The sequence below is a fragment of the Elaeis guineensis genome, chromosome 4, assembly GCF_000442705.2.
Source record: "Elaeis guineensis isolate ETL-2024a chromosome 4, EG11, whole genome shotgun sequence".
Taxonomy (NCBI): Eukaryota; Viridiplantae; Streptophyta; class Magnoliopsida; order Arecales; family Arecaceae; genus Elaeis; species Elaeis guineensis.
The window spans coordinates 21,610,738-21,754,147 of record NC_025996.2 but is presented as its reverse complement, the minus strand read 5'-3'; the positions used below and the strand labels follow the sequence as shown (position 1 = coordinate 21,754,147).

The window sequence follows — 143,410 nt, the reverse complement described above, 5'->3', positions numbered from 1 at the left end:
GAGACCAGTGGGTGTCACGCCGTGGCCGCCTCTCCCCTTCTCGGTGGGAGTGCTGGGATGGCTGCTCCTGGGGAGGAGACGGAGACCGACGCGGGCGTCGGCGGCTGTTCCTGGACGGCATCGGGTGCGCCGCCGATTGCTCCACCGGCGCATGCGGCAATCGGGTTGGTTGCTGTTGAAGGCTTTTGACCGCGTCCGTCAACACAGTCATCTGCCGCACGATCACCGTGATCTGTACCTCTGTAGTCACCACAGGATGCGGGGAGCTGGGTTCCGCCATGGAGGGTGGAGGAGAGGCCTCTTCCCGACGGGAAGAGTGCCTCGCCGATCTGGTGGCCCTTGATCGCTAAGCCCTGGTTCTTGTCATCTCAAAAGGATTTTTCAGACTCTGCGGAGGTCGAGACTCGCCCCCTTCCTGGCGCGCCAAACCTGTTGCGGCCAATCCCCTCGTCGTCTGATCGTCGGAAACGAGCACCTGCAAGAGAAGTCCACACTGACCGGAGATGCCTCCGACGGGGACCCTCCGACGGTCAAGTCAGAGAGGAGACTAGGCAATAATAAAAAAGAATCAGGGGCTCAGCGAGCGAGTGAGAGAGAGAGAGTCCAGGGGCTTCGAAAGAACCTCCCAATACTGTTGCCTTCCCCGTCTTTATAGTAGGACGCGGCGTGGTCCCGCCATTAATGGCGCAGACAACCGGGGGAGTTGTCAAATCGTCGGAGGCTGTCAGAGTCGCCACGGCCTGACAAGTCACCGTGGGCTGTCAAATCACTGGGGCTGACCTATGTCCTAGGCAGGACGATGTCCCCAAGACGGCCACGTCGCATGTCCTTGTCAGGATAGCATCCCATAACAGTCGTACGGCGTTTGGGGGAGCTAACCGACCATACGTCGGTATTCGGCTGCAGGGCGTCGGGTGAAGATCCGGGAACACCATCGGTTATTCTGGCGCATTGCTGGAGTCGGACGTCAGCTGCCACCCTCGACATTGAGTCGGTGATTTGGGCTCCACCGCTCGACTGGTCGGGAACAGAAGGGGCCTGTCCGACCGACATACCTTCGGTCGGATAATGTCGGCAGCTACTGTCGCAATCGTCGGTCGGTACGATCGGTAAAGTCGGATATCGGTCGGACAGGTTCGAGGATGAGTGAGCATAAAAAGGGGTCGGCCGGTATACCCCAACAACCTCTAAAGTAGCGCCAACTATTGACCTAGAATATGTTGTTTTTGATTGTTCTGTGCCTCTTTTTTCACGGCTTCTGCGTGGTATCCTGGTTCCAAAATCAGAAAAGAAATAAGAAAATGATCAGATGATAGCAAAAGTCTAAAATAATATGAAAAGTGGACATGAATACTGATCATATTGGAAAAGAACAGAATCACCTTTTATATGCTGCTTCCGGTACATTGCAGTCCAGGTAATCTTGGATGTTTCAGTTGATTGTGGAAGTAACAGGAACATTTTTGGCGAACAAAAGACCTATGGCAATCAAAACACGTGAACTAGAGGCCAGAAAAAACATAGATCATTCAAGTTGTAGTGTAGACATAGGCACAATTAATCAACTGTTATCCAAGAAGTGCAACTAAGAAGTGCAATTTTACCTGAGAATCAGCACGCACAAATCTAATGCCCTTGCCAGGGTAAATTCTTGCACCACCAAAGCGACATAGTTCGTTCCTGAAACATAATCAAGTTGAGAATCTACCAAACTAGATGACCTGGAATATTGGTTTGCAATAAATGCAATATGGTACTAGTAACGACTGATTAGATCATTTCCATTTCGATGAGTAGGCTGAATGAGTTTATTGATCTCATTTGATAAGAATAGCGCACAACAAAAAAGGACAAGGGTAACCATCGCATGAGGCCATCCCTCCAGATTAGAGTGGAGATTAAGCATACTCACAGCTCCAACAAAAGGAAAATAGAAGTATAAAACTGAGCCCCTAGCGGCCAAAGACTCTGATTATATATATATATATATATATAACTTAGCTCTGCCATTCCTTGGAAAGAAATTATTATCACAGGTGGGAGATCATAGAAAACCTATTGGCGTTGCCATTAAAAGAACCCATTTTTAAAGATGGCAATTTTAGCTGACCCATTGGGGACCAATCCAATCTGATTAAAATCCTGGACAGTTATGAGTTCTAGAAAAAATATTCGAAGTGAGTTCGGAAAGAGTACGGATAATGGTATATCCTGTTCCAAATCCAATCTAATATAACCTTAATCTATATTTTTTTTTCAAAATTATAATTATTTTATAATTTTTATATGTATCCGATCGAACCCCTGCTATCTATCCGATCTGACTCGACCTGCATCTCTACTTGATTCGATCTGAGATGGTTGCAGGGCGGATATAGATGTAGAGTTTTTAATTACGGGATGGATATGGATATTGGTAGGTCTATCCATATCCGATCTGTTATCATCTTTATCCATTTTTTACCATAATATATGGTTATTGTTCTCTTTCCATAAAATCTATTTTTTGATAACATTCTATAAACTCTATTTGGCAGCACAAGTAGTAGTTTTTGAACCTTAACCTTGGCAATCTTGTGGGCCAAGATAGACAGCTATCAATTTAGACGAGGAAAGAAAACCTAGAGTGGCCCATTTCACCTACCCCAATTTGCAGGAAACAGCACCATACTTCGGCATTTAAGGACTTTTCACCGCAAGGAGTGAAAAAAAGTCAACTCAAATAAAAAAGATTTTCTTATTTAAATCATAGTAGAGCAAGCAGTTGAAACTACCAAAAAAAAAAAACAAAAAACTTCTAAATTCAAGCAGTTTATTGAAAAAGGGAATCATATAGTAAATATATTTATTTATATGGCTATCTAAATATGAGCTCAAACTAATTTTGTAGATGGGTTTGAAGTTTAACACTAGCGAACATCTGCTAAGCATATGAACCACATACATATCGGTCCTATCAGAAAAGTGCAATACATGTGTTGAAAGGAAGCGTATTTGATAGCTGGGAATCTAATAGCAATTAGGAGTTATTTCTTTAAAGCATTTATATGAATGGCGATGATGCAGGAGTCTGTTATTGTTACTAACCACTAGAACCCAAAAATTTAAGCTGCTAGGTAGTGAACCCTAAACTTGATGAGCATGAGGACCACATTATACATCAATTAATTTAGACAAGGCAGAGATAGAAAAACTAGAGTGGTTCGTCTCACCTACCGCAATCTGTAGCCAACAAAATTATTTATGCTGCGTTTAAAAGCGGAATAAGATCAAAAGGTACTTAACACTGTTATTGCACCCATTTTCTCCGGCCAAAACGATTATTTTTGAATATCTTGGTTATATCAGTATTCAAAAGGGCAAAACGAGTAATTTTGAAAATTCGGTACATGACCTTTTGCCTTCCAAATCCATTTACTCTACTTAATCCAAGAATAATTACTCCACCATATAAAGTGGAATAATTTATTCTAGAGGAACAAGGAGTAAGAGTAAGTTAATCCATCTACTCTAGGCTAGTCCATTCTGCTTTGAGGCAGTTCTTGAGAAGCAAAAAGGAGACCTCTTGTTTGGTTGGAGTTTTAAGAGGAGAGAGAATAGAAAAAAATTTTTTCATGAGAAATCACTTCCCACATTTCAAGGAAAGTGAAAACCTATGAAAGATATGAGTTTTGACACTTCTCATGGAATAGAAAGTGATGGTATTTTTTTTTTTAAAATATCTTTTGAAGATTTATGGTTAAGATTTTGCAAAATATCAATGAATGATTAAGATGAAATATTGAATAGTGATATAATATTATATTAATATTATTCTAATATTTATATAATATTAATATCAATATTATAATATTTATTATATTTTAATATTTACACTAATATAATATTTTTATTAATATTAATATAATACTTATATTAATATATTAATATTTATATTAATATAATATTTTATTTAATATTATATTTATATCTATATTAATAAATTTATTATATTAAAATATTAATATAATATTAATATATATTAATATTATGTTAACATAATAAATTATTTTGGTCTATTATTATATTATAACATATTAATATTATATTTTTATATTAATATAAATATAATATTTATATTTATATAAAATTTAGGAGTAAAAATATATGATCTTATATCTATTAAGAATATAATAAGTATTTTATATATTTTTTTAAAAAAATAGATACTCAATCAAACGTAAACTACTCTATAATTAATCATGTTCTATGATCAATCAAATATGTCAAAATTTTATTATTAAAAAATAATTTTTTAAAAATTAATTGTTGATTTTTTTTTTTTTTCTTACGAACCAAATGAGTTCTAAAAATTTGTATGGTTTTGCAACGAGTCAAAAACTCTCGAATAAAGAGGTTATCTCAGCAGGGCAAGTAGTGGAAGACCACTCTCTTACTTTAAGCAGTAAAAACAAAAATCTAAGTATGTGCTACGCATGCGAAGCTAAGGCATAGTGGCCTGTGATTGTTGAAGAACTTATTTCTTTGTGAGGCTGATCATTCTCGGAAAAGAATCCAGTCCATCCTTATAATTAAATCAAATTGATGCCCCTAAATCCATCTAGATTCAGCATCCTCATATAACAACCCGACCAACCAAGTGAAGACAAGCGACCAGAAGTGGAAAAAAAAAAAAAAGAACAGAAATTTTTTTCCTTTTTTTTTTTTTGACTGAAACTTTTTTTCTGCAATCTAAACAATATGGAATCGAGACCGAAACATTATGCGGGAAAAAAAGAAAAAGAAAAAGAAAAACCTAAAACTAAAACTTGAGAACCCTGGCAACGGCTGCTCCACGACCCAACCAAACGAGTCTCAAAAGGCCGGAAATTGGAACTTGCGACGCGAACGCTGGGTTGTGCCCATCGGCCCATGGAACTTTTCCCAGGGTCCATTCCACAGCCGTTGGTGGGTTTACTTGTTCTTGGGGCCGGGTGGTGCCCATGCGATCCAAATAGAAAGAACTCGGTTGTTGTATCCCATGTGGCCCATGGATGGGAACTCGAATAAGTCTCGGCAAAAACAAAGACACTTGGGTCCAATAAGTATCGTACTGGCCTAATTTGAGCCTGAGATCAAGTCTGCCACGATGGACCATATAGGTTTTTCGCTTCAATGAGATGAAAATTTGTATTGTGAACCACATAGAACTAAAATTGAATCGAATATAGATCGGATATCAATATATCCATATCGATATTTATCCTATCTAACGAATATAAATACGAATACAGATATTATTTGGATACAAAAATTCATATCCATGTTTATTTTAAATAGATATGGATTTAATTTAGATACTAGAAGTATGAATATAATTACGGATACAGATTGAAATTAAATTTTATAATTATAGAATCAAAAATATTATTAAATAGATGATAAATCAAGTTAATAACATATTTACATGATTATATATTTTTTAAAAAATTAATAATTATATAAAATTATGTAAAATTATAAATAAATTAAGATATTCGGATATGAATCGAAGAGTTGTCTATATATATTTATATTTATTTTTTTTGATAAATATAAATATAAATATAGATATTAATTAAATTTTTAAATATTTAAAATAATTTAAATATAAAAATAAATTTAAATAAATATTATTCATATTATTTTTACCCCCGAAAGCAAATGATAGAATATAAACCTATCTTTCTACCAATGGTGATGTGTGCCCACAAGTTTGTCCATTCTAGACAGCTCATTGGATGTGCCCTTTTCGAGATGCATGGCCGGGGAAGGTACATTATGAATGTAAGCTCCTAGGCGCCCTGAGCAATTAATGATTTTGGGATGAATTATTTGTATGTGCAATAAATGGGACCTTGGATAGGGCATGGCATTCATATCTCAGCAAATGATTGATGGCTAACATCCAATCATCGCCATTTCATTTTCTTGAATGAACAAACATCATATCATTTTGCTACTAATAATTGTAGAAATGATGGAGATGGCATTCGAAATGGTAAGTACTTTAACATTTTGCTTCTCCTATTATAAATATTCACCAATTTTGCAAGAATGATTGCTATTTTTTCACCATTAATGAACATTATGATCAAATATTTTAAGCGGGCAAGGTAATTGGTAAAGATTGTTCAGATCGACTTCAACTTGCTTGGACAATACTTCTCAATCATGGCTATCATTTCAGCTTATATCTATCATCTTCCACGTGACATCATTTCATAAGTTTAGCTATTAGGTCCACCTCATGATTTAGTTTCTTTCAATTATATTAATTATGTACAAATACTTGCCGCATTGGTAGAGGTTTTAGATTATACTTTTCTTGTTATTCATTCTTGCTAGATTTTTTTTTAACCTCTTAACCTAGATATTCAAGATCTTATCAGACACGAGCAAGACATCGAAACCAACATTTTTTTACACGTATGAAGGCATAGCTCAAGAGCTTGCACTACATCAGAACATTGAATAGTCTAAGAGGATGTTTGGTTCGCAATCAGAATCGGAATGAAAATCGAAATCGAAATGATTTGGAATCGGAATCGAAATGGTCAAATCCCCAGAAACGTTTGGTTCGTGACTGAAATCAGAATCGGAATCAGAATCGGAATCAGAATGAAAAATTGATGGGATGTTTGAGAGTGGAGAATGGGGGTCTGGAATCGGAATAGGTGACTCCCATTCCAACCGTTTGGTTAGGAGTCCCATTCCGATTCCGATTTCGATTCCAGGGTGGAATGGGAATGGGTCAATCTATATAGAACTCAATCCCTACTCTCCTCTATGGATTCAATTTTCCATTCCAATTTCGATTTCGATTTCGATTCCGGTCACGAACCAAACGCTTCGGAGGATTTGGCCATTTCGATTCCGATTCCAAGCCATTCCCATTCTCATTCCTATTTTGATTTCGGTTACGAACCAAACGCCTCCTGAATTCATAGAGGAGAGTAGGGATTGAGTTCTATATAGATTGAGCTATTTCCATTTCACTTCGAAATCGGAATAAAACTCCTCCCAATCAAACGGTTGGAATAGGAGTCACCTATTCCGATTTCGATTTCCAACCCCCACTTTTTTCAACCAAATACTCCCTAATTAACATAAAAATCCTCTTCCTAACTTAGATTTTGACTTCTCTATGTTTCTTAATGTAACTTGAAAATATGCCCAACTCTATTTATTCATATGCCAAATAACCAAAAAGCTGGAACAAAAAAATACCTGGGGCATACTAATTTAGCTTCTAGATAGGCTATGCTCAGACAAATTCAAAAAGAGGACTGACTCTGCGTGCAAAGACAAGTATTTCCATTGTACTTGGCATAGTTCACCAGCCAATTTTCATCTCAATATATTGATGAGGAGATTGGTGCAATTGATGGGAATTGTGTGGTCCATTTTAGGTGGCTTTCTTTCAAATTCCACGCTAGTGCCATGTCAAAGGGGATTGAACTAGATGGGAAACTGGGACATATAGTTCCTTTTTCGAGAAAAATGATCTTGTCCAAATTAGAGTCCTCTCAAATAGGTTACAGAATATTTCTAAAGTAATTTGTTGTTGTTGTTGTTGTTTACTGAAGCGCTTCATTATATGCCTTCCTATTATCTAGGTCAAAGTTTAGATTTGCTTATTTTTTAATAAGTTAGAGAATCGCTATCACTAGTTCTCATTTCATTGATGCTGGACATCGTGTTTAATTTAAAAAGTATAGAGAGAGAGACTTGCAATCGTAATAAAAGAAAAGTAGCTTGTATTTGATATCCTGCCACTCCGGACGAACATCAAGTCATTAACAATTTCTATGGCATGTCACATTAAGAAGGCCAAGATCAAGCAAATCTACGAATTCCCAATCTCTTTCCAATCTTGTTAGGATTAAACAAAGAATTTAATGAACTAATTCACAAAAGATTGTTGCCTATCTTCTTTTTTTTTTTGACTAGACCAGAGGTAGCGGGATACTACCCTCTTCTTATTGAAGGTTGTTGCCTGTCGAAATCAATAAACTTGACTTTTTGTTGGCTATGTCCAATCAAAGAGGCCAAAATAAATCCAAACATTCACCTCCACCTGGTATTCCATAATCCTTATGACTTGGGATCCTGATCACTTTCCACCTCTCTCTATTTCAAAAGAAATTATTTCCTAAGTTGCATGCATCGTATGATCATGCATGTCATCAATTATAACTGCTCGTTCTTATGACAGTGCATCGAGATACACATTTATGAATGATACTCATAAGAATGAGCAGCTATAATTGATGTTATGCATATCCACTATGGTGCACATAGGGTACAAAATAATCTTTCTTATGTTAAGGCACATTATATCCTACATTGCATGTATCAGTATTAGCTGTGCGCTACATCAATTAGCTTATCTCTCTTCCATAAGCCAATCATCAAGATGAGTGCATGATGAATGGAGCTGACATGAAAGAGACGAGATGATTGGTGTAATGCATGACCACGTAATACGTATGGTGTAGGGTATACTTTCTCCTATTGTAAGCACTAACTAGGCAGCGGGTCTAACCTACCGTTCAAACTGCTCTAGTTTGAGGTGAGCCCCCACTATGGAAAAGGATTTCAGACAATAGGACAAGGATGGCCTTTGAGCCGGTCCCTTTTCTTCGCAGCCTTAACACTCATCTTTCCTTCTTCCCTCCCTCAAGTCTTTTCCCTTTTTCCTTCTCGCAGCGATGACTTTATCCCTTGTCTTCGGGTCTGACAAGGTTGGCAATTCCTCTGCCACCCTTTTGTATGGTGCTGTTCTCATTTGCAAGCTTCTAACTTGTTCCTATGTTCACACCTTGGGAAAAATGCCCACGCCGACGATTGGGGCCCGAGAGGAGTCTGGAACTCCTCAAAGGTCAAAATGGACTCCGTTCTTTTGCACGGATCTACAATAATTCACTGCACCTTTTGGTCAATATGTGTTGATGGCAACAGTCCTTCAGACACAGGGACTTGCTAACCTCTGTATCTTATCTCTCCGGATCCGGATTTCCATGATGGGTCCATGAGGGGTGGTCGACACCAAAATGGTATCCGTGCTCTTTGGACCTGACAAAATTATCCCGTTATTTGAAGCGTATGGTCAATTCTGGCTCATTTCGCTTGTATTTATTTAGTTCTTCTAGGCCTCACAAACCTTTGTTGAGAAATATTTTATTTTGAAGCAAGACAAAAGATAAGAATTGGTAGACTCTTAGTTGCAAGCATCAAGGAGATCCATCAATCTACTGGCTCGCACCTTCAAATAAATATATTCGAGAATCTAGTTGGTATTATTATACTTAATCATCTTTTGGCACTAAATTGTGTCAATATTGTTATCTTCTTTTACTTGATGTCAATCTAAGGAAAGTACAACTCATTGCATCAGCCATGGAATGGCAACTTCCTTGGTTGCTTGTTTTGCTCGCGATTGGGACCTCTTCTTGATGTATTCTCCTATTTGTGTTCCGGTCTAATGTGTTGAAATCTACTTTTGAAGAGAGATGGATCACACTCTGGCTTCTAATTCCAAGGTTTCGGCGGACGGGGGGAGTAATTTACATGCAATGTTCATTCAGGGGTTGATGGGGATTGTGTGAATGTATTGCTCTCCATGAACCGCGTTTGGCATGGAGCGCAAGGAGTCCAAGTCCTCCGCGTGTCGAAGACTGAGCCAGATTTTTCTACAGGTTCATTGGTTTTTCCAATGCGGTCCCCTGTAGAGCTTGCAAAGACGATTGGGTTTTCCAATCGTCCAGTCTTCTCATGATGACCTAAAGTCAAATATCTATCCATACGCAATGCAAAAGGGACCCACTAAATAGAAAAAATCTTAGAAGCAGCTGTACAATTATCTTACATAAATAAACGTATTAATATAGTTTGCATCAATATGTTGATAAAGTTTACAATAAAATGCTGTCTGTTTGGCAAAAGGTATTGGCTTATTTGGTTTATGAGAAGATTGTTTTTCATTGAAGTATTTTTCTGAAAAAGTGATACATAAGTACGTGATGTCTTCGAAAATGATTTTTGCATATTTGGTTGATCATTGAAAAATGATATATTTTAAGATGATTTATTTTTAATTGAGCATCCATTTTTTTTTAAATATTATATAAAATATCCATCATGTCTTTAATAAAAAAAAAAATTTATGTCATTCTATCTAAAAATTTAAAGCTAAGTTTGAAAAAAAAAATTTCAATTCCTAACCCATGAAAATTAGACTTTTTCGTGTTCTGTGCGAATTTTTCTTCTCCATGAGAATACAATTTTTCTATCTTTTTTTTTTCCTGAAAACTCCAATCAAATATAAAATCTTTCTCCATTTTTTTTTGGTCGACCACACTCGTTTGCTTTCTCTTTTTATGAACCAAATGAGTTCATAGTGTGCTCTCCTCATGCGATATAATTAATGATTTATTTCCCTTTCTGTTTTCAAGAGAAAGAAAGGATAAGCCAACCTTAGCCGCATTTTGTTTGGTAACTACTCGGGCCCCTATTTATTCAGAATTTAAGGTAATGAAGAAGTTTAACCAAATGGCTAGTAATACAATATTTAAAGGCCTCTTTAATTAGAAGCAGGCAGTTGCCCCAGGAAAGAAAATTTTCCCTCCCTTTCTAAAGGGTTTCACTCACCATAACTAATTGAGAAGAGAGTTTTGTTAGAGAGCTTGTAGCATCTTTAATTTCGACCGTCTCTAACATAAAGCACCAACAAAACAGATGATAGAATTATATATATATATATATATATATATATATATAATTTATGTGGCAATAAGAAGACATACTTGATATTTTAGCAGTTCATAGCTGGGCATCAGGACCAAGTCTGAGTTTTAACAGATAACATCTAGCTCCAACATTGGAGGCTGCACCTTGATTTGCAATTCAGGCAAGGTCTGATATCAAGCGATCTTTTTCCATTGTCCATAGAACAGCATGCACGTAGAGAGGGGACCAAAAATTAGTTGGTGAGGGGTGCCACCAAAGGGGAGCTGTAGCTGGGTATAGACCTGATGGCGACCACGCTCAGCCATATCCGGACAAATTAAGCCATCCACAAACCGGGAAGCACGAGAGAGAGAGAGAGAGAGAGAGAGAGGGGAGGGGGGGACCTATCAACCCACCCAACAGCATTCTTCGGCGATTGGACCTCCACCGCCAGCTCCCTGCGTGTTCACATGCTGGAAAAACCAGCCAAGCAAGTACATGCTCGAGCCATCTGGCCTGGTGTATTTTGTCGCATAGATACGGGCCGGCTATCACTTGATCATATCGCGCCTAATTAAAATATTTTTTTTAAAAAAATCAGATAACTTTTTGAGCAATACGATGTGGCGTCGTTTTTTTAAAAGGGATGGGCCAAGTGATCATTCTCAAATTTTATTATTTAAATTCTAAATTGAGTTAATCTATCCCCCAAATTTTTTTTTTTTTGAAGAAAACTTTGGTCGAATATATCTCTTCATCCCACACTATTTGGAATGAGTTAAAACTTCTAAAAAATTGAAGATATCAAAGAAGTTGGCATAAAGGGCATGAGGATCTAGGAGAGAAGAATCAACTTAAGAAATGCAATAAGAGAAATAAACTCAAAAAAGATGATAAAAAATTATATCAGAAAGGAGAGCAAAGCAAGAAGCAAATCAATATGATTTAAAAAAATTATTATAATTATTGTAATATATATCGAAATGCGGAGAAAAAGTGTTGAAAATTTCATCTTGAGTTATAGCCAAAGAGAAAGAAATCGAATGACAAAAATTTCAAAAAGAAAAAAAAAATCAATTTTTTAATGTAACGAAGGCTAAGGATCAACTGTCTAAGCTTGAGTAAGCAAATGTAAAGTTAACCTTGAGAGATAACATTTGAGACAAATTTAAAGGTGCAAGAGAAACTCTTTCACTTAAAGATCTAGATATAATAAAGCATCATGCGGACTATTATGGATTCTATAAGTTAGAAGAACCTTAAATCTAAAAGTTTGGCATCCATGGCCCTATTCTCTCGTCTAAATTTAGAAAGACATCGAGTTAAAAATCACCAAACTATATATATTTAAGTTTGCCGCAACTAAGAAATACAAATTTGTAATGATGATACAAGAAACCAGTGCTACTCTTAATAGACCTAGCTCTTGCTCTTTGGTTATGCCTGATTGATTGAGGAGAAATCATCATCTCCATCATTTGTTATTGTCATCAATATGAGAGAATGGCAAAGAGCAACTTTACCATCTAGATGCTAAAGAAGGACAAATAGTTCATTAAGATCAGGAGCAAAAAAGAGGGTCGAAAGTCATCTCCAAGTGATCTAGCCATAAGCTGAAGAAGCAAGTATTTTTCTATCTTAAATTTTGATATGATAAGAGCTAAATCTCCTCAATAGACGAAGTCATGATCCAAAAGGATCACTAAACTTGATATAGATTACTTTGGCCACTATAAACAGAGTTGGACAAGATGCAAGAGTAAGATTTGCTACATCAAAAAATTATATTGCATGTTAAACTTTTGGAGGCTATAATTTAGCCGTACAATATTCAATTGAGATGATCTTTTTTTAAAAAAAAAATTCGATAATTTTTTGAGCTCTATGATGCGACCATCCAAGGAAAATTGTGCCCTAAGTGATCAAGCTCAAATTTCATTATTTAGACTTTAAAATGGGCTAGCCAAATCAAAAATTTTCTTTTTGAGTAAGACTTTAAGTAGATGTATCTTTTAATCTAAAAGGAATTTGGCAAAATGATAGAAAGCAAAGTTGATATAAAAAATCAAAATTTATATTTTATAAAATTTTAAAATTTTCAAGTTTATTCTTGCTAATCATATTTATTTTAGAAAAAAAAGTCCTTTAGAACTACAAGAAAAATTCAATATAAATTATGTAAGGACGGATCTTACCATTATAAATATAAATAGAGGCTATGTATTTCTATTTAGAATTATCGATGAAAGAAAAGGGAGTATAATAGTATTTTCATAATTTTTGTTTTTTTTTTCTAATTATCTTTTTTTTTTTTGAGATTCGAATGGAGTGGTTTGAGGAAATTCTTCTTTTTCCTCAATCAGATTAGCCACATAAATTTAGTGCTATTTATATATGTGGTTTAGTTTGTTGCATCCATGAACATATAGCCACATAAGGGTGCTACAAACCAAAATCCATGTTTGTTTGTACATCAAGATTTATATTGGATCCATTTGGATATTAGACATAGCGAAATTCTTTGTGCACAGTGGGTGGTGTAGAAAATTCGATGTGGAGCACACCACTTTATGTAATTAATCCACATAGCCATCGCTTTCTAACATACATTTAATGCCTACAGTTTTATTTTTTCATTTAAAAATTTTAAATGATAAAAATATCCCTTCTTTTGAAAAAAGTTATGGCATCTTATGTTCATATTATTACATCTTGCATACTGAAAGTCATAATTTTGATACAAAATATCATAATATACTACAGGATGTCATAATTTTTTTCAAAGAGTAAGGATATTTTTGTTATTCAAAATTTTTAAATAAAAAAATAGAACTACAGACATTAAATGAGTGTTAAAAAATGGTTGGATAAAAATATTTTTTTCTATATTATAACATTCTGAACCATATTATGACATCCTACATGTAGAAAATCATAATTTGACGTAGGATATCATAATATGCTACAGAATGTCATAATTTTTTAAGCCATATTATGACATCCTGCGTATGAAAAATCATAACATGTCATAGGATGTCATAATTTTTTTCAAAAAACAAGAGTATTTTCATCATACAAATTTTTTAAATGAAAAGTAGAACAACAGATATTAAATACGTGTTGAAAAACGATGGCTATATAAACCAATCATATAAAGCAATGTATTCTACGTCGAATTTTTTACACCGCTCGTGATGCACAAAGAATTTCTCATTAGACATATGGATGCAATACGCACAACTTTGGAAGCAAGGGTTATATTTTTCTCTAAAGATTCACCTTCTCATTCATGTAAATCTACCATTGGATCATGCGTCACTTCGAGATCCATGTAAATTGATGAATAAAAATGTTCAAAATGCATGGAGGGGTGTGCAAGGTATGATCCCATGGTGGACATCATGATCGATTATTCTTTGGTGCAAAAGATACAACCCAAAGATTAGCTTCAGTTGGTACTATATCATATGGCTAGCAATAGCAAGCTATAAATAAGATTTGTTTCACGATTTATGAACATAAGCAAGAAAGTTAGTTTACATACATATTTTTTTTTTTTTTCAAGTACTTTTGAAGTACAAAAGCTAGCAATGGATCAAAGAGGCCCATAATGAAATTGAGATTTGTTAGATAGAACCTGCTCTAACTTAGCAACTAAAGGTTATAGATCCAATTTATGGATAGCATATTTTCAAATTTAGACATCGATTCTAGTGCAGGTAGGTTTCCCTATCTTTCCTTCTCTTTTTTTTTTTTTGGGTAAGATTTTTTTATTTTTGATAAGAATATCTTTCCTTCTCTTAAAAAAAAAAAACCAACAACATTTTTTTTATACTTTGAACGCTTTTTATCATAATGATTAAACGAGAAAAAATTAGTCCTAATGGTAATGTTTCTTCGTGATTATACATGACTAAGTGCACTCTAAAGTTGGAAAATCATGAGGGATTTGTAGAAAATAGCTCTCCATCGTACAACCCAAACTTGGATAAAGGCTTGTCTACCAAATCGGCGAACATATAATGTTGGCTGGAATATAATCTAACTATATACAAGGAACATGCATGAGAGCACGGACCCTCTATGCTGCATCATAGTATTGGGTGCATCATATTGACCATCCTTCTTGTGATAGATGGCCAATAAATAATACATGCATAGGCAAGGAGTATGCATACATGTGGTGCACATTGTTTGCATGATGGACAGCTAAGGCAATTCTGTGGTGCATTGTGCGCACCGCAGGAGGGGAGCCGGTTTCAGAAGATGAACGCATAAAAGTATAAAACCATTCTGCAACAGGGAGGGCTTGGCTTACTTGCCGAATACGTTTCTCGGCAGAAATGAGCTCGGATGGCCCACATATGATGATACCAAGAAAGGTGGCAATTTTCGATGGACATGGCCGTCGGGACCGGCAATATAATTCCGACCAATGTACGTTGTTGATTAAATCACTTGGTAGCTTTAGCAATTCAAACGCACGCTACGTCCAACCAGAGGTTGATGGAATATCCAAGTTGCCTCTATTGTCACCTTTGCTTGCCCTTTCAAATCGAGTATAGGCTGCAACCACACGACTCCAAGTGCCAACACGTACGCGCACCATGTGGATTAATATGATCCACTATGATGTTTTACTTGAAATTATTTGGAATCGAGCTGGCTCTAATGATTGATTTTTTTTGTTTTTTGTTTTTTCTTTTGAAATAAAAGGAAGAATAGACCGACAAGTCTAAATAACTATGGGCAAAGAATGCAAGGTCTTTGATGCTTCTTGTTTCGCGGCTTTAATTAAAAATATATCAACTTTGAATTTTATCAAGGCCAACTGCACGACCCGTGCAAGAGAATGCTAGCTGTTTTTGCTAGACTAATCCGTTCTCAAGCCCATCAAGTGCCTAACTCTATTCTCTAGATCACTGAACATTGCATGTGGAATCTCTGCTTCGAAAAAGAAGAGTCCTGCCTAAACCTAAGAAGTATCGGCACTAGATGGCATCGAGAGGTGGGGTGTGTTCTGTGCCAATCAAAAATTTAACAAGCAAAAGTACAATCGTGCAAGTCGTTCTTCCAAATAATAGTGTTCGAATGCGTCTCATGATTTTCTTTGAGCAATTATTTATAGATCCCCTATTAATGAGGAGAAAGATCTCACGGTTCACTTTAGCTGAAGATTAGGGCTCTCCACCTCACCGCCACTGCCCTCCCTTCCGTGTCAGGACAGAAAACAGGAGCTTCCGTGTCAGGACATAAAAGAGGGGCAAATGCGAAGCCAACATGCATTAAATCACATGCACTAAGAAAGTTCTACACACCATTAACGAGGAAACTGGTCCACCCTAAGGGGTTGTATCTTGACTTGGGAAATTAGTGATGGTCTTGTAATAATTCTGTAATAGCACTGAAATGAGCGTCAACACCGGCTAATTGGCCATTCCAGGATTGATTTATGGGTTCAAAATTAGACTTGCTCCTGCACATGACATCATGAAACAGAAATCTGCCATGATTATGATGTGGGTTCATAGCAGTCACACGCGATATGGTACGACGCGTGGCCTCCCGTGACCTTCAAAACTCTGGTGCTTTTGAATACCAAAGTCCAGTCCTTTACCGAAAAAAAAAAAAAAAAAGTCCAGCAATGTACTTCGTTAATTGCTAAGAAGCCTTCCTTTAAGAAGGTATAAATTTAAACCACATTTGAATAATGAGGTCGTGTGATGTAAGAAGTTGAAAACCATGTGGAGTTAAGGGTATAAATATTACCTGATTCTTGAAAATTTAATAACCGTTCCAATTATTTTATAATATATAATCAGCTATGGATCCAAATTAGGTTTTGGGTAATTTTATCAAAACGAACCTATATACAGGATATGCTTTCTTATTGGATAAAATTTGGATGACCTAAGTTCGAACCAGTAACCTTGATGAATGTGTACGAATAATATATACAATATATGCAAGCAGAAAAATATAAAAAGATTTGTGTATATGACTTATAATATTTTGTTTTTTTCATATTTGGATTTTCACCTCACGGACGTCCTCCTTCCCTTTCACCCATGACTGTTTTATTTCCAAAATCCCAATCGATACTTCAATTTTAATTATGTTTCAACCCGACTAAAGACATATAAAAAATCAAATATGCTTCAAACGTAGTTAGATTTTTTAAAGCCAATTATCCACTTCTCCATGCCATGCTCCTTTTGTGCTGCAATCTACCACAAACTTATTATATATAAAAGATTACTGTAATAAAAGTTCTTTCAATTTTGAAATAGTCATTATCTAGTTGACACTAAAATAATATGCAAAACTAAACCTTAAAAAACATTTCAAATCCGAACTCGAATTTAATTACTAATTGAGTTCTGAACATACTTATTTCAATGGATCCAAACTTGAATCTAACTTATTCATGATTCTATGTAGGATGGTAGAAATTGCTCAAAATTTTTTTTTTATAAATACTAAATTTTATCACTATGTGCATGATCCAATAAATTGGGTCTCACCAAGATAGGTTTTAAATGCTAGGAAAGCATAATTATAAATATCATGATCCGATTATTCAGCTCATGTGGTTATTCTCCATAAGAGGAAATTATAGATGATTGACTTCATTAAAGGAATTATTATCCTTTGTGGCGGTCTATGTATCGCTCCAAATGCATTTTCAGTCATTTCATGGAGGAGAATTTTAGTTTTTATAGTGGTATAATAATATCTCATAGTATAGTTATTTATATCATATCTCAATAGTCTAGCTGATGGCTAGAAACAAGCAGTACGTGGATTAAGTTTGATCAAATCAAAATAAGATTTATGTGACTCTTGTCGAGTCTTGATAGAATCCAACTATGAAAATCATACAGAGGATAGATATCCAGACCAAATAGATAGATTTCAACTACAATATAGATTAGCAGCCCAGAAGGGTCATGTTTATGCTATGGAAAGACGATCAATAGAAGATTAAGATGATCATACTGATCTCAGATTCTTAAGAATAAAATAATATTGTAGGCTGAATAAGGGGAGATGGCTAACATAAGCCACATTAGAATAAGCTAAAGACCACTAACACATGGCTATCAATCCAATAGTTGTAGACCGATCATGTTATCGATTACCGGAACAATCAGCAATGAAGACCAAACAGGGGGAGCAACTATTGAAGTGGATAGGTATAGTTCTTATGGGTAGTTATTATATGTTAGTATAAATAAACGAAATTGAACTCTATATGAGGATCTTTCAATAATAAATCTAATTAATTTATCTTTATTTTAGTCATTTATCTTAAGAGCAGATATAATTTAGATCATCTATTGTAATTCAGTTGTATCTCTATTATGATCTAGCGCTATACCTGTCCACCGTAGCCCGATGCTATATCTCTTTTTAGTTCTATCTTCTTCGATCAGTGATGTAATGGTGGCAGATATCTTTAAAAATTAAGGCAAATGGATTCATACTACTCTCCATTCTTCCTTCAACCCACATCTCTCTGGACAGTCCAATGCCTATGACACGTCTATGCATGTATCTAGGTTTCATCCAGGCAAGTTTGATATTGTGCCCCCTATCTCAACTAATTGAATTTTTTGGAGATCCTTAGTTTACTAGCTTGCTTAGAAAGAGATGAAAATGGTGACAACAATAGTATATGCCTACTTATTTCCAAGATGTTGTTGAGTGACTCTATAAGATTTTAATTGTTGATACGATACAAAATTTTAAATTATGAACCAGATAAGGTTTTATTTGACTTCTTTTTAGCCAGTCTAGACATACAACAAAAAGTAAAATTTTTGATGAAAATAAACGTCACCAAAAATTTTAATTTTATCAAAAAAGATTTTGGTGATAAAAAAAAAATCATTACATCATATTAATATATATAATATAAGGAAAATATTTTTTTGTTCACCTAATTTTCCTTAACATATATTAATCACTATTCTATACAAAATTACTAGGGGCAAAACAATCTGCATTTAGCACTCGTTTAGTTCGTGGAAAGAAATTTTCTTCCTAGGAAGTAACTTCCTTAGAAGTTATTTTCTAAAAAATAATTTTTTAGGAATAGAATTTTGGTATGTTTAGTTGATCACGAAGAATTAACTTATTGAAGAGTGATTTATATTTGGTTGAGCAACTTTTCGAAAAGTTATTTTTTGAGAAATAATTTTTTAGAAATAAGATTTTGGTATGTTTGATTGATCATGAGAAATTAACTTATTGAAGAGTGGCTTATATTTGGTTAAACATCTATTTTTTGAAAAAACTATGTAGAATACCCATTATATCCTTAATTAATAGATATAAGACCATATATTTTTACTCCTAAACTTTATATAAATAATAATATTATATTTTTATTAATATAAAAATAATATTAATTTATTATAATATAACATTAGATCATAATAATTTATTGTATTAATATAATATTAATATATATTATATTATATTAATACAATATTGATATTTTAATATTATAAATTTATTAATATCTTAATAAATATCATATTATATTAATATAAAAACTATATTAATATTCAAAAAATACTATATTAGTATAAATATTAGAATATAATAAATATTATAATATAAATATAAATATTATATTATATTTATATAAATATTAAGATAATATTAATATAATATTATATTATCACTATTAAGTATTTCATTCTAAGCATCTATGATATTTTACAAAATTTTAGCTGTAGATCTTAAAAGTATATTGGTGGAAAAGAAAAAAATATCACCACTTTCTATCCCATAGGAAGTTTTAAAATCCATTTCCTCCAAAGATTTTCACTTTTCATAAAATGTGAGAACTGGCTTTCCATTGGAAGAGTTTTTTCTATTCTTTTTTTTTTAAAACTCCAACTAAATAAGAGGTTCGCTCTCCACTTCTAAAAAATTACCTCTTATCCCCTCCACTTGCAGCGAACCAAACGAGTCCCTAAGGAACATTTGGATTCCTCTCTCATTTTTTAAAAAAGTCGAAGGTGGTTAATTTTTGTTAGCTTGCAAGAAAAGAAGAATCATGTTAGGTAATTCTATTAAACTCGGTGCCCAAATCCTTAATTTGATATAGTTGATTTTGACACATGCCTACTCCTAAGAAAAGGAGGGTTTAGGTTCTTGGTCTTGGTTGGTCTGTCCTCGAGTCTATGAACTTGAATAATTTACATTCGGCGGGAACCCTGTTTCTATCAATTTGGAGGGGGAGAGGAAGACATAATCAATTTTTGGTCAATGAGATATTTATATTATGTTACTTAAGCTAGCTAGGGTTTTAAATGCTTACATGACATCATTTTCCATCCATCGTTTGTCCATATTTTTATTGATTAGAGTTCCAGTTCCAATTCAGTTTGATATTCAGCATACACAAAAGAAAAAGCAAAGAAAAAAAAATCCGGTTCCAAAGAAGAACTTGCATTGTAAATTAGTTTTCTATATATTTGACCTGATATGCGCAAAATGAGATTTTCCTTGAGTTTATTTTACTTCCATCATAACATTATATGCCAAGCCTTTGAAGTTGACAGTACATATATTTCTAGGTGTGAATCCACTGTCAACGTTGCTTTATAGATGCTTAAGTATGCATTATCTTAGGCTTAACAATGCTAATTTGAATATTGCTTATATAATCTACCAATGCTTTGCTCTTCTTCCAATGGTAGGAAGACTAATGACTGCTTATCTTTCGATAATGACAGTCCTATTCATAAATAGAGCTTTTGTATTTAGATGAAGACGACCTAACCGATTCCTTATGAAGATTAATGATTACTGACACAATTAGAAGAAATAGGAAATCTTGGTATTATTGCATGTGACTTTTTTTGGAAGACATCACATTACAATTTATGAGAAAGGAGAAGTTCTGTAGGTGGTCACAAGTATTTCTTGTTTAATTTGTCAACTTGTGATAGTTTAATAAAATATGAATATGCATCATAAATTTAACATAACGACATAGAAGCCACCAGCTACTTTGTCTTAATAACAATAAAGTATAAATGTATAAATTGGTTATTTTCTAACATTCATGAAAAGAGGCCAATGGTCACCATGAATATGCTCTTGCACTTGAAATTCTTTAGGATAGTCTCTTTTATCAAACAAATCCGGTTATATACTTTTCAATAATTTTCTAGCTTCTAAAATTATATCTTGACCATTTTCCTTGTATGTTCATGGGGTTTGGCAAAAGAGACTACATTTTTTTACAAAGACAGGGATCAAATATCACAACCTAAAACTGGCTATATCAAGTCCCAAGTTTCATTGCAATTATGGCTGGACAATGGCTTAAATTTATTAGACCACCTACATACTGGTTGTGGAAACTGATGATTTCATAAAATTTATCTCAAAATCACTTGTTCACAAAAATAAATAATTATTTGATTATGTATAGAAAACTAAAATCTCATCCAAATTAAATTATAGTTAGAATAAAAAATTCCAGACTATTCATGACTAGTGAAGTTTAGAAAAACAAAAATTTAAATCTATATAAAATTCTTTAATTATTTACTAAAGTATATAGATCATCAGATATGTAATGGTTACATAGTTTATTTGTCGTTTTGATTATCTAATTTTTACTTATTATCTTTGTAAAATTCACTATAAAACATTTGTATATACTGGATTTCTGTTAACAATCATTGGATTAATAAAGTATGAAATTCATGAATTCTGAAACTGCCACAAAAGATGGGCATGATGCATGATTTGGTTCTTGGCATCTTATTAATTTATGAATAATTTTTTTTCATTTCTAGCTAGCTTTTTTAAATAAGGTCCTTGGTATCTCATTTATGAACAAATTTTTTAATTTCTGGCCAGCAATTTTAGATGAGGTTTCAGACTGTTATATTAAATATAATGAAACCAAGTACAATTGTTGTATACTATATCATATGTTAATCAAATCATATAGAAATAATGGATCAATCTGCAAGGCTAAAGAACTTGTACTATTGATTGATTTTAGAGCTGTGACTTTTTTGGCCTAATATGCCTTCTCTGACAATTGTTTCAGAGATTTATTAATTCGGAACTTATTCTACATTTAACCATACTTATTGGCAATTAACACCATCATGTTTTACTGATTTGTTATCTACCATTTCAATCCCGTGCATGCATTTTTGTTTGACGAAGAGTCAGTCTATTAATGTATCATATTATTACATATTCTATACTACATTATATATTTTCAATAATAATAAGAACACCACCATCCAAGTTGAACTTGCACCTCTCCCCTCAAGTGCTATGGAGACAGGTGCTAATTGGTTAAGTAAAAGCTTCTTAGCAAAGTTAACGATAAAAAAAGTTATTGGCATGATAATTTGGAAAATTGGCCAAAGAACACTGCTTGCCATCATCTTGTGCCTCAAATTGATAGCCAATAGGTTTTATTAAGCAAACATGTGTAACAAGTATATCGACAAAATAGTTCTTTGCATTAATGGTCCTGATTGGCATCAATTCATATTAATTGCTAATACAAGACATGGTTATCAATGTTCATTTTCATGATTACCTTTCCTTGTCTCTCTTGTCTTTGATATGTAAACAGACGATTAATTTATCTGAGCATTTTGAGAAAAAAACCTTTAAATTGCAATGTCCTTGCTCATTAAGATGTCTACAATTATGAGTTGTTTTGCAAAATTTGTCAAATAAATCTTGCAATGAAGAAATGATCTTCATAAAATAAAACCAGCTTGCACCTGCTCACAACCAATTGCAACACATACAGAAAATAATTCTTCCATTAACTCTTTTCTTTTTTCCTTTTTTGGGTGCACGGTCGAAGTTTGATATCGTTAACAAAAATGTAAGGTTTACATATGATAGTGCATTCGAGTGTGTGTTTCAGTATACATATGATAGTATTTTCATTTGTTTTCGCAATAGGTACTCATAAACACATAAATAATGTCAATAACCCCTATGAATTTAATCACTTCTTAGCTATTTGTTGAGTGTATTCTTTTTAATTTTTTAAATGAAATATAACAGGAAATTATTACAGAATAGTACGAATTAAAAAAAATGACAAAGCCACGACATAGAAATAAGCACAACAAAATGGAGCTTTTGAAACGTTGAATCGGCACTCTCATAAATTTTAACTCCTCGTAAATGGTTACCAAATTTTCCCCTGCATGAATAGATAGAACCATATCCTAGTAAGTCCTTCCCTTTCATTGCTTCTGAAATCGTAAAATAAATAATGAGAAGCCAAAACATTGAATTTCTTCTAAATTGAGATTCATGGATCTGGGGAGTGTTATAAATGATATTGCCACCTTTTATACCCAGATAAAACAACGAATTTACCTTAAATTCCAATATAATAGTCCTTAAATGGAGACAAATTATAGTTGGGAAGAGTGCCATCACACCTTAGTGGCTTATTTTCCAGGAAGTGGGATGTATTTTTTTGGAGGTTTTAGAAGGATGCCTAAAGCATTTCTAATATCCACAAAACTCACATGCATGATCCATAAAATCAGTCATGAGATCAGAAATTCTTTTATTTCTTTCTAATCAGTACTTACATATTCTGGATCTTTGTTTTTCCCTCCCATTTATTGTCACATTAGTCGTTCATTTATTTGGACCGCAAGGTATTACTCATTTTCCCTTTTAGTTGCATTTATTAGTTTAGACTTTTTTGACGCATTTGATTAAAAAAATTCTATCAAAAAAAGGATTTTTGACCTGACATACCTCAACAACTAGCTCGGAAGAGGCCCCATGACACATTTGAAAGAAATGAGCTCGAGGATTTGTGCGGAAGTTGAAATAGAAGCTTCTTATCCATGAAGTTCCGAGGACATGAAATATTCCAACAGTGGCAATGTCAAAGTCGAGAGTGCTGAGATTCCAAACCAGTCAGATTCTTAATCGGAGGCTTATAAAAATCCTCATAACATTTCTTCAATATTAAATGAGATTCTTTTAGAAAAGAAGAAAACTATTTAGCGTGTCGTATCTATGGAGGAGGTTCATAAGTTAAGGCGAGCTGGTGGCTAGCAAGCACGCATGCACGAGAATCCACACCCACGATTCCAGCCTCCCAGCAATATCTCTCAGGCCCCGCGCTCGCCACCCAAGCCTCAGCTCCGATCATTTATTGCGTCCTAATCCGCTGCGCCACCGCGGTTTTTTACCACCCATCCTCTGTTTCTTTCCTAAACACGCAATACCCAAATCCCATGCTTAGCGATCCGTGCCGCGTTTACATAAGCCGGCCGATCGGGAAAAGCTTAGAATTATCGCAAAACGAACTCCCGAGTCTTTACACCTAAGAGCATGGGCAGAGCCGTCTTTTAGAGCTCCATCCCTTCAAGCTTTATAGGGACAGACCCATTTCCTTCTCTCTCTGCGCAAAATCTTCTTCTCTGACGAGGAGAGGAGAGGAGAGGAGAGCAGAGCATTTGTATTTATAGAGGGGGAAAAAAGAAAAGAAAATAGGAGAAGGCCCAGATAAGGAGAGAGAAGCCGCGGAAGCCGGTCCGGCGAGAAGGCCGAGGGGAGGGTCAGCCCTTTAACTCGGTCCCTTTTTTCTGGGGGGTCTGAAAGGTGGACGAAAAAGGGGAGGGTGGCCTTTGACTGGTGTCCTCCTCGCAACCCGCAAGTCAGCCTTCACTCCCATCTTTTTTCATCTAAGTTTTTTGGTTTCGCTCTTTTAATAATCTTTATTTCTTCCTCCACTTCTATCGCTTCTTCTTTCGGTTCGACGAAGCCTGTTGGCTAGCGAGAGAGAGAAAGAAAGAGAGAGGGGAGAAGGGGACAAGAGAGGCGTCTGAAACGCTGTGGGCTTCCCCATTTTACCTCTGCTGCCAACTTTGGCTTTTTACTGGGAGGAGGAGGGGGACCTAAAAGCAGGCGACTGTGGAAAAGGGGGGAGGTAGACCTCCGTTTCTATCCAGAGTCTGGTTTTTTTTATCCTGAGGCTTGGACTTTATTTGTTCTCTCTTTCGAGAAAGACGGTGGGGACGGTCAACCGAGCCCCCTTCTTTTCACTTGTCGTTGCTCCTGTTCATTTCTCTCTCTTCTGGGTTTTTTCTTTTCTTCGTTTTCTGAGGCCGCGTAGAGTCCACATATGTGGGTTTTTTTTTAAATTTTTTTTTAATCTTCACCTCCTTTGCTCCAGCTCCTGTCATTTCTATGCTCCTTGAAGCCTTTCTTTTCCCTTTCTTAGCTTCTATCTCCTTGTTCTGAGAATCATGCTTGGATTTTTTGTTTTCACTTTTTCTTGCTTGGATTTGGTTGGGGTTTGGGTTTTGATCAGGGGGTAGCGGAGGGAGAGGGAGACGGAAAGAGAACGAGGCGCTAGCGGGGGGTTCGCTTGGCTTCCTTCTCTTTCTTTCTGCCCTATGTTACAGAGGGAGAGGGAGCTGGGGGCATGTGTTCATAACCCGTTTATGCTGTTGCCTTCTCTGATCTCTCCGTTCCGTTAGATCTTTTCTTGTCTAGTTTTCTCTTCCTTTGTGTTCGATTTCTTGGTCTCCTGTGCTGTGATCATGTCTCTGGGAAATTGAGAAAATTTGGGTTGGAAAGTGAAATAGCTCTTTTTAGATCTAGTGGTACCACAACCAGTATTACTGTGGAAAAATAAAAATAAAGGCAGGCCCTTTAGGGCGAGGAGTTGAGAAGAGAATTAAGAGGGGGTTCATTGATGAGTTTGGGTGGCTTGTTCGACGGTGGTTCCGGTGGCGCTCGGGTTGTGGCTGACATCCCGTACGGCAGCTCCGCGATGCCCGCCGGCGCCATCTCCCAGCCGCGCCTCGTCTCCCCCTCCCTCTCCAAGTCTTTGCTCAGCTCCCCCGGCCTCTCTCTCGCCCTGGTAACCTCTCTCTCTCTCTCTCTCTCTCTCTCTCTCTCTCTCGTTCGTTCTCTCTCTCTCTCTCCACCGCCCTCCTTCCTCCCCGCCTATTCTTAAAGATTTTTTTTTTATAAACTTTTTGTGAGTCCTTTTAGTTGATTTCTGTTTGTGGACTTCTTGGCCAGCAAACAAACATGGACGGGCAAGGGGACAGGAGTCTATCGTCTATGGTCGGTGGTGCAGCCGCCGGCGGCGGCGGCGGGGGAGGACGGGATGTGGATACAGTGGGTAGGAACAAGGAAGATGAGAACGAGAGTAGATCGGGGAGCGACAACCTTGAAGGTGGCTCCGGCGACGATATAGACCAGGAGAACCCTCGGAAAAAGAAAAGATACCACCGTCACACACCTCAGCAGATCCAAGAGCTCGAAGCGTACGAGATCCACTTCCACGGTTCCATTATGTTCTTATATCTTAGGTTTTGGATCGTAGAAAGAAACTAAATTATTATTTCATCATTACAGTCTCTTCAAGGAATGCCCCCACCCGGATGAGAAACAAAGGATGGAACTCAGCAGAAGGCTCAACCTGGAGAGTCGCCAGGTCAAGTTCTGGTTCCAGAACCGGCGTACCCAGATGAAGGTATCAATACTCTACGATCGCGAGGCCTGCAAAATCTTGTTTTGTTGTCTTGATTTATTTTTGTTTTTTGTTTTTTTGTCTCCTCGTACTTTATTAATTTCTGATGAAAATATTGAAATCAGACCCAAATGGAACGCCATGAGAACACTATCCTCAAGCAGGAGAATGACAAGCTCCGGGCCGAGAACTTGTCCATCAGGGAGGCGATGAGGAACCCCATCTGCAGCAACTGCGGCGGGCCGGTGGTTCTCGGTGAGGTCTCTCTAGAAGAACAGCACCTGAGAATCGAGAATGCGCGTCTGAAGGATGAGCTCGATCGAGTCTGTTCTCTCGCCGGAAAGTTCTTAGGGAAGCCTATTTCAGCCTTGGCGAATCCACTCTCTCTCCCTTTGCCCAACTCAGGCTTGGAGCTTGCGGTCGGCACCATCGCTTTTGCCGGGTTGGGCTCGGTGCCTATGACGTCCTTGCCTATCGTTGCTGATTTCCCAACTGCGGTGTCGAGCCCACTCGGAAACGTTAGTACTCATGCTAGGACTGTCGGCACCATGGGTGGGGTCGAGAGGGAGAGGACTATGTTGTTGGAGCTTGCGCTGGCTGCCATGGATGAGCTGGTGAAGATGGCCCAGATGGTCGAGCCCCTCTGGATCCCAAGCTTAGAAGGGGGTAAGGAGACGCTGAACTATGAGGAGTACGAACGGGTGTTCCCTCGGTGCATCGGGATGAAGCCCGCTGGATTTGTGTCGGAGGCCACCAGGGAGACCGGTTTGGTGATCATCAACAGCTCGGCCCTCGTTGAGACTCTCATGGATGCGGTAAGCAAGACACTGCCTCTAATTTCTTTCTCAACTGCATCAAATGAGGAATTTGCTGCACTAGCGTTTTTTTTTTTTTGATAATATCATCTTCTGCACGGAAAAATTTCTCGAGTTCCTTTCGCTGCAGTGTAAGTTTTTTTTGTTTTGGGTTCTACAAGGTTTATAATTAGTACTATATCATCTATGCTTTAAGATGGAGGTTCTCAAGGTAGAACAGATAAAACTGCTTAGTTTTCTCTGTCATTCATGTGTTATTGTTGTTTGCAACAAATTGTACCATTCTGCAGAGCCGGTGGGCAGATATGTTTCCTTGCATGATTGCGAGAACCACCACCACTGAAGTAATTTCCAGTGGCATGGGTGGTACTAGAAATGGCACCCTCCAGCTTGTGAGTTGTCCTTCTGATGTTCCTTTTTGAACTGCTTGTATAATTGCATCGATCCCATGCGATTCAATTCTTCTACCCATTTTCTCTGATGCCAGATGCATGCGGAGCTCCAGGTTCTTTCACCTTTGGTTCCGATTCGCGATGTAAATTTCCTCAGGTTCTGCAAACAGATCGCTGAAGGTGCCTGGGCTGTAGTCGATGTATCCATTGATGGAATTAGACACAACCCTTCTTCTCCTACGCTAAATATGAGGTGCCGCAGGCTCCCTTCTGGTTGTGTGGTTCAGGACATGCCTAATGGCTATTCTAAGGTATTCACTGGCTTCCTCTCATCACCCTTCTCCACATGTTATGAGCGACTAAATCATGATTTTTTTTTCCCAATTTTTTTAAAAAATCTTTCGTGATATCTTTGTATCGATTGGCGTATTAATAATATATGGCTGGAGCTGTGAGCCTGTGACGCATGATGGATTTGGAAGTCAGTGTCATTTGTTCTAGATACCCGGTGCATCCGTGTTCATTAGTCAAGGCCTAATCTCGGGCTTGCGTAAAATATAATCGGGTCGCGTGCCTTCCGATTCCATCAAATAGCTGTGGATTGCCATGAATTTTCTATACCTTCCAGCTTCGATTCACAGCATTCCCCAAAAGCCATTTCTCCTGGTTTTTAAAAAGGATTCGATGCTTCTTCTACTCCTTGGAAGCATCACCTTTAGGTTGCTTATTGTCCGTATTCAATCCATATGTCATGTTTTATTTTCGGAAAATGCTTAAACTACTCAAAAAGTCACTGACCCATTAAAAAGTCGGTCAGCTGGCGTGGTGTATTGTCGTTGCTCGAGCAGCCACTAATCGATGCTCTGCCGTCGCCTTCGCCCTTGTCCTCCCTATCGGTTTCATTTCCCTTTCCTCCAAATTATATCTATTCTATAATAATCCATGGAAGCCTCTCCTCTCCTTCCTCTTGCTTCCCGGACTCCAAACACATCAGACTGTTCGACTCTGCCTGTTTGTGAAAAGCCCTTGTGAAACGGGATTCCTTCTTATATTAAGATTAAGATAATAGTACTTCACCTAATCAATTCCATATCTATGGTTTCTATTCCCGTTTCTTCTTCCTTCCATGGTACTTCCGTGATCCCCAGCTCCTATTAATATATATTATCTTTCCCCAATGTTTTCATCGTTGGTCATCAGGATTCTGAGCCATTGCGTGGCCCGAGAAAACCTACTATTTCAATACATTGTGATGGAGGTCCTACTCCTATTTCTATCCGTCGTTTTTCCTCTCTCTCTCTCGAGTCCACATCTCGATGCCATGCTACTAGTCAAAGCTGGGATGGTGGTGGCGTTTTTAAATCCTCAACCGTCAGGACCATGTGTTGGCAGCTCGAAGCGGGTGCGCTAGTGTTTTTGTCCTCTTGTGTTAGCCTCTGTGCGTGTTAGCGTGTCCTCGCATCATGCGGGATGGTGCTATCCAGGTCCGGCAGTGTAATTGCTTTGGTGGCGACAGTCCGCGGCATTAATGAGCTAACGACGCCATGGCGCGCAGGTCACATGGGTGGAACACGCTGAGTACGACGAGTCCGCGGTTCACCAGCTGTACCGCTCTCTCCTCCGCTCCGGCCTCGGGCTCGGCGCCCGCCGCTGGGTCGCCACCCTCCAACGCCAGTGCGAGTGCCTCGCCATCCTTATGTCTTCCTCCCTCCCCACCCGAGACCATAACAGTGAGTTAATTTCCCTCCGTCCATCGGCGGCAATGCAAACATGAAGGATTGATGATTAAATAAATATATATATATATATTTGTATATTTGTTTTAAATTTTGATGATGTATAGCAGCAATAACTGCGAGCGGGAGGAGGAGCATGCTGAAGCTGGCGCAAAGAATGACGGATAATTTCTGTGCGGGGGTTTGCGCGTCGTCCGCACACAAATGGAGTAAGCTGAGCGTGGGGAGTATAGGGGAAGATGTCAGGGTGATGACGAGGCAGAGCGTGGACGACCCCGGGGAGCCGCCTGGGGTGGTGCTGAGCGCCGCGACGTCGGTGTGGCTGCCGGTGTCGCCGCAGCGGCTGTTCGATTTCCTCCGGGACGAGCGGCTCCGGAGTGAGTGGGACATACTGTCGAACGGGGGGCCCATGCAGGAGATGGCCCACATTGCCAAGGGCCAGGACCACGGCAACGCCGTCTCCCTCCTCCGTGCCAGCGTAAGTATCACTATTGCTTTCTTTGCACTGTCAACCTCATCGTGCTTTATTGCTTTCCATCTGTTACTTTGTTACCGTTTCTGCTTTCTACCTGTTTTTTTCTCTCTTCTGTGTTCCTCCTTTTCATGAAGCTAAAAAGTTTTCTAGAAAAATTTTGTGAACATAATAAAAAGTTGTATGGCAGTACTAAAGAAGCGCATTGGCATGGGAGGTGAACACTCCGAGAGAGAGAGAGAGAGAGGGGTTGTAATCTGCGGAAAGTCGGAACGGGGATCGACATGACCGACTGACAGCTACGGTTCCCCAGTGCTGACGTCATGCTGGACTTCCCAACCGGAGGCTCCTCCCCCTCTCCTCTCTCTCTCTCTCTCTCCTCCTCTCTTCTGTGAGGTTGCTAATATGCTTAAAATATTTTTTTGATGAAAGTTGCTAAAAGCTAAGATCTCGCTCAATTACTAGTACAGTCGGGTGCTTACCTAATTTTGACAGCATACATGATTATTGTGCTTTATCGAGTTTCTGGTCTACTTGGGCAAGAAGTCAGTGGGTTAGTGGCATATACGTACATTTGTTATGAATTGTCATTATGGTACCTAAAAGATATTATTTGTTTATTATTATGCATTATTTATAATAAAAGAAGGTTATGTTAATGTATCTTATCTTTTAATTCGCTAAATCACTGAGGTCAACATTGCTTTGTGTCGAAGATTAAAGGTTCTTATGTTTATTTTAAATAATTTGATGGGATGGAATGCAATGCACACCAGGCGGTGAGCGCAAACCAGAGCAGCATGCTGATACTGCAAGAGACGTGCACCGACGCGTCGGGGTCGATGGTGGTGTATGCGCCGGTGGACATACCGGCAATGCACGTCGTCATGAACGGCGGCGACTCCGCATATGTGGCCCTCCTCCCGTCGGGCTTCGCCATCCTGCCGGACGGCGGCGGCGGTGGGGGAGTGCAGAAGGTGGGGGGGTCGCTGCTGACCGTGGCGTTCCAAATCCTGGTCAACAGCCAGCCCACCGCCAAGCTCACCGTCGAGTCGGTGGAGACCGTGAATAACCTCATCTCCTGCACCGTCCAGAAGATCAAGGCCGCCCTTCACTGTGACCCTTAGTAAAATTGCACCAACTCCTCTTTGTTTTCTTATCAATCAAGAGATAAAGAAAAGAAAAGAAAAAAAAAAAAAAAAGGAAGAAAGGAGAAGCGATGGCTATGGATTGAGTCAAGAACGAACCGCGGTAAAGAACCTTTGCTAGGAGATATGGGAAGTTAGAGCTGGTAAGAGTGTGGGAAATGTTCTTTGTTTGCCCTCTCTAGCAGTCTAGCTGCTGCTGATTACTGGAATAGTAAGAAGGGACGTGGTATGGTCGTTAACACGGCAATGGTGGTGGTTCGGGTATTGACTCAGTGTCTGCCAGCGATCGCTCTCTGATCATTTCCGAAGGAACGACTTCTCTGGAGCGGATAAAAAACAAGAAATTGCTGGTTACTTGTGATGTAGTCCTTTTTGGGTTTTATGGTTTTGGTTTCGCTGTTGAAGTTGTAGACGATGGAACTTATGTTGTTGACAATGCTTAATGTATCTTGGTTCTACCTTGTTTAAAATTTCCCTGTGGCTTGTGCTAGCTCTTTGTAAGATAGTTTGCCTGATGTCGCACTGATGTTAAATTACGTGGTAGAGAAAGTTACTATTTTTTCTTGATTGAGAATTTTTTTATAAATAAAATTAAAAAAAAAAGAGAAAAATGAAGGGAGAGGGGGGGGGTTTGCAAGGGGAATATGAAATTTATAATTTTTTTTTAATGATAAAATTAACAATATATTTTAATTTGAAGGTTTATTTTAAGAATTTCATTTAAGCTTTTCATCTGATCTAAATTTCAGATTTTTGTGGATGGAAAAAATTAAAAAAATTAAAAAAATAGAATTTTTTTCAATGGTACAAGAGTAAAGTAAGGTTTCAATATTTTTATTTTTTTTATTTTCAATTAAAAAATTTAATATTATTTTTAAAAATTTTCAATCAAAAAAAATATATTTATTTTTTTATTAATATTTTTTTTATTTATTTTCTTCCTCAAACTTCCAGCCGAGGCGTAAAACTCGTGCTCCTTCTTATCTCACTGAGAACCTCTAAAAAGCGGGGTTGGGAGATCTGAAACAGGAAGTTGTTAGTGTAGGTTTGCGTCTGAGCTCCGGATCCTGTTTCGTGGAGGAGATGCAGCAACCATTCTGATTGCACCGCCCAGCCTTGGACTGCTGATGGGTTGTTGGGACTCTCAAGGGACTGTTGGGCCTTGCAGCCTGCCTTCCCATGTCTGCGTCTATTAGGTATTCAGGTGTGCAGATTTTTGGTGGTCATCGGCACCGATCATCTGGAAGGAGTTTAGACTTCAGGTGGCAATGGATTGCTCATGGTGGATGAGAGTGGGGGATGGCTTAAGATCAGTGCACTCCATTTATCACACTGTGCCATGGAGCTGCTCTCATACCATGGTGCGTGTGATATGTGAGGTGTGTTTATTTTAAACTGATCATCCATCATCATGACCGTGGTGGATTGTATCTCGAACTATTTCCCACGATCATCACTCTACTGTAGGAAAAGCTATTAAAAAAATGACTCCAGTGTGGCGTAGACCTTGCTTGGTGCCCTTAAATCCGGACTCACTCCTATTTATGCTAAAAATTTTCTATCACTGGCTACAATTGTTTTCGGAGTCTAGTAATGTCACACGACACTTAAACGAAAGTTCTCGTCTCTTGGCATGAGAGACGGTTGAATGCTCCGATGCCAGGTGAGTGTTACATGAGCCAGAAGAACTTTTAGTTTATTTGATTGGCACCTCAAAGTATTTCCGCTCGGAGTCCGGTTTTGCAAGGAAAGAGGGGTTTTCTTCCAACATCCATCTCCTATCAATCTTGTTGGTTACTAAACATGTTCATAAATAGTTGTGTTCATCGAGAAGAATTGCATCCACATGCACTTTTTGGTTTTATTGGAGGTATCTGAAATATCCATTAGATGCAAAAATATATTTGACAGAATGTGTTTTTTAAAGAGACATCAATTGCGTTGGTTAAACAACCATAAATATGATTGTGTATGGAAACGAGTATGGTCAAGTGAAAAGTTGCTATTTCCATACTGTCTCCTTGCTTCTTTTAATTTCTTATTGTTTGTGAGTTTCTCCTTAAAGAAGTTGAAGGCCATCATTTTGGTATCAGAGCCAAGATGGAAGAGGAGATTTTGTCAGCAAAAAGAAGAGGAGCATGTGCAGCAGATTCGGCTGCAACATTATGAGCTAAGTTTGAAGGCATCCCCATGAAAGAGTCTAAAAATGCTGCAGACTATGCTTTTCGAATATTAGTTATTATGAATCAAATGAAGATAAATGATAAAATACTTAAAAATGTTCAAGGTGTAGAGAAGATTTTGCACTCACTATCTCCAAAGTTTGAGCATATCGTTGTTGCCATGGAAGAGTCGAAGGACATCAAGTTTGAGTAAAGATTGAAAAAGAAACTTGACATAGAGTCAACCGAGCAAATTTTGAAGGCAAAGATAAAGTTAAATGAATAAAAGAATAAGAATCGAAAAAGAAAAAAAGCAACAAAAGAGGCAATGATCGTAGATCCTATACGAGTGGAGGTTGCAATTTTACAAAAAGAGAAAATCGTTGCGAAGAAAACTTTATTCAGCATGATACTAGTAAGTCTAATATTCAATATTATAATTATAAAAAATATAAAAATTATAGTAGAGAATGTTAGAATAAAAAAGTTGAAGAGAAAAATAATTATACTGATAGCTTTGTGGAAGGAGAGCCAACTCTCCTACTTGCTTGTCAAGAAGAATGTAAAGATATTTCGAACATATGTTCCTTGATTTAGGTGCAACAAATCATGTGTGGCAAAAGGGAGGTATTCGTGGAAATAGATGATGATGTGCATGCAAATGTTAAGTTTGGCGACTCTTCCAAAGTTCTTGTGAAGGGAAAAGGAAAGATTATGATCTACTCAAGAATGGCTTACATGAGTATATCTCCAATGTATACTATGTATCAGAATTAAAGAGCAACATCTTTAGCATTGGACAATTGCTAGGAAAGGGCTACATCATCCACATGGAGGACTCTATATTGACTTTAAGAAATAAGAATGAAAAGTTAATCGCAAAGGTTCAGATGTGAATAATCAAATGCTTCCCATCAATATAAAGACAAAGATCGAAAGATGTTTTCAAGCATATTTGAAAGATGACACATATGGCATTTGTGACATGGGTACTTGAATTTTGAAGTATCGAAGTCTTTATCTATTAATGGAATGGTAAAAGGGCTTCCCAAAATAAACCATCCAAAGCAAATATGCAAAGAATATATAGCTGACAAACAATTTCGACTTTTCTTTAAAAGCGGCAAGACATGGCATACCTCAACAATTTTATAGTTAGTATACACAGATATTTGGGATCTATGCCAGAGTCATATGGAGGTAATAAATATTTTATTATATTCACAGATGACTACACTAGGAAACTATGTTTATTTCCTTCAAGAAAAGTATGATGCATTTTTTATTTTCAAAGAATTTAAAGCTATGGTAGAAAAAAAGAATGGTTATAAATTAAAGATATTAAGATCAGACAGAGGTAGAGAATATATCTCGAACATTTTCAAAAATTATTATAGTGAAGAAGGAATTCACCAATAATTTATAGCAACATGCTCTCTCCAATAAATGGCACCGCAAAACGAAAAAACTGGATTATCTTGAATATGACGAGAAGTATGCTCAAGGAGAGATGGCTACCAAAGTTATTTTTGGGCAGAAGTAGTTGCGTGTGCAGCCTATTTAATTAATAGAAGTCTAACCAAGAGTTTCAAGCACTTAACCCCATAAGAAGCATGGAGTGGATATGAGCCAAGTATCAATTATCTTAAGATATTTGGGTTTATTGCCAATTTCCAAGTACCTAAGGAAAAAAAAAATAGACAATCAAAGTGAGAAAAGCATGTTTATTGGATATTGCAAGCAATCAAAAGCTTACAAACTCTATAATCTAGTGACATAAAGGACTGTGATTAGTCGAGATATAATTTTTAACGAGAATGCTTTATCAAATTGAAACACACAAGAATAAGAACAAAATAAAAGACTAATGGATCAAGCTATTGAAGATAAGGAAAATATACATATATTAGACAATCAACCAGTTTCTTCTCCAATTCATTTTGCATCCACTCCACCTTCACCATCTAGAAATTCATCTTCTTTCATATCAAAGACATCCAGATCAAGCACAAGCACAAGTCCGGTGAAGATGAGGAGTTTGGATGAAATATATGAAGAGACAGAGAAAATTTAATGTCAATTTACAGTATTTATTTGCTAATCAAGAGCCACTAACTATTGCAGAAGCTTGGCAAAGTGAATCATAGAAAGCAGCAATGGATGAAGAAAATTAAGGCCATTGAAAGAAACAAAACTTGGGAATTGACCACACTACTTGAAGGTTATATTGCTATTGGTGTGAAGTGGATATATAAAATCAAGCAAACCGTGGATGATATGATTGTTAAGTACAAGACAAGATTTGTCGCAAAAGGATACAAGCAGAAGAAGGAATTTGACTATAATGAGGTATTTGCACTAGTTACTCATTTTGATATAATAAGGATGATTCCTTCTCTTACACACAGCATGATTAGAAGATATATCAAATGGATATCAAGTCAGCATTTCTTAATGGTTATTTAGAAAAAAAAGTCTACATCGAACAACCCGATAGCTATAAAGTTAAAATTAAAAAATAATATTTATAAATTAAACAAGGCATTATATGGTTTAAAATAGGCATCTCATGGAGTACTCGACTTAATAATTATCTCCAAGAAGTGGCTTCAACAAATGTCTATATGAGTATGCTACATATGTCAAGAAAGATAAATAAAGAGATATTTTAATCATTTGCATCTATGTGGATGACTTATTTGTCACTAGAAGCAGTCATGAGATGATTCAAAAATTCAAGACAAGCATGACAAGAGGGTTTGACAGATAGATGATGGTCTCATATTTTACTTTTTGGGTATTGAAGTGAAGCAATATGATGATGAAATTTTTATATCTTAATAAAGGTATGCGAAGATAATTTTAAAAAAAATTAAAATAGAGAATTGTAAAGATGTTAGTACTCTAAGTGCATGTGGAACAAAACTAACTAAAGATGACAAAGAAAAAGTAATGAACTTAACACTCTTTAAAATCTCATTGGAAGTCTCCGCTACTACAACAAAAAAGATTATTTACGACATAAAAAAATATCATAAATACTAAATTTTTATTGTAAATACTAAAATAAGGTCGCAGATAATATTTTACGATGAAAATAAAATTTTTTCACTAATAATTAATTATTTATAACTAAATATTTGCATCATAATTTTTTTTAAAATTATTTACGATGAAAATAATTTAGTCATAAATAATTTATTTTATAATGAAAATATATTTTTATTATAAATAAGATTATTTACGATGAAAATTTTTCATCATAAATAATTTAATAAATAAATTTAATATTTTTTTAAAAATAAATTACTTTTTTGCATCAAAAATTTATCGTAAATATTTTTATCGAAAAAAATTATTTGTGATGATAATATTCTGTTGCAAATAATTTAAAAAAAATAAATTAAAAAAAATAAATATTTATGATGGTTTATTTTCATCACAAATAAAATTATTTGCGACACATATTACATTGCAAATAATTACGTCACTAATAAAAATTTATTTTTTTAAATATAATTTATAAATATATATTTTTTAATTTATATTTTTATATTTTATATTTATAATCTATAAAATTAAAAAAATTACATAATAAAGTTACAAATAAATTTGATAATTTTATTATATTAAAATATAATTATCAAAAAATAAATTTAATAATTACAATAGATCTAAAATAAAAAAAATATAAAAATAAGCTGCTGGTTGTCAAGCATCAGCATCTGAAGAAGAAAATGGATGGAAGAGCTCGGACTGGGCTACAACTGCCTCATCAGCTCCATCTGTGCCTTCCGCTCTATCATCTGTCTCATCAACTGTCGATCTTCATTAGTCCGCTATCGATTCTCAGCAGCCTGTCTCTGTATCTCCATTAGTTAGACATCTAGGTAGTATAAATATCTGGCCTAGATGAGCATGAGGATGTGAGAGCTCTGATCTCATATCCTAGCCTCTAACAAAATAGGATATCATACCAAGCATCTAATCACAGATCTCATCATCTGTGGTGTGATCGAGCCCTTAGAGGTAGGCTGAGTTCTAATCCCTATCATACGATCCTGAAAATTAAAATTATAGTTATTTTAAATTTATATTAAAATTCAAAATGCCAATGAAAAAATAGTTGAAAAAACTGATATGAAGCTCCTGGCTCCCCGTCGTTTGCTGCCTGATCGTCGCTGGTGGGTCCACTGATAGATCTCGATCCTATCAGAAGCTCACCATTCTCTATATCTTTTGCAATTTGAGAATAATTAAATAATTTTTTTTAAATAGTTAAAGAGTTAAAATATGCTAAATAAAAATTACTTACCATCTGCTTATAAGGCTAGCGAATGGTCTCGAACCCCCAAAGTGTGTGATGGTCTATCTCGCCTAATTGATAATATTTTGGGCACATCGATCCTGTATAGTTAAGAGTCAAATTAGTAAGTAACTAACTAAATTCAAAAATAAATGATTCAATTATTAAACTCTAAAAAAAATTGGATGCTTAACTTGATATGCCGGATCTTCATACCTGTTGGATATGACAGTCCAGTTCTCGATACTGATGTTGTCATATGCCGCTGTTGTGTCGCCTCCACCCCTTATCCCCACTACAGCATACCAATGGCGATGAATGTGATGCTGATAATCCTTGAAGTACGAGCATAGATGATCATCCACAGCTTGCAACATGTAATCGTGCTCAAAATAATAATATGAAATATAGCCTGCCAACAACAAATATTATAAGAATACAGTGCTAATTAAATATTTTACTAAATATTATTTTACTTGTAAGTGGCCATAGAAGACCTCCCTCTGAGTCGGTATAACATGACATCAATCAGAGAGTGTCACAGGGCATAGCTATGGTAATATGATGTCCAGCTCAGTCCGTAATGGCTTGCACCATCTCGTAATGGATGTAGTGTAGTCGGACGAAATCTTAATATGGAGACACTGTCCCTCATGCTCGCATCTCCAACACTCCAAGGTAAAGTTCTTCGACGGACCTCGACCTCACCTCACCACCTGCACCGAATGACTTGAAACAACAATGAATGAATCATTAGTATGATAGCTATCTATAAACTTAATAGATACAATTAAAATCAAATTTTATTATATAAAAAATATTAAAATACTACTCGAATCAGTCTCTGCAGTACTCTCTGGCGGCTTCGATGGTGCGGCAATGGAATGGGGGAAGGCTCCTCAAGGAGAGGCTGGAAACTCTGACGTGGCCGTCTCTCTTCTGGTGCCATACCTGCAATGCTTAAATCATACATATAAGTAACTTGACATATAAATGAATGTAATAACGAACAATAATAGCAAAAATACATAAATGCTAATGAATAAATTGTATTGCATACTATTATTGCAAGAGAAAATTCAACAAAGAATATAGATCTACTCATCAATATCGGTATCCTCCTCGATTTGTAGGTCCTCCTCCGAATCACAATAATCGACTAATATATCATCTTTTATCTCATCATCATTTATGAACTGATCGTCATCCTCCGAATCATCAAGATTAAATACAAAATTAGCTTCAACTTCATTGGACGGTAGATCAGCCTAATTCAAAGGAGTTGTCACAAGTTCTTCATCAACAAGGAGCTCGATCAATATTTGTTCTTCTTGTTGAAAAGCTTCCTCTTCATGTAGATTTAAATTTTTATCTATCTCTAGTCAGATTGGTATATCATATACGTCTTTAGGTATTATTCTTTGTGCGACATACCAATCATCTTGATACTTCGGATCTTTCAAATAAATTACTTGTTTCGCTTGAGTTGCTAATATATACGGCTCATTCTGGTATCATGTTCGTACAAAATTTATATTGATAAAATATAGATCGATATTAATATCTATCTTCTTATTGCTAATATCCCACCATTCACACTGAAATAAAAATATCAAATTATTAGATCCATACTTCAGTTCTATGATATCTATCAATATACCAAGATATTCAATCTTCTCTTCTCCTTCATATTCTATCATAGCAATGCCACTATTCCGGGTCTATCTTTGCATCTCAAACTTTTTTATATGAAATCTCATTCCTCCAATGATACAGGATGCATAGTAGTTAACTCTTCGATTAGAGTCACATACTAAATCATACAACTCATCAATCATACCTTCTTCTTTATTAAAATGCTTAGATTTCATCTATAACATGACACAAAAAATTATGTTGGTTCAAATAATTAATTTTATAATTATTAAAATATAACGTAATACTAGTAAATTTATATGGTCTCCAAATTATTTTATAATTTTTTTTATATCGATCATCAACATCTATATTATTCTTCCTGAATAATATCCTCTTGTGCTCACTGCAACAAGTCATGATTTTTACATCGACATAAAAAATTAATTAAACACTAAATTATATGCTAAGTTGGTACTTGCTCAATAAAATTTTTAATTTCTTTACAATTATTTAGAACATAAAAGGATATCTTTCATAGCTCATTCACGTCTATAAACTCATATCTTCTTCCACCTATAGGTCAAATCGATTATTTGAATATGAACAATATTGGCTCATCATCACCCCATTAGCAATCTGTATAACGATCTGCATGATTGAATCTTGTTTTGATATCGTCAAGATATATCGAGTGGAACATGATACACTCCGTAGCTATGTATGCTTCTGCTACAAATCTTTCGGCACCTCCCTGTAATTCTTCAAGTATATGATATAGATAGATCATATTTTAACCATATCCAATATGTATCCAGAGAACAAATGAGATGACTGCGATAGAATTTTTCATAATAGAACAAAGAACATCATGACAATAATAAAAAATTGATATATTTTTAAACTGCCCAAACGATACATTCAAGAGCCATTCGCAAAGTCCATTTTGGAGACTCTGCGACCGACTCTTGAACGGAAGTCTAAGGTTACATCAATGCATGCACTAAATCACTACCATGCATCTCTTTATGAAAATAGAGAGATGTAGCTGGATCCAATCAGGATCCGAATCCTGACCTAGATTCTGATCGGATCCGACCTAGATCGCGATCTGGATCTGACCTAAATTTTGGATCGAATTCGAGTCGATCCGGATCGGATCTCAGATCGAGTCTCAGTTAAACAAGCAAAAGCATAACAAGCAAAAGTAAAAGCATTAAATTACTATGACAATAAAATACAAGGACTAAATAAGCAAAAGCATTAAATTATTTTTTAAAAATAATATTTTATTATTATTTTAAAAAGCTAACTATTTTTATTATAAAAAATAATTTATTTTTAAATATTTTTAAATATTTTATTTGATTTTATTTATTATTACTATTTTATAATACTTACTATTATTATTATTATTAAATTATTATTATTATTTTTCTTATCCCCCCGCCAACCATCACCCCTGGCAGTCACAACCGTCCCCCAACCCCCGCGGCGCCCCTCGGCCCCCACCCCCCAGTCCTCCACCCCACCCCAAATCACCTGCACCCCCTATCCCACCTCCGCTCTACCCCCAACCCACCTCCTTGCAACCAGACCCCCCTTTACTCCACCCCTTGGTCCACCTCCACCCTGGGTACAAAAAAAAAAGGTCCCTGTAGCCCTACCCAAAACATCCACCCTCTCGGCCCCGACGTGACCCACCCCTCCAAAACCCACCTCCCCTGCCCCAGCCTAACCCACCCCTGCCAAAAACCCCCCCTCCCTCTCCGACCCCCTGCCATTAGAAACCCCCCCTCCTCTGGCCTCCGCGTGACCCACCCCCGCTAAAAACCCTCCTCTCTTTGGCCCCCTGCCTCATGAAACCCCCCTCCTCTGGCCCCTGCATGACCCACCCACCCCCTCCAGCCCCGACATGACCCCCTACCAAAAACCCCCCCACACTCTCCGGCCCCCTGCCCTCACGAAACCCCCACTCCGACTCCGGTGTGACCCACCCCCGCCAAAAACCCCCTCCCTCTCTGCCCCCTGCCCTAACGAAACACCCCTCCTTCGGGCCCGACGTAACCACCCCTCCCTTCCTCGCGGAGCCAACAAAAAAAAATAGTTTACCTTAAAAGTCAGCGGCATTTTCGATAGTGGCAGTGGCTGCATCGACTGCAACAGGGGGGCTCGCTCGCTGGTGGAGAGGGTTTCGTAGGAGAGGGAGAGGATTTTAGCATTTCACGGGAGAGCGGGTGGTAGACGAAAGTGACCGACAGTGTTTATTTTAATATACTTTTAGCGGTGCAACTTCTCCATCACTAATAATATTATTAGCGGTGCAAAACATATTTGCATCACTATTAATTCCAGCCAAAAAATTTTTTCTTGTAAAAAAATTTCTTCGTCTAAAAAAATTTTTAACCAAAAAATATTCATAAAAAAGGTATTTGTGATGAAAATTAAATTTACATCATAAATACTTATTATTTGTGATGGAACATACATTCCCATCACAAATAATTTCCACCAATTTTTTTCCCCAATTTTTTTTTAAAAAAAATTTAACCAAAAAATATTCATAAAAAAATTATTTACGATTCAAAATTTTTATAACAAATAATAGATAAAAAATTAAATTTTTTAAAAAATAAATAGTAGATTTTTTATGATGAAAATCTTTTACGTCTTAATAATAATTATTTACGATGTAAAATTGATTTTGCATCATAAATATTCATTTATTTGGATGCAAAATCTTCATCGCAAATCACTGATGAAAATAAAAAATTTTTAAAAAATAAATAGCAGATCATTTATGATGCAAATCTTTTCCATCATAAATAATAAATATTTACGACACAAATTGAGTTTACATTGCAAATAGTTAATTATTTGTATGCAAAATTTTCATCGTAAATAATTAATGAAATCAATTTTTTTTTAAAAAATAAATAATAGATTATTTATGATAAAATAATTTATATCATAAATAATTTAATATTTATGATAAAATAATTTTTCATCATAAATATTCGGTTATTTATAATGTAAATTTTCATCATAAATAATCAATAAAAAATTAAAATTTAAAAAAATAAATAGTAAAAGATTTATGATGAAAATATTTTGTAAATTAAAAAATAATTCAAATATATTATGATTATTTTTTTGATCATAATTTTTTTAATATTCTGTAATCAAAAAATCGGTCACAAATATATTTTACAATCGAATATAATATTTTTTACATTTTTTCTGAATGTGATATAATTTTAAAATTTAAAATCCATCTTCACTGTTCATTATCTAAATAATTATCATTAAATATCGTCACAAAAGATCACCTCGAACTGATAGCCTAGTTATGTCGATCAATAAAATTTGATTTCGACGATCACGAAGATCGTATGATAATCTGATAGCAGAGACTATCGATAGATTCAAAAATTTATAATGATGATCTCGATGATATTTATAGCATAGGATCAAAATTTTACTTCAGTCGAAGTTATCATGGTCGATTTAGTATGAAATAATTTGATCCGTTAAATAAAAAATAAGTGATCAAAAGGCCAAATGCATCTAATTATAAGGTAATTTTTTTAGATAAATGATCTTTATTACAATTTTGATTGTCTGTATGGTAGTGATCGTAAAATTTAAGCCACATATATATGAACTATCAAAAATATATATCTCTTGATACTCATTCTTAAAGTTCTTAAGTAATTATACTTATATTTTTTTTAAGATCTACTAACATGGATGGTTCATATATGTATAGTTTGGATTTTATGATCACCACCGTACAGATGATTAAAATAGTAGTAAAATTATTTATATAACAAATCACTTTATAATTAGATGTCATTTATTTTTGATCACTCATTTTTTATTTAACGGTCAAATCATCCTGTACTAAATTGATCGTGATAATGATGTCTGATTGAAGTAAAATTTTGATGTGTACTATAAATACCATCGAGATCATTGTTATAAATTTTCGACCCATCGATGGTCTCTATCTATCAGATCATCATACGGTAATTCGTGACCATCAAATTAAATTTTATTGATTGACATAACTAGAGCTATCGGATTGAGATGATCTTTTATGATGATATTTAATAATAATTATTTAGATAATAAACAGTGAAATGAACTTTAAATTCTAAAATTATACTATATTTAAAAAATAAAAAAAATTATATTCTGTTACAAATATATTTACGATCGATTTTTTTATTGTAAAATATTAAAAAATTATGACTAAAAAATTGATCATAAAATATTTAAATTATTTTTTTAATTTATAAAATATTTTCATCATAATTTTTTGCTATTTATTTTTTTTAATTTTTAATTTTTTTAATAATTTTTTGTGATGAAAATTTACATCGTAAATAATTGAATATTTATGATGAAAAATTTATTTTGCATCATAAATATTGAATTATCTGTGATGCAATATTTTAGTCACAAATAATCTACTATTTATTTTTTAAAAAATTTATTTTCATCAGTTATTTGTGATGAACTTTGCTTTGTAAATAATAAAATATTTACGATAAAAAATTAATTTTATGTCATAAATAATAATTATTTATGATGAAAAATAATCCATCATAAATGTCTACTATTTATTTTTTTAAAATTTTTTATTTTCATCAATTATTTACGACGAAAATTTTACATTACAAATAACCAAATATTTATGATAAAAATTAATTTTATGTCGTAAATAATCATTTTTTGGACATAAAATATTATGTCACAAATGATCTATTTTTTATTTTATTTTTTTAATTTTTATTTTATTAGTTATTTATGATGCAAATTTTTCATCACAAATAATTAATATTTGTAATGCAAAGTCAATGTTACATCGTAAATACTTTTTATTTGTGATGAATTTTTTTTATCCAAATAATATATATTTAGGATGAAAATATTTTTGCATCATAAATAGAATTATTTACGATAAAAATATTTATATCACAAAAGTTTCTTTCGCAAAAGCTCTATTTTCTTGTAGTGTGCTATTTGACTATTAGCCGATCAGATATTATCCATGGGGTAAGATTGGTGAGTCGTTACATGGAGAATCCTAAGGAGTCACATTGGCAAGCAATAAAAAAATCTTAAGATACCTAAAGGTACAATTGGATATGACTTAAATTATTCCAAAACTAATCTATTTCAATTGGTTGGATATACCGATAGTGATTGAGATAGAGATTAAGATAAAAGAAAAAGTATCTCATAATATATCTTCTACTGAAGAATTATTGCTTTTATTTGATCTCAAAAAAATATTAAATTGTAGCACTATTTTCATATGAGGTAGAATATGTTGCAGCTGCATCAAATGTTCATGAAGCTATATGGCTCAGAAATTTATTAGCAAAATTAAGTCATCCACAAGAAGATTCAACTATATTTTTGTTGATAACAAGTGAATGATCGAGTTAGCAAAAAATCCTATCCAACATGGAAGAAGCAAACATATAGATACAAGACATCATTTTATTTGGCAACACGTTAAAGATGAAGTTATTAAGTTTAAATTCTGCAAATTGAAAAATTAAATTACAGATATCTTCTCAAAGCCACTTCAATTTAAAATTTTTAAGAAATTAAAAATAAAGCTTAGAGTATATTCTCTATGACTAGATTTAAGGGAGAATATATTGGTTACTAAATCTGTTCATGAATAGTTGTGTCCATTGAGAAGAGTTGCATCCACTTTTTGGTCTTACAGAAGGCATCTGAAATGTGCATTGAATGTGAAGATGTGTTTGACAGAATGTATCTTTTAAAAAGAGATCAATTGTGTCTGTTAAATAATTATAAACATGAATGTGTATGGGGACCAGTATGGTGAAGTGAAACATTGCTATTTCAATACTTTGTCCCCTTGCTCCTTTTCTTCCTGTATGTGAGCTTCTCCTTAAAGAAGTAGAAGGCCATCAAATCTATTATTTTTGACTACTTCTCAGAACCACTTGCAGGAAAGAAACCCATATCCTTTTATTTTCTGCAAGACATAAAGGTTACGTAACTTCTTTTCTTCCTCATTCAAGAGGAGATTTGCATTAGGAAAAAAAATTATATATCATGGAAAAGAGTAAGTTGAGGAGCTCAATTTTTACTATTTAAATTATATATCATGATATCAATTTTTAGTATTTAAACTAGCTTGGAATCCCGTATGATGGACAGCATGTAATTATTTTTTTTAAATAATATTTTTATAAATTAAAAATCTAACATAATATAAAAACATCATAGATGATATCAAATATTTTAAATAAAAATATAAAGTCAAATTATTTAAATAATATTATAGTAATCGAAGAAGATAGAAAAGCCCGGATCCTCCACTTGTACATTACCTTTTTTATATAATATTTTATTTTTTAAAATAATATTTATTATTATTATTTTCATCTCTTCTCCCTCCCTATTTTTATTTTTTAAAATATTATTTTTTATTTTAAAAAAATATTTATTATTATTCAAAAATAATATTTATTATTATTTTAAAAATAATATTTTATTTAAAAATATATTATTTTATTTATATCTATTTTTATATTTTAAAATAATAAAAATAATAAAAAATATATTCTATGCATAATGTATTTTCTCATTGCATTATCAATTCAATTTCTAATACTACACTAAATTTCAAACATCAAAGCAACTAATTATAAGCATGCAAAAAGATTTAAATACACTGAAAAAATTTTCATCTTTCCCAATAGTTCAGAATCTTTGTCATACTATTACCTCCCGAGCCTCAACTTGTGTACCAATATCGAATATCCCAAAATCTCATCAAGCTCTTCCTGCATCAATGGCTGCCATTGACGATCAGTTGCTCAGGTTTGAGCTAGTTTGCAAAGCACTTTTTTCCACCTTTATGATCTACCAGATCTCCAATGGACTGCATAACTTGGACAGCATCTTTGAATATTTACCAAGACTCAACCTCTTAGACTCATCGATCAGACAACCAATACAGCTCACACACTTCCTTCCTTCGAGCATAGACCCCATAGTCTTTAGCACATAATTGCTGCAGTATCTCACGTTACTGACCAAATGGACCTCTCTCTCCTTCAAGTTGTTATCTTTCCTGCACCTATTGCAGACCCCCTCCTCTCCCTCGATGGAGTCGCCGATGCGGTGCAGCCACTGGAGAGTCACCGAAAAGGTCCTCCTCTTTCTCGGACTCCTCTGATATAATATATTTTTTAAAAAATATTTTATTTTATTTATCTATTCTACATATATTTAAAAATAATTAAAATAATAAAAAATATATATTTTATGCATAGCGAGGATTATAAGTTATCAAGCAAATTTTGTGAAGATCGACAATCTTGATTTTGTGAAACTCCTTAATAAACCCATCATATTTTTTTATTATTTTTAAACCTTTCTATCTCTTCTCCTTTTTCTTTGATTATCTCCTCACAAATCCCCAACTCTCCCAATAGTAAAGCCGACAATGTTATTGATGTCCTTTGATCATCTCCTTGCATACTCCTTAAATCTTCTATTAGTAAAACAGGCAATATTATCTAGCAGCCATCACTGCCATCAATGGCAGCAGCATCTTTGAGCTTAGAGCAAAGTAAAAATATATGTGAGTGTGCCTCTAACTGATAGCTCATGAGAGATTTAAATATTAGAAATCGAGAAAAAATCTCTTTTTTTTTTTCTGTATTGAAATTTTAAGGATTTAAATTTTAATTTTTTAAAAAATAAAAATCTAAACTTTAAATTTTTTTCTTTCTTTTTTTTTTTCTTCCATCTTCTTCCTCTCTTTTTTTTTTCCCAATGCTCACTCAAGCGTCGCCACCCATGGCGGCGCTCGCCCCTTCCCTTTCTGCCTCGCCCCTCTTGCTATTAGGGCCTTGCCGCCTCCCACTTTCTTTTGTTACTTCCTTCCTCTTCTCTCTCTCTCTCTTTTTCGATGCTCGCTCGAGCGTCGCCACTGTCGCCTTTGGCCGCACCCATCTCTTCCCTTCCTGATCTCGAGGCCCTGCCACCTCCTGCTCCGGCTTGCAGTACTCCTCCAAGCCCTCCTTCGGTGCCAATGGATCCCTCGATAACCCTTCTTCTTTCAACGGTGGCAACGAGCTCCACCACACCCTCCCCTATCACTGTGCTCAGAGATGGGCGCACCGGTTTTCGTCACGCTCCACATGGACGCCATCAAGATGACAGGGCAAATGGGTTATTGCGTCGTCTCAATTGGGGTGGAAGCGGCCTAGGGAAGCTTAGGTGCAGATAGGTTTTTACGTCATCTCAATCGAAGAGGAAGCGGTCAAGGAAGCTTGGCGATGGGCTACAATTTTGTGGCGTCTAACTCTTCGTTGGCCCGTTCGTATCTCTCTATCGTGCCGAAGTCAAAGAAAAAAAATACTATCTTGGACACGTGGCAATCAATGATTTAAGAAAAAATACATATGTGTAGAACAGAGACTTCGCCTCGAGATCCTGATATATATATAGATATAATATATATATTAGGTTAAGGTTTTCCGTGCTATGAAAAATTGAAATGTTTCAACAAACTTAAGATTCTGCATTAACTCTTATCTTCAACATTATTTTGGGATGGGATGTACCTAACTATTAAGTCGAGTCTGCTGCTTCATGTTTGACGCAGTTACCTTCTCCGTACTTATTGAAGGGTTGTCCTAATTTAGAAACCCTATCAATTCAATTGATGGATGTATTGCGAACAACCTGTGAGTTCGTTCATTTTTCCTTTCTGATGTGTTCTATAAGCCGCTTGCAAGTGTCAACTTTCTACTTTTCTCTATTTTTTTTTGCAGCCAAGGACAATAATTCAATTTGAGAGCGAGGAATTCAAGGACACGAGCTTGAACTGTTTGTCCCACAACCTGAGGACAATAAAGATCCAAAAGTTCAAAAAGCATCTGCAGCATACTCGCTTAAGAATGCAAGGGTGCTGGAGGAGATCATAGATATTCCTCACGCGAGTCACGAAGATGGAAAATGAACTATTTCAATCCCCAAGAGCTTCATCCGAACTCGTAATTTTGATTCTTTGATGGTTTCCGTGGTGATACATTTCTTGAAACCTTCTGAATCGAGCAGAGCAAGCTATAATAGGAAACTAAAAGAATAAGGACATCGTAACTAGGCTTCTTGACAAACTCTTTAATGAGGGATGGGACCGGGTTTTCTTGGTTGCGTGCTCCCATGGGATCCATGTCATCGTCTGTTGGTACTAGTTCGCTTGTGTCAGGTATAGGCTTACGAGTTTGCACTATTTGATTAGAATGGTTGGAGGAGGAGATGTCATATTTTATTGGTCCATAACGAGACAATGGCTTGTTCATCTTGTGCTTTCAACAAGCTAATCGATAAAATGATAACATATGACGAGGTCCCCAGTATCTCTTAAGTTAGCTTAAACCCTGAAAGCTGAAGGTAAATGTCTTTGCGTTGCTCCAAAGGGTTAAGGGGATAGCTTAGATTTAACCATAAGCAGGATTATGTTTAATTATAGATGCTCGTGATGCAGCTGTCGGTAAGCCAATGGCCAATTAACCCAGACTGAGTAGCAATTCTTGGTGGCTTTGGAGCTATCATGTAAAAGGTTGTTTCATAGTATCACATTGTTCTAAGATGCATGAACTTAAAGTTAAGCATTAAAATTTAGAGCAAAAGCAAAATTATCACTAAAGTTTCCGTCCCAGATGTTTCTGTAGGCAATTCAAGTAGTTGAAGATCCTTGTCAGTAACTGTCCAACAAGATCTGAAATGCTGGAGGGATCTTGAGTAGCCATCACCAAATCCTAGTGCTGGCCTTCCAAGAAAAATTGCCAGGTGGGGAGAGAATACAAATCAAAAGCTGTCCTCTCTTGACTCTTAACCACCATTATTGTCAAATTTGTCCTTGAAATGCCTACATTTACCTATGGATAAGTAAAACAAATGGCTGAAATTGGATGGAACGAGTATCAGTTCAAACCCGTTTATTCCAAGGGCAAATGGGAGCACCTGAAACTTGAAACAAGGTAGAGCATATGGATGCAAACTTTAGGCTCATGGAAATTTTGTAACTTCTGAGGAATATGATGGAAATTTATTAGAGCAGTTTTTGGTGACAGATTTGTTAGAGCATTGACTAGAACTATCGGTTGGTTACAGAAGTAACAGAACCTGTTGCTTCAAACACGATCCAACTTACAATGAATTGCATGATAATAATCCACGAGTCGAACTCAAGTCAGTGTTACTAAATGCACACCGGTAATGAGAAATTTTGTCATTTGATCTGTGAAAGACTGACCGTCATACACTTTTGCTAAAGAATACGACCAGGATTTTTGGTCTATTAGCGACCATCGCACTATGTACTGACAGATACTAAATAGGTCAATGTATGAGATATATATATATATATATATATATATTGGTAAAGAATGTATGAGATATATTTGGTATAAACAAGAAATGCGACATCGTAGAACAAACCACCCGGCCGCTTCCTCGACAGTCCCCACCCCACCAAAAAGAAAAAGAAGAGGTTTTTTAATAAATTTCTCTCTCTTTTTGAGCCCACAATCAAAACACTAGCCTTTTTATGAAAAGACAACTAAGAGATGAGTATTTAATAAGCGGGACGAAGAATTCCTCGACGCCGAGTTAATGACTTACCTCCTCAATATTTTTATATTAAATATAAAAATTAAAAATAAAAATTTTCTCTATATCTTATACAATTTTATAAATAATTCAACGTTCCCAATCTCAGCAACGTCAAATTATTGCAATGTATCCTATCGATCTCTTAAATTAGATCTGAACTCACCGTCGGTGCCTATATGGCAACTTAAAAAGTGTCTTAATCTAGCGTAGCAAGTTAAGAGTGACAATGATAATTTTTTTATTGAGAATAATTTTTGATTTTTACATCTTAATTTTATTGATCTTCAATAAAAATATTTGTAAATTACAATGCCAGCAATTACAGTAATTACAAGAAAAAGAACATCTTGATTACATACTTAGTAAGGTCAAAGAACCAAAAGCAGAATTGCTAAACAAAGAGAAACCAAAAATAGGTGAGTAGGCTAAATATGAATATATGTTGACTTATTAAATATAGAGATAAAACAAATAAGAGTATATGTCAAAAGTAGAGCGATGAGGTGAAATGAATATGTGCTGACACATCCCCTCAAGATGAAGTATCAGGACCACGAATCTTCAACTTATCCCTTAGGAACCTAAAACGTGAGGTACCCAAGGGCTTGGTGAGAATATCGGCAAGCTGATCTTGAATGGAGATGAACTGAACAGATAGTTGATGTCGTGCAACACGCTCACGAACAAAATGAAAATCAATTTCGACATGCTTTGTGCGAGCATGGAAGACAGGATTGGCTGAGAGATAAGTGGCCCCAATATTGTCACACCATAGAATGGGGGGCCATGTAAGGGATAGCCAAGTTCTTGAAACAATGACTCAAGCCAGATTAGTTCAGCTGATGCATCTGCTAAGGTATTGTATTCAGATTTTCTGGATGATCGAGCAACTGTCTTCTGTTTATGAGATGCCCATGAAATAAGATTGGGGTCAAGAAAAATTGTATAGCCCCCAGTGGAATGCCTATCAGTCCCACTACCTGCCCAATCTGCATCGGAGAAGGCTTGAAGAGAGCGAGAGGTTGATCTTTGAATTTGTAACCCATGATCGCTGTAGCTTGAAGGTACCATAAGATGCGTTTGACCATAACCCAGTGATCAAAACTAGGAGACTGCATAAACTGACATACTTTATTGACTGCAAAGAAAATGTCAGGGCGTGTCAATGTAACATACTGAAGAGCTCCAATAATGGAATGATACTATGTAGGGTCTGGATAAGGAGCACCCTCTGAATCAGAATCCTGTATCATGGCCATTGGGATCTGAACAGGTTTACAATCAACCATACCTGCTTTTGAAAGAATGTCTCTAATATAGTAGGTTTGAGATGATAATAATCCGGTAGAGTTTTGAACAGCCTCAATTCTTAAGAAAAAATGAAGATCACCAAGATCCTTAATGGAGAATTCTGTAGCGAGCTGACGAAGAAGTAGAGAGACCTGACTGGAGTCATTGCTAGTTACCAAAATATCATCAACATAGATGAGCACATAGACATGAGAGTTCGTCCTCAAAATAAATAATGAAGGATCAGTCTTGCTAGCAACAAATCCTAGTCTGAGAAGAAACTCGGAGAGACGGTGAAACCATGCACGGGATGCTTGTTTTAACCCGTATAGAGATTTGTGGAGATGACAGACATAATCTGGATGGTCACGATCTTCAAATCCTGGAGGTTGTGACATGTAGACTTCCTCTGTCAGGTTGCCATGCAGAAAAGCGTTATGAACATCTAATTGCTTGATGGATCAACCTTGAGAGATGGCAATACTTAGAACAGCCCGAATGGTGGTAGGTTTGATAACTGGACTGAATGTCTCATTGTAATCAAGACCAAGCTGCTGGAGGAATCCTTTTGCAACTAAGCACGCTTTATAGTGCTCGAGAGAGCCATCAGCCTTTCTCTTGATCCTGTACATCCATTTACACCCAACCAAATTTTTTGTTGAGATGAACGTGGAACAAGAGACCACGTACCATTACGAACTAAAGCATTAAACTCTCAGTCATTGCAGTACGCCACACAGAGTGTTTAGATGCTGAGTATAACAAGTAGGTTCTATGGTGAGGATAGTGCTAGTGAGGGTGGATGGTTGTTTGGGACGGGGTCGAAGCATCATGGAATGTGTACGGGTGGGTTGGGTAGGTTGTTTAGAGGAGGTTGTGTCTTGCTGAAAACTTATCATGGGGAAGATGTGGGAAGGAGGGCTTTGTGGATAAGGGATTGCAATAGGGGTCAGTAATAATCTGGTCCGAACAGATACAGAGTCTGTAGTACTAGAGGGGCTGGAAGGGAGAACAGTCATGGGAGGAGGTGCTGGGGCAGACCGAGACATGGGGGATGCAACCGATGGTGAGGTGGACAACTGGGGCAAAGGAGATGGAGGAATGGATGGTGGAGGGTTGGCCTCTTGTAGAGGTCGAAGTGATGTAACACCCCATGGCAGGGAAGAGGGAGATGGTGGTGGTGGAAATCCAATGGAGAGTGAGATTGAAAAGGAAAGATAGATTCATCAAAGCGAATATATCTAGCATATATGTACGATTTATTTTCACATCAAGACATCGATAGGCACTATGAAGGGACTATAGCCGAGAAACACACACGGTTGAGAGCGGTACTCCATTTTATGACGATTGTAAGGATGAAGAAAGGAAAAGCATAGACATCCAAAAATTCGTAGGAAGGCATAGGATGGTGGTTTATTGTAAACGAGTTTGAAGGAGGACACACTACTAGAGACTTTAGATGCATCCTATTAATGAGAAATACAGTCGTTTCAAAGGCATAGTGCCAGTACAACATGGGTACAGATGCATGAGCAAGAAGAGACAGACCGGTTTCTATAATATGATGGTGATGACGTTCAACAGCCCTTGTTGCTCATGGGTGTGGGGAGCTGCGATACGATGGGTAATGCCAATTTTACTAAAAAATTGAGAAGAGAGCGAAACTCCCTCTCCAGTCAGTTTGGATTGATTTATAGTACGAGAGAAATGTCGTTCAACCAAAGCTTGAAATTGTAAGAAAATAGAGAACACATCAAATTTGCGCATTAATGGATAGAACCAAATATATTTACTGTGGTCATCAACAAAAATTACATAGTAGCGATGTCCTAACAAAGATGGAGTAGGAGGACCCAAACATCACTATAAATGAGATCTAATGAAATTGACTAGACATGGGATGGAGATAAGTGCAACTTACTGGACTTGCCTAACTACACGAGGGACAAAGAGGAAAAGATATGTAGACTTGCAGGGGAGATTATTGGTCTTCACCATGGAGCGAAGCAAGCGATAATGAGGATGGCCCAAACGGTTGTGCCAGCCATCAAGAGTGGTGCTCTCGGCCATGTGAACAGATGCGGACAAAGAAGAAGGACTGGAACGGAGAGTGTATAATCCTCCTTCACTCAGATCGGATAATACTGTGGTCTTGGTGGTTCGATCCTTCACAAGAAAATGATATGGGTGAAATTCAAAAAAGATATTATTATCTTTTACAAACTGTTGCATGGAAAGTAAATTTTTAGAAATAGAGGGAACGTGTAAGATGTTAGATAATTGAAAAGAAAGAGAAGAGTGAGGAGGAAAAAAGAACCATAACCAATATATGATATATGTAATCTCTTACCATTGCCTACATGCACCTGATCAGGATCAGTGTACTCAGCATAGGAGGACATAGAATGAATGTCAGGAGTAACATAGTGAGATGCTCTGTATCAGGGTACCAGGTGAGGGCGGTGGATGGGTGAGGGGTAGGGAGAAGTGGCGGATTAGGTGATGGTGAGATGGATTTGGATTTGGGTATGGTGAATATGAGAAATTTGCATTGGGTTGTGGTGAATATGGATAGGGCTGCTGAGGACGATAGAAGCAGATGGCATTAGAGTGGTTGTTACGATTGCAAAAGGAGCACCATTGAGAACCACGACCACCAGGTGAACCAAAATGACTACGACTTCGACCAAACCTGCCACGCCCCCACGACCTCGATTAAAGCCACGGCAATAGAGGGCCTAGGGTCAGTAGAAGAATGGGGGGACCGTTGATGATATTGACGATAGGATTAGTAGGAGTAATATCAGCAATGGTTAATTTTCTGAATGCCCGCATGCTTTATAGCTAAGTAATAGCCCATGAAGTTCAGTATATGTCGGAGGAGTATGTCGATTAAGAATACCAGGGACCACATCTTGTAGATCATCACATAGAGCACGCAGCACATGTAGATTAAATTCAGTAGACTTGAGGGCATTACCAGATGCAGTAAGTTCATCATCACAGCTTTTGTACGTCGGAGCAGAGAGGTGACGGTCTCATCTGATTTTTGACGAAGATTCTGCAACTCCAGATGCAGAGACATGAGTCGGGTAGGAGATGCTGAACCAAAGGCTTCATGAAGAGTGCTCTAGCACTCAAAACTGGTCTCTTTGTTAAGAAAAGAGAATCAAATCTTCAGATAATGAAGCAATGAGAAGGCTTACGAGTTGGGCATCTTGTTGTTGTCAGGCAGCAGCGGCAATAGGATCGGTGGGCTGTGGTGAGAACATCGAGGAATCCAAATAAGCCTTGACCTTTTAAGAAGGGAGTAATTTATTTTCTCCAGATCAAAAAATTGGAGGTATTCAACTTGATGGATAGAAAATGCTGTGCAGATGGAAAGATGAGAGGGGTCGTTGTGATTGGTGGAGAAGAAGAGGGATTGGAGAGGTGAGATAGATGAACTGGTGTCATGAGAGAGCACTGAAGGAGGAGGAAGAAGGGATGCTCGTTGGAGCTTCAGGGCTATGATACCATGACAATGGTAATTTTTTATTGAGAATAATTTTTGATTTTCATACCTTAATTTCATGATCTTCAATAGGAGTATTTGTAGATTACAATGCCAGCAATTACAGTAATTACAAGAAAAAGAACATCTTGATTACATACTTAGTAAGGTCAAAGAACCAAAATAGAATTACTAAACAAAGAGAAATCAAAAATAGGTATGCAGGTTAAATATGAAATATGTTGACTTACTAAATATAGAGAGAAAATAAATAAGAGTATATATCAAAAGTAGAACGATGTGGTAGAATGAATATGTACTGATAAAGAGCCACGATAATAATGCTAGCATGGATAAACGTCCGATGGAAAAATATCCTTATACGCCACATGTCGAGCTCACATGCTCATCCCTATCAAAAATTTTTTCTTTCGTCCCTCCCGGCCTAGCCGGATCGCCCACGACCATGGTGGTCGACAATATGGCCTCGAAGACAAGGACTGAGTGGTGGGACACCAGGAGGCGATTGCTCTCGTGTACTTGTTGAGGCCGTATCCAACGATATGTCTAAGTGCTAGAGTGGGAACCATCATAGTCAATGCCAAGGCCAACCCCAACATCGATCATACGCATCGCTGACCCCCCAGCCGCACTAGCTTGCAGTAGATATGGGTAGTCTCACCGACATCATCTGCCAGGACGACAGTAGACAAAATCTGAAATCCACTGTGGAAGTGGAAGAGCTGGAGGCAATCGAGCATCTCGAGTCGCTAGAGCTTTCGAGCACCGAGAGGATTTGGGCTGTCGTTAGGCTGAACTTACCTTTCTCGTTGGAGATCAACTCGAAGTGGCCGAAGTGCCGTGTCTAGAGCTTTGCCCGAAGGCCAACCACCAACTAGACTCCGATCCTTCGGTTGGTCTCCTCAACCACGTCGAGTTCCCCCGTTCTCCCATGCCTAAGCCCTCCTCCCTTAGATGGCCTCACTACCAATTTCTTTGACCTCTCCCCTCGTGTTTCCATTGGTTCTCACCTTCCACGGCTCCTTCCTTGCCCTCCTTCCCTCCACCTTTACTGCCACCATCCTTGCCCCTCCACCAAAGATGTCCTCGCACGCTTCACCGCCCTCCAGGCCTAGATCCTCGAGGTCATCACAAATCTCTAAAACACTTGGATGCCTACCTCATGCTGACTCATGACATCCATGCCAAGGACAACGGCATCCTCTCCACCAAAAAGATCCACGAAATTTGAGTAGGATGGCGATGCAGAGGCAAAGATACCACTCACTGTCGAGAGAGGACCGGTTGACCACCAAGAGAGGTGCGGGCGGGAGTGGTAGGGTGGTGGTGGGCATTGGAGGACACAGTGGTAGGGGAGGCGGAGGGAGGGATTTTAGGATTTGAGCTAGGATGGAGATTGGTAGAAAAAGCAGAGGAATGTGAATTGGCTGAGGCGGCGAAAATAGATAACACGATGGTCAACCATTGGGCAAGTATACCACGATCCAATAGATGATGTCCCTAGAGGTTGGTGGATAGCACGGGCTACCTTTTTGGTAGCTGGGAGCTTGGGACAGGACGTGTCATGGCCAGATCAACACTATTGCCATCCATGTCAGTGCCGCTGTGACTCTTAACTTGGCACGTCAGACCAAAACACTCTTTAACTTGTCACGGAAGGCATCGGAGGCGAGCTCGAACCCAACTTAAGAGATTGATGAGATATATTACAACAATTTAATGAATATAAAATTAATATTATTGAAATTAGAGATGTAGAAGAATACTACAAAATAAAATAAAATATAAAATTTTTATTTTTTATTCTAAATATAATCTTAATTTTATTTATTTATTTTTTGTGTGTATGAAATCTCTGATCTTCTTATTTAGGACCATACTAGTAGTGGACTAAGTTATAAACATCATTTAACTTCAAAAGATTAAGAAATTTCATCATTAATTAGACAAAATGGACCATTTTGTCCTATTCCAATAAATTGGATCCTAAATGTTTTTATCAAAAAAAAGAGAGCTATGTTCAAATCAACAGAAAAAAGGGACTAGCACGTCTAAATCCCTCTTGAGAAGTCTTCCTTTTTATGTTTCTCTTTTTTTTTTTTTTTTTTTCAAAAAAGAGAGCTTCTTTGAAATTGATACGATGTCTAGTTGTTAGATAATAACTTCCTAACCGAGCTTCTGCTGCTATTCCTCCCACGGTGGCATGAAAAACAGTGAGGATGAGGAACCAGCCACAATGGGAGAATGATTCCTCAGAGTCTAGTTTTGTTTGTTCGCTAGGATTCGGTGAATGCTGGTGGAACCCGGAAAGAACTGTCATATCATTACTCAAATGATATTATGTCATCACTTGGATGTCTCGTGGCAAACAACGCATTCCTTGTGTCTTTTTATTGAATGGATCGAGCACCGTTCATGGTCATGGCAATTTACCTTTTGGGGAAATTTTTTGTGCATCGCAAACAATGTAAAAAATTTGACATGAAATACATCTCTATCCGATTAATATCATCATTTTTCAACACATATTTAATATCTGTAATTTTATTTTTTTATTTAAAATTTTAATGATAAAAATATTTCTGTTATTTAAAAAAATTATGACATTCTATGCCATATTATAACATCATGCATTCAAAAATTATAATTTTTGTCCACAGGATATCATAATATAATGTACAATGTCATAATGTACATAGGATATCATAATTTTTTTTCAAAAAATAAAGATATTTTTATCAAAAATAAAACTGCAGCATTAAATGCACATTAAAAATGGTTGGATAAAAATCCTCATTCTATATTATGATATCTTGGAACATAATATGACATTCTGCATACAAAAGTCATAATTTAATGCAAGATATCATAATATACACAGAATATCATAATTTTTTGGATATATTATGATATCCTACGTATAAAAATCATAATATATCACAGAATGTCATAATTTTTTTCGAAAGATCAGAGTATTTTCGTCATATAAAATTTTCAAATAAAAAAATAAAACTACATGCATTAAATGTGTATTGAAAATGATGACTATATGGATCAATCACATAAAATAGTGTGCTCCATGTCAAATTTTTACACCTCCATAATTCCTAAAAAATTTCTTACCTTCTATCTAGATAGGCTGATCTTGGTCCAAGAAGAATCACGTGCTAAACTGAGACTTGACCAGAAAACCACCATCCAAGATGATCTCCCTTGCCTCGATATTTCAAAATTTGCTCGTCGCACCATCAAGCGTACTTTGTACACAAATCATTGTCTGGATAAGTCTGCCTTTATCCATGATAACCATCCCAAGGTGATCCATTCATCATGGAACCATTACAGGACTACATCAGAGAATGCCCCTCATTATTGTCGTTAGAGTCTAACATCAGCATTACTTGTTCTACAGCAAGTCGTGCTTGCCCTCATCGGAGTAGTCCATTCAGAACATACCAAAGGTCACAGAAGTTGGAACCTAGAAAGAACTCAAGTCAGGTTCCTTCAAAAACCAAGATAACCTTAATTAGCCAAGTACCATATCCATACTTCTACCAAAGGAAAAAAAAATACCATATCCATGCACTACCAACCAGCTAACATTTATTCTTATGGAAGACAAGCTTTTTGTGAAAATTTAACACCGGAAATTCACCACCCTGCGGGGAAGCACTAGCTTGGAGGATAATCCCAGGTCTTTGAGTTTCGTTAGGTGGACCCATAGAAATGGCTTTCTTGGATTAATACCTCGTAACAGGCACACCTGAATACGGTGTCACATCAAGAGATGGTGACAAATGAAAGAGAAGAAATAGATCAACTTCATATTCTGTTGTGTATTCTGTGGTGTTTTATATGTTCTTTCCTACTGTTTTAATTCATATCTTGAGGACTCATCACACTTGGATGGATGATAATGGTCTAAAATCCACATTTCATCGTAAAAGAGTATAGAAAGGCCACTAGATGGCAAGCTTAAGAATGTTAATGGCTTGAAAGTAAAAAATGATTTATAAGCTATCCTTATATCCCTCAAGTGATAAAAGAATATGACTGGTGAAAGCATTCTCTAATTGGAACTTTTGATAATAAAGGATCCCAAATTCTGCTCTCGTGTAAGCATAGGCCTTATTCCAATAATACTAAGAATAATTTTGTCATAAAAGTTATAAGCTTACCCAATAATCTTGCACAATAAAGCTTCGGTTATCAAGTAAACAGGGAAAACTTTTAGATTCACTATAATTTCAAATCTTTTTAACCTGTTTTACTATCATCCATGATAATTTATATTTCCAGAAACAAGTAACCCAGACAAAGTTACGGTCAAAGTAGGTCTTCTCATACAGAGGATGTTCACATCAACAATCTGTTAAGTTTCTATGAGGATACAGGCACTGATCTATCAACAACCTGCCCGTAGAGGACTACCGGAGGTTAAGCCCATCAATGGTTACCTTCTACTAACCTTGTCTCTCTTTTTCGGTGGAAGGCAAAGTTTGTCCTGATCAACATGTCCACTGTGCTTTTTCCATCTCATCCATACTCTAGGTATATGTGTGAAACTGCAAAAGCTTCTTTCTATTTTTGCTTTTTAACCATCCCATGGTCATCTTTCTTTTCTTCTTTTGTTTGTGGAAAGAAGATATGCTATCTCCACTATGGTCTATGTATTGTTTCACATGTTCAGAAAGCACGAGAAAATGAATTTGGTAGAAATGCCTGATGGAACAGTTTATCTGTTCAAATATAGATATGCCAGACCACATCAACTCTCAATAATATCAAAACCCTGAGTAATATGTGCCAGTATCATGAAAAAGTTGACATTTTTTTAATGTCTCTTTGACTGGATGAGAACCTTGAGACTTAGGCCTTGATAAGAGCGGCATGATCCTGTTATGAATCCTTGAGCTATTAACAAGGGATCATGCTGTCAGAGCATTCCGAGGTGTATTGACCCATTCAACAAAGGCAGCAGCAGCAGAGTTTCCCAGTTAGACATATGTTTATCAACCCAGCATCTCAAAAGATAAAATACCAGTCAAGTCAGAAAGAGTAGCAGCAGCAGAGTTTCCCAGTTTGACAAATGCTAGTCAAGCCAGCATCTCAAAGATAAAATACCAGTAAAGTTAGAAAGAGTACAATGTGCGATTGCACTATGAAATGACTTGTTTTTCGGTAAGACAACATGAAGTGGCTTTAAAAAGCAAGGATTTAGAGATTTTGAAATTCAGATGTCTTTTTGGCACTCGCAGAATACAAATGACGGAATGGGTGGGAGGCAAAGAGATCTCATCTGCTTTCAGCTTCTAAAGCAGTGCAATATATAAGAACAATGATAAAGCAATATGAATTCACAAGAAATAGCCACATCATAAAAACTACAACCACGTTATAAAAACTATGAGTACCACCAACAATTAAATATACGGTAGAATAAATAAAGAAAATGGAAAACATGACATGCACCCAGATAAGTGCAACAATGAACCATCTTCAGGATTTGGGCATGTTATGGCAAGAAAGAAGCATACCCGACTAGTTCCACAGCTTGCAGCTAGTAGACTACAGGCTTCCCAGATCATGAGATGACCAGCATAGGCTGGTTAAAATGGTGGTATAACCAAATTGTGTCCTAAGGACCCAGAGCGCATTTCTAGTTATAGCTAGAGTCATTACAGGAAAACAATCAGAATGCCAACCTAAGTGGAGAAATGTATCAGGACAACCACATCATCATATCAATGTCAGATGACAGATAAAGCCATATAAGATCATTGACGGTGAGAAAATTGACTATAGCACCTCTCTCATCACTATTTAGCACAAGGCAGCACAATTTAATACATTTGTATGTTCAAATAATTTGACTAGACAATCTCGAGTCATCCATTTTGGCAGGTTTTTTAAGTAGACCGCATTTACTGGAGAAAACAATCTGCACACATACAATGTAAGAGATTTCTAAGGCATAACTAAAAATAAACGAAATGAATAAACTGGGCATTAGGTTGAGATGGTAACAAGAAAAACATACCTGATAAGTAAACAAGACATTGTCACTCTTATGGCCAGCCAGCTTTTATATATATATATATATATATATATATATATATCATACGACACTAGGATTGAGTTTTAACACCAAGTAGGTAAAATATCAGTACCCTTCCTTGGTAACTGGAAATTGTTGTTGCATCTTAATTCATAACCCTGCAAAAAGCTTGGGGCAAGGAGCATGCTACCTGAAATTTTGCTACAAAAGCTCTGGTTCTTTGCTAAGTCAGTCAGCCAAAGCAATACTTCGCTTGGGCCAAGGAGCTACCTGAAATTTTGACACAAAAGCTTTGCTTCTTTGCCAAGTCAGTCAGCCAATACAATAATTCACTTGAGATGCATGCCTTAGCTCAGCTGTTTCTCTTTCCAAAGGTGTATGTCTGTAATTCAGTATCTAAGCCAGCTTCAGGCAGCTCCCGTCTTTCCTTGCTGTACCATCTCAAAATCAGCTCCATTTTTCAGGAAAATCTTTCTCATAATCTAGCAAAGAATTTTATTTCCTATACTTTCAGCTCTCAACCTCCACCTTTACCATCGCACTGTATATAATAATATCGCTAAGATGCATTTACATGAAGGGGCAAGAAAAGAACTTGTCAACCTTACTTCTATGACAAGCCTGTAAGACTTAAATTGACATCCCCCCCCAAGTTCTATTATAGATCACAAGGTGAAATTCCTGCAATAGATAGAGATATAAGGTCAATTCTATGACATGCCTGATTTCAACAGCACTCCAGTCAACTGTTATGAAGCATACTCAGATGCAACATCTGCCAAAAGTTCTAGGATCATGTAAATACTCTCTGAATCACAATGTGTTTCATCCCTGGTGGTAAAGATATGCACCTTTCCTTTTATCTCGATCCAACTATTGCTCAACTCCTTCCTTGCATCCATTTCAGTCATCCATCTCCTCATCAAAGCAACCTCTCTCTGTCTTCCTACAGCTGCATACATCTGCATAACCATCAAACAGGAGGCAGCATTATTTGATTCAAGCTCCAAGACCCGATCAGCCGCATACAAGCCTAACTTAAGAGCCCCACTTATCCTGCATCCATTCAGTAGTGTTCTCCAAAAGATAGAAGTGGGCTCAAAAGGCAACTTGAAAATTATCATTGCAGCTTCTTTGAGCAATCCAGCACGTGCCACAATGTCAACCATGCAGACATAATGTTCAGGTCCTCGATGAACTCCAAAATCTTTCTGCATCCTGTCAAAATACAGTATTCCCTCTTTTACAAATCCACAATGGCTACATCCCTGGAGAACACCCAGAAAACTGATTCTGTCAGGGTGAAACCCAGCTTTCTGCATCTGATGGAAAACTAAGATTGCTTCAATAGCATATCCATGCTGCCCATATCCTGAAATCATAGCATTCCACGTGAACATGTCAGGTTGATGAATACTATTGAAAATATTGACTGCACTATCAAGACACCCTGATTTCATAAACATAGAGATGGCAGAGTTTCTGACGAGAATGTTATTGTCAAATCCTCTCTTCAGGAGTTGGCAGTATAGCTGCTGGCCATCCGAGAGTGCGGCTAAATCTGCAGCAGCAGCCAGGGTGCTGGTGAGAGAGTGAACAGTGGGTCTTCTTCCGACTGACAGCATTTCTTTGAAAAGCATCAAGGATTCTGATAATAATCCATTCTGTTGGAAACCAGATATGATTGAAGACCAAGAGGCAGAGTCTGGCTCAGGCAATTGTTTGAACAATTGCCATGAATCAGTGATTCGAAAATCACGAGCAAGCCCGGAAATAATAGTTGTCCAACTGATGGTATCTTTTTCTTCATCAGGCATGACTAAGAAAAGCTTCAGCGCAATATGCAATCTACTCTCACTTGTGTAAGCCATGATCAAGGAATTCCAAGAAATGGTGTTCCTTTCAGACATCTCATCAAATAGTTCCCGTGCATCTTGGGTCTTCCCATGCCTGATATATTCCCTAATCATTATATTACAAGCAACACGGTCCCTAAAGGCCATTTCATCAAAGAGTTTTCTTGCCAGGTCAAGTTTTCCTCCTTTTGAGTATGCCGAAATTTGTTTGGTCCATGATATTAGATCTTCATTTCTTGAGTAGATATACATTCCTCTCATTTGCTTATGATTGATATACTCAACATTTCTTTTATGTAGCAAATAATGTGTAAGATGCACATTTCTATACTGTTACATCCCAGATGTACCAGAAAACCCATCTTCTTTATAAGATACATTTGCAAAAATAGGATGGACCACATGTCATAGTCACTTACCCATCCTAGATTATTGCTACAGAAATGCAGCTCAGCTAAGGGAAATTAAATGTGACCTCCGGCTATCCCTACCTGAAATTGGTCCTTCAGGTTACAAAAAATAAATAAGACTTTCTAAAGAGCAAACAAGCTGGTATTTCTAAGTGAAAATTCTTTGCAGAATGCAACAAAATAACTTTTTTTTTTGGCTACCTCCAAAATTTCTTTGTAAAGAAAACAAGGAAAAGGGGAAAAATATACTTCACAACATAGACCAAAATATAACAATTTTCTTGTCATTTAATACAAATTATTAACAAAGAAAAGAAAAAAGTGCTGGATGGAAGATATGTACTGGAAAGAAACTAGGCCTATCTTGTAGTTCTTTAAACCAGCCTATAGTTCCAAGGGAAGAGGTGAAACCTGGTACACTACAGTGTGCATGCCGCAAATTATATAGCATTCTGATTCTTGTCAGCATTAAAATACAGGTAGATATATCTAATTATAAAATACTAGACAAGAATTGTGTGATAGAATTAGACCAGCAGAACAGCACTGACATAGCTTGCAAGCACAAATGAAAGAAAAATACTATTCATCTTTGCAATTGATGAGACTCATCCAATGCATAAGACAATCCCAAAATCCAACCAAACGGAAAGATAACAGCATTCAGTGGCAAGAGCACTAAATAATGGCCACTCCAAAATTACTTTCACACAAAGTTTGTCATCTCAATATTGGACCCCATACTGGTATAATCCTATTATAGTATTGATACGTTAGTACAGTATGAGACATTGAGGTGTACGGAGCATCAGTACGGTATGAGACTGCATATTATTTCAATACCAGTAAGATACAATACGGTACCAACCAGTATGGTGAACCTTGCTTCCACATGTATCAATCAATCTCCAGCTCAAGGCATCTCAAACTAAATACAGTCCTGGGGGGTAAACATGACATAACTGGCAAAAAGAGCAGATCCAGTGAGGGGGAAATACACCCTTTGACTTATTTCTAGGGACCCATTGCATCAAGATGAGGGCTTTCCACATGAATCAGAACTATTAAATTCCTCAACAATAGCTTTAATCCTTAAAAGATTTCACCCGAGCTCAGACACAGCAAACATGGCATTGAAGCCATTATCCGCTGGTTCTACCTATCCTCGGAAAGGCTCACATGTCCATCTTAAATTTAAGGGTACTACTATATTGGCCAGATATAATAATATTATTGAGAATCAATAAAAATAGTAAAATATCAGTAGGTCACCAAAGTAATCTGCAAATAGGACATTACTAAGAATTCTGTCCATCTTTAGTGTTTCCTAAAAATGTAGTCCTGCTTGATCTTAGCATTTTAAAATTTCAAGTAATAATAAACTTCTTAACAAGTTTTGTACAGATTTTAATGGACTATATTCAATTGGTGATGTTGAACTCAAAAAAAAAAAAAAAATCATAGCATATCGTAGCAATAACTAAAGTAATGTTTAAATAATAATAAACATTACATCATGACATAAAAAGCTTGAACAAGTTTTAGTTAATTTTTGCTTGATTTTCCTTCATTAGGCCTGGGAATCCTCTTGTACTCATAATTGTTGATGTCAACCTTTTGTTGCAAAGCCTGCAAACATAAAAGAAACCATTCTGAGAAAATGGGATGAAGCACCTTTGGGTTAAGAAACAGTTTACTAGCTGAGAGAACTCAACCACCTTCAGCTCCTCCTCCAGAGAAATTTTCTTTGGCTTATACCCATCCTTGGGTCCAGTTCTTGTAAGTGCTTTTGTTGTTTCAATGATCTCCCACTCTAGATCATCTTTTTCCTTTGTCACTTCTTTACTGAATTATTAAGCCAACAATTTATGATAAGAACAGATGCAATTTGTTTGATAGAATTACATATTAAACAAGGCAACAATCTTTTCTACAGATCCCCAGACATACTTAAATAAGAGGAGCTTGACAATACCAACTACCAAGAAAGATAATGGTATAAATAAATAAAGAGTTGCACGGCACTAAAAGCAAAAGATAAAGTACTAAAAATTTAGACATGCCTTCCTTTTATGAGATGAGCAAGGCCAACTGATCCTAATACTGTGAGAGATATGAATGGAAGCCCATATCGAAGGAAGGGGTATTTCCTGCCCCATCGTTTAAATTCAGCAGCCTTATGCAAAATCTTAGTTGGAGGAACCCCTGGACCAATCTTCTGAGCTGAATTTGTCTTTGTTTCAGTTGTCATCACTATCGGCTGAAAACAGTATGAATTAAGGAAACTATTTTGTGAAATTATACAGACATCGCCAAACTGTAAATTGAACTATCAGAATAGTTAGGAAGAAAGAAAAGAAAAGTAAAAAATTACTTTGAGATGGATAACTTCAATAACAAATACTCAGTAGACTTTCATATTGTAAGCTCATTAATTCCCAAAACTATCAGAGCGAGCTAACAGATTGTTATAGGCCAGCATCAAGTGATGTCAACTTCCCAAGAAGACATTCATCAACTGCATACTACTTGCAATCTACACCATATACTTTCTATATGCAGTTCCCATTTGCTTCAATTTGCTGTTTTGAGATTACTTAACATAAAAGGAAATAGAGAAAAATCAAGCAAATTCATTTCATAATTTAGCATTTATCTGAAATAATATTATGTTTGTTAAAGAATGCTATTATGTTCTTTAAAAGATATGGTCTCCGTATAAAGGTTGATGCACTCATGTTTGAAATTCCTGAGTCAATCAGAACTCAATCTAGCCCATGGTAATTTAACAGGGTTCTGGTTTTACTCAGGAAACCACCTCACTTGTTTTAAAAGTAATTGGCCAAGATTGGTTATATAATTGGACCATGCAGCCAACTAAGTCTAGCAAACAAATTCATCAAGTCTTCATATACTTTATCAAATTGATTAAATAAAGTCACTAAGTTGGTGAAAACTCAATTTTTTCTTTCTTTTCTCAAATGATATCAAGTGCAACAATAAGATAAAAGGCTAAAGTTCAACACAGTTGAAGTTTTAGAGTTATTAGTTGTTATTCAACCATCGACATAACCATCAAGCCATGCACCAACTATTCAAGGTTCGCTTTAAGAATCCTTGTGTTTCCAAATATTGAGATTCATTTCATAGTCTAGCATGTCTTTTCATGACAAGCACTCAGGTGAATATCAGCACTCTACTTTCTACATCCCAACTTGGAATGGTTAAAACAGATTGACAATGTGCTGACTATGAGAACTAGATCCATCAGCTTGGGTCTAAGAACCAAACATTATATATCATGAAGTATAATAGAACATCAGTGCGTGCAAGTTCAGTCAGTCAACAAAATCCAGCACACAAAGAAGCAGTCTATATGAAGTTCTTAAAATCAAACCACTTATCCCATTTTCCATGCAATTAAATCAACAAAAATGTTTACAAAATTAACAACATTAAAGATTTAGGAAAGAAAATTTTAATTGTTCACTTTTCTTTAAAAAACCATACAAGAAAAAAGGGAATGAAGTCAGAATAACTAAAGCACTCCATCTCACCATAAACAGAGAGGGAATTCACTATCTTCTTCTTTACTTGTTCATCTTATTTTTGATCTGATTGATTGCCCAAAACTATTCCTCCGCAGCTCCACCATCTCCAGATTTACGAAGGAAGCAAAGGCTATCATCTCTCACTCACTCGAAAGCCTCCTCTTATTACTCAGTGGTCCACAAACACATTATATCAACTTATCAATGCTTTGCAAATCAATTTGGACCAGACCTGTATATGATAGACAGCAATGGCAATGAATCAGGTAAGCACAATTGTGGCACCTAAATAAAAAAGCCTCCCAATAGTCCCCTAGAATTTTGACAACTTAAATCCCATCCATCAATCTCCAACTACTCTTCAGCTTAAGAGGGCCAGTTAGGCTTTTTGATAAGACCTAGAACCAGCAGACATCAGCTCCAATGCCGTGCTCACCATCATCAAGCTCGGGGTGTAATCTTTCAATGAGAACTTTTCTCAACGCACCTAAGAGTTTGGATTCATGTGAAAAGATCACCTCTTGGATGCCATTTACTTAGATCTGCTCTATTTTCCAATTTTTCCCTTCAAGGACTGGATTTAGCATGAGATGCTTCGAACCAAGGATAAGTTGGTACTTCTTGTAGAAGTAATTCTAATAACTTCTCCCCTTCAATGGGCTTACCTAGTTCCCTTCCGCTTTTGATTCACTTAACCTTACGCCTCTATCTAGGTTGCAACACTAGTTTTTTTTTCTTTTCTTTTTTGTTTTTCATTTTTAAACCTTCTAATCATCTAATTCCCTTCCACTCTTTATTCACTTAACCTTCAACTGCTATCTAGCTGGCAGCCCTGTTTTTTTTTTTTTTTTTTTGGTTTTTCTTTTCTTTTCTTTCTCTCTTTTTTTTTTTTTCTGTTGAACCTTCTAGTACCTTGATTTCCTATGTCTAGTGTTGAAGTTGTTGCCTAGTCATTTATTGCTACTTCCTTGTAATCAACTCTTGACCAAGTTATGTGCGTGTACTCAAAAATCATTTAAATAATTTGCAGTGCTTGTTAGAAGAATATCAATATTATAACTAAGTTTGTCTGCACCGACTACTGGATCTGATTAGTATCCCAACAGTATATGATTCATGCATAAATTTAATGTGCTAGGTAAATCTTCATTATGCTATTAGTGCATAAATTCATAAAATGCCACCATTGCAAGAAAACTCGACTCGTTTAATTCATTCAAATTACAAATTTCCTTTCAAAATTTGACCTTACAAAGAATCCCATCATTCTTCTGAAAATCACAAAGAAACAAACTTCAAATCGTTTTAATAGCTTTTTCAAAAAAAAATCGTTTAAATAGCGTACTAACTAAAGCACCGCCGTAGTAGAACCTTGTAATGTAACCAAACTAATCACGTAAATCACAAGAAACCGAGAGAAGAAGAAGAAGAAGAAGAAGAAAGAAGAAAGAATGGGCGGTGGTACCTTGTCTCGCTTTAACTTCAAATCCTTCTCTTGCTCGATTAAGCAGGACGAGGTGATCGCATGGGTGGCGGAGCCACCGAGGCGGTAATAGCGGGATGCGCGAAAGGAGATGAGACAGCAGTACAGAAGGTTGCAGGAGAAGGTGGTGGCCGGCGACGGACGATGGTTGCCGGAGCTGCGAGAGTGGGCGGCGAAGCCGTGGGAAGGAGCGGAAAATAGAAGAGAGAGGAGAAATCTCCCCTCAAGCCCTAAAACATCGACTCGGGCTGTGCGTGAGTACTGATGAAACCGAAGCCGGCCAACTTAAATGACGGGTTACCGGGTCGGGGTTTGGGTAGTCGGTTGGGATTCAGGGCGGGCTGGGTCCTGTTATTATATATAAGTGAACACCGGAAGAGATGCCGACTTTATGTCAAGAATTGAGCGCGGCAGCACGAGGACGCCATGGAAGCAACCCCGCTGTCCTCTTCCCGAGGGGAAGAATCTGGCGCAAGAAACCCTACCCCTAGCCCTCCATCCACGTCGACGTCGCCGCCGTCGCCGTCGCGGCTATGGAGGCCGGCAGCCCAGAGGAACCTCAGGAACCAATGGTCGAAGCTTCTCTCTACCAAGGACCGGTGGGTCTCCGCGGTATCGGAGGGGAGATCCTGCGCCACTTCTCTCGTCAACGCGTATCTATCACGCAAGTGAGATGAAAGATTTCCATTATATTTTCCTCCTGTTCTTCTTTTTTGGATTTTGTTGTTCTTTTAGTTTCGAGGGCCTGGATCGGTCTGTTAGCTAGGGTTTACGCGAGGTTTTGGGTTGGATTCTGAATTAGGTATTTGCCGGAGATGGATTTGGGCGTTCTGAAGGATATGCCGGGATTCGGAAGAAGGCTTGCGATAAATTGGCTCAGAAGCAGGTAATCTTCTTCCAAAGTGCACATCTTTGCAGCTAGATTGCTTACTCTCTATGCTAAAATCTTGATTTTTCATCATTTTGCTCTCTTATCAGTTGCAATTTGACTGGCTTGGATTGATAATACCATCCAAATGTTTTTGATGTCTTTTACACTAACAGAACCAGCTTTGTTCAAAAGAGATGGTTTCACAGCGACACTGCTTGTTTCAGTCTGTAACATATCAAGTTCTATGGTTTTTCATGTGCCTTGCAACCCTCTCGATTATAATTTCATTTGGACGATTGTCAAAAACATATGAAAAGAAATGAAATGGAGGGGTGAGATTATGTTGAAACACGTTCCAAACCCAAGCTTCCAAACATGGTTGGAAAATTATGGAAGTATATTGACAAATTAAATGAAGGATTTAGGTGTGGGAATATACCAATATGTGTTATACAGTATATCCCACATCAGACACCTATAAGTAGAGAATACAGCGGTAGGCACTATCATATTGTGCACATTGATATCTGACAGTGCGGCAATCGCTGACATGAACCAGTTTCTGTCTTATAGCCCTTGTCTCATGACCTGGCAAGTTAGCAGCATGATATTGTAGATGCAGTGTGGTAAAATGTTGTACATGCCAACTTGTACTTGGAATCGTGTGACATGTGGTACTATATTTGTTGAATTGGATATTGTTAGATATACTCCATGCGCTTACTGCTGCAATGCTTTCTCATATATTCTAACGTGCATCTATCTATTGGGCTACCTAGTATTTGGCACATGTGGTGCATGTGATAGGGAGCACTGTAGAGATTGATATTCATGCTCCATCTGATTCTACAACTTTTTGTCTATGTATATTGATATATGCACTTTGCTTTTGGTTGGTGCACTTCTCTTGTTTTTACCAGAATGTGAACCAGGTCCAGGTGTTTTTGCAAAAAGAAGTGCTTTAAAAAGCAATCATTTGATGAATTTGGAGTAGAAGCCTGGTAGTTTGTATCATAATATAGACATGCTTTTTATGGTATAAACTGACATTTCCTTTTCCTCTTTTATTATTTTGCACCTGACTTTTCCTTCTTTTTGTTCCTTTGTTTCAGGAGCTGTATCGCAACATGCTTATATCTTCTTATAAGGAAATGGTATGCATGGTTACCATTTACAGTTCATTTCAGCATCGTTTTAGTGGTTTTGCATGGTGTATACTTTGGCTTGTGGAACTCTATATAATGCTCCCATGGAATTATGATTTTTGAACTGCACTTTAAAAAAAAAAAAAAGAAGAAGAAATCCATCATAGCAGAGCTAGCATTATAGCTTGTATGCATCACAGTTAAGGGGTGAATCTCTTATGAGGACTAAATTCTTCTCTAAAATGGATTCTATCTAATGTAGGTAGTTGCTGTTTCTCACTTGGTGAAAGCATCTAGCTCTATGCGATGTTTTCTTAAAGGATCCGTAGCTGGCCCCCTTGTACAATTTTGTGATCATCCTGAGGACAAGAATGACTTTGGAGATGGTGGAGGGATTCCAGTGTTCTCATATTTCCCAATCTCACATTTTGGTAAGTGTTCATAGTCATGTTTTGACATGGTGATATATATATATATATATATATATATATATAGAGAGAGAGAGAGAGAGAGAGAGAGATTACATTTGTCAAGATTGTTTAAAAAAAAATATATCTTTTTAATTTCTTCCTTATTACTAGCAATCATGATCTTGATAGGATGGTGGTGTCATTTTATCTTTTTCCATTCACAAATTTGACCTTGTGTTTCTCTGTTGCTAAAGGGAATGTCTATTTGAGGGTATTTTTGTGTGCCGGCAAGAATCGATAAATTTTAAAGTTGAAATGCAAAATCTTTTGAAGCATAAGACTAGAATCACTGCAGAAAGTTGGTTAAATAATAAATAGGCTTGTGGTAATCAAAATATGGAATAGTTCTAGAAGCGTAAGGATTTAAAATTTAGAAAACAAGCTTGTAGTATATTGTGAGGACCAACAAAAAGGGCCTATGTCAAAACTTATGGCTTTGCAATGCTATAAACAAAAGCAGATCCAGGGGAGCCAGAATCATTTTTGGGATGGAAAATCAATATATTGCTATGTTGCTTATCGTTGACCTTTTTGAAGAAGGTTTTATTACCAACATGTTTGCTTCCATTTTTGGGTAATGTATTTGGTTTGAGAGCCATATGAGCTCTATGTATGGAGGATCTGCAATCCATTCAGCTACCTGAAAGTATTTTAGGTTTATCATATAGCAACCTTAATTTGTTCAACTTCAGGTTGAAACAGCTTCCTTATAATCATATAATATCTGTAATGGGATGGTTAGGTTAGACACTCTTTTAGATAGCAATAGCCCAATTACCTACCGAGATCTTGAAGAAAAAGAATGTTTAAATCAATGAACTATTCCAAAAATCATGTGATTATGCATGCCTTCCAGTATGTGTTACCTATTTGACTTAGTAAAGTGTAGCAGATGGATCAGGTTGTCAAGTGATTACATTTCAGATTAGAAACCAAAAAGGCGTGTGAGGGTCTGAAGAGAAACTTGTTGATTTGTAGCTTGAAACATCTAATGTGTTATTTTTCTTTCTTTCTTTCTTTCTTTCTTTTATTTTTTACTCCTTTAGAACCCATTTATCTTTTTTCACTATTTTCTTTGATTGACCCTTTTGTCTCTTTGTTTGATTATGAGAATTTTCATTGAGACGTAGCAACATATATCATTTTTCGTGTAGTGTGTCTGTGTGTGTGTATCCTAATGCCCACTCAAATTAATTGGATTGCGTCTCTACTTTTTGTGTGGTCTGATCTCAGCCTCTGATCCTCTCCTAGCTCATATAAAGCCCTATCCTCATGGATCTTATGCCAGATATGTGAGCATATGAGAATCAGAGAATTGTAGTTATAAATGATGAGATTCTATGAGATTTCTTAGATTTTTCAAATTACAGGCTAAAAGAAATGGATATCTAGTTGTTAAAGGGTTTACAAGGCTTAAATTGTGTTTGGTTTGAAAGAAGAAAATTGCATGGGACTGGCCAATTTCTTCTACTTCTTGCTAGAGCTACATACATTTTGGTCTAATGGTGAAGTTGATTATGTTTTAATTAAACTGATAATTGTATTTCACTTGAGCTTGCATGAATATTCTTCTTGGACTTTGGACATGTAGAGAGCATACAAAGCAAAACTTTGAATTATATGATCAACTCAAGGGAGGAGACATTTTTTTGACTTAGGGAATTGTAACCTATATAAAAGATATATGAACATTCAAATGCATTTTTTTCCTTAGTAGAAATTTTCTCAATGAGAACTATGTGCATTTTTATTTATATAAAAACTGTTCGAACAGTGAGCATCATAATGAAAAATCTTTGAGTTCTATGGGCACCTAAAAAACATTTTCCTCACTTTATTTTTTAAGTGAAATCTTTGAGTTCTATGCAAAATCTTTGAGTTCTTCCTTTTGTCCTTTAAACCATATTTTTCCTTGTTAATATACCATCAATTTTTAATATTGCAATTATGCTCACTGTTAAGATTGGGATCGACTCATAAATTATAAAGTGGGTTGAATTAGATTGGAACTAGGGCTAATTAGTGGGCCATGGCCACGCCCATGCCTACAAAATTGGGTTATCTTAGTGTCAGGTGGGGCCTTCCTAAATGGCCATGGGCTCAGTAGGTCTGGGCCTCAAATTTTAGGCCCACATTGTTGATGGGCTTGATGTGGGTTGATCTAGGTTCCATCCTTGTCCCATACCATTCTAAACTCCCCTGATTCCATTACTTCTCCATTTTATTATCCTCATCCTCAAGCCCTGACTCTTGACTCATTCCTTCCCCTCCCCACTCTTCTGCTCTCCAATTGTTGTTGAATTGAAATGCAAGCTTTGTTGTCATTGGAAAAACCAACACCAATGGCTGTGGGGAACCAAGCGATATGGGAAGAGCCTAGTGACAAAGAAGAGGGGGCAACAATAGTTGCAGGTGGTAACAAGGATCATGTGGAGTGGCCAGCAAGCAGAGGTTACATGGAGGGTGGTGGTTGGGGCACAGGTGGCCTTGAAGGTGCTTTGCTTTGTCAGTCTTCATCTTCGCCATAGACCACCAACAATGCTGGGCCTTGAGCATTTCTTTTTATACCTTTCGCTTTCTAGGGTTTGGGTTATTGATATAGTGGTTGTGATGAAAGGGCTCTTAGTCAATCATCGTTTTTCTTTGAGATTCCTTGGTGGTTGATTATATGGAAACCAGATCAAGTTGTGGTCCTAGCTTTGGTTGGGGCCTAGGCTTGAAGCTTTTGGGCCATTATTATTATTATTATTGTTATTGTTATTGTTATTGTTATTGTTATTGTTATTGTTATTATTTTTTTATTTTTTTTTTTTTTTTATTTTTTTTAAAGTGGGTTTGGGCCAGCCTTGTGCTAGTGTTAAATGATATGAACTAGGCTAGGCCTAGGATAGGCCAACCCAAGCCTGGCAATTAGTAGCCCTTATCGAATTGCAGATTGTTAGATATTTTTCTGATTTCTTCTGAAGATCTTTAAAAGATATAAAACATGTAAAATTTGAAATTTGAGTCAAATATATGGTAGATTAACATTGTGCATCATACATACAGGAAATCGGGCTTCTAGGAACATAAGCTTGTTTATTACATGTCTAGTGAAACAAATATTGTGCACCATTATTCAAGATGTCTATATACTAACCATCAATGCAGTTATCACTTTAGTTAGAGTGTTTTAGGGGAAAAAAGCATGACTTTAGTGAGTGTTTTAGGAAAAAAAAACATGGACAAGATTTTATATCCATTAAAAAATTAAAAAAAATTGCCTTTTGTTTTTCTAACCAAATAAACTCCAATAACTAGCTTGCTAATATTACTACTCATGAGTTATTAATAATAAATAATTTAAAAGCCACCTACTCAAATGCATTATAGAAAATGGAATAACATGCTGTTTAATATCTAAGTATCATAAACCAAGTCACATCTTATCATCCAAGAGATTCTATATTTTCATAACGCAGATTTAGATCCTATATTTCTAAGCAATCCTGACCCAAAGATGAGATTTGATTGATCAGGACTATTTTGATCCAGGTCATCAGATCTGAATCATCAATCGTAAGATTTTAATGACCGGATTTTTGTTATTGATTTAGTATGTTCCTAATTTTTTAAGTTTAGATTGGTTGGTTGCTCGTATGCATTGCTTTTGATTCTTCCCCATCGATTTGATTTACACTCCTCACTGTTTTACTTTACCTCCACCTTATATACATTAAGTTGATTTGATTGCTGTTTAATATGTAAGGTGCATGGAGGTGATTTGAGTTAATCTTACATAGTAATCTGAGAATGTTTTCTATTTATAATATCAGAAAATCTTGCTCAAGAGCTTGTCGAGATGTTTGCTTTAGAGCTAAGTTTGAAGGTATAGATGAGAACCTTATTCTTTTGAAAATAAATTTTCTGAGTTTCTTTTAGAAAACATTTATGACTTCAGACGTGTTATTTGACCTCTCGCTGTAACTCTGTTTGACAGTCTGAAAGTTATGATTTATCTGCGATACCCCTTACTTGTATGTATTGCTTTCACTTCATTTGGCTCCTACTAATTTTTTGTTTTATTTTTTTTATTGTTTTTGGCATGAATAGCGGCTACTAGTGGTCGAGCTACTCTCCATTAGTTGTAGCCAGAGCACAGGACAAATTAATGGATTAAAATGGTCAGATGAGGTATACCTTGGAGAATTTGATGATTTGAGAATAAATGGCCTGTATTCTGAAGAAAGTTGTGAGCCACTACGTCCACAAATAAAGAATTGGGAATCCTGTATCCGTTTGACTGGGCACTTAGACCATCCTCCAAAAAGTGAAGTTTTGCAGGTAATTATCCCATTCTAATTATGAGATCTTTGATGTCATTTCTTTTCTTTGAATAATGTCCTTTGGCTACTTTCCTGTTTTTTGTTTGTTATATAGGGCAAATCTTGTTTGACTACCATGTCATGACAACACCAATTGTGGTAACCGCAGATTGGTGTGTTTTTGAGATCTAATTTGACTGAAGTATGAGATACGTAATATATAGTGAAATGAAATAATGCTGGACACCTTAGTCGATAAACGAGGCTTGTCCATAAATAAACAAGGTCTCATCTTTGTTGGGGATGTCATGGAGTCCTAAAACTTCTGTTTTTTGGTTTGAACTTTAATAAAATTTCTTGTTTTCTTGGCTTTGAACATTAAGATATTCTTTTTTTAATAAGAAATAAACTCAGTGATCGAGTCTGTTGTATTTCTGGAGTGGCAGCCATCTGATATTGATGTTCTATTATATCTTGAAATGAAGCCTCAATGCATTTGATCAGTGCATCATTTGTCTTCCAATTCATGAGGGAGAATTTCTTGCTGCTAAAGGGAACATTTTTATCTATTTATTTGAAAAGTGAGGCAAAATGAATCAGGTTGTCTTTGTCTGCTCCATGTGCCTTTTAGCTTTGCAGCATATGCAAATAACTTATGGGGTAAAATAAATACCTTTCTTTGTAGGTTAGGCTATTGAGGACTCTATAATTCTTTTTCTCCCTTTCTTTGATTCGCTACGTATTTGGTTTTATCAAAGCTTGCCATTGCGGCCTAATTATCCCTATTAGTTTACAAAATACCTAGATAGCCATCAAATTATGATTTTTACAAGTGAATCACATATTGAATCTAGATGCTTATGTTGCATTAGTTGGTTCAATCTTCATCTTAGGGAAATTTGTGAGACTATGCAAGAAATATGTTGGAACCAACATTCATTTATTCCTTGTGATTTACAAACCCCACCCCCCCCCCCCCCCCCCCCCGCCAAAAAAAAAAAGCAGCAAACTAATTGCCTGAAGTTGACAATCTTGGCATGGGCACCTACCTAGTGGATGATCATATTTTCATAAATGGGAGTTTGCTATTCATGTCAAGGATCCACTGATACATTTTGAGTAGGTATTAGGATCTCTGAGAGGTCCATTATTCTTCTTATCTGGATGTCTGCATATTGCTTCATGGCTCATATTAGAAGATGGCTTCAGACATTGTTTGCATAGTGGTCTTTACGAGAGAATTGCAGTTTTGCCAGTCAAAGCTGATAGATTTTCATAACCCTCTAGCAGACTGCGTGGAATAATATCCATCATATGATGGTTTAAGGGTGCTTATCTTATGGCTGTTTCTTGGATATCATGTTCTGGGACTTTTGCAAAGCTATTTCTATGTATGCAGTAAAGCAACATTTTATTTTGTGGTCAAGAAAAGCAGCAAGATTTCATTTTTCCTGTCTTACCATTGATTTGGGTTGGCTTGCAGGTGTATTTAACTACATGGCTTGCCGAAGTGAACATTAATATGAATAGGTACGGAAGCACAGAAGATCTCTTGCTCTAGTTTCAGAAATCTTTTAGACCATCTTGATCAAATTTAGCATGAAATATATACCATATTGACTCCATAATAACTTGGAATGTAACAAGCACTGGTAGGTAGCTATCAGCAAGGATTTTGGAAGGCTCAAGTTTGGTGGGTATGCAGGCTTCATTTTCGGTTAACTACTGCTGGCCTCATCTGACTTGGCCATCCCACCAAGTGGATGGAGAGTTTTCTTTAAATATTTTTTGTGTTATCACCAAACACACTGACTAGTCATATTATATATTTTATATTCAAACTTAATATCCACTTATTTCATGTTTGTAATGTTTCCATGATGCGGGACAATCCTAAAAAGAAAATCAATCCTAATAATCAAGCTCTCTTCTGTTCATCAACAACAAATCACGTCCGGTCAGGGGCTCATTATTCCCAGGACAGACAGTATAGTTGCCTATACTCTGCTCAGGAGGCGTGATTGATTGATACGAGACTAAAGCGAGATCAATCTAAATGATACAGACGAATGCCATTCGAGAGATCAGTAAACAATTAGTAATAGAAAATTTCATAAACAGATAGCAGAAATTAAACATACTCACGAGTAAATGCAAAAAAAGAAATAAGAATGGAACGAGAGAAAATAAAATATTAAACCCGTGAGAAAATCCAAAAAGATGATAAGAATCCGGATCGTGGTAGTTAAGAAACTACTCTGATTAGGGCTCTTAATCTTTTAACCAAACAGATCCATCGATAAAGAACTAGGTCTTTACCAACATCGGATTTAAAAAAAAATCAAAGATCAACTGTTAAGGAACGAAGGTCCTTGACAGCATATGATCTGTAGAATAAGAAATCACTCTTTCTCTCAGCACGACAGATGAATATTCTGGAGGAGACAGATCTTCTCTTGACGGAATAGGCTTGCGTGTGTAGATGGTGGAGTCGATCAGAGTCGCAGGAACACTGAATCTTAAGTAGAAGGAATAGGATAGAAAGTGGGCCTCACACCCTCCCCTTGTGGGGCGATTTTGGGTCTCACACCCTCTCCCTCTCGGAGCGATTGACACAAGTATTTGTGGAGTTTGTAAAATCATTCATTGTTTTCTTTCATGAAAGATACAAGGATTTATATAGGACTCTAAGGATCCTATTTGTTTAGGAATCTCTTATTTTTACAAGGAAGAAATCAACCCTTCACAAAAAAGTAAAGCATTATAATCTACCATAGGAAAGAAATCAGCCTTCAACAAAATAAGTAAGTAGCCAAGAACTCTTAAGGAATTCTAAGGAAGAAATGGAATTTCATGTGGGTGCTTGATGCTTGACACAACTTGGCATGAGCACGGCATATGCTGGCATGCATATTCTTCTCTTGGCATGTGGAGAGTGGTGGCTCCAAAGGTGACGTGGACAAATCCAAGTATGGCCCTATGGACCCAAAGCCAAATGCATTAAAATTTATTGACTGAAAATAAATAACTGAAGTAGAATCAATTTAATGAGGCTTCTTCGATCCAAATCGAACTTAAATTATGTTGCCGATTTTTGATGGCTCTGGTGTCCGCACCAATTCTCCCGAGGTGGGAAAAACTCGACCCTGTCGAGTGTGGATCGATTTCGCTCTGGTGACGCTCAAGTAGATCGGGATCAATGCGTTGCAGCTCTTCTCGAGTGATCCAGGTATCTTCAGACTCCGGTCGACCTCGCCATCTGACCAGATACCGCTGATAGCCTCGACTCCGGGTGGAAAGGATCTGCTCATCCAAAATTCTCTCAATCTGATCGTGTTTTGCTGACATTTTGGTTGGTGGACACTCAGGGATAGGTTCGCTCTCAAAGGTTGGTTCAGGCTCAAATGGCTCACTAGGTATCCGAGTTGGTTTTTTATAGGCGACAAGATCTGTAATGTTAAAAGTAGAGCTAATTCCAAAATCAGAAGGTAGGTCCACAACATACGCATTTGATCCGATTTTCTTTATGATCTTAAATGGACCTGCTCCTCGGGCATGTAACTTCTTCACGGTTCCGGGAGGAAACCGTTCAGGCCTCAATCGAACCATCACATAGTCTCCCTCTGCAAACTCTTGAACACGTCGATGAGAATCTGCATTCTGTTTATAAACTTTATTACTCATACTAATTTTTTTACTGATCTCTTTATGCAGACTCTTGACATGCTGTGCAAATGACTCTGCAGATTCGGAAATCCTAGCATGCATGGGTAGTGGGATGAGGTCTATTGGTTTTCTAGGTTGATATCCATGAACTACTTCAAAAGGACTCATGCCAATGGACCTATTAACAGAGCTATTATATGCAAATTCGGCTCGGGGCAGCAAAAGATCCCAGTTACCCATATGTTCCCCAATCAAGCAACGCAAAAGATTTCTAAGACTCCTATTAACCACTTCGGTCTGACCGTCTGTTTGCGGATGATAGGCAGAAGAAAACTTTAGTTTTGTGCCTAAAAGATGCCATAGGGTTTTCCAAAAGTAGCTCATAAATCTAACATCCCTATCAGAAACAATGGTTTTAGGCAATCCATGTAGTCTAACAATCTCATCAAAGTATATCCTTGCAACTTTCGACGCGTCGGACGTTTGGCAACAGGGCAAGAAATGGGCCATTTTTGAAAATCTATCTACAACCACTAGAATGGAATCATGCTTCCTGGCTGTCCTAGGTAATCCCAAAACAAAATCCATACTAACATCTTGCCAAGGACAGTCTGGTATAGGTAAGGGTGTATATAAGCCGGTGTTTTGTTTTCTCTGCTTGGCCACGGCACATGTTCTACATTGGGCAACAATTCGGGCGACATCTCTTTTCAAGCTTGGCCAAAAGAATTGGGCTTCTACCAACTCTATAGTTTTATTCCTACCAAAGTGTCCAGCTAATCCTCCAGCATGTAATTCCCAAACTAAAAAATCTCTCAAAGATGTACGGGGGATACACAGCCTAGTTTCTCTAAATAGGTAACCATCCTGAAGGGTATATTCACTACGTTCTCTAGATGGCCCCTTACGTAAAGCGGTAAGTATGTCACCAAAATCTGGACACTCATAATTTTCTTTAATCTTATCAAAACCAACAACTTCTATACTAACGGTGGACAGCAAAGTATGACGGCGACTCAGGGCATCAGCAGCACGATTCTCTACACCTGCACGGTGTTTCAAAACAAAAGTATAGGCTTGCAAAAACTCGACCCACCTACCGTGTCTATAATTCAATTTCTTTTGAGAATTCAGGAATCTAAGGGCCTCATGGTCAGAGTACAAAACAAATTCTTGCGGTAGCAGGTAATGCCTCCAATATCTTAAAGCTTGAATTACCGCATAAAACTCCTTATCATAGGTAGAATACTTGAGTTTAGAATCGTTAAGTTTCTCGCTAAAGTATGCTACCGGATGACCTTCTTGACTAAGGACACCACCAATCCCAACTCCTGACGCATCGCACGCTGCTTCAAAAATCTTAGAAAAATCAGGGAGACGTAAGATTGGGGCATGAGTCATCTTGTCCTTAATGTCTAGAAAGGCTCTATTGGCTGCCCTAGTCCATTCAAAATTTTCCTTTCTAATGCAGTCAGTGATGGGAGCGACTATGGTGCTAAACCCTTTTATGAACCTACGATAAAAAGTTGCTAATCCATGAAAACTTCGCACGTCATGCACACTCTTGGGCACCGGCCACTCAACTATTGCTCTAATCTTTTCAGGATCAGCAGATACACCATTGGGGGTAACAACAAAACCTAAAAAGATGATATGGTCTGTCATAAAAGCGCACTTCTTAGGATTAGCATACAAGCTTTCTGTTTTAAGAACTTGACACACTCTTTGGAGGTGATCTAAATGGTCTTCCCTAGTTCGACTATAGATCAAAATGTCATCAAAATATACGACTACAAATACTCCTATAAATGGTCGTAGTACTTGGGTCATCAACCTCATGAAGGTACTAGGAGCATTAGATAATCCAAATGGCATCACCATCCACTCATATAAACCATTTTTTGTCTTGAAAGCAGTTTTCCACTCATCTCCCGGTCTAATCCTTACTTGATGGTAACCACTCTTAAGATCGATCTTAGAAAAGATAGTGGATCCGGCCATCATATCTAACATGTCATCTAACCTAGGGATGGGAAAGCGGTACTTAATGGTGATCTTATTAATGGCACGGCTATCTATGCACATCCTCCATGTACCATCCTTCTTTGGAGTCAGTAGTGCAGGAACCGCGCAAGGACTCAAACTCTCCCTCACAAATCCTTTTTTTATCAGCTCTCCAACTTGTCTTTGTAGCTCAGCATGCTCATTAGGGTTCAACCTATAGTGGGGCAAGTTGGGTAGGGTAGATCCAGGAACTAAATCAATGGCATGTTGAATGTTTCTCATAGGCGGTAAGTAATCTGGAAGATCCTCAGGAAAGACATCATGAAACTCAGCAAGAAGGCTAGCTACTTCCTTAGGATAATCCACCTTAGAATCCTCACGAACTTCTCTAGCAACAAGCATCCAAACTGGTGATCCTTCACTCATGACCGTCTCTAATTCTTTAGCACCTATCAGATTGAGGCTTTTCTTCTTAAGATTTTCTTTTGGTCCATCGCCTATCTTTCTATTAGTAGCCTTAGGTGGGGAAGGATTAATCGTGATCTTCTTACCCTGATGAGTAAAGCTGCAGGAGTTGGTACGGCCATAAATCGTAACATCATTGTCGAATAGCCAAGGCCGACCTAATATGATACTTCCGACTTCCATGGGTAAGACATCGCACCACACATGATCCTGATAGGAATGAAGCTGGATGGGCACACGACATCTAAATTTGATGGGAATAGAGGAGGAATCAATCCAAGACACACGGTATGGACTAGGATGATCTACAGGAGTTAATCCTAATCGCTTAACCGTGTCGGTGGAGATGGCATTGATACAGCTACCGCTATCAATGATCACCTTACAAATTTTATCGCCAAATTTTATGAAGGTATGGAAAATAGAGGTCCTACGCCAGTCTTCACTTTCCTTAGTTTGGGCTAGGACATACCTAACGACTCCAAGCCTAAGGTCTGACTCAGGTGTGGCATAACCTAGGATGTCCTCAGTACTCTCAAATTGCTCGGCTAAATCTGGATCAGCTTCATAAACTTCCTCCTCAATATTTTCTAGAGTTTCTCCTTCTAATTCTTCTACGAATAATGATCGGTTGGGGCATTGTGCAGCAAAGTGACCGTAACCATGGCACTTGAAGCAATGAGATCGAGAACTACTTCCTTTTGATAACTCTCCTATAGCTCCTTTTCCTTTATCTTCTTTTCTCCCAATAGGATTTGTAAGTGGAGGTCTGTTACTAGGAGTTTGATTAATATTAGGTCTCGATCCAGAAGGGGTTACTCGGTTGGGTTCAGGACGACGGAGAGTCGAATATCTAGAAAATCTTTCAAAATCTAAGACAAGTTGATAAGCTTGTTCTAACGTGGTTACCTCTCGCAGAAAGAGCTCACGCTGAATATCCTCTCGTAATCCAGCTCTAAATCGAGATAAGGTAACAACTCTATCTTCGGCTACTCCACATCTCATGAGGTATTCATCAAATCTCGTGATATACTCGGTGACTGATCTATTCCCTTGAGTAAGCCTCTGCCATTGATCTAAAAGTCTTTGTTGGTAAGAGGTGGGGAGGTACTTCTCTCTGAGTTTTTCTTTCATCTCATCCCAGGTTTCTATCAGATCTTGTCTTCTCTGATTGAGAAGACGCTCTACACTTTCCCAATAAAGTCGGGCTTGCCTCATCAATTTCATCCTAGCAAATCTAACTCTCCTTGCTTCAGACATTTCATACCATCCAAAATAGTGGTCCATACCTGATTCCCAATCTAGGTACTCTCTCGGATCTAGACAACCATCAAAACTTGGGGCTTCGACTTTCACATTCCTAAGAATATGCTCATCTTGATCGAACTGGTTATGGTGCGGACGTGCCCCTATAGGTCGATCAAGTTCTAGATTCCTACCTCTTTGTCCTATAGGTAGTCGGAGAGACTCAGGTTCAGGTTGTTTCTGCCTAGCTTCTTCTAATACCACTATTCTCTCATCCATGGCTTTCATAAAATTTTTCATGTCATCAAACTTTTCAGTCAGAGCATTAATGATGGCTGCTATATTGGGATCCATATTGGTGTTGGGTGGGGAAGTAGGATGTTGGTACCAGGTACCTGATCTAGTGGTCATGCAACTCTAAGATGCAGAAATAAGGTGCAATAAAATTAAAATGCTTGAAAGTAAAGTACGAAATTTAGAGTGCGAAAATTTAACTTGCGAAAATTTAAATTGCTGAATTTAAACTAAAGCCCTAATCAACCTGCTCTGATACCAAATTGATGCGGGACAATCCTAAAAAGAAAATCAATCCTAATAATCAAGCTCTCTTCTGTTCATCAACAACAAATCACGTCCGGTCAGGGGCTCATTATTCCCAGGACAGACAGTATAGTTGCCTATACTCTGCTCAGGAGGCGTGATTGATTGATACGAGACTAAAGCGAGATCAATCTAAATGATACAGACGAATGCCATTCGAGAGATCAGTAAACAATTAGTAATAGAAAATTTCATAAACAGATAGCAGAAATTAAACATACTCACGAGTAAATGCAAAAAAAGAAATAAGAATGGAACGAGAGAAAATAAAATATTAAACCCGTGAGAAAATCCAAAAAGATGATAAGAATCCGGATCGTGGTAGTTAAGAAACTACTCTGATTAGGGCTCTTAATCTTTTAACCAAACAGATCCATCGATAAAGAACTAGGTCTTTACCAACATCGGATTTAAAAAAAAATCAAAGATCAACTGTTAAGGAACGAAGGTCCTTGACAGCATATGATCTGTAGAATAAGAAATCACTCTTTCTCTCAGCACGACAGATGAATATTCTGGAGGAGACAGATCTTCTCTTGACGGAATAGGCTTGCGTGTGTAGATGGTGGAGTCGATCAGAGTCGCAGGAACACTGAATCTTAAGTAGAAGGAATAGGATAGAAAGTGGGCCTCACACCCTCCCCTTGTGGGGCGATTTTGGGTCTCACACCCTCTCCCTCTCGGAGCGATTGACACAAGTATTTGTGGAGTTTGTAAAATCATTCATTGTTTTCTTTCATGAAAGATACAAGGATTTATATAGGACTCTAAGGATCCTATTTGTTTAGGAATCTCTTATTTTTACAAGGAAGAAATCAACCCTTCACAAAAAAGTAAAGCATTATAATCTACCATAGGAAAGAAATCAGCCTTCAACAAAATAAGTAAGTAGCCAAGAACTCTTAAGGAATTCTAAGGAAGAAATGGAATTTCATGTGGGTGCTTGATGCTTGACACAACTTGGCATGAGCACGGCATATGCTGGCATGCATATTCTTCTCTTGGCATGTGGAGAGTGGTGGCTCCAAAGGTGACGTGGACAAATCCAAGTATGGCCCTATGGACCCAAAGCCAAATGCATTAAAATTTATTGACTGAAAATAAATAACTGAAGTAGAATCAATTTAATGAGGCTTCTTCGATCCAAATCGAACTTAAATTATGTTGCCGATTTTTGATGGCTCTGGTGTCCGCACCATTCCATCTCTTAGAAATTTGGTGTCCTCTCTCTTTTGCTACTCACGAATACCATTTAACTCTAATGCCCCTTGTCCTTCTAGGATCCAAGGTTACAAAGCCCTTTCCGCTATGGTGCTTCACCCCCACTGGGGGGATATGGTGTCTATTGCTGGACTAGCTGACTGGTTACAAATGATAAAAAAGATCATAAGCTAAAGCTATTCGTTTAATTTGTTTCAGTGTCTTATATTTTTGATTCATTAAAGAATTGTTTATGCAACTTCAAGAGAATGTATTGGAGTAAACCAATGTACAAGAGAATTCTAAATATATAAAGGCTACATGGATTTATACTAGATGACCTGTCAGAAAGACATTTACATAGACTACAAATTCTAGATGTATTGAGTACCAGCTTAAGAATATTGTACAATGGGAAACAAGTTGTACCTGAAGGCTTTGTTCGGTGCTGAGACAGTGAACAAACAGAAATTTTGTTGGGCACGAATCTTCTTCCCATTATTTTCTATCATGAAGAAAATTGAGGGAGAGACGGAGAAAATTGTGCCTCCGATAAAATCATTATCAATTCAGAGAGAGAGAGAGCGAGCACGTAAGGGACATGTCGTTTATACTTTATAACCCATCTAATCTTCGTTACATTTTCTTATTTCCTGAGTTCAATCAGACATGAGAAAATTTTTAATTTTCTTTTTTTTTCATGGTATTTTTATTTTCTTTCATTTTCTCAACAACCAAACGGAGTTTAGCCGTTCGCTTTTCATGTGTGATATCATTGTCTTATTTTTTTTATGCTTTATGATAATGTTTATCATTATAATGTACATGCTTCAATAAGGAAACTGTGATATATATATATATATATATACCCCCTGGCACTGTCAGTGATCTGATAACAAAAATATTCTCTTTCTTTTTTGTGCTGCAGGTTAAGTGAAATATTTGCCACAGTTGAAGAAGAAATGCAAGTCAGATTGTCATGAAGTTTACAACGAATCTCCTCGACTGAAAACAGGGAAGAACAATCTTTCAAATGACTCTCAGCACATGTTTTATTTGGGGTATGGAAGCAAAAAAAAAAAGATGTGCGTGGAAACTCAGAGAAAAAAGCAAGTGGTTTGCTCATGCAGAAAACTTAGGTGAAATTGATAGTTAGTTTGGGGGGATGGTTTGTAGAAAAACTATATATAATTTTCTGGGTTGCTTGTTTGTGTTATTGATGGAAACCATGGCTTATGTTCTTATTAATGTCTCAAAAATCCACCCACTGTCTGAAGGCATCATATATTCATATGTGAGAATGATTAACAAAATTTAAAAAAAGAAAGAGTGGTGTTTTTGTTCTTTTACTTTCACCTTCCAAATATATGTGTAGCAGTTGTTCACTGGATGGTCGGCGCCCATTCATATAATTAGTAAGGGTCGAGTTCATTGATTTATGAGTGTTAGCCTATCAATGTAATTCTTGAATATTTAGAAGGTGACCGTTCCAGCAGCCGTATTGCCCGATCTTCCTAACACGAAAAATTTGTGAGGGGGCATGTCGACAAAGTAAATAGTTGGATTGACACCATTACGATCTATATGCTTGATATGTGAACTGATGATGATCTTGTATTAAAATTCATTCCAGGTGCGTTCAAGGGAAACAAACCATCGGGCGCAGGGACGTGGGGGTTTCCACATCTATTTCGCTTGGTGCCCACCAGCCTGCTTAGGAAATACGGCCACCTATATGGAAGTGGAGCTTAGAGCGTATGGTAGGTCCTCTCAGCAGCAATCTTCTCTCTTTTAACCTGGATTTCCAATCTGTGGACCCAACCAGAGGAGCTAGAACTGGTTATGAAGGCGGCGTGTAGCAGATGAAAGTGAAGCTAAATAAGATAGGATGTTCTAGAGAACGCCGAGAGGAAAGCCATCTTACCTATCCATCCGAGTCCTAGGATTTTTAACGCATCGGCTTGTTGAGAGAGATTACGTGATGCACCAAAAGAATATCCACGTGAGACGGGATAAGTTGGGTCTATAGTTTGTTAGCTCATTTAGTTACAGGACAGTGACCAAAATGAAAAGCAATCACTTTCTAGAAAATGATTTTTTGAAACATGATTGTTGCCCCTAAAATAAAAAAAAAAGGTGTTTACCATTTGATTGGTGTGGAAAGAGTACATTCGACATCTTTAATAAAAGAATATTATTGTATATGACAAAGCTTTAGTATTTAAATAACAAATAATATTATTATTAGTAACTATGCAACAAATTAAATTATTAATTAATAAAATTAATATAATTGACTTGATAAAATTAAAATATTAATAAGATTACAAGCTAATCACCATTGTGTTGGCAATTTATGATGTCCGTATAAGATGTGCCATGCGAACATGAATTTGAATTTGAGTTTCAGTACGCTGAATTTTTTTTTTTTTTTTTGATGTAATAGTACGCTGAATTTTTAGTTACATGTTTTGGCACTTTGTAAGCTCTCTATGTTGAGTTTCAAACTATGAACCTCAGTTTAAATTTGATCTTATATTCAATCCTAAGGTTTCAATACATATAACTAAAAGATTTTAACATAAGAAACTCTGTAGTGAGAACTTCAGTCCTTACTAAATTCAAATTATAACGGTACCTCACGTTTCATTTCTGAGTTTCAGCAGATGAAACTTTAAGTTTTAGAATATCATAAAAATCTTTATAATTAAGATTTCAACTTTTGAGTTTCAATCGCAGAGTGTTGGCAACATTGGGGTTTCAATACATGAAAATTTAATCGGCTGAAACCAAATATATGAAATGTTGACTGAAACACTAAAAGCAGTCCTAAAGAGTTTCAGCAAATGAAACACTGTGGGCACCCCTTATCGTTGTTTCTAGATAATAAAATCCTTAGATGATGGTACATTTCATTATCGAGTATTGGTACCATGATGTTCTAGGTCAATTGTGTAAACCAGCAATTCAGAACTGATGGGTGCAAAAAAAGAACAATTCTCTTCCCAGTTGTACTCTATAGTTAAGTATATATTTTACATCAGATTTTATGGTGTAGGTTCTAGCATGATTGCCTGGTTCTTTAGTTCACTTGGTTTGGGTTCGCATCCATCATATGCTTGTGCTATTTTTTTGATGAAACTGGATTCACTAAACTTTGACGGCACTAATTTCTGTAAGGATTATTTTTTCTTTGAGGAGCTAACAACATTTATTGATGTCCTTTAGTGTTGCAAGTTAAACATGTATTTCTGAATCACTTGAGTTCAGGCTATTAATCTTGGATCCAGTTGAAGAGCGAGAAAATAATTTATTAATAATTATTGTAATAAAATATTTTATAATAAATAACAAAATAAAGATATATATATCTAAAAATATTACAAAAATAACAATAAATATTTAATTTTATATATAAATAAAAATAAGTAAAAAAATATTATCTTATGCCATCTGCAAAATGGTCTTGATTGTATAAAAATCTCAATAATCTCTTCCACATTAAAGATTAAAAAATAAATAAACAATTAAAAAATAAATAAACAATTATTTTTGTTAAAAAAATTATTATTTGAAATAAAAAATTAATATATAAATTAATTATATGATTTTTTTTCAAACTAGTGGATTCATAATGTGTATAAGACTAAAATATTAGAGGGCCATGACGTATATAAATATATAGATGATAAGTATTTTAAAATTTTTTAAGGGGACGCCTCTTGTCCTCTTGCGCTCCGGCGCTGCTTAAATCTGTATACATGCATGGTGTTACTAAATCTACCATGCTTTGCATATTGGAGGATATTACTTTGTTGTATACATTTAAATGTTTGGATGCTTTGGAAGTTTGGATGTTTCTAAACAAATACAGTGGCATCTTATTATCTTTGAAAGTTGGATATTTGGTTGGCAGGCTCGTCAGTGATCATTACTTGGCGAGCAAGATTTTGCCGATGGCTTGCTGACGGTTCTGCCAATGGCTATAGATTTTTGCCGAGAGGCTCTGGTGGTCCGGAAAACTTCTGTTTCTCGTGGTGCTATTACTCCATAATTGTCTGGGTTGGATAAATTGAAATAAATACATGCTGATGGGATTTCTTCTTTAATGATGGATTCACCACTTTTGTATTGATCATGGGAGGGGTAGAAGCCAAGAAGATGCGGTGGTCACTTGCCAATTGGCGGTTGGAAGGTTGAACCTGGTAGATGGTCCCCCACGCAAAGCTAGATTCTTCCCAAGAAATGACCGAAAATAAAAAAGAAAAAAAAAACATTGCTTTAATGAAGAATAAAATATAATTATATAACTAAATACTTTAAAGATAAATGCTTAAGGACACTATGTAGATTATAATGACTTCATTTCATTGATAAGTGGTTGATGATCCAACCCAACTTTTTACATCAGCATGAGCAAGACATTTATCCTTCCACATAGCTTTTCTCAACCGAATCGTTTGCTATAGCCTATAGTCAATCATGTTTTCTGTTGAAGCTTCGAAACATAGCATATATTAAATATGGAAGTAACAACTAAGCAGGTGTTGTCTCTTGTGAATTCTGACTTTGTTTTATGTATATCATTATATGCATATTCTGCATGTACATGCGTATAAATGTATGTATGTATGTATGGGGAAAAAAATCATCTTGTTGGGGATAGATCTTAGTACTAAGACAAGCAAACTAGATTCGCGGAAAACTATCAACAATTTAACTTGATTTTAAAGATCAAGTTTAATTGCCACCCCACGTAAAATGCACAAAGATAAATTAATCCTATCAAAAATCAGATATCTGAATTTGCTGGAAATTCAAACAATTGGAGCATCCTGGCTCTCACAATGTTGTCCCTCTCCATTGTAAATCCTCTTTGTCACCACTGCATCGAGTAATAGCAACACCACGAGATCTAACCAAAAATTATTCATCTCTCTTCAGTAAAGATGGTATTATCTAATCCTTATGTTTATGATGCCACATTCCGAAAACTTCACGTAGCCTAAGATAGTTTAATTAATTTTCGCATCCTATGTTGATGAGTAACATCGATGTAAAAAAAACAGTCTGCCATACAAAACTAAATAAAATCGCCATCAGAAACAATCTCGAAGGCACCAGAGGAATAGAAATGCATCATCCGACTATTAGGAATAGATGAAAGTGGCTTTCATTCTCAATAAATCATGTCCATGCAATAAGTCTGCTATGTTAGATGTAAGCGTGTGTATTGTCACTCATGTCTCAATTGATGCTACCACTGAAAAAGAATGTCAATAGCCTACTAATTAATGGCCTGCACGTTTCTTTGATTTGATTACACTGTAATAATACTATTACGGGCAACTTGCAAATTTAATTATTTTCAATTAATCTTAAGTCATCAACCCTTGAATTGGGTTGAATTATATAGGTGGTGAGAAATCGGAGGCTCCATTATAGTTTTATTTGGAGTCAGCCCTTGAACTGGCTATAGGATTAAACCGTAGAAATTAGCCTATACAATTGTTTTTAAAAAAAATTAAGGGCGTGCTTGGGAAATCCGGTAAAATTGGGCTGGAATTTTTATAAAAATCGGGTCTGATAGCCTGCCCAATTCATTCAGCAAGGACTATCCTAATTTTTGGCTTAAATTTTGTCTACGTTGGATTACAAGATAAAATATATATATATATATATATTTTTTTTCTTTTTCTTCTAGCATTTGGGCTACAGAGAGATTAGGTGGCTGTAGGTTAAATAGGCTGTTGAGAAATTCAGTCCGATCCCACGGAATTTTCAAAAGAAAGCCTCAATGAATTGCTATATTTAATCTCCCACCCCTTCTTAGGAAGGGGAATCTGACGACCGCTTCTCACGCGTGTTTCATCGTGGACGGGAGAGGATCAATAAGAAGACCGCCGCCCGGAAATTCCGCCCGAGGGCACTCCCGTAAATCCTCCCTTCCCCAAGCCGCAGTGCGCCTATCCGCCGTCGATCCCGTTCGGCGGGCAACGGACGGCTGTGGTCGGGCCCACGAAGGCGGAGTACGGATCCTAGCGGGTGGGGGCGGACGGAGGGAATGATTGGGGTCGGGCTCCGGAGGTTTGACTGCTGAACCGAACAGGTAGCAAAACCTAAAGAAAAAGAGAGACACGCAAAGAAAAAGAGGGGAGAGGAGAACGAAAAGAGGGGGAGAGAGAGAGAGGCCGAAATCTGGTGGTTTCCTTTTTGTTTTGTTTTGTGTTGTAGAGAAGGAGAGAGAGAGAGAGTGGGAGGAGGAAGCCATCGTCTTTTCTGTCCTCTTTCTTCTCTTCTTTCCCCTCCTTTGGCTTCGCTTCCTCCTTGGTGGTGCTGTCCAATGGAGGGGGAGAGAGAGGAGAGGGCTTCTCTTTTCTGAGCGCCGGCACCCGTGGGGCAAAGGGAGGGGAGAAGAGAGAGGGAGTTAGCGTTTGGTGTTGGTCAAGTGGGGAATCATGCATATGATGCGACGGCTGAAGAGCATTGCGTCCGGGAGGTCGTCGATTTCGGATCCCGTGAGTTCACCGCTTTCTTTCCTGTTAGTTTCTTTTGGACTTTTTTTTTTTTGCTTCTTTTTACCTTGATTTTGTGGAGGAGGTCGTATTGGTACTTGAGACGATTAGTCTGATGGGGTTTTATTTGATCGGTAAGATTTTAGGGATATGCGTCTTTGTGGGATTAAGCGACAAAAGGAGGATTTTTGTCGATTTAGTTTCTTTTAACCTTATTTTGGGTGCTGGTTGATGTTTCTTTAAAATTCAGAGTTTTTTTTTTTTAATTCATTTCAATATTTCCAGCCAGTGGAAAAGTCAGATATGGCGTTTTTTTTCCTTTTAATTTTTGGTAGGTTGGTGGGTTGGTGGTGTCGATGTTTCTTTCAAGTTCTTTTCTAGTTCTCACATCCCTTATATCAGTGTTCGTCTTTGGTTGCATGAAAACAATGAAAGAAAATAAAAAGGATTTTTCCACGGAGAAGGGAAAGTTTTCCAGAGATTTAGGGATAAACTTTCCATATTTGTCATTTTGTCGTTTAAAACAAATTAAAAACTAGATTTTCCAACGAAATGTTTTCCTTTTCACATGAGAGACCCGTAGCTTGTGATGATTCTTCATAATTTTTTGTTATGGTCAGTTGCTTTTCTCATGTTGCCATGAGGAATGGTTCATAGTCATGATTCATTCGTACCATTTTACTTATGATTTTTCATTTTTCTAATCATTTCAATTTTCTCATTTTATTTTGTGTTGATCTCATGTGCTTAACCTTTTCTTATCAATACTTGGCAGTTGTTGTTTTGGATTTTGTATAAATATTGTCATCATTTTTTTAATGGAAATGAAAAGAAATAGTCCATCCTACTAACTTCTAACATGCATCGACTAACTGAGATTCAGAGCCTATTTATGGATTGTTGAATAGGTATAGTTTACAAACCAAGCACTTTCCTAGCCTACTCAAACATATTTAATATCTTAAACAAAATAAGCTTGTTCATGCATATGGCACAAAAACATATTATGCACTACTTTTGGATAGCTTACAGACTGGATGAAGATTAAAATTTTGGTATTCGATCAAATGAAACAAAAGAAATCAGTGTTTAGAATTCAAACCATAAAGTATAAGGGACAAAGTACAAACCTTTAGGTAACATGTTAAAAAAGGTGCTAAAGTAAACTTGATTATATATCTTAACCAACATTACCTTAGAATTGGTTATATGGTAGTGTATGATGTATATAGCTTGGGATTTGAATAACCTATGATGCCTGCTTATCTAATAATAGAGAGACATATCCAAATGGATAGGATAAAAGAATGAGAAGATGAACAGGGAGGGAGAGGAGGAAGTGAGGGTGTTGTGGGGCTCTTCAACCACAAAGGAATGTGTAGTTATTTACTCTAGCTGCGTTTGGTTCAGGAACAAGGAAAAAGGAAATGATAAGGGCCTGTTTGGATGATTGGGCCCAAAATCTTATAAGATTTGTGGGTGGGCCAACACAATTAGGGAAAATCAGCCTGGGCTAGACCTATATTCACAAATACCCCGGAGCCTTTGGAGTGACCTGGCCCGAATCTTATAGGAAGAAAAAAAAGATCTGTCGGGCTGGCCCACTCCAAAGGTTCTTGGGTATTTGCGAATATAGACCTACCCAGGCAAATTTTTTTTTCAAATTGTACTGGGACAACCCATGAATCCCATAGGATTTTGGGTCTAGTCATCCAAATAGGCCCTAAAAGTTATGCATATGGAAATAGTTATGCATGAGTTATGTCAATTTTCGCTTGGCTCCACTTTTGAGTGGTAAAAGGTGCCATTTTGAAATAACTTTTGAATAATGATGTTTTTGTCCATAAAAAGGTGTCTATATTCAAAGGAATAGCTTATGACAGCTCTCTCGTGGAATAGTTATGCTTGTCATAATTTGACCGGCATAACTATTCCTTTTGGTTATGACTATCTCTAAGCTAGGGAATTTTGGTGGATTGCTTGTTGGTTCTATGAGTTTAGATTATGACAAGGTAGATCCCCGTACCCTCAATCTGGCCTTATAAGCTCCATGGCCGGTTCTTCTTTTTCCTAAATATGCCTTGGCCAGGAATCTTGTAACAGTTTGTGGAGGGTCACCATCAAGTTTGCATGTGGTTGTAAAATATGCTCTATTATATGGCTGACCCCTATGATGCGAAAGGGATTTGATGATGATGATGATTCTCTGAGTTGTTGATGACATAGAACTAAGTATATGCCGTTTATTTTTGACCATGACTTTTTGGACTGTAGCTTGTGCTATTTGGTTTGCATCACACTTTCTTGCTATAAAATTTTCTTGAGGCTTATCTACAAAGACATAAGACTTGCGACTAAATGTTACAGCTCTTTAAAAGGAAGCCAGCATTACTTTTATAAAATTAACTATTGATCTTGAACAATTGTAGATAATTCTTCACCTTTACTGGTCTTGATGGCAAGCGCTACTCATATTGGAGGAGGACCCTTCATTTTCTGATGGCTTATCATCATCAGCTAAAGTCACTTGACTAAGACCATGTTTAGTTGTTTATGTGGAAGAAATTAGATTGATGAGTTCAATGGAAGATGAGTCTATATATGCTTGTAATAAACAGAGGAAATATTGAGTAGGTTGGAGTTGAGAGTACTTGAGATTTCACCAGCCTAAAAGGGCCTTCATTAACTGTAAATTTTCGAACTTCATGGATCTCTATATCCATTTGATGATCCTTATTAAGTTCCTTGTAGGATCATTAATAATTTTGAGAAACTGATCTTGTATGGATGAATTGTAAGAATTTTTATCATGACATTCTTCATAGCCAATTAGAGGAACTTGCACACTTGCCTTTTTTCCTAAGTAAAATAAAGGAGTAAACTATAGGTGAGCAACAAAGAGATATCCTAAGCCAATTTAGTGGATTAAACTTGAGGCTTCAATTATGAATGTTGGAAAGCCACAATGCGCATTCTCATAACGTGAGTATGACAGATAAATTCCTTTTGTTTGGATTTAGAACTTTGTGTCAAGCTGTTTTCTTGGAATCTAACACAGACCAATAACGAATCTTGCTTCAAAATAAGCCTAGCAGGTGTTGTGCTACATTAGCATGTCTCCTTGATTTGACCTTTTGTTTTCAATTTTTATTGTGTTATAATGTCCTGAAATTTATCACCTTCACATAAGGGTGGAGATCCTGGCACAAAAAGAGCAAAGTTTGATCAGGATGGAGCAGGGGAAGTTTCTTCAGAACCACATCTTGTTGAAGACAAAGCTGTTGGTCTAGATCAGAATATGACTTCAACTCATTTACATTTGGATGCAAGCACATCCAACATGGATCCACCTGCTAGAACTGAAGATGCTGCTGTGGATCAGCTTCCGAAGGAAATGCATGAAATGACAATTAAGGATGATAAAGTTGAAGACCACAATGAGAAGGTATATCTTCATTTTTTTACCTGTTTAATATAATTTGCCCTTAGTTCAGAAGGTACAAATGTGTCATCTGTAGCATGTTTGGATTATTATATTTCTTAATTGTCAAGAGTGGCTCTTCCAGGATACAGTTTCATCTGTAGCATGTTTCAATTATCATATGCTTAATTGTTGAAAGTGGCTCGTACAGGATACTGAAGGGACAATGGTGAGTGGAAATGGAACTGAGAGAGGTCAGATAATTGCAACAACAATAGGTGGTCGAAATGGCCAGCCTAAACAGGTTATATGATTTCTCGAACTTAAATCTGTTATTCATGTATTACTGATTAGGAGCTTTCTTTTCTAATGTTAATGGCATAGTGTTCTTAGCTCATAGGACTAGTGATCATACTTGTTTTGTTCAACTTTATTGGCTAATTTGGTCACATGCATCAGCTAGAAACATGGCCTGGGCATGTTGGTGCTTAGAGTTTTGTTTCCAAATGGCCGTATTTCAAAATTGCTTCTCTAATGGTCCTCCAAAAAAAAATTTACATGATTGTCATTGTTCATGTTCATCTCTATAAGTATGGGGATGAAAATCCGTTGGAAATATAGGTGCATTGACTCATGATATCTATGAGCTTGGTATATTGGAGTTCTGTCATGTAGCCAAATTTTCATCTGGATATCTATGGTGCAGTGAATTTCTCTATCCCAGACCATCTTTTGCAGTAGTCCTAAACCTCTTTAGATTATAAAGCTTACCTGATGTTTCTTACTAATTGTTTGAAATCAGAACTTGGTTAATGATAACTTTTTTCCAATTGCATGTCAGACAATCTCATATATGGCAGAACGTGTGGTTGGGACTGGTTCATTTGGCATAGTCTTTCAGGTAAATAGCACTAATTTTGTCTTGGCATATTTTCTTAGTTTTATGGCATACAATTCTTCCTTTTTCACCTATAATCATGACATGATACTATACAACTGGCACAGGCTAAGTGTGTCGAAACAGGAGAAACGGTGGCTATCAAGAAGGTGCTGCAAGATAAGAGATACAAGAATAGAGAACTCCAAATAATGCACTTACTTGACCATCCAAATGTAGTCCAACTAAAGCACTATTTCTTTTCAACCACTGACAATGATGAGGTCTACCTCAACCTTGTACTTGAGTATGTATCTGAGACTGTTTATCGCATTTGCAAGTACTATACCCGGATGAACCAACGTATGCCTCTCATATATATTCAGTTGTATACATATCAGGTGAATGGTGCTGCCGTACTTATATTTTGCCAATCATTGTTTACTGCAAAATCATTTTTGCATTCTATATTTAGTCAAATCTGTTTTCCTGAATTAATATTTTCTTGTTTATGTGCCTAGATCTGCCGTGCACTTTCTTACATCCATCATGTTGTAGGAATCTGTCATCGTGACATTAAGCCACAAAATCTGTTGGTAAGAGATTGTCTCTTGATAGGTTCTATCCATTACTCTTCTCTGATTAATGATTTTTTTGGTATGCCTAAAAGTTGATATTATTTTTCAGCATCTGTTATGCCAGGGGGCATTTGAGTAGTGTCATAAATACCTCATGGTTTCGATATTGATGACATATTGAAAGTAAATTTGAGGAGAAATTTTGATTTGTTAGGTTCATGGTTAGTGATCTCAAACTTGTTCCCGTAGATGATTGTTGAGTCAGAACAAAGGTTGAAAGGAGTTATAGCTAGGCTTCTAAAGTAGGATGCTTAACTTTCAAGCTAACAATGGCCTGCTGTTCCATCACTGATTGAGGTTTAACAACTTCCAAGCCAATCAACGAAGTGAGTTTAACTTCAATCTTGACATGTAGAAATAACATCTAGGTGCTTTCGGTGGTCAGAGTCAATTACCATTATGAGTTGAATACTCATTTTCTTGTCAATCACTTATTTACATTCTACTAAGGTTAGTAATATCTCATTATAGAATATAAAACAAAGGTTACTCTTTTTGCGAGATATAAATGGGTTTGGATTCTTGTCATGGTGCTTTTATGAGGCTTAGAGGAACATGAGAGCCTTTCTATGATGTGATTTGTAGTTTTTATATCTTTGCTGGGAGACATGTTTGACAAAGCCGCATTGTTTGGCAGGCACTGTACTACCTGTGATCTACTGATGAATATTCATTCTTCATCAGAAAGACACATTACATGAACTTCTAACGTTTCCCATAGCCACCTAGCAAACTCAGTTTTTTTCTCATATGTGATGAGTTTCATAAAAAGCATATCACAACATGTATGTGCAAGCAGTCATGTTTGTCCATCTTACGTATCTTATGTTAAAAAAATGCAATTGCGATATGCTAAAAATACACTATACAGAGAGTATGCCCTTCCCTTGCCCTAAGTTGGTGTGGCTAAACTTTGGGATTGTCATACATCTGATACATTATATGGGTGGACTAGGGGTTGCTAAACTTTGGGATTGTCATACATCTGACACATTATATGGGTGGACTAGGGGTTGCAACTTGCAAGATTAGGTTAGGATTCTTATGACCCCATAATGTTTCACACAAGGAATGCCGTACCGGGTCGAACCGTCTGGTATGGGGCGTGCCGAACCGTCCCGACGGAAAACCGAGACGGTTCCGGCATGCAAAACGGCACATGCCGGTGCCGGGGAAGAAAAAGAGAGAAAGAGAGAAATAGAGAGAGAGAGAGGGAGGGAGGAAGAAAAAGAGGGAGGGGAATCCGTCGGAGAGGCAGTCGGAGGGCCGCCGGAGGGCAGCCGTGACCGTCGGGCGGTGGAAAGGGCTCCCGCGGCTCCGCGGGGGAACAGGGGCGATCCGCCTCTGTTTCTCGGGGCTTTTTTTTAATGAAAAACTTGTCTTGGATCGTATCTCTAATTAAATTTTGTTCAAAAATTTGATTGACGTTGCAGGTCAATCCTCATACTCATCAAGTAAAGCTTTGCGACTTTGGCAGTGCTAAGAAACTGGTATGTCATGTTATCTGTATATGATTGTTCTATGGTGAATTTCTTAGATCTGAATCCGATGACCCAATTACAGGTTCCAGGAGAGCCTAATATATCTTACATCTGCTCACGGTACTATAGGGCTCCAGAGCTCATCTTTGGAGCTACGGAATATACCACTGCAATTGATATGTGGTCTGTTGGTTGTGTTTTGGCGGAGCTTCTTATAGGGCAGGTAGACATTATGCTGGTGGTTTTTACGCTAAAACATACTTTGTTAAGTTTCCTTCTTAAGATTTTAGTCGGCTTTCTTCTTAATTTGGAATTTTGGATTGCATGTGCTGTTAAGTTGGAGAAGTTTGCTTTTCTTTCGGTCTTATGATGATTAATAGAATGTTATTATACTCTGTAAATTCTGCTGCACAAGTGGTTAGTTTATATGATTTCAGGATATAATCAGTGTTCCAAAGGATTTAAGTTAATGTAAACAGAGAAAGGAACCTTGGGATTATGGCTATAAGACACCACCTTAGACAATGTCTTAAGTGCGAAAAGGCTTATTGCCTGAACTGTTCTGTGCAAGAGTTGAAGGAAGCTATCTTAGAGAATTATTTTCTTTGGTCAGGTTCTAGATAAAATCTTGGCATGACAAGACCATACGAGCCAAAATCTTTTGCGTAGTCTGCCACCCTACACCTGGGGGAATATTGGACAACTTACTGTTTCGACACTACTAAGCATTATTGAATGTTGTGTACATGTTATCGTTGTGCATGTCTTGGTACTTAACATTTATAATTAAATATTATAAATTTTGATAATGCACCTTGAAGTTCGAAGACATCTTGAACATGTTAATAGTTTAACAATAATTTAGGGGAAGCAGGAGGTGATGTGTGATGAAGTATTCCCTTCTTGGAGTCAACTTTTTTAGTCACTTAGAAGGAAATTTGCATTTTGCCATACATGTGTAGTTGTTGATGCTAATGCTGAGATCTTACCTCAGCAATCTCCTAATTTTTCCGAAGCTTTTGATTTTAGTGGTTGGGAGATGAGGACCACCAAAAGGATGGAAACATCTTTTTTTAATCTTTAATTTCTTTCCTTTTTACCTCCGCTTAGGACAAGGTTAACAAATTAAAGGATGGCAAGTTGCAAGACATTTTTTGTCATCTTTGTTGTTTATTGTATGGCTATTGTATGGCTTTCTGGATAGGAAAGGTCACAGATCATAATCCTGATTTGTGACCTTTTCCATCATCTTCATCTGGAATAGACATTAAACTTGATCAGTATCTTTGAAGTTTTGCTTTTACATGCCTTGTGCTGGCTTCCTCTAAGATTTTTATTGTAATCATTTTTTAACATTACTTTGATAGAGTGAATATCTTGTTACTTTGAGGTTCCATAACACTCGATTGTTAAACTTACCTGGACAGAGATATCATTGCATATTAGAAAATATTAATGGTGAAATATGAAAATAGCTTTTTTTATGCTTCAAGTTTTGTTCTATGTAATAGATGCAGTCCTCTACTACAAATTTTTTAAGATACATTATTGTATTTGTACAGCTAAAAAATTGTATTAGAACAACTAATGGACAGCATTTATAGTCATCAAAAACAACAGCACACTTGTTCTTCACAAAGTACCCATAAAATAGAAGTCCAGACTGTAGATTCACATTCTTGTTATACAGACTACTGACGGAGCCGCAGCTGCTAGAATTAGTGCCATCAGTTTGAAGTAAGGTAGAGAAATAGGCAGAGGGATAAGGGAACCATTTTAAACTAAAATATATCATGGAGTCCTGAACTCTAAATTATTTTGAAATATTTTTTCGTTAATCTCATTGTCATATATCAGGGTTGTGCACTCTGACATACATTGATCAGTATAAAGCCAAGCTAATTTTAGAAATTTGATTTTTATAAATTTTTATTCTTTGGCTCCTTAGCTCTTTGGGAAACCACAAATGCCATTTTTCAGAAGTAGGACTTACACTAGCTAAGATAGTTAAATTATATTATATTTTATTGGCCCAAACAACAATTTGTATTGGGAAAAGTATGATGCAAATTTGATTTTGCATAAGTATATTTGTTCTTTTTCAATTGGATAGAATCTATTGCTGGGCTTCCAGTTAATGTGCTTCCGTTTGTTTGAAAAATCTTTTCTAGAATGCATTTTAATGATGTGGAAACCATATCACCGTGTTTCAAATTTCTGGGTACTGTTTATGATGTTGCTTTCTTCACTCCCATGAACATAAGAAATCGAATAACTTGAAAAATAATAACATAACCTTGCTTTTTTAAAAAAAGTAAAAGAGACCATAACAAAAGGGATAATCATTGGCAGTCATCCTTTAGCACCTTTATATTTGGCAGGAGACCAATGGCAATTCAAAGCCCAATTGGGCTTCAAATAAAGATGATCAAACCCAAATCCTCCTGGCACTGAAGGCTAAGCATCAAGTATGAGCAGGTAAAATGCCATCTGCCCATCGACAACCTGATATATTCATATTAAAAGAACCAATCTACTTGGTATGATAACTGACACATTTAACTCTTTTTGGAAGCTTCATTGCTTCATTGATTTTGCATTGAATGTTCCATCTTGAGCTCCATTGTTCCTAAATGACTTCCACACTATCAGGCCCATATTGGGCCCATGTCTGAAGTTCCACTTCTTCCTTGTTTAATCCATGTCCCATAAAAATTCAAGAATGCATATCATGGGACTCAAAAATTCTATCCTTCTCCATTAGTGGCAGACCCATTTGGTATGCATTTACCAGTGAAGAAATTTATTTTTCTCACTTCTATTACTAGGCATGCATCTCTAAACCCCGATATTTGACTGATTCAAACTATTTGTGAGCTTGCTTAATCCCCATAAGAAACACAAAAGGACCTTTCAACGCTTGTGTCAGATCCTGGAAAGACAATTGACTGAAGGGAATAGTCTTTACAGTTCAAAATCTGGATATTGACAAATGAATATTTGATGCTTTACCATCACTGCTTGATCCCGCATGCTTAAGCCAGGTCATGAGTTGGACATGATACATGACTGGCATTTAATCTGTAAAGATCTGAATTTTTTCATTGCATAAATGAATTGTCTTGTGGAAGTATGTACGTAAAGTATATAGGATGGCTAGTTGTTTTTAGTTATAGTCTTTCCTTGTTTGAATGCTTGGTTTTCACTCTGTATTCTTCTAGGATGATTCAGTTCTCTTAGTGACCCTTGCACCTTTTCTCATGTTCTGGTGTACAATTGCCATCGTGTTATGTCCTTTTCCTTGTCAACTTTAACTTTAAAACCACACAGGTAATATAACAAGAAGCATTTTTAATTTTAAAAAAAAAAAAGAAAATGAAGCATAGATCAATGAAGAATATCCCTTTCTAGACTATTTTCCTCATTTAGCATGATATGATTTGCAACTCTTTAGACTATATGTTACACATGATTTTGTGCCATGCTATTATAATATTTTGATTTTGTTTCTCTCTTTATGTTGTTATTTGGTCTTTGGTAGGTTATTTTTTGACACAAACATTTGTTTTGTTATTCCTGTTGCTTTAACAAAATGAATGTAATGCAGCCTCTATTTCCTGGAGAAAGTGGGGTTGATCAGCTGGTGGAAATCATTAAGGTCTGATATCCATGCACTACTTTCTGTATCTTTGTGCATTTCAGGTTTTATTCATCAGTTGAACTCATACTCAACTAATTGTTGTTGTTATGCAAGATCTTAGGTACCCCTACACGAGAAGAGATTAAATGCATGAATCCAAATTACAATGAGTTCAAATTTCCTCAGATTAAAGCCCATCCCTGGCATAAGGTCAGTAAGCACATTGCATTAGAACTCAGGTGTCAAATCTAGATGATTTACTTGTCATGCTTCTCTTTTTCAGCTTTTCCACAAGCGAATGCCTCCCGAGCCAGTTGATCTTGTATCAAGGCTACTTCAGTACTCACCAAATTTGCGTTGCACAGCTGTAAGTATCTTTCACTTCTCCAAAAAAAATATCATTCTGCTAACTGATCTCTATTTTGTAATCTATTATGGTGGCTTGTTGACTCATTTATTTCAATTATTGTCTCCTTTTTTATTTGATTATTTTAAAAATATAATAGAAAATAAATGATAATCTTTTATGGATGTACAATTTGGAAATTGAGCATATCGTATTCATTTACTCTAAAATCCTTTTATGCTATTGGATATGGTGCTGCTTGTCATAAGCATTCTTGGCTGTAGGATGCACTTAAAGTGGCTTATAATTAAATTTCAACTTGTAGTTTGCTTACTTATACCTATTCTGTATTTCAGAATACATAATTCTTCCTTTACAAGTGAAAACATTCCAGTATTGTCAATGGCTCCTATGAGACATATCATGTGATGACATGTACATTCTAGATGGTGGATGGGGCATACAAGGTCATCTGCCCTTGTCCTCTCTTTCATTTCCATAGTTCATTCAATCTGCAATAAAGAAAAGCTTAATTTCTCTCATTCTGCCTGGTGTCATTCGAAGGCCCTGTAATCCTCATGCACATGCCCACGTGCTCTGGGAGCATTAGAGAACTGATGTTTTGAGTTACTAATAGAAACCTAAAGGAAAAGTTAAATAAAGCAAGTTCATGTGTAATAGGATCCTCTATTTCTAGGCATTTGGCTTTTGAACCCACACTGGCCAGGTGATAGCACTTCTTGGGTACATTGTGAAGTCGTTGCCTCTACATGTATTTTAGTTGCATACAGTGATGGACTTTACTTTTCATCTCATATCAGCTTTAGCTTCTGGAAATTGTGATTAGCTTAGATTGAAATATGTTATTGTCAGTAAAAGATATTAAGACTAAAGCAATTCTTGATTCAAGCTCAATTTGCATTTCTTTTTTTTTTTCTTAAGAGGTGGTTTAGGACCTGGCGTATTGCATTTATAATACTGTTAGTTTCTATTGCAAAGAGTAGAGAATCTATATAAAAGCATCAGCAACATATCTACTGTTTTTTTACCACCAAGCGCTTGCTTGGATGGTATCACCCCTTGCCACTTGGGCAAGGGAATGGGAGTTTGATTTTGGTCGAAGACAACCCTCAATGGTGGGGTGGGTATCGGGTAGAAAGGTGGGGATAATCCTTCTTAATCTCAGAAAAGGGACACTTTTCAAATTAAGAAGATAAAAAAATCGATATATTTGATAATATTTCTTATATATGAATCCTGTGCAGTTGGAGGCCTGTGCCCATCCATTCTTTGATGAATTGAGGGACCCAAACACCCGTCTGCCAAATGGACGCCCCCTACCTCCTATATTTAATTTCATGCCTGAAGGTGAAAGATATGTCTGCCTTTTTTCCTTGATTCTTATCTGACAATATTCCAAGCTCATTATTGTGTCTTGCAGAGCTTGAAGGTGCTTCTCCTGAACTCATTCAGCGCCTCATTCCTGAGCACGTGAAGAAATGAATGCGGCAAGCAGTATCTAAGCGTTGTGGTGTTAATACAAAGATTTCTGGACAGCACAATCCATGATATATCAAGTATGGTGCCCCCAAGTGACTGATCAGTTTGTGATTTGATCAAAAGAGAGAGAGGCTTTAGGGAGGGGAATATTCATGAACTGTCAGATCTTTGCACCTGAGGCGGATGTCGAGATGACTTGCGAGCATCATAGGCAGGCATGACATGATTTGGGTTTTTGCCCATCTACATGTATTCTGTGTGAGAGGGTTGCTTGCATTCCAGCTTCGGTAGCCACAGGACATAATGCTAAACTAGTGCTGATTTCTTGAAAAATTTCCTTGTACGTAGAGATGAAGTTTTTAGAATGTTCTGTTCTGGGAACTAGATTATGTGGCGTTTGTCTTGGTTTCTAAATGGAGTATTGTAGGTATTTCGGTACAGAATGGTAGTAGGTTCAAAAATAAAATGTGTATATCAGCAGTCTCAAGGTTTCTGTAGTGTGGTATTTGGCAGGGCTTCTGAAAAGTTCATTTGAATCTTCAGATAATCTGATGCAATTCATGATTACCGCTCTGCAGTTAGATTACTAAGTGATGGTCAAGGAGAAGGGCCCTAAAAGATGTTTATATTGCTGGAACTTTGAGTTTTCAGCGAGGTAATCTTCTTGACAAAACGGAGCAAGCTGAATTTTTATCACAGGCTCCTATCATTGCCAGGAAGTGGGCCTCAAGATCAGCAATCAAGATACAGGTTTCCATTGGTGAATCTGATTATCTTATTCTCTTGGAATGCGATAAAATTGTATCATCTTGCTATGTTAGGGAAGGCATCCAGAAGGCTTGGCAGAAGTACTACTGTATTCAGATTGAAGCAATACATGTCTCAATCCGCTCAGAAAAAAAAAAAAAAAAAAACTCTCTTTAAAAGGAGCTGTAACAGAAGTACTGTGGAGGATTAGTCTGGGCTTTGGCAACCTCACGGAGGGCTCCAATTCTTTAATCTGCTGCTTGCGGTGCAGTGTGACCAAGTCAGGATAGCTACATCCTCTAGATTTGGAGCATACATATGGGTCTCACCACCTTTCATATGATTTTATTTCATACAAGTCAATGGATGAAAAATGAGGGTGGTGGAAGAAGGATCCCTAGGGGCATCGATGATGATTAACTGGCATAGCAAGCTAGATTGCTTGCGGTTAATGCATTGCATCAACTTGCTGACATGTCCGCAGCACTTTGTGTGTCGCAAAAGGTGGTTAATATTTTGGAATTAGATGCCTCCATGTTTCATGATCGTTGCATTGGAGATGTATCAGTAGCCTTTTCCTGTACGTAGTCAAGGTAGTCTTCAGTTTCCATACACCCCGTTGTGGTTGGCTTCTCTGCCCTTCTTGCTTGTCGCACTATGGTAATATGGGAGGGGGTGAGTATGACAAGGATAGCCCCAGTTATCTGTCAGCTCTGAAGCGAAGGCGCTTATTTTGAGATTTACGTGTGTTATCAACGGACGCTTGTCTTTCCCCTATTTTGACGTTTCCATTTTTTCCCTCAAGGAGCCATGTTTATTTTAATAAAGCGTCTGGCTCATTGGTTTACGCGTGGCCCCCGCCCGGGCGGCGGCCCTCACAAGGGGGAAAAAAAAATCAAAGCACCATTTCTACTTTGGACCCAAAAAAAAAAAGAAAAATGCCCCATTTTGCACTTGCATAGTACGTCTACCGGCTTAGCTTTCCGCAACTGCAATCTTGATTGAGCAATAGCAATTTCAACATGAATAATGCTCCACAAACCTGCAAACCATAATTTTAGTGCTTAGTGGTTGTGATTGGTACCAAAGGGTAGCCAGAAATCCCCCCTAATATGTATGATAAGGCGTTTATAAGATTCTCGTAGAATTGAGAATGAATTTTTTATTCTAGATTTGTCAGATCATAAATTAGAAAATGCATTCAATCTCCGTAAAAATTTTGATTGTTTTAAAATTTTTATTTTTGAAATTAGATATTTATGAAATCTCTGTGATAGATCAATCTTATTCGATAATATTCTCGTAATATTCCTCTTTTTTGTTCTTAAGCAAGCTCTCGAGAGGGCTTAGTTGATCATGATTTATATTTTATCTTTTTTTTTCTTTTCTATCATGGTTATCATCTGAATATTGTATTTTAGTCTGTATTTTTATTAATCAGCATTTCTATGAATGTGATGTTGGTGGTAAATCAAAATAAATATGAAGTATTTAAAAATTAATGACTGAAAATCATAATCATAAATTAATAAAATAAATTAAAATTTATTTAAAATTAAGTTATGAATAGGAGAATTTAGATATGAGATTTTTGCCAAAAATACTATTGCTCTCTCATGCAGGATGAAAAATGCTAATCTGTCAGGTTCAATTTAGCTCGACTCTCTCCTGCGTTATGTTATTAACTTGATCAATTTGTCAATTACCCAAAGTAAAATCTTTCAAAATTATTAATAAGAAAAAAAAAAAAACTCAAAATTTATTTAAAAATTAATTTTATTAAATTAATAAAAATAATTGAAGATCATCAATCTCAATGTACAATAAATCTCTACATTTATGAAATCTAAAAATGCAACCGTCAAACTACATCCGCCGTATCATTCCATGACATCACTAGACAATTTGTTGCACCACAACAGAGAAGACGGAAACATTCTAACTTATATAAAATTGTTAGACTAAATTTGCAAGAACTCTTTAACTATATGATCACCGTGTGTTTTCATATTTTATTTAAAAAAAAAATTAGGGATCAAACAAACAACCACAAATGCTGGACAACAATTAGTCTAGCACCATGAACAAGAACACCCAAAAATTGTCACACCAAGCATTTTTGAGCACATGGGAGCTACCGTCGTCCATTGTGGCTCACCGACCGGCACGAATTTTAGGATTCAGATGATGGCTGTTGAAAACCATAACCACTTAAATACGATAAGACAGCTCGGCAAAGCCCATGCTTTCTGTGCTTTGAAATTTTTTAGCCGTTAGGCGTGGTTGGCGTGCATGAAGGCACGAGGACAGCAGCCAAGTGTCTCGAGGAATGACGAAGACTCCACCTTGGCATTTTTTTTCATCATAGCTACAATGTCGATGCCCCAGCCGCCAGGACCTGTCGCATTCTAGTGGTGGCCTTTAGCACCTTCATATTCTTGCCTTGACCTAGGAAGCTCTCTTGCACGATACTGTTGACGTTCTCCACCACCCGGATGTTTCCGAACTCAGCAAACACCGACTCTAACTGGGCGCATGCTGCTAGCAGCTAGGCTCGCCTGCTCCTCCGATGGGGTGGGTTGAGGTGGAGATGGAAATTCCAAGGATTGCACTGAGCCCGAATGGATAGGATTCCAATGACTCAATGTCAAGCCCACGCTCGACGCAACCCACTCAATTGCATGTGAAGTTAAAAAACATAAATGAAAAATGAAAGACCCAGGCTAAAGGCCTCCGCTCTCCCTCAGCCTAGGGCTCCCTTCCACTCAGTGGGATCGAGATCAGAGAGGATGCAAGGCGTGCTGAGGGCGAGGGTGGTGAAGAGGAGGGAGAGGGTAAGTAGGGTTGGACAGTAGGGCTGACATGTGGTGGACGGGAACTGAAGTTCCATGGGCTCGCCGAGCAGGGTGTGCATCCCCTTGTTTTGTCGGCCCATGGAGGGACCGTAACAATCGGGGAGGCCAGTGGGTCTCTCCTCTCGTGTCCTCCCTCAAGCCCAAGGTGATTGTCTTAGTGGCATCAACGCCAGCAGAGGTGATCAAGAAAGGTGGTAAGATCGATCATGTCGAATCTCAAGTAGGCATGGCCACTAAATTTCTCTTTTCCTTCCTCTCTCCTCTCCCCCCCCCTCTTCATCTTGCTCACTGGAGCTCGGTGGCACAACAGATTGAAGGAAAGGGAGGGATTGATAGAGAGGGTACAAGAGACGGGGTAAGGATGAGGGACGGGCTATGCTCAGGCGGACAGGACTACACCTGTAGAGGGGGTGGGGGGAACAGGATAGGGTGTGAGAAGGGGTATGGAGGAAGCATCAGCCTCTACTTCCGCTTCTCTTAGATGGATGGTACGGGGGCATGATGGAGATATTGACCTCCGCCCCCCTTCTCAAATCGAGATCTCGCATATGCTAAGGCACGCTAAGCAGAGCTCAAATCAACATGCGGCAACTTTTTGGGGGGAGAGCTGGACTCCTTTGATGTGTGGGTGTAGATGTATAGATGATATGAACAAAGACATATCGGTTGGTTCGATGCAGCTACTAGGAGTCTTCTCAACGATCTTTGCCGGTTGTTCCTTTTTTTTTTTTTTTTTTTTTTTTGTGATTAAATACATAGATTAGTTTGATGCAACTACTGCTAGGAGTCTTCTCAATGATCTTTGCTGGTGGTTTTTTCGTGACTAAACCCAGGAAGGCTCGTACTGACTATAAAACTTTGAACACACACGTAAACATATGTATGTACTGCACTCACTGGCATGTCATATGCTCTCCACACAACCCGCAAGTACCGATCACTCTCTCTATCTAACATTTCTTACTTTTTTCTTTTCGTTCCCTTGCGACATGCAATCTAATTGCAGCGATCACTTTATCCCCAATCCGTTTTTTCCTTTTTCTTTTTTTTTTTTCAAGTTTTTAGACTAGCAGGGTAACGTTAATTCCCATCTTTTATATCATGCATCCGTCCCACCCGAGGCCCCTCTCTTTTGCGGCCACCTGCACGAAGGACGGTAGCGGGGAACAAAATAAGGGTCAAAAGATGCTTTACCTAACAGCTTTATGCGGTCCATCTGTTACCGCGATTTCAGGAATAGAAGCTGACTCCACCTTCCAGTTATTCCTTGTGAGGGTATAGGGTCATGGGATCATTGATGGACAGCTCAATAATTCTCTCCACTTTGTGCTCCGTATAAATTCTTATTCTTCGACCAATGTTGAGCACGGGAGGAGGATGGATAGCTAAGATTCCATATAATTTATATAGATATTTAAAGATATTTATTTTCCAATCGAAAATAGAATGAAAATGAGGATCAAAATGGTTTGAAATCGAAATCAGAATGGCCAAATCTTCTAAAACATTTGGTTCATGATAAAACCGGAATCAAATAGAAATTTGAATCTATAGAGAAAAATAAGGATTGAGTTCTATACAGATTGACTATTCTCATTTCATCTCAGAATCAGAATCGGAATGGGACTCCTTCCAATTAAACGGTGAGAATGAAAGTTACCCATTCCGATTTCAGATCTTCATTCTTTCAACCAAATACTCTCTTATATTATTTTTTAGTGCGACCTGTTTTATATATTCGAATCTAGCACAAATAGTCCATGCTACATCATTAAAAAGAAGAAAAAAAAATTCTGCATCAAATCCACAAAAATCAGTAAAAGGGATCTATATAAGTCCGGGTAATTAGCGTGAAAACCAATCATGTGATCGCCCTTTCTTCTGAACCTTCTTCTTATTCTTTTTCTTTCCTTCAAAATAAGGACCGAACCAAGTGTCCAATAATTTTTCTTTAGAAACAGGACTCCATGAAGTGGGACAGGGATTAGCAATTCATAGACTCACCTACGGAGACTTCAAGATTCATAACTAATTACAGAGGCTCGAGGCCTTTTGCGTTATAATCGTAAACGTTTTGCAGTGGCCAGATAATATTACAAACTACTTAAGAGAAAATTTATACAATGAAGTGCTCATCAACTACTTGTTATATATTTTTCTCCCAAAAAAAACTACTTGTTATATATTTTGACTTTATAAATGCCACCTTATTATCGACAGGACACTGGAACTAACAACAGAGATTTTTTTTTTTTCCTTTAATTTATTCTTTCCGTAAGTACTCAGAACTGAATTGTGTCCCACAGCTTTTGTTTTCCCCTCCCCTTTCTTTTTTCCATATTTGCTTTGCTCACAAGATATTGCTTCTTGCCGAAGTAACAACCCCACTGGTACAATCACTGGCCTTCCACCCAACCTACCCAACATTCATAATTCTGTCAGATAGATCCAAGAATCTTGGTATTATAATGTGGTTCGTGATCTCATCTCACTCTTGTCTAATCAGCGGTGGATATCGGAGACGCTGGCTTGTTTGTTTTGCTTAACCAGTTGGTAAGCTGGTGATGAAACCTTGGCCGCTGCTGCTTGGAATCCTTTGCGGCCAATCAAAGGCCTATTCAGGATTGGGAAGTGGGTCATTGGATTTCAAATAGCGTGCTTTTAGTTTCTTTCAATCATGCAGATGCACAGTAAATTCTTTTGTAACCGAATAATTGGGACGTGGGATATATTACTTAGAGCAATGCCATGGGGCCAAGCCTGCTACTAAGAAAAAATATCCTTGGCAAATGTTAGAGGGGACCAATGCAATTTATGGGTTGTGCAATTCATGTGCAGAGCCTAATGTAAAGCGATCCCCCTGTGACATGAGGTTCAAGCAGTTTCCTAATACCAAGGTTGGGGCCAAGCATTTTCCATTTATATAATATGATCAATTATTTGGTTTTAGATTCCGCTTTCTAGAGATAGCCAGAGACTTCACATTTTGATTAAACAATATTATGTGAAACAAACAAAATTTAAAAATAATACGAAAAAGAAACCTCTTTGAATCTCAGCCAAAGAAAATGCAAGTTTCAATATGGTAGGAAAAAAAGGGTGTGGATTGTATGCTTTGCTCTAAAGAATTGGTTGATCTTTTTTTTTTTGTGATATAAAGTATTGGATCATATTTTACACAGCTTTCAAAGTATGATATATGTCTTGTGATCTATGCTGACAGATAGAAGAAAGAGATTGGGAGCTTTGAAAGCTGCGAAAAGCATGATCTAATAATTCACATCATGAAAGAAGAACAATCATTGTTTCATACGAATGATACAATCCAAATCTAGTGAAAACCAACCATTATATGGAGATCGATGTTCCTTGCATAGCCAAATGCAGCAATTATCAACCATGTTTTAAATTTAAAGGAAATAATACCAAATCAAGATATATGTTAATTTAATTTATGTTTTGAGGGAAATGGCAATTTAAATTTTATAGCCCACCCCCACCCTTCTGTCTCTAATTATTGCATTGAATTGTATAGAAGTTTTCTTGATCTAATCAAGAAAGAAATTGGTTGGAAAAGTTAGAATTCCAATGATTACCATAACAAAAATCTTGAACTAGTTCATCTTATATCTGTCTAAAGTTTGGGATTTTGAACAAGTGCCTTGCACCACTTTAGACTCCAATTTGTAATCAAAAGTCACATTAATGGACAATATTCTTCTTCCATGCCAAATATGGGTTACTTCCAAAATTGCTGGAAACATTATTGCTGCCCTCTTGGACAATATACCTCACACAACACAATACAAGGTGAAATGCCTTCAAAATTGCAGGCAAATTCATATTGCTCCCGTTGTAGATAGTATGGATCTTTTTGAAAAAATAATTCTGTACCATGGTGGAACTATTGATTTTGCTATTTACCAATGATTCTGTTATTATGACACCTACAATGTTTAGCCTTTGTTTATGACCCTCGGTCTCGCAGTGAAGTGCTACTGTAGTCGTAATTTAGATCCTTTAATAAAATTATATCCGTAATTTAGCTCCTCACATGGATGAATTAAATAAAAAGGTAAATAACCTAAAAATAAAAATGTGTTCATAGGATGATGGATTACTGTGATCTAGAACTGTCTCGCTTTGTAAAATAATAAAATCCAAAACTTGGGTCCACTCAACTCCTCCTACCTCCTCCTAAATGCACGTTATATATGGTGCAGTACATGTGCTTTACCCGAAATGAAACGAAACGCACACACACAATCATCTCCCACCCCCCACACCTCCCCACCGGGTCCCACAAAATCAAACCCTCAACCACCTCCTCCCCTTGTTGCACCAAGACCAAAATCCCGGCCGAACAAACACAAAAATCCTACCACCGTCCGAAGTCGATATAATTTACTGCTCCTGTTGTACTGCTCCAGACAACATCCCCCTGCCTACCGCACCGTTCTAATCTCAGCAGTCGGGCCGCCGTCGCCGAAACAGACGTGGTGGCCGAGCGGGGGCCGCGTACCCTCGTTCATCAGAAAGGAGAAAGCCCTTCCGTGGAGGCGAAGCTAAAACCGTCTCTTTCCCCTTGTCGGTTATAAAGCCACGGCCGCCGAGGCCGAGCGAGATCCGATCGGCGGCTGGGATCCAATGGGGAACTCGCTGGGGTGCTCCGCCTCCGGCGAGCGGCTGGTCTCGGCAGCGAGGGACGGCGATCTGGTCGAGGCCCGGATGCTGCTCGAGTTCAACCCTTGCCTCGCCAAGTACTCCACCTTCGGCGGCCTCAACTCCCCCCTCCACTTCGCGGCCGCCAAGGGCCACAACGAGGTCCCCTCCTCTTTTCCCTTTCTTGCATAGAAGTTTCGATCTTTCTGAGCTTTTCAAAACCATTTGTTGACTTGGTTCCGTCGATCGTCTGATTAGATCGTTATGCTGCTGCTTGAGAACGGCGCCGAGGTGAACTCGAGGAATTATTGCGGCCAGGTGTCTAAAGATCGATTCTTTTTGCCCATCAATCTTAAACCATCCTCTTTTTAGATCTTTGGATTCTTAAGGTGTTGTGATTTTTTTGGTAATTTTATGATGAAGACGGCGTTGATGCAAGCATGCCGGCATGGGCACTGGGAAGTGGTGCAGACTCTGCTGCTCTTCCGGAGCAATGTATGTATGAATTCATGAATGTGTTAGTTTTCTTCGGATTCTACCTCTTATGGTCGGAAGGTTAAGAATCTAATTTAGTTTTTGGAGTGATTTTGAGTAATCGTTTGTGAGATTTGAAGGTTACGAGAGCAGACTACCTGAGCGGCAGGACAGCGCTGCACTTTGCCGCAGTCGATGGGCATGTAAGATGCATTAGGCTGCTAGTTGCCGACTTTGTCCCGAGTGCTCCCTATGATTTGGCAGCTTTGTCCAAGGATGGTGGCGACAATGCGGCAGCAAGGGCAGCAGCCCGGATTCCTCTTCGGGCGTAAACACGATCAATTGTGCGTCATTCTTTGCTTTAATTGTTACATGATGCCTTAACAAGCCCTGGTATCAAAAAATTTCATGAGAGCTGACTGGTGTCTTTATGTTGCAGTGTGCTTTCGAGGTTCATAAACAAGCCAGCAGATGGTGGCATTACAGCTCTCCACATGGCAGCTCTAAATGGGTATTCTGATTGTGTACAGCTGTTGCTTGATTTAGGTGCCAATGTCTCGGCAGTGACTTTTCATTATGGCTCAACAATGAATTTGATAGGTATTCTTTAATTTTTAATATATCAGTTATTGGTTGCTATTGGTTTACTTAGTCTTATGGATGTGGCAGGGGCTGGAAGCACTCCGTTGCATTATGCAGCTTGTGGAGGGAACCTTAAATGTTGCCAGGTAAATCTTCTTGCACTTTTCTTTCTGTGAACATAAATGTAAAATATCGTCTCTGTTATCTGAAGGATGCATGGTTTGTTTTGTTGTGTTTAGCTGTTTGATTTGAAGCTATTTCTTTGTACAGATACTTCTTGCTAGAGGTGCTAGTAGCTTGACATTAAATTGCAATGGGTAATCATTCCTTCTTTGTCAATTATTATTAATAAGGCTTACTAACTACGAGTCTTCTTCTTACAAGTGGATCCTTTTTTTCCTAATGCTTAAGACAATCATATTTTGGTTTTTTGTTTTTTTAGATGGCTTCCACTTGACATAGCTAGGACATGGGGACGTGATTGGCTGGAGCCATTACTATCACCAAATTCTGTTTCAACCATTCCAACATTTCCCCCATCAAATTATCTTTCCTTGCCTCTTATGAGCATTCTCAACATAGCAAGGTACAATGGCTGTCATTTATATAAGCCGTCTTGCTTATGCAGCGTCATTGAAAAGTGGCATTATTGTCATGTATCATGTTTGTTTGGCACTCATCAGCAACTTCTTTTGCATATATTATCAAAAAGAGTCACTTGATCCATTCCTCTTTGTCCATAAAAAGGTTGATCATTGAGCAACTTACGGTGAAAGCTCATTTGCTTCATGTGCAAATGCACAATACTAGAGTTGCCAAATAAACTACATCTGAAGTTGAATAAAAGTGTGACATTGGTGCAATTCATCAGGAAATATTACAACTCCCATACATTTTGTGTTAATTATTAAAATTATGGATATTTGCTGTTGCTCTAAGTTGGCTGCATCTACATTCATAGAGTAACAAAAACAAAAGCCGGAGAATCCAGAGGCAGTTTACCGAAAGCTATGAATTGATGGTAATTAAATGAAGCAGTCGAGCCATAATTGTGTGAAACCAAGGCCCAATTTGGTTAGTTTTTGTACACCTTTGAAGTTATGTGTCCAGAAGCATTCGAGAGAATGTGTCCATACAAAAGTCCTCAGACTGAACTCAAAAGAAGAGCTGAACCTTCATTTTCTTTTTTGTTTCTCTCTTGTACACCTTTTGAACTGTCTTTCCTAACCTTCACATAGGCTCCGTGTGCATTGTGCTTTGAGTGGGACCCATGTATAAACTGGGAAGGTGTTCCATGTATCTTCCAGGCGAGAGGAACCTGTATGCATGTGCGTATATATGATTATTCTTATTTTGAAACTACCCATTATGGGTCAACAATGAATCTAGCTAGTTCAGCTTCATCTTCCATTTCACAGAACAAATATGCCTTGGGGCCAAAATTTCAGACCATGATCCCATTGCCCATTGCTCACCTTCTTAAGCCATAGATATATGGTTTGCTCCTAACAAGTTAAACAAATTTTTTAACTTGCCGTAATTATTTTCAAGCATATCAGTATACTCACATTAATTGATATATTAATATCAAGTAACAAGATTTTTTAAGTTCATAGATATATTGAATACTTCTGGAACTGTTTTGGTTAGTAATGTAAATATAGAAGATCATAAGAAGTTATTGTTAGGAAAATACCTTGAGATTCGGCCCACAATAAGTCCGAAACGAGGTTCAGGACGACGAACGGAGTCCAACGAGTCCAAGAACAACCCAAATGAAGTTCAGACGGCGAAGATACGCGCGAGAGAAGCCAGCACGGAAGCTGGTACGGCCCACGGGTCCGGAGGCCACGGAGGCGGTGGCGGAGAGGGCCAGGCCGATAGCGGAGCAAGTGCGTGCGGTAGCGTGCGGGCACGGGCGTGCGGGCGGGCGTGCGGGCCAGCCCAGCTAGCGAGCGGATGGTGTATCACGGTCCATGGGGAGGTACAGTGGACCGGCATCCCGTTTCCAGGGGTTTTATGCGGTCCACGATGGATCAGTGCATTTTGAAGGCATTTCTCGCGATCCACGCATGAGGTGTGGATCGCTTAGAGGTTTACGGGATTTTTGGCGTGCGGATTGGTCTGGTTCTCGACGAGCCCGGTCTACAGGTGGTTCACAGGCATAGATTTATGCGGTCCAACGGTTGGAGACACGCACGGTTTGATCAGAGTGATACAGTGGCCTGATCTGACGATTGGGAGGTTTTTTAAGTTGCAATCGGAGTCTGATCTCCGATCTGAGCTTGGATTGAGGTTTTTAAAACTCCTACGAACAAACAGAAGGATCGGTGGTAGCAGTGGGCAGTCGGCTGAGAATCCTGAGGAGCAGCAGGCATGAGGAGTCTGGCAGCAGGCAGCAGATCCTGAAGAAGAGTGCCGACAGAGAGAAGAAGCAGGCTTCAGGCAGACTGTCAGACAGCGGACAACAGTCATTTCAGAGGTTCAGAGGTCTCCTAGAGAGAGAGCTTTTGTGAGGGAGAGTCTCTTGTTGAGAGAGAGGGATTGGTGTACGAGGATTGAGGATGTGATCTCTTTTGTAAATTTTTTTTTTCATAGTGAAGCTTGTATGCCCCATGGAGACGAGTCTTTTAGCTGATCCACGTACTTGATTATTTTTTTATTTTGTTTATTCTTTCTTCCTGTTGCAACGTGTGATATCGGATCCTGCACAACAAGTGGTATCAGAGCGAGGCATTACCAGGCGCAGGTTGCGCTGTGGTGATTAAGATTGAAGATGGAGAAGACAAGCTCAATCAAGATAGAGATCAACAGATTTGATGGAAAGAGCAATTTCTCCTTGTGGCAAGTGTGGTTGAAGGACGTGCTCATCCAGTAAGAGTTGATTGATACTCTCTTGTGTGAGGAGATACCGGCTATCATGGAGGTGATGGATTAGAGGCGGCTCAGATGCAGATGGTGAGTACGATCCGCTCGTACCTAGCGGATGAGGTGGTGATTCATGTATTAACGAGACTTCTCCGATGGTGCTGTGGTCGAAGCTCGAAGAGTTATACATGATGAAGTCCCCACTAGCACTCTCTTTCTTGGAGGCAGTTCTACCGATGTGGATGACTGAGGGATAGAGCGTGCAGGAGCATCTCAGTCACTTTCAGAAGATCCTCATCAACCTCCTCAACGTTGATGAGAAAGTTGAGAAGATCAGGAGTTGGTCTTGCAGCATCGCTTCTCCCTTTGTATGAGTTCTTGGTGACTGCTCTTCTAGTGAGAAAGAGCGCCATCAAGATGGACGAGGTCATCGTGGCGATTCTTCAGAACGAGGTTTTCAGGAGAAAAATCCAGCTTCGAGCTCAGACGATGGCAGCTCAGCTTTGGTAGTTTTTGGAGGAGTAGGTAGCGGCAGATGGAGCAAAGGAGATTGCGACGAGGGCGGTCCAAGTCCAGGACGATGGACTTGAGCAAAATCAGATGTTATCGATGCGACGAGTTGGGGTATCAGCCAGAGATTGCCCACAACGAAAAGATCGGACGACGGCTACTGTAGCGACGGTCAGTAGCGAGTCAGAGGATGATGTCTGGTGATATCTAATGAGGTATCTACTTCTTCCTAGCAGTGGATTTTAAATTCTGCATGCACCTATCATGTATGTTGCGGAAAGGAGCTGTTTGATTTTTAAGAGCAGCGAGGGCACTGTTCATCTGCTGGATAGATCGAGCTGTGCGATCAAAGCATCGGAACGGTCAGTTGGAGGTCACATGATGGTGTAGTAAGAGATTGAGGGAGGTCCGATATAATCCGATTTCAGGAAAATCTTATCTCATTGAGCAGATGGATTCGATCGGCTACAGGTGGAGAGCTGATAGAGGAATTCTAAAGGTTCTGTGCGGTGATAGGACGATATTGAAGGAAAAGAAGAGGATGAGAGAATATTACTATCTGGTGGGGAGTCCAGTGTGAGGTGGAGCTTCAGGAGTCAGGAGGAGCCTGGAGCGAAGTGGAGGTGGATCGGACATGAGATGTGAGACTTGAGAGGATGAGAGGCGATATCATAGGGTGAAGTTTCTATTGCCACAGGAGGCTATCCGAGCATATCTCAGGTCAGAAGGAGCACAGCATACGACGGAGATGGGATCAAGCAGCCTAGCTCGACTCCCATATTTGTCCATCCATGATCAGCAGGCGTTTGCCCCAGGCATGGGGCGAGAAGATTCAAAAGCTCTCAGAGTTAGGAGGAGATCGAATATCGAGTCGAAGTAGAGATTGTTAGAAAAATACCTCAAAATTCGATCCATAATAAGTTCAGAATGAGATTCAGAATGACGAACGGAGTCCAACGAGCCCAAGAACAGTCAAAACGGAGTCCGACGGCAAAGATACGTGCGAGAGTATTAGCACAAAGGCTGGTACAATCCACGGATCGTCGGGGGGCCCACGGGCCGACAAAAGTCGCGGTTGAGCGGGCTAAGCTTGACAGCGGAGCGAGCGCGAGCGGTAGTGCGCGGGCGCGCGGGCCTAGTGCGGACGAGCGCGGCGTGCGTAGGCAGGCCCAGCCAATGAGCGGGTTGGTGTACCGCGGTCCATGGGAGGTACGGTGGACCGACGCCCCATTTATAGGGGCGTTTCACGCTGTCCATGGTGGACCGGCGTGTTTTTGGAGGCATTTCTCGCGGTCCACGGCGAGGCATGGACCGCTTAGAGGCCTACAGAGTTTTTGGCGCATGGATTGGTCGGGTTCACGGCGAGCCCGATCTATAGGTGGTCCACAGCACAGATTTGCGCGATCCAATTGCTGACGTGCGCGGTTTGATCAGAGTGCTCCAGTGGCCTGATTTAACGGTCGGGAGGTTTTTTCAGTTGCAATCGGAGTCTGATCTTGATCTGAGCTCGAACTGAGGTCTTTAAAATCCTTGTGGATAAACAGAGGGCTCGGTGGTAGCAGTGAGCAGTCGGCCGAGAACCCTGAGGAGTCCGGCAGCAGGCAGCAGATTCTGAAGAGGAGCGCCAATTGAGAGCAGAAGCAAGGGCTTCAGGCAGACTGTCGGGCAGCGGATAGCGATCGTTTCAGGGGTTCAGAGGTCTCCTAGAGAGAGAACTTTTGTGAGGGAGAGCTTTTTGTTGAGAGAGGGATTGGTGTACAAGAATTGAGAGTGTGATCTTCTCTCGTAAATTTTCTCTTTTTCATAGTGAAGCTTGCATGCCTCGTGGAGATAAATCTTTTGGCTGATCCACGTACTTGATTATTTTTTTGTTTTATTTTTTCTTTCTTCCTGTTGCAATGCACGGTACCAATCCTGCATAACAATTATCAAGTTACCAAGAAGAACCATGATGTCATAGTTAATGCATTTTATACCCTCGCTCCAATATTTTGTATATTTTGAATGAGTCCCGGGCCATTTTGTGGGACATATGAGGGCATATGTTTCAGAACAAACAAAACCATCTTGTCCAGCCTTAAAATATGAGTAGAGGAGGCTATTTGTTTTGGCTTTCTTCTGTAGCATAGCCCATACATCAAGGCAAAATAGTTTGCTTTATCCAAGAATTCAGAACATATTGTTATCTACTCTCAGATCCACTCCTAATGTTGAACTTCCTGTATTATGAATCAGGAAAACTTTTCTTATGTTTGCCCCAGTCATATGTAATGACCTAACTCCCATGACCAATCTGATGCTATATTTCTTAGTTGTACCCAGCATCTTGTTGGAAGTCCTCAAATAAATTCAATTATATTCTTTGCAGCCAAATAATCCCCTGCACTGCCAAAAATATATGTTCTTCCTTTGTGAGTTCCTCCCCACTCTAGTTTCCTTCCTGATCAACCATAATCCCTTGTTGAAAGAGTTAAACTGGCAGACTTATGGCAGTTGCCTACCTGGAATTTTGATGGGGTGTTTGGTTGCTTGATATAAGTGATCTTGATAACATTGTAGCCAAGTCTTCTCTTAGTTTCAAAATTTTAATACTTTCCAGTCTTGCATTTCCTTATTTTCGTTTGCTTTAAAGTCCGACATGGTTTATTTTGCTTGCAAAATGAGCTTTTGTTTCCATCTCTACTAGTAATCATTTTCAATATCATATATCATTCCTTTCGATTTTGCTCATTTTGAAATCTGGTAAACAGGACAATGGAATTATTAGCCCCTCCTAGAAGAATGGATGCCATGGTTAGGAATAAGAGCTTTCCTTGGAATAAAATAAATATTAGTTCATGAGATGGGTTGAGTGAAAAGGAGTCTGTGGATGCTGAGGTTGTAATACAGGTTCTTCTAATATGCTTTGGGGGATTCGCTGAATATCCAATCAAGATCTTTGGTCATCACAGTTTTCTATAACTATTATGGCACATTCGATATCAGTTAGGTTTGCTTAGTAATTTTCTATAGAATCTAACATTTGACTCTTCAAGTTCAACCTTTTGTGAAAATAACTAAATTAGGAACCATGCAGGCATTTTCAGGAGAGAGACTACCATATAAATTTTGAGAAAGTGGAGCCACCTAGAACTGTGTTAGGAGATTATATGGACATTCAGATCTTTGGGGGAACCTTGCCTTTGGATGCCATACCCTTAGATCCACCTCAGTTATGTATTCCATTTTGGAAGATTATTTGTCTGGTATTATCTGATGCGGAACATGCTTCCATTTTTTGATTAGATTAGATTTGATGCTCAGCATATATCTTGTCCCTTCAAAATTGTAGATTGCATAATTAATCCTCCTTGATTAACTGAAAACATCATGCTAGCTTGATGCCTTCTGTTTCATCCTTGGGAAGCGCTCCTGATATGATCCTCATGACAACTTCTCCCAGTACACAAGCCCAGCCTAAATGGCTGAAATACAAAAGGTTGTGTAAGTACATGCATACTTACAAAGCTAAATAAATTTTCACAATTGGTTCAGGAATTTAGATCTGAACTGAGTGAATTGGAGCTTTAAGAAACCAGATCTGAAATCTCATCCAGCTTATGGTGCATATCTTGCTGAATTAGAAAAGAGAGCCTCATTGGAAGTGCTAGAGCATGCACAAAGATGATGCGAACCAATGTTTCCAAGCCATGACTAATAAATTTATTAAAAAGCTTTCACTGCTTAGCATCATTAAGTTCAACAAATTATCTATTAACTAAAGTCCAGATATTTCAGTTGCTTCTTTTCTGCACATCAAGTGGTCGTGAAAACGACAATTTTTCTCCATTTTCATAGGATGCATGTTGACTTGATCATTTTCACACTTTGAAAGTATCCAGACCTCTAAATTTGGTGAGTTGGCTGGAGAGGAAAGTGACTAGGAAGCATTTGAATGATAACAATATAAACAAATTATTGCATCTTTGTAATATCCTTGCTCATCATTTTCTTTAAGCAAAGAGGGTTGAATTGCATAAAAAAATCCATCTTTGTATATGAAAAATCATGATTGATAACTTGGTTGGTTCTTGTCTGATACCTCAAGTTGTTTTGCAGGAATTCAGGATTTTAATCATCTTTAAAGATCTTCACTCTGAACAAAGAATAATACTGATATGGAAATGCATGAACAAGAAAAATCTTATAATTCAACATAAATAAATTTGACAAGACTTGTCTTGTTCATTGAAATTTGCCTTTATGTACTCATCTCTTTCCTTTATCATCCCTTCAGCCTTGAAAATTACATAAGATAATGAGTGAAGTTTGTGCTCAATCTGTGAGGGGGTGCTGAGATTCAGGGCCTAATATTGAATCAAAACCTGGCTTATCTTCTCAATTGGCACTTTTCTTTGAGTCTGGGTCTGACTCTATAAGCTTGATTCAGTTATTTGGATTACTTATAATCATCTCCATTTGGTCTGTAGTCTGCCAAAAGCATAACTGCAATTATGGAACGGAGCAAAGGTTTGGGACCAAGAGTCACTTCCACATTAGTGGTACATGTTAGCTTCAAATTGAGTTGCACAATTTGTGGATTTATTGTCATACTCACATGTAAATGCAAAAGAATTCAAATGCTGAGTTCTTATGAACAAGGTGACTTGATGTTGGCAAATGTCAAAAATACAGTTATCAGAAAATTCTCTAATAATCATCGGAAGTTGATGATTGATAGAAACTGGATACTCATTAACATAAAAAGTTATTGTTAACAAAGTGACTTGATGCTGGCAAACGTCAAAAATACAGTTATCAGAAAATTCTCTAATGTTTTGATTTTTATGTTAATGAGTACCTCAATCCTATTAATGATCAACTTCAGGTGATCATGGTGCCAAATAGTTGATGGCATAATATGGTAAATATCATTTATATTCTTTTGGAGATTCTTGAGTCTGTATTTAATAGCAATTGATCAGTTAGGTCAAATATATCGTATGTTACTTCAATTTTTAATACATAGGAAAATGGTGTTCCCTTTGCAAAGAAGATTCAGAACAATTAGTTTAGCAAGCAGCCAAGCAAATATAAATAAACAAATAAAAAGAAATAAATGGTAACAGAAAGAGTCTTCATAAAAGCTGCATATTGGGAAGTCATCTAGCAACCCACCCACCATCAGTTTCCCCACTTTTTTGTTCTTGAATTTCCTACTTTTAGTTACTATAACAACTTTTGAACTAATTTGGAATAATCTAATCCCAGCTGGTCTAATTTGTAGGACTTGGTACTAAATTTGATCTCCAGCAGCTTTTTTTCACACTATTTTGTCTCCTCTCCTTTTCTTTCTTTCAAAGTTTCTCTCAAACCAATGATACTTGGACACTTAACTGCCATCCATGCACATCTCATCCATTTGAATCTGGCATCACATATCTTATCTGTGGTGAAAATTTATGTAATATATACAGATCAGGATGAATGGGTGTAGCACAGAAGGCAGATCAAGTACCATGGTGGCAATCGATCTAGTGTTACACATATGGCAGTCAGGCATCGGTGAACAATGGATCGGGGAGCATGAGTAGTGGATTAGGTGCCTCTTTATTAAGCCCATCTAGATCGGAGATCATAGCTGTCCAGTGTGGAATGCATGGATTAAGAGACTAAGAAGCAGAGATAGGTGTTCTAGAGAAAAAAAAAGGGCAGATTTGGTGTTCTATTTTAAGAATATGCCCAAGTTAATGGTGCAGTAGCATATAGCCTAGATCAGTCTTTCTCTTTTCTGTTTGCCACTGAAGTTTACATTAAGCATTACAGTATTGCTTCTAATTTCCCACCATATCACCTCTTAGTTCACTGGTACGATGTAGCACTCAGGGATCAATGTAGTACAGTAGGGGTAGACAGTGTCAGTAAGGCCCTATGTAGCCCTCAGATGATCAACAATTTCTGCATAGAACCGGTGAACTGAGTGGGTTATATGGCAGGTAATCTCTAGCATTTCTAAACATTACTAGTTTATGGTGGTCAAGTTGACATAAATTGTTACTGATGACATGCAGAAATAGTCAGAGCAACTGTTTAGAAAGTACTGAATCAAGTATCTCTTTCTTGAGAACAGATAAAATAAAATTTCTAAAAAAATACTCATCTAGATTTATCTATGTTTGCCTGTTGTATCCATTAAATGATGCATGCATAGAAATAACCATCATATTGGCACCTTTCTGCAGAGAGTGTGGGTTGCAATCCTCAACGGCCTCTTCTGATGATGGTGATCTCTGTGCTGTATGTCTGGAAAGGGCCTGCAGTGTAGCTGCTGAAGGTAAGACTCAGACTGTCCCTTCCCAGACCTCCACCTGATTATTACAACACTGAAATCATGGATTATCTTGTCTCCTCTTTCACTTGCTTTAGCCTTAGTAGGTCAACAGTAACAAATGTGTGATCCATGTTGTAGACTTGTAGCAATGTACACTATCAAAATTTGTATTGTAGAGATATCTGACTTATCCACCTCAAAGAGATATGGTTCATTTTTGCCTCACATCAGAGATGAAATACAGCTGCCAGCAGATGATGGCACTAGCGGTGGCAAATGGTCATGTCCTTTTAATGATGAACATGATAATTAGAGCACATTGTGTAAGCCTTTTTTCCTCAATTGTAGAGATACTTAAAGCACATGCTCATAAGCATAGATTGGAAGACAAAATCCAAAAGCATTTAAGACATTAATTGCTATGCTAATGGTGACAAAAAAACAAACAGAACATATGTAACATAATAACAAATATATTATGTACACGTGTTAAGATACCAAAACAGTAAGTAGACTACAACACTGAAAAATTAATGCGTACGGCTCCAAAGTTGTGCATTAATGAATAAACACTACCCTGACAGTGCTCCCCCACCCATCCTCTTTAATAAAATAAAATAGTTCTTAGTAGATATAATATAGTATGTGAATATATGAGCAGCATTATATCATGCTGTATAAAAATCAAAGATCTGCAATGAGTTGTAGCAGTGAGAGAACCGTGGTTAGGTAGTGATGGAAAACCTGTTTGGTTAATCCAAGTATCTCATGTAAAATCATATAACATTGATTTGCTAAGAGATTTTGTAGCTCTATTTTTTGTTGACAACAGAGAACTTTATGGATAAAGAATGAACCCCATGTGAAGAAGGCACTAGGATTTGATGCATAAAAAGCATGGAAGAAACACCAGTAAGAGGAAACCAGTGGATCTAATTAGATGGTGAGGGTCTCTTTGGTTTTCTGCAAAACATCAGCTCATTGAACAAAACATTGCTAAATTTAGAATCCACTGAATGGAAGTCTAATTGGTTTGTGGTGCTTGGTATGATGGAAATGCTATAAAAAAATGTTAAGATCATCTAGGAAATGAGCAAACCCAAATAGATGTAGTGGAGGAGAGCAATTTACAGTGTTTGTTAAGATCATCTAGGGAATTTATTGTGCTCTTGATAGAAAGAAGGGGGATGTTTTGGTGGAGGGGGGTTAATGGGGCAGGGGAGAAGTTTGTGGTGATCGAGGATTCAAGTTACTTCTTGATATTGGAGGTTTAGTGTTAAATGTTGCTGTCACAGTTAATAATTGATGGTGGCAATGTCAGAAGTTGGATTCTGATTCCAGAGGATTGTTATGGCAGCATTGGCTTTTGATTTTGGCATGATGAAGGGTTGGGGAGATCCGTGTTGGTAGAGGATGGAGGTGGTTGCTCATGGAGTAGGTCTATCATGATACTAGGGATTGCAGTTCTGAAAAGAAATGGATGGCGATGACAATCATGGTAATCTAGAATGTTAGTTTGTGAGGGCACATAGACCTCATAAGCAAATGTTTTATTTTAATTTTTATGTACTGTTCTAAGTTATTTAAGATGGTGATGCCTAGTGACATGTCTTATTTAGTATTCATTAACAACCATCGCATTTGAGGTTACAAACTTTGGATTGTTGGTCCATGCTATTTGTATTATTGTATTATTTGTTTCTATTGAAGGAGTTGATAGAGTTATTTGGCATGAAGTGAAGGAACCTCTATTAAGTTTCTTTTGGATGACAACTTGTTTCATTTGGTCTTTTCCTCATTTGAAAGAGAAAAAAATGTTTATGTCATTTTAAACTCATATAGGGTCCGCATTATTAATGAAAAATTTCCAGACATCGTAGAAATTCTGACTGCTTGGGAAGATTTCCGCAGTCTGGTGGCTTGAATCCGATCATCTTGGCGGCACACCTCAATATGGTGTTCCTAAGAATCAGCTGACTCGAATTTCTTTTCATGAAGAGGGAGACAATTCTTGTTATCCTTATAAATTTAGAAATTAAAAAGTTTTTACCTTCTCTTTCTAGTCATCTGTTATTGGATAGTAATCTAAAGGGCAGAATTCCCTTGACTATCCTGTCTCACAAAATGAAAGTAGTCCAATTCCCTCAAATAAACAATGGAAGATGAGAAATAAAGAAAGAAGGACGAAATAGTTCTTTGACATTGAATTGCAGGAATTCCTTGTCATTTCTATATTTATTTTCCACTTCGTTCTGCTCCTCTTCCCTTGTATCCAAGACTTTCTGTCTCACCAGTCTCTTTGTTTCAATTTTTTTTTTAAAAAAAAATTGATGTCTTGTCATGCTTAATAATGGATAAGACAACAGGCAGTAACCTGTTTGTGAGAGTCGCCAGGTGTGATATGTTTCATGAAATCTCATGCTAAATTGAGTACTAGCTTCAAATTCAGGTTAGGCAGGGCTACTCTGTTTAGTCAGATGCACAGCTCAATCCACCTTCAAACCATGCTGATTTCCACTGAGAGATACCATTTTCTGTCCAACTTAATGATCGAAATCTCTTAGGCTTCATGTTTATGGCTCCTTTTCTAGAAGCAATTCCTTTGAATGGGGCTCAAAACAAGTTTGCTTTTCTGGGTTCTTTTGTATGCCTGGAATGCTTATTTGTGATGCCTTGCATAAATTACCACAGAAGTATTGCTAGCAACATAAAAATATTGGAATGTTACAGTATTTAGAATTCTACTTTACCTTATATAAAGCATCACTATTGTTAAAAAGGAAAAGCCAAGTTAGATGGTATCAACAGATGAATCAAGCTTTCAAATATCCCAGGCAAGCTCATTCCATTATCTGAAAGATAGCTCTAATGTACTCGGCAATCATTATGCCTGCATTACTCATCTATTGTAACAGAATTTAATGAGATCTAAATTTTTTGTGGATAGTAACTCCCATCCTAATGCTTCTGTCCGGTGTTATGCCTTAAAATAAATAAGGTCTCATCTTATAACATGTGCTTTTTCCTTATATTTTTTTTACTCTTCAGGCTGTGGGCATGAACTCTGTGTGAAGTGTGCACTCTATCTTTGCTCAACCAGCAATATCCCATCTGAAATGTTAGGCCCACCTGGGTCAATTCCTTGCCCTCTATGTCGACATGGGATAGTCTCATTTATTAAATTAGCTAGTTCCCCAGTGAAGGGGCTCAAGCCAAACCTTGCCCTCAGCCTCTGCAATCCATGCATTGTTCACCCTCGTGTGGAGCCACCAGAAACAGGTTGTAGATCTGAGATTCGGAAGAACCGTGTGGCTGCAGTTTCTTCCGAGCTTGTTTGTCCACTCACTTGCAGTCCATTCCCTTCTGTTGCCATCCCCTCCTGCACCTGTGATGATGATCCATGCCCATCCCATGAGCCCCGGGGAGAAACACAAGCACAATCCCCTCACCGCTCACAGAGTGCACCAAACGAGCTGGACAAAATGGAAGAGCAGAGAGTTGATAGAACGAGTTGCTCAGGTATGTTCTGGAATAGAAGAAGCTGCCATAGAGAGCACCAGTGCAATTCAGAGATAAATGCTTGATTTGTTTTTTTTTCTTGTGAATAATCTGGTTCATAGGATCCAAAGAGAGATGACTGGCTATTCTTTTATAATGGCTTGTCTCATCATACATCTCATATTGTTCAGCTATGTACATGTTATTTACCTTTGTTAGTTCACCAGGAATTCAGTAGCTGCAGAACCTCCATATTCAGGTAATTTTGAAGGGTTAGAATTGAGGGTTTTGTAGTTTGCTGTAAATTATTGTATCAGATCCATGACTTTGTTCGTTACCTAATGATTGTTCTTCTTATTACATTTAGTAATCAAACCAACAATAGTTTCTTTTTATTTAATGTAGTTCTTGAGTTGTATATGATTTGCACTTTGATTTGGAGTCAGCTTTTATGGTACAACTGTTTATTTGCTCTGACAGAAAATCCAGTTTTGTTTGACCATTGGATGTATATATCTATGTATGTGTGGGTATATGCATATGTGTGTGTGTGTGTCTATATATATATATATAGAGAGAGAGAGAGAGAGAGAAAGAGAGAGAGAGGATGCATTCAAGTCCATTTGGCCTTAAATGCTTTCTAGTGAAAAGCAATTGTGGACCTTTCAAAATGAAAACCAATATTATTGAATGTGATCTATGTTGCATAAAATACCCAAAACAAAAAATCACATGGTTTTGATATTTTATCCATTTATCAAAATGATGAAAAATGAACAATTTGGATGGTACGATGCCATGTCTTCATTTGGTGCATAGTTTAAAAGCATCCAAATCAGCTGAAATTTATTCGATATATATATTGAAGTATTTAGTTGAATGGTTTAGATTTGCAAATTATATCATGTATAACATACCTTAGCTTGCTGCACTGCTAATGTTCATTTTGTACTCGCACACCTCTAAATAACTGATTTTAAGTACCTAGACATTTTGCACACCACAGATAATGATCAACAATATTGATTTTCATTTTGAGAGGTGCATTCTTGATTTCCACCATGAATTATTTGGAGCTAAGTACGCCTGAGTGCATCATAACACCCCCCCCCTCCTCTCTCTCTCTCTCTCAATCTCTCGACACACACACACACATATGTACATACATACATACATATACATAGATATACCTATACATACAAATACATAGATATACATATACATACATATATACATACATATACATATACATACATATACATATACATACATATACATACATATACATACATACATACATACATACATATATATATATATATATATATACACACACACATACACACACACATACATATACACATACATATACATACATATACGTACATATATAGATACATATATATACATATACATATATATATAGATACATATATATATACACAGATACACACACATACACATACATATACATACATATACACATACATATACGTACATATACATACATATACACATACATATACGTACATATACATACATATATAGATACATATATATACACATAGATATATATAGATATATATACATATAGATATATATACATATATAGATATATACATACAATCATACACACATACACATACATACATACATGTACATACATACATACACATACACGCACGCACACATACATACATATATATATGCGCGCGCACGCACACACATGCATATGCATACATATACATATATATATACATACATACATACAGATACACACACACACACACACATATATATATATATATAGTTATAGTTATAGTTATAGATATAGATATATATAGATATATAGATACATACATATACATACATATACATATAGATACATACATACATATACATAGATAGATACATACATATATGTACATACATATACATATAGATACATACATACGTATACATATACATACATATATAATACACACACACATGTGTGTGTACATACATATATACATATATACATATATATGTATTTGTGTGTGTGTATATTATAATATACTTCTGCATGTTTAAGTCGCACAACTATGACCAATAGTAAATACGCGAGCAGAATAGCCTATCTATCTACGCATTAGATGGTATGCTGTTGGAGAAATGCACTTGATTGGGAACATTTATTTTTATCCATTCATTAGATCTACATGAAGTCAAAATAGGTTCCCGATACAACATCAAACCTGGAACAGAGTTTTCTCGAGCGGGATTTACATTTCTAAATCCAAAAACCATCATATTTTCCGCCAGCTGCATTATAATCAGATTTGCAGCAGATACTCTTGGTCATGATGCCGTAGATTGTCCTCGTTAACTTTGTTCATGGTGGATGGGCTGCTCTACTTCCAGTCAGTAAGTTGACGGAAAACCTAGGATGACTTCTAGCGTCACACACGTGTGCCAATATAGGTATCATAGTCACAACTCCCGACCCTTTTTTTTTTGGATGAAAAAGGAGGCAGGGACTGCCACCTGTCGTAGATGATATTTAAAAGTATTTACAAGGTTTTTACAGAGGGGTGCAGATCAAAGAGCTCCGCAGCTGAGAAGATTTTGTACAGAGGAACTATCACCCAGCAGAGGGTAATTAACCTAAACACCTGGAACGCCATCAGTCATTAGTCCAAACAACTCTCGACCGTTATATAACACGAACAAAACGTGGAATCGACCTATCTTGGACAAAAGAATTGCATGTTTTAGCTTTTTAGACATGAAAATGCTGTAACATCCATATGTTGATCGTGCTAAACAAAATGTATAGCTACAATTGTTAACGAGATTTGTAATCTCGGTATTGGAGACTGTACCGGCATGTTACCGATACGTTATAATGTTGTTGTCCTATGCCGAGGTAACTTCTGATTCCTTTTTTTTCTTCCTTACTTTTTATTATGGTATCTTTCGAAATCAGATGAAATGGATTGGTACAATAAACACCTCGGTTTCGGACGGTATTAGATGGTACGGAATAATTCCACTGGGTTCAAACCAGTTCGATGCATATATCAAACTGAACGTCGATATCAAACTGGCATCTTACCGGTATGATATGATGCAATTGGTACGAGTTGGTACCGGAGATTTTTTTTTTTTGGTAAAGGGGCCAAGGCAAGTTAGATTAATGAAAAAGTATATTACAAAGTAGTGTAACCCAAAAGAAACAGAGTTACAATACTGAATTCCCACCCAAGCAAAATAAAAAACAGGAATACAACACAAAAGTAATAGCAAAAACCTGTATGAAAGCATTGAAGAAGTAAAATAGAGAACCCCAAAACATATTATGTAGCAGAATAGAAGAAGCTGTCCTTCGCAGTACAGTGCTAGACCAGAAACAAAGACAATTTCGTTGTTGAAAAGTAGCAGAGCCTGTTTGAAATTGTATGATGAGGGAACGTCTCGTAAGCTGAAGAAGACCCAAGTACTGCAGCAGAACCTGAGAATGAAATGGCTACACTGCTTGAGGAGAAGTCGTGGTAGTAGACATTGTAAACTTAATCAGCTGCCAGCAACTCAACAGTAAGTAAGGAAAAAAGTGGCGGAACAACATCTGGCGGAGGATCATATAAGCAGATAAACTTTTGTGTTCAAGTTCCAAAAATGAAAAGCAGAACCAAGCTGATGAAACACTGGATATTTTGAAACATTATAGAATATGCACACAAATCTTCAGAATGTTTTGGAAGCAGAATATATCAGCCGCCCATGGAATCCGAAGGAACATCTGATATGAACCGCTCTTAGTAGAATAGCCTGTGTGCACATAGGAAGCAGGCTGAAGAAGGGTTAAATCCATCCAGAGAGAAGATATCAGCTGCGAATAACCTGCAACAAGTAAAAAAACAAAAAGCAAAAAGAAAACAGGTATCACAGGCGAATATAAACCGTGCCAGCAGCATCATTTCTAAGCAGAGCATGAAGCTCAGTAAAAAGGGGACTCAGAGGATTAATGGATTCATCATTGTCCCACGCATGCTTAGCAATCCAGTCAGCCACAGAGTTCGCCTCCCTAAAAATATGAGAAGCAACAAAAACTTGGAGTGATCTTTGGCATTGAATGATATCCTTGAATAAGGGATGGTCATGCCATTTCGAAGCAGCAGGCGAATTTATCCATGATATAACAACAGCAGAGTCACCCCCTAGCAGAATCTGGTTCTGCTTAGGAGAGTGAACAGCAGCTAACAACCCAGTCCAAGCACCAACAAGCTCCACAAACAACATAGAAATCGAGTTTAACCGAATAGCAGCAGCCTTCAATGGTACACCACATGAGTCTCTGATAACGTAAGCTGCAGCAGACCTTTGGTTTTGAAATGATCCATCAAAATTGATCTTCACTGCACCAGGGGATGGGGGTATCGACCTTGCAGTAGTTAAGGGAAAAGAGAGGGATGAAGAATGAGGGGTACCCCAGTTCGGTGGAGCAAAGAAGAGATGCCTCAATGAGAATAAAGAAGAATGGTTCTCAGCTGCCCAAATATCATCCAAGTGGCATATTAACTTCTGAAATAGCCGCCTTCTGGAGGTAAAGACATTCTCAAAAATTAGTTGGTTTCAGGCCATCCACTGCAGCCATAAAGCATAGAAAACAACTACCTTAATTATCCTCTCTACCTAGGCATTAGTGGGTAAAGAAAGTAATGTCGGCAAAGAGTCAAATGGTAGATTGCATGTAAGAGTTTGAGCTATCAACCGCCATAATGAAGAAGCATACGGGCATAAAACATATATATGTTCCATATCTTCCTGTTGATCAGGGCACATATCACAGCTTACAAGATCTCTGATGAAAAGATATTTTTAGCAGCCAAGTAAGCCTTTGTTGGAATACGGTGCCATAAAAACTTCCAGCCAAAAAACTTGACATTGGTAGATAATGGTAACTTCCATAGCCAATTTAGGGGAACAGTAGGGGAAATGGGATTATATAAGGCTGAAGAGACATCATGCAGAGTGATACGTGCAGCTCCCGTATCACTCCAACACAGCCGGTCATTAGGAATATTGTAGATGATATCAATCATATCAGAAGAGAATAGCTGCTGAAGAGCTTGCCGGTTTCAAGTTCGATTAGGCAGGATGAAGTCGGCAACTCGGCAATTTTGCAGATCTACCTCCATATTAACAAAAAATAGACCAAGCCACCAGAGGGAGATTTGTAATCCAAGGGTCATTCACCATGTTAACAGATATCCCATCATGCTAAAGCCCACTGGAATTCAAATGAGACAAGCGCAGCATGCAAGGTTATTTGCTTCCAGATAGGAGAAGATTTGCAAGATGGTGAATAATAACGATCTAGCTTGTAAAGAGAGAAGCGTGGTAGATGAGTAGAGGACATGACGTATATGGGAAGAGCCGTTAACACAGATTGCAAAAGAGTGGCATGCCCAGCAAAAGATAAAGCTTTCCACTGCCAACTCTCAATTCTGGATTCAACTTTTTGATAAAGATAGGAAAATGAGACTCTTTTGGTCTTTCCCCTGAGAGAGGAACCCCAAGATAGGTCCAAGGTTGAGAATTTATTGGCGCTTCCATTAATTGAACAATTTGATGCTTAACCCTCAAGTTTGTTGAAAGACCGAAAGAAATATAGGATTTACGAGTATTAACAGATTATCCAAAGATAATATAATATAGACCAAGAAGAAGCCTAAGACAAACACAATCCTGAATGGAAGCATGAGTGATTAATAAGAAATTATCAGCAAAAAATAAATGAGTAAGTGAAGGACCTTGAGGAGCTGGTTTATAAGCTCTCAAAACATTAGACTCAATAACTAATTGCAGGAGAGCAGACAACATATGGGAACATAAAATGAAGAGATAAGATGACAATGGACAACCCTATCTCAGCCCTCTAGTTGTGGAAAACCAAGGACTAGATACACCATTAATAAGAAGAGCGAAATCAAGAGAGGACACACAAACCTTGATCCATCTGATAAAAGGAGGTTGAAAATCGAAGTGAAAAACGACTCTAAAAAAAATCCCAATATACCTTGTCAAAAGCTTTTTCCATGTCAATTTTTAAAGCCATTAGACTTCTGGTTCTATGGGCAATTCTAAGGGAATGCATAACTTCTTGAGCCACTAAAGTACTTTCTACGATATTACGGTTAGAAATGAAAGCCCTCTGAGTGGGAGGGAGGAGAGTCAAGAGGATGGGCCTAAGGCGATTAGCCAGAAGCCTCAACACAATCTTGTAAGCTATGTTACAAAGACTAATGGGTCTATAATCTAAGACATTTTGGGGATTGGAGATTTTTAAAATCAAGACAATAAAAGTTTGTTTCCATGCATGAAGAAGGCATAGATGCAGACCTGAAGATGTATTTAATAGCTTATATAACATCATTTTTAATAATTGGTCAGAAAGCTTTTAAAAAAAAAGAAGAGGAAAACCATCAAGGCTAAGGGTTTTATCAGAATTCATATTACACACGACCATTTCAATTTCTTCCTCAGAAAAAGCAACTAGCAAAGAATCATTCTGAGAAAAGGAGACATGGGTAGAAATTGGTGGCAACTAGTCTGAAGGGTGTTGTTGAACTAAAGATCAATGAGATTTAAAGTGATCAAGGAAAAGATTCTGGATCTGATCAGTATCTTGAACAATATCCCCAGAAGGTTTCCGGATCTGATGGATTCGATTCTGTCTTTGTCGGAGAATAGTGGAATTATGAAAGAAGCGGGTATTATTTTTTTTTTTCTTAAGCCAGAGAATACGGGATTTTTTACACTAGAAAATCTCTTGTTGGTGAAGGTTAAGATTACACTGTCTCAGAGTTCTAAGATGATCATAATGGTCTTGAGTGGATAAAGTACCATTTCAAGATTTCTTATATTAAAGATGCTCCAACTTATGACTGAAAATGTCACTTTGACGGAAAAGATTACCAATCTGACGATGATTTCAACGATGAAGAGCTAAACAGATATTGTTCAAAAGTAGAATCAACCTAACTTCCGACGAGTGACTATGAGGGCAATTTCAAGCCTCACAGACAACCTGAGACACCCGATCACATGACAGCCAAAATTTCTCAAATCTAAAAAGTTTAGGGCCAGACATTGAAGCCGAGGCAACCATAAGAAGAAGAGAGCAATGATCGGAGGCAAAGCCTATCTCTTTTTGGAGTCAAGACACTTGCAGTGTACTAGAAATCTTCTTTTTGCACGAGGAATATGTTTGCACGAGGAATATGATCAACACTACATATGCCCATCCCTAATTTTATAAAAATATGCATGCACCGCAACAGATATATTTTATTTACATTCAGAATGCAATCAACTTATTAATGTCAATCCTAAATCTTGATAAAAAGTTGGAGATAGATATTTGATTCACAACTAGTTTTATGCTGGGATGATGGCTGATCGTAGAGGATTCATATAGCAGATTTCAAAATAGTTGGAGAAGGATAATATGGTTTTGGTTATAGTGGGGGGTTGTTGCAAAACCCTATTTAGCTGTGGCTAGCAAGCAAGAGATTCAAAGATAGCAACGGGACGGATAAGGGTGAGATCGATCCATAACCACATATGTACCATAATTTAAAATCCGATATCAATATCCTTTTCATACTCATCTTAAATCGGATCAGATCAAATCAAGTAAAGATGTAGATTGGGTCGGATCGATAAAAATGGATCAGATCGAATACATGCAAATAATATAAAATTATTATAATTTTAATATATATATATATATATATATATATATATTAAGATTATATCGTATTAGATTTGGAATGAGATGTGCTATTATTTATATTCGAGATCAAATCAGAACTAAAATTATCATCCCTAACGAGATCATCCAACAGCAGCAACCTTCTAAAGATTTGGAACGCTGGCATGGGCCAGGTGGGAATTATTTAGAGCAAGGCAAGCGTTCTCCACTAAAATTTATTGGCCCCATCCTTTTTTTTTTTTTTTTTGGTCTTTTGGGAGAGAGAATATTCGGCCCCACTTACCCCCTGTGCTTCCCCCGTCAACCAATGGGAAACGGGTAGTGTCGCTATGGCCTCCCAATAAAAGATCGACCTCCTTTCCAAAAGACTTAAAATTCATTCATTATTTCTAATCAGATTAGCGCCCAGAAAGTAGGGGAGCCATAGCACAAGCATTACAAAAAGACAAGCCTACGGACCATAAAATATAACATCAACATCAGCAGTTGGCAGCATCTCATAAAGCAAAGGCTAGTAACGTGCCATTTCTTCGAGCCTACTGGAGGTTGCCTTCGTACCCTGGGAGACGCCGTGCGTATCGCTCCACCACTGCCCTTTTTGGCTCTACCAAAAAAAAGCCCAAACTCTCATTCCCAACCAGAGCCCTGATACTGGCGTAAACAACTTTGAACCCTCACCAATGGAACACGAGCATGCTACCGAACAAAACATACGCAATCCGAACTCCATTACTTATTTATATTTGCGAATTAATTAATATCATCGCCTTCTGGCGGCTGTTTCTCTCTGAGCATTGAAGTAGACTGCAGCAACAGGGAGGCCAAGGCCGTTTTCCTCCGCGAAGTTTCTTGTGTTGAAGTGATCTCTTGAACTCGGAGTGTGCACGGTCTGCCTGCCTTTCTGCTTGAAAAGAACGAACACATACCTGTGGATGCCCATGAAAGGCTTGGGGGCCTCGTAGCTGATTAGTTCCCTTCCTGCAATATTAAGAACGTTAAGCACTTAAACATAATATCCTTCGTTTCATCAAACAAGCAAAAAACTATATATAGTGTTTCATGTCGATTACAAGGTGCATGGAGTTCCATATAGTGGCCTCATCCCTTGTTTTTCAGTTGCAATGTTGTAATCTTTCATTGTGGTTGATATCTTGTGCTGCAAATTTGCAGCTGTATTCCAATGATAGGTTTGTGGTGCATAATGCCCACCATAATCGTATGCGTTTTTAGTACCGAAATTGCTAAAAGCTTTCAGTGGCCTGTTGAAAGTGAATAGATCGCTGAATAGGCATTAAGAAATTTTTAAGTTTTGTTTTGGTATCATAGTGAATTACAACATGTAGTTTTACAGTAAAAAAGGCAACACAATATTTAAAAGTCTCCTAGTAATTAATATTTTTTAGCATGCTGAAAGTCTCTGTATTAATTTCTTAACTAGTAGTACAACTCCAATATTTGTCTTTTATTTGTTTGCTTAACAATATTAGAAATTAAAATCTTTGTTTAAGTATCAGGATTAGGTATCAGGAAGGCCCTGCGACCAAAAATTTCAACCCTTTAAATTGAATAAGAAGGCTTTTTTTTTTGGATTGCTTCTGTCAATTCTAAAAGGTCTAACATAAGCAAGATGAAGTTAAAACTTAAAAATAATAATAAATGTTCTGATAAACCTTTGCTATGTTTCACTAAAATTAGTACTCACCAAAAGATGCGTTGGTAGTACCGGGAATGTCCGTTACAATCCTGAAACCAAACGATGACCACTTGAAACAACAGAAATACACCATAACAAATTTTCGTTAAGAAAACAAGACTAGGGAGGAGACAGTTTGGATGCTACCAACCAGTGAAGGTGCTCTCTTAAGTGTGGGTTGCTAGGGCTGGGGGCGTCTGGATCTGTCATGATCTGAAAATGTTCACGCGATTATTAAGGCAAAAGGACCATGTGAGTGAGTAAGTGAGAGAGTGAGAGAGAGAGATCAAATTTGTCATTTACGGTACTATGGTGCAACTTGGTGTTACATACTAATGTATAACAAGCTCTCATGTCGTCACCGCCGATCTCGACCCTAGGTTTTGCTAATATAGCAGATGGCATGAATTCATGGCCATTGTACACTTGCTTGTTGGTACTGTAAATAACTTGAAATTTAACACTTGGGTTGAAAGCATCCAAGACATCTCCTATGACTCTTCCCACTGCTAGTGGCTCTGCCATGCCAGTCATGGAGGGGGAGAGAGGGGGAGGGGAGAGAGAGAGAGAGAGAGAGAGATCTAAGCTTTCTAACTTCTAAAGGTCATATATAACTTCGGAGAAGGGATGGATTTGTGGAGGGTAGAAAGAGTGCAAATTCTGGCTTCCAAGCTCGTTGATGGCTCCTTATCAGAGAAAAGCTTGTTGATAGCTCCGGAGAGGAATGTGTTTATATAGGGTAGAAGTGGTGCAAGCTGGCCACAGAATGTGTTTATAATGTAGTACTTCCATTTTGGTGCAGGATGCTTTGGAGGTTCTGGCCAAGGTGTCAAGCGGAGAGACGTGGGGAAGAGGGACCATTGGAAATAGTAGCCTTTCCTTGAAAACATGCAGCTATTTTGATAATATTTTCACAAACTCTCGATGCATGGATCAGTGGGAATACGCCTTTTGCAATTGTTAACAATATCTTTGGGCGAATGGCTTCTCATCTTACAATGTGCTTCTTCCTTCCCGTCATATGACATTCCCTCCATTAAAAATAGGAAGATGGGGTTAGGGAGTACCATACATTTGTGTGGTAATTTTGAGAGGTATCCTCTACAAAGTTAAAAGATCACGTAGGAAAATGTGAATTTCTGGTGGTGTATGGTATCTTTTGTCTGCTTTTCCTCAAAAAAGATAGCTTTTGTCTGCTTTATTCCTGAATGAGTTCCCCTTTCTCTTTGGCAGCAAGATAAATTAGCAATGAGTCCAGATCTTCTGCTGTACACGTTTTGCATCGCAGATGATCAGGCCGGAGCGCGAAAAGAGAGTTAAATTACTAAGAATACACAAATTCTTTCTAGAGATAGTAATAAAGGCTTTTTCTGCTTTATTAATTCCTGGATGACTTCTCCTTTTTCTTGGCCGTAGGATAACTTAGCAATGAGTCCAGATCATCTACGATATACATGTGTTGCACCGCAGAGGCCGATATGCATGCATGTTTAGATGGTTGATGTATTTTGGAGATGGATGGCTATCATCTATTTTCCAATCCACCGTATTTAGCACACCAACACAATGAGCATAGCAACAGCCATCCACCTCTGAAATGAGCACGTACTATGACGATCATCGGCTTCTATAGTGCAAAACAGGCGCTGCAAAGGATCCGAGCTCATGGCCGGCGGTTCATGGAGGGTCTCACGGAATAAATCGAGATCACATGCTCATGCAATATCAAAAATACTATCTGGTTGTGGGGCATCCACTATGACATAATTAAGCAAATCTTATCAATTAAATGAGCTAGTTGTAATCTGCTCGTGTTCAACTTGATGGTCATTGATCAGTACTGATTGGTCATCTCATGCTTGAGCCATGACTGGACTCCTTTAATTTTCACTGGGCATGTATCTCTTCATCTCATCTTTTGTTAATCAGGCACACTACGGCAGATAGTTTCCAAGACAACATCCATGTGGAATCATCGACTTATGAACTTTGATTAGAAACTCATGAAGTTTGAGATTTTCCCCCAAACTTATCTATCATACATCCATTTTGAATCTAAGAGCGCGCGCATGAAACTGAAACCGTAGCACATGCATGTGGCTTCTCCATCCTTTTGTGCAACATGTTCGTGTCAGTCAAGTGAAGCAACTAGAATTGGATATAGTTTACTTGATGGGACACGTCTATTGTACGACATATTCACGTGCGGGCAGCTTGCAGATTAAAGTAATTAATTACTAGCAGCATGTGAAGATATAGACAGTTGTGGCAGCATCATATATATGTATGCATGCTTCTGAGCTCACTTCCTACATCATGCATGAACTGTTTTCACATATGATCCTGCGACGCGAACACCTTCCCCACGTATAGCAAGACCTACGACCTGAAGAACTTCATTTCAACTAAGTTTCCCGTTCACATCAAACACGCAAGCATGCACGCTAACCTATCAAAATACATCAGATAATCCCAATGCTAAAATATAAGGCAATTGACAGTTGATTTCATTTGCTAGCTGAATCTCTAGAAGATTAGATAAAAGGTTAAGGTATATATATATATATATATATATATATATGTGAAAAGCTTAATTCCAACAATGAGATCAATGTGTCCAAAAGGTGGGAGCTGACACTCTCAGTTGCGAACGTGCAGGATTAGACACCGTCTAATGCAAAAGGCCGCAAAACTTGAGGAAGGATAAACCTAAACCCGAGGGGAGTTGAGCGGCTACCTTGAACACTCGGCGCCGACGGAGGAGATCCCCACGTACGGAGGAAGATACGCTTGTGTTAATGCTTTGACATGGCCGCAGTACGAAGAGGCTTATTTGCTTCTCTGTATCGCAAAGGGAGGGTAGTTAGTAGTTTGTCAGCACTGGATTGATTGACTGATAAATGATGACCTCGTTCCACAAGAAACCGGATTCATCCGTAGGTCGTGGACTCCTCGAAACCAGCCTCGGTGTGCTCTCCCCTGTGACGGATTAGCTGGGTTAAATGAATGAGTTGAAAGTTAAGGATAATCAAAACATTTAAGCTTTTCTTGAAAGTAATACATTAAGTTATTTTTGAATTAAATAAGATAAATAAATTAGGTAGATAAAAGGTGAAATAGAGCAATAGAAATTAAATAGATTTTTTAAAAAATTAAAATCAGATGGAATAGTAGAAAGGTATAAAACTAGGTTAGTAGCTAAGAGATATAATCAAAAGAAAGACATAGATTATTTTAATACCTATGCGTTTGTATTTAAGATAACACCTTAAGAATCTTAGTAGTATTAGCATCAATTCATAAATTAATGGTTCATCAAATGGATATAAAAATTATATTTTTAAATAGAGAATTAGAAGAAAAAATCTATATAAACCAACCTCAAAGTTTTATAGTCAAAGATAAGAATATAAGATATGTAAACTAATTAAATCACTTAATGGATTAAAACAAGCTCCTAGACAATAGCATATTAAATTTGATGAAATTATCCTAGATGATAACTTTAGGATTAACAAATATGATAAATGTGTGTATTATAAAAGGAATAACTCAGATTTTATCATTTTATATCTTTATGTGGATTATATTCTATTATTTGAAACATCATTACAAATAATATAAGAAACTAAAGATTATTTGTCAATAATTTTGATATGAAAGACTTAGGAGAAGCGGATATAATCTTAAGAATAAAACTTAAAAGAATAAATAACGAAATAGCAATAAACCTAATAAATTCAATAAAAAAATACTTAAAAAATTTGAATATTTTGATCTAAATTCTGTCTCTATCCCATATGATCATAGTTCTCATTTAACTAAGAATTTAGGAGAATCTATAAGACAATTAGAGTATTCTCAGAAGATAGGATCGTTGTTATATGTAGCAAATAGAACCCATCCCGATATAGCTTATGCAGGAGGTAGACTAAGTCGGTATACTAGCAATCCTAATAAAGAATATTGAAAGTCTTTGAAAGAGTCTTTAGATATCTGAAGAAAACTCTAGATTACTCTCTTTTGTTCTCCGGTTATCCAGAAGTACTAGAAGGATATAGTGATGCTAACTGGGTGACAGATAATTTAGATGTTAAGTCCACTACAGGATATCTCTTCATATTTGGAGGAGGTACAGTATCTTAGAGATCATGTAAACAAATAATAATAATAAGAAGCACGTTAGAATCTGAATTAATTGCTCTTGACACACTTGCACTGAAGTACAGTGGCTAAAATACTTAATTAATGATATTGAAATTCTTCCATTCAAAATATATGTAATATCAATAAATTATGATTGTAGAGCTCTAATAGATCTGTTAAATCAACAGACATCAAATAAAAAGATGAACAATCATATTCTGATCAGATACAAAACTATGAGAAATAAAATGAAAGATGTAATATCACTTTAATTTATAAGATCAAAAAATAATCTGTCTGATCTTTTGACTAAAGATCTTTCAAAAGCTTCGATATTTGAGACATCGAGGGGATGGGACTTAAGTCTGTATATTAGTCACCAGAATGGACCCCTACCTTTGTGATTGGAGATCCCAGGGTTAAGGTTCAAAGGAAAACGAGCTCTAAGGTGACGTCTGGGAGCACCATTTTTTGGAGTTTGTCTCCAATCCTTCCTATAGTGTAGTGCTCTATGTGTAACGGTTAGATTGAACATAGCTTTCAATAGATCCAAGACTGAAAGTTCAGCGAGATACGATTTCGTTATACATACCCTTGGAAGATCTACCTTAATGAGAATAGTCGTGAGGCTGCGACCATGAGATTAGGACGAATCTCTAGTAACTCTCATGAAAATCAAGACAAGTGCATGGCTTAAATAGCACTACCCCGTATTATGATCAGTTTGTCTTCATACTGTATGTATTTTTATACTAAATACAAATTCAAATCTAAAAGGTACTTGTACTAAGCACAGTAAAAGCCCAAAAAAAAGTTTAAAATATTTATTGAATTTAAATATTTTATCATGAGTTTTTAAAATTTGTGGGAGATTATTGTTTTTTTTTTTTGAGTTTCAAAAACTTCTCTCTGGATGCGTGCAGTAGTTCCACGGGCGCTTCACGCATGCACGGTCGTTTCGCGAGAGCTCCACGTGCGGGTGGCCATTTTGCGAGCACTCCACATGCGCGTGATCGTTCTGCGAGTCGTTCACACACACACAGATTCCGCATGTGACTGTTTTGAGCCTATAAAAAGGCCTCTATTCTTAGTTTGTTTTTATCCACCCCCGAGAGCTCTTCTCCTCCTCTTTAAAAAAAAAATTCTCTCAACACACACTCTCTCTCACTCATTTTTCATTTGATCATTTGGATTAAGGACAGGTTTGATCGATGTCCGATCGAAATCGTGCCATCGATGAGCATTGAAGTACTTGACTTCTGGATTGTACCTTGAAGGAGAATGTACGGCCCAAATCTTTGCACGAGAAGACGCCAAAGTCTCCTTTAAGGCAGTGGTTTAACCGCCTCCTAAGTTAGGTTCTATTTTTTTTTGTTTGTCACACAATATATATTGTTTTACACACATCATGAGGAAAAAAAATATTTGATTATATATATATATATATATAATTTCATATAATTTCTATATCGACTTCGATCACTTTTCGTGCAAAGATTTGGGGCGCACATCCTCTTTCAAGATACAACCCAAAATCAAGTACTCCAACGCCGTTGATGGGATGATCTCGATCGGACGTCAATCAAACTCGTCCTCAGTCCAAATGATCGAATAAAAAAAATGAGTAAGAGAGAGTGTGTTGAGAATTTTTTTTTTTTAAAGAGGAGAAGAATAACTCCGGGGGTGGACAAAAAAATAATAAGAATAGAGGTCTTTTTATATGCTCAAAACGGTCGTGCACGTAATCTACGTGTGCGTGAACGACTCACGAAACGGCCATGCATGTGCGGAGAGGAGTTTTTGAAACTCCAAAAAAAAAAAAAAAAAAAAACAACAACAACACTGTTTATTAAAATATTGATTTTTTTTGAAAAATTATTTAATTGCAGTTAATTCTCAAATAAGTGTTTGGTCGAAAAAGTATGGATTATGGAATAAGTGGATTACATGGCTTCAGAGACTAGAAATATGGTGCGCCTCTCGTAATCGCATCTGTTCCTCATGCTGGCAAGATGGCATTATTGCACTTCAGGAAGGTGCTGCTGCCACTCGCAAGAGGTAGAAGAAGTCGCGATATAATCTGGGTCGGCCCCCAAACTGATTCTTGATCCAACGTGACACCAATCACTCACAAATATTCCCAGCCATTCATGCTTGATTGGGACCAATTTGGTAAAATGACTGGGGTGTGTAATAACATCTTCTGGATGGAAGTCATCCCCACCATGTAGTACGTAAGAACTTCCATAAATTAGTTTTTTTTATTTTATTTTATAAGAAAGAATAATTTGCTTTTATATATTATATTCTTTTAGGTATAAACTTGACCACTCTTGGTCTGATGTGCCAGATCACACTTTAGTCGCTGTAGACCATGACAAATCACACCATGTATGCCATCCAGACCGAGCGTGCATGAACCTTGAGTACACCAAGCCACAACTGCTTGAACCAAAGGGTGCTACCTTGTGCCCATCTAAATAAACCTTATGCTCCCGGTTGCTGGCTGCTACTTTGCATTTGTACAAACCCTAAGATTATCAAAGTGTTCGTACCACTCTTCTCACAAGTCAGGAGAAGAATCTGGCTCATGTGCGGATGGGAATCCCCCATGTGAAAATATCAGGTTCGAGTCAGAAACTAGCGGAGGTAATACACAGGAAAGGCCCCACCATATAGAATCCATCCCAATGGGAGAGGGATTATAAAAAAATAAAATAAAAAATATCAACCGAATGCTTTAAAGGTTTATATTATTCCTCATTAATTATTAATAACCAATAGAATTTTTGCTTCCTTTACAGCAAATATAAATAACATTTCAGCTGCAAAGGGACATAGATCGCTCTGACAGCCTGAAATAGGAGGCTTTCCAACTCATACTTCATGGCCTCGGTTTTCAGCAAAGTGAACCAAATGATGGTCTTCCAAAAGGAAAATTCTGCAGGGACAAGATCTAGAGAACCTTGGCTTGCTGAAGAAATCATAACACTAGCTATTGGTTATAAGAGAGAAGTACATTATGAGACTGAAAGATGGGAAAGCAGAGATGGAGCACTCTGAGTCTCCGCATGGGGCAAATGGATTGGTCCTTGAGCAACTAAAAAGTTGGAAAGAGCCTTTCCTGAAACCAGGTCTGATTGGGGAATCCAAGATGATAAGGCCTCTAGGATTGATTATATTTATGGGGAACTACATAAAGCGATATGGTTAAAGAGGAGATGGCTTATTCTGCAGTACGATAGATACCGTGGCAAGTCAGGAACAAAATGGAAAAGGATGGTACCACCACTAAACCACCAATATTCAAGTGAAGGCTTAAACAAGTAAGGATCAGCATCCAGTACCAGTAAGTTCATTTCCTCCTGATAGTCTATCTGACAATGCTTGTCAAACTATGATAAAGAGCATGCAGAGGGTGTCCCACAGATCACAACATTGTTCAACTTGGAAGATGTTGTTCGCTGTCACAAACCAGACAATGCTAGGCCAACACTACCACATAGCTAAACATCCAACAAATTTTTAAGTAAATTTTCACCTATCATTCCACAGGCTTGCTTAAACAAGTTAAGGATCGGCATCTAGTACCAGTAAGTTCATTTCCCCCTAATAATCTATCCGACAATGCTCATCAAGCTATGATAAAGACCACACAGAGGGTGTCCCACAAATCACAACATTGTTGAACTTGGAAGATGTTGTTCGCTGTCACAAACTAGACGGTGCTAGGCCAACACTACCACATACCTAAACATCCAACAAATTTTCAAGTAAATTTCCACCTATCGTTGCATAGGCTTAAACAAGTTAAGCACCGGCATCTAGTACCAGTATGTTCATTTCCCTTGATAGTCTATCTAACAATGCTTGTCAGCTATGACGAAGAGCATGCAAAGGGTGTCCCACAGATCACAATATTGTTAAACTTGGTAGATGTTCGTTGTCACAAACTAGACTGTTCCAGGGCCAACACTACCACGTAGCCAAACATCCAACAAATTTTCAAGTAGATATCCACTTCTGGTTGCATAGGCTTAAACAAGTTAAGCATTGGCATCTTGTACCAGTAAGTTCATTTCCCCCTGATAGTCTATCTGACAATGCTTGTCAAGCTATGATAAAGACCATGCAGAGGGTGTCCCAGAGATCTGTTAAACTTGTAAGATGTTGTTCGTTGTCACAGACTAGACAATGCCAGAGCCAACACTACCACATAGCTAAACATCCAACAAATTTTCAAGTATATTTCCACCTATAGTTCCATTGGCTTAAACAAGTTAAGCATTAGCATCTACTACCAGTGAGTTCATTTCCCCCTAATAGTCTATCTGACAACGCTTGCCAAGCTATGATAAAGAGCATGCAGAGGATGACCCACATATCACAACATTATTAAACTTGAAAGATGTTGTTCGCTGTCATAAACTAAGCAGTGCTAGGCCAACACTACCACATAGCTAAACATCCAACAAATTTTCAAGTAAATTTCCACCTATCGTTGCATAGGCTTAAACAAGTTAAGCATCGGCATCTAGTACCAGTAAGTTCATTTCCCCTTGATAGTCTATCTAACAATGCTTGTCAAGCTACGATAAATAGCATGCAAAGGGTGTCCCATAGATGACAACATTGTTAAACTTGGAAGATGTTGTCCGTTGTCACAAACTAGACCGTGCTAGGCCAACACTACCATATAGCTAAACATCCAATAAATTTTAAGCAAATTTCCACCTATCGTTGCATAGGCTTAAACAAGTTAAGCATCGGCATCTAGTATCAATAAGTTCATTTCCCCCCGATAGTCTATCCGACAATGCTTGTCAAGCTACAATAAAGAGCATGCAGAGGATGTCCCACAGATCACAACATTATTAAACTTGGAAGATGTTGCTCGATGTGACAAACTAGACAGTGCTAGGGCCAACACGACCACATAGCTAAACATCCAACAAACTTTTAAGTAAATTCCACCTGTAGTTGCATAGGCTTAAACAAGTTAGGCATCAACATCTAGTACCAGTAAGTTCATTTCCCCCTGATAGTCATCTGACAATGCTTGTCAAGCTATGATAAAGAGCAGGCAAAGGATATCCCACATATCACAACATTGTTAAACTTAGAAG

At 37.4% G+C, this 143,410-nt stretch overlaps 8 protein-coding genes across 13 annotated transcripts in view; 5 read left to right on the top strand and 3 right to left on the bottom strand.

The window, feature by feature from the left end:
• LOC140857269 (homeobox-leucine zipper protein ROC5-like) overlaps positions 1-189 on the top strand; it is a 6,486-nt gene extending 6,297 nt beyond the window's left edge. Inside the window, 1 exon segment of the mRNA XM_073256038.1 lies at positions 9-189. Coding sequence (XP_073112139.1) covers positions 9-189 — 181 coding nt within the window.
• Positions 190-24,183: 23,994 nt separating this feature from the next.
• On the top strand, positions 24,184-31,311 carry LOC105043416 (homeobox-leucine zipper protein ROC5). Of its 4 annotated transcripts, none has more exons than XM_073255828.1 (9): positions 24,184-25,660; positions 25,825-26,072; positions 26,164-26,281; positions 26,404-27,093; positions 27,384-27,485; positions 27,581-27,796; positions 29,041-29,215; positions 29,329-29,699; positions 29,884-30,441. In XM_073255828.1, the coding sequence occupies exons 1-9, from the start codon at positions 25,493-25,495 to the stop codon at positions 29,887-29,889; spliced, it is 2,094 nt and encodes a 697-aa protein (XP_073111929.1). In that variant the 5' UTR covers positions 24,184-25,492; the 3' UTR covers positions 29,890-30,441. The 4 variants fall into 4 exon arrangements, with proteins under 4 accessions (XP_073111929.1, XP_010919252.2, XP_010919250.2 ...); XM_010920950.4 differs by lacking the exon at positions 29,884-30,441 and adding an exon at positions 30,470-31,311 and having other exon boundaries at positions 24,194-24,448; XM_010920948.4 differs by lacking the exon at positions 29,884-30,441 and adding an exon at positions 30,470-31,311 and having other exon boundaries at positions 24,196-25,660.
• A 28,498-nt stretch (positions 31,312-59,809) lies between these two features.
• On the bottom strand, positions 59,810-63,005 carry LOC109505772 (pentatricopeptide repeat-containing protein At2g37320-like). Its single transcript, XM_073255826.1, is given in 3 exon segments — positions 59,810-60,375; positions 60,475-62,677; positions 62,680-63,005. Coding segments are annotated over 2 exon segments (1,509 nt in total). The 5' UTR covers positions 62,753-63,005; the 3' UTR covers positions 59,810-60,375; positions 60,475-61,241.
• A 552-nt stretch (positions 63,006-63,557) lies between these two features.
• Positions 63,558-68,068, bottom strand: LOC105043417 (uncharacterized). 2 transcript variants are annotated; one of them, XM_019850291.3, is made up of 5 exons: positions 67,775-68,068; positions 66,316-66,541; positions 64,822-65,018; positions 64,477-64,603; positions 63,558-64,387 (listed from the first exon to the last, which is right to left on the bottom strand). In XM_019850291.3, exons 2-5 carry the CDS (start codon positions 66,316-66,318, stop codon positions 64,304-64,306), a joined length of 411 nt encoding a protein of 136 aa, XP_019705850.1. In that variant the 5' UTR covers positions 66,319-66,541; positions 67,775-68,068; the 3' UTR covers positions 63,558-64,303. The 2 variants fall into 2 exon arrangements, with proteins under 2 accessions (XP_019705850.1, XP_010919256.1); XM_010920954.4 differs by lacking the exon at positions 66,316-66,541 and having other exon boundaries at positions 67,775-68,067.
• Positions 68,069-68,171: 103 nt separating this feature from the next.
• Positions 68,172-85,111, top strand: LOC105043418 (uncharacterized). Its single transcript, XM_010920955.3, is given in 9 exon segments — positions 68,172-68,460; positions 68,595-68,638; positions 68,641-68,678; positions 69,776-69,817; positions 70,071-70,239; positions 74,094-74,146; positions 74,371-74,601; positions 76,066-76,112; positions 84,691-85,111. Coding segments are annotated over 9 exon segments (921 nt in total). The 5' UTR covers positions 68,172-68,218; the 3' UTR covers positions 84,746-85,111.
• A 4,828-nt stretch (positions 85,112-89,939) lies between these two features.
• LOC105043419 (shaggy-related protein kinase epsilon) lies at positions 89,940-102,660 on the top strand. Of its 2 annotated transcripts, XM_010920957.4 has the most exons (13): positions 89,940-90,280; positions 93,468-93,722; positions 93,910-94,002; positions 94,540-94,599; positions 94,704-94,976; positions 95,097-95,171; positions 96,647-96,703; positions 96,777-96,917; positions 100,302-100,352; positions 100,449-100,544; positions 100,618-100,701; positions 101,946-102,048; positions 102,122-102,660. In XM_010920957.4, the coding sequence occupies exons 1-13, from the start codon at positions 90,221-90,223 to the stop codon at positions 102,181-102,183; spliced, it is 1,410 nt and encodes a 469-aa protein (XP_010919259.1). In that variant the 5' UTR covers positions 89,940-90,220; the 3' UTR covers positions 102,184-102,660. The 2 variants fall into 2 exon arrangements, with proteins under 2 accessions (XP_010919259.1, XP_010919260.1); XM_010920958.4 differs by lacking the exons at positions 96,647-96,703; positions 96,777-96,917 and having other exon boundaries at positions 89,981-90,280; positions 102,122-102,390.
• A 7,576-nt stretch (positions 102,661-110,236) lies between these two features.
• LOC105043420 (probable E3 ubiquitin-protein ligase XBOS33) lies at positions 110,237-124,932 on the top strand. The gene is given in 11 exon segments (XM_010920959.4): positions 110,237-110,606; positions 110,703-110,762; positions 110,868-110,939; positions 111,059-111,228; positions 111,230-111,262; positions 111,358-111,518; positions 111,588-111,646; positions 111,771-111,817; positions 111,943-112,086; positions 121,100-121,191; positions 124,237-124,932. Coding segments are annotated over 11 exon segments (1,551 nt in total). The 5' UTR covers positions 110,237-110,429; the 3' UTR covers positions 124,773-124,932.
• Positions 124,933-132,813: 7,881 nt separating this feature from the next.
• Positions 132,814-134,823, bottom strand: LOC105043421 (CEN-like protein 1). Its single transcript, XM_010920960.4, has 4 exons — positions 134,472-134,823; positions 134,290-134,351; positions 134,148-134,188; positions 132,814-133,423 (listed from the first exon to the last, which is right to left on the bottom strand). Exons 1-4 carry the CDS (start codon positions 134,670-134,672, stop codon positions 133,206-133,208), a joined length of 522 nt encoding a protein of 173 aa, XP_010919262.1. The 5' UTR covers positions 134,673-134,823; the 3' UTR covers positions 132,814-133,205.
• Positions 134,824-143,410: the final 8,587 nt, after the last annotated feature.

Excerpts from the sequence above, each read along its gene's own strand:
- LOC105043417 (XM_019850291.3), bottom strand. Across the intron at positions 64,604-64,821 it reads GCTCATCTCATAAAAGGAAG|TAAAGAAGTGACAAAGGAAA; the intron begins GCATGTCTAAAT and ends TTAATAATTCAG. Across the intron at positions 64,388-64,476 it reads CTCTGGAGGAGGAGCTGAAG|GCTTTGCAACAAAAGGTTGA; the intron begins GTGGTTGAGTTC and ends TTATGTTTGCAG.
- LOC105043419 (XM_010920957.4), top strand. The coding sequence starts at position 90,221 with ATGCATATGATGCGACGGCTGAAGAGCATTGCGTCCGGGAGGTCGTCG. Across the intron at positions 94,977-95,096 it reads TTCAGTTGTATACATATCAG|ATCTGCCGTGCACTTTCTTA; the intron begins GTGAATGGTGCT and ends TTATGTGCCTAG. Across the intron at positions 96,918-100,301 it reads CGGAGCTTCTTATAGGGCAG|CCTCTATTTCCTGGAGAAAG; the intron begins GTAGACATTATG and ends AATGTAATGCAG.
- LOC105043421 (XM_010920960.4), bottom strand. The coding sequence starts at position 134,672 with ATGACTGGCATGGCAGAGCCACTAGCAGTGGGAAGAGTCATAGGAGAT. Across the intron at positions 134,352-134,471 it reads TGAGAGCTTGTTATACATTA|ATCATGACAGATCCAGACGC; the intron begins GTATGTAACACC and ends GAACATTTTCAG. Across the intron at positions 133,424-134,147 it reads TACTACCAACGCATCTTTTG|GAAGGGAACTAATCAGCTAC; the intron begins GTGAGTACTAAT and ends TTAATATTGCAG.
- LOC105043416 (XM_010920948.4), top strand. The coding sequence starts at position 25,493 with ATGAGTTTGGGTGGCTTGTTCGACGGTGGTTCCGGTGGCGCTCGGGTT. Across the intron at positions 26,282-26,403 it reads ACCGGCGTACCCAGATGAAG|ACCCAAATGGAACGCCATGA; the intron begins GTATCAATACTC and ends TATTGAAATCAG. Across the intron at positions 29,700-30,469 it reads TCTCCCTCCTCCGTGCCAGC|GCGGTGAGCGCAAACCAGAG; the intron begins GTAAGTATCACT and ends AATGCACACCAG.